At 36.5% G+C, this 144,179-nt stretch overlaps 1 protein-coding gene across 2 annotated transcripts; it reads left to right on the forward strand.

The window, feature by feature from the left end:
* The first annotated feature begins 11,208 nt into the window (after positions 1-11,208).
* Positions 11,209-96,127, forward strand: FAM83B (family with sequence similarity 83 member B). 2 transcript variants are annotated; one of them, XM_028509654.2, is made up of 5 exons: positions 11,209-11,399; positions 31,179-31,682; positions 83,196-83,360; positions 84,102-84,226; positions 91,246-96,127. In XM_028509654.2, exons 2-5 carry the CDS (start codon positions 31,239-31,241, stop codon positions 93,536-93,538), a joined length of 3,027 nt encoding a protein of 1,008 aa, XP_028365455.1. In that variant the 5' UTR covers positions 11,209-11,399; positions 31,179-31,238; the 3' UTR covers positions 93,539-96,127. The 2 variants fall into 2 exon arrangements, with proteins under 2 accessions (XP_028365455.1, XP_035880150.1); XM_036024257.1 differs by lacking the exon at positions 11,209-11,399 and adding an exon at positions 11,439-11,798.
* Positions 96,128-144,179: the final 48,052 nt, after the last annotated feature.

Consider the following 144,179-nt stretch of genomic DNA (forward strand, 5'->3'; position numbering starts at 1 on the left):
AACATTAATGCCCAATATAGCTGGTAAACAACGGTGGGGGGAAACAAGAGGGATCTTTGACAAAATAAGTCTTAGTCTTTTCCTTGGTCAATGTCGTTCAAGGCTACCCCAGAAGAGCATAAGGAAGGCTTCTCCATGTGTCGCGGGTGTGTATACGCAGTGATGCTTGAATGTGGGTCTGAGGGTGACCCAAGTGGATAACTCTCCCCACACTCTTTTTCATTATGTGCCTCAGAGTTTCCTGCTGCCCTGAAACCTCCCAGACTATCATCTTTAGACTTCATTTTGGGGGACTCAAGTTGTAAAAACTAACCAACCAATCAAACAAACAAACAAAACAAAACAAAAATACTGCCACAAGACACTGGCTGTTCGGTCACTCTCCAAACCTTATTTTACCATGAAAGCTCCCTGCAAGTGATTACAAGCAGTCACCAACCCTTAAACATCCCCACTTTTCTCTGCTGATTGACCTCAGCCACAGACCATCGATGGGTAACAATGGGATGCTAAAGGAGCCTTTCTTCCCATGACCACCTCCTGCTTCTTGCTCCTGACAAAGTAGTGACGGAATGACATTTACAATGAAATGTGGAGATCATGTTGTTGGGAACAAAGGTTTGAAGTCTGCTTTAAAGACATATGAGGTGACACTGAGGTGTCAGTGGTGGTCAGGTTTGATAGATATACACCCAATATTTGAATTCAGTGGTTTTTAAATCAGTATACCTGTCTCACCCACAGTACCTGGTGAATCTACCTAATGCATTTCCTATAATTTATGATAAATTTTTTGTCTAGACCTCAAATATTTTAAATCATTGACCCAGTTTTTCTCTATATGCTTGAAGCTGAATGCAGAACTGAAGAATATCCTGGGCTAAAACTGAAAATCCAAGGTGCAAACCACATCCTCCCATGTAGCTGATATTTACTACCATTCCCACTAGTGTTTCATTAGTGACATGTAATTCATCCTTAGTTAGCACTCAGCCTAAGTCTCAAGAGTCAACAGATAGCATCTGAATCAAATACATCATTGTGGCATGGTATGGACTATCAACTGCCTCCTCTGGGGTGGGAAAACACTCCCTGGGCCTCATCTTTTCCTGACTTGTCCTGTTTGACTTTCTCTGTTTTTTTTTTTTTTTTTTTTTTATTCTTAGCCCTTCACCTGACTTTAAACTAGGTCATTCGTTAGAATTGTTTAGAATGCTAGCATGTGGCAGAAGCCAGCATGTATTTACAAATGTGGGCATGGGAAGTAATTTATGATGATGGACACACATCTCCGAGAGACCAAGGACAGAGCTGGATTTAAGCCCACAACAGATCTGGATTTAGGAAGTGGAAAGCAATTAGGACTCAGTTCCATCTTTTCTCTCTACTTTACACTGTCCCTCCATGTCCTTGCTCTCTTTGCAGACCAGTTTGCCTTACTGCCTACATGACTACATATGGCTACTCCACAGACTCCACATACATGCTAAAGCTGTCACTAAGTTCCAAGGGAAAATCTGATTGGCTTAATGTAAGACAAATGCTTTCCCTGAGTCTGTAGGTTATGCCAGGTAAAAAACAAACAAACGAACTTAATTTGGATGGTTATTTTGAAACAGTAGGTAATCTATTTAGATCATGATCATTCAAAGTGAACCATCAGCATGGAATTCTGCCACTTAGAGAATAATACCATGTTTTCTCTTAATTCACCTCAGAGCTGGTCTTGGCTTTGATGTTGGGAATAGGTGTAGAATGTCTGCAGTAATGATAACCATAGTAACATCAGACTTTTGTACAATAATTGTAGGTTTTCTAAGCTACCCAACATCTCTTTGAGGTTTGTCAGTATTACTGTAATTATGCCAGATTTAAGGGTATGGATATGGAGACACAGGAATTGAAGGTGCTGTGCTAAGGGGGGGGAGGGGTCATGACAAATCCCGGAGGTGAAGGCAGATCAGCTGACTCAACAACTGTAGCTCAGCAAGTTTAGGCAATGGTATTGGATTCCAGTCTCTGTTCTCCTGGATTTCTATTTTCTTCTCTTCATTTCTTATTCCACATACTCTAGTGTCCCAACTGCTTTTTATAATAGACGTTTTAATTAAAAAATGTGTTACTTATATAATAACAAATAGCATTGTAATTTGTAGCAGTAGTATCATATATTTTTTAAAGTTTTTTCTTTTTTAAACATTCTTCTTTAATTACTTTCTTTCTTCTAATAATCATATTGATGATGGATTTTATTTTGCCTATGTTTGTAAGCAGAGTTGGAACCTTAGGAAACAGCTGCCTAAATGAAGTTCAGTGTTTTTAAATTAAATTCCTGTTTAATCCCCACTTGGGAAATACAGATTAGGTTGGAATATGGAAGGCTCCCAAGGCACAAAAGGACACTATTCAAAAGTGTCTGCTTGAGTTTCAATATGAATAATTCCACTCCATGATTAAAGCAGTGATTAAGAGATACATTTTAATATTGTTAAGTTTGATATTCAGGTATATAGAAGCCAGATCATTGGAGCTCGTAGTATCTTCCATTTATCCTTTTCAACACCATGTGAACTCTCAGTCCTCAGAAGGAAAAGAGGTAATGTCAGCTACAGAAGAAGTTAAGAGACAACAGAGAGACTATACAAGGATGATTTGGGAGAGTTAAATGGAGAATGCTCTAAGTTATAATACTGTATGAATTCACTCACTTTATTCATTCTCTCTTTCATTCTTCATGTGTTTATTGAGTTCCCCCTATGCACTAGAGATATAGAGATGGACAGAGAGGGACAAATGCTTGCTGAGAGCTAGTGTGAATTCTCTTGGAACTAGAAGAGTTGGGCTTTTGCATAAGTAACTCTAAAATTATAATTATGGGCATTTTTTAAGGAAGAAAGAGCACATGCAAGTTAGTAAACCCAGAACTTACCTGGTCTGAGAAGCCAGGAAGGCTTTCCTGTGGATGCAAGAGTAGTATTTAATTCTGAAGGAGGAGTTCATAGATTTTTTTTCTTAAATGCACAAACATGTTTATTGTAACATTGTGACTAGAGGAATAATATAATATGGATATAAAATTCTAATCAATGGAAGAATGCCGCATATATAATAGAGTATATCCTCGCAAAAGGATATTGTGTTCCCTTTAAAAGAATCAATTAGAGCTTGCCTTTTGAAACATAGTTATATTGAGTGAGACAATGAACAAATATAAAAAAAAACACAGGGATAATTCCAGAAAGTGATTTCTAAAGGGAAAAAAAAGAGGGGAAGCAGAGTGAGGAAGCAGCTTTCCAGGCAAAAGGACCAGCATTTGCGAATGCCCAGAGGAAGAAGAGAGCCTGTAAAACAGGTGAACTAAGGCGGCTAACATCTGGAGCTCAGAAAATGTGGACAGAGGTGCAGGACAAAGAGGGGAGAAAAGGCCAGGTGAAGTAGAGAATTAGACAGTCCAGGCTGTGCAAGAATAGGCCATGCTAAGGACTTTCTTTTTATCACTCAGGGAACGATCTATACATTTGAACTACTGGACTGGCCAAAAAATTCATTCGTTTTTTTTCCATACAATAACTCTAGTAGTGCTTAGTTGTCTTTAGTTTCATTTGAAACAATTTCATTAGATTGTACTATGACAGCTGCCATATCAGCATGCATTTTTAACAAATACTAAAATTGGCAAATTTTTGTGTAGCCATTTTAATATTGATGATGGAAGAAAATATACAACATTTTCAGCACATTATGCTTTATTTTTTCAAGAAAGGTAAAAATGCAACTAAAATGCAAAAAAAAAAGAGGTTTGTGCAGTGTGTGTAGAAGGTGCTATGAATGATCAAACATGTGAAAAGCAGCTTGCTAAGTTTCTCACTGGACCATGCTCCACAGTCGGGTAGTGTTTGGGTCTGCCCTGCCCGGTTTCAGAAAGCTGTAACCCCCTGTGGCTAAGGCTGAGAAGAAAACCTCCAAACCAGGAGACACCTAGGAGACAAAACTTATTTCCCTGGCATGAACACTGCCTGTTCTAATGCCTGGCTCATATTGCATGGTTGGCAGTCAATGACGGGTAACAATTCTCTAAAAAGAGGATGAATCTAAGCCAGACGTGATCACATGGGAAAGCCCTCAGGGAAGAGGCTCAGGGGGCTGTGGAAATGAAGGGGTGATCAACATTTACCCCTGCCCCCTCAGCTTTGTTAAAGCCTGAGTCTTTGTTCTAGCTGTGAGAAATCCAAGTTTCCCAGCTGCTTTTGTCTCCTCTGTTGACTCAGGCCTGTGGAAACAACAGGGGCTGTGGAGTCCAGACCAGAGTCCGGAGGCCTCCCGGGGAATTAGACCTGAGGCATAGGATATGTAAGATCCTGTGAGACCTGCTTGCTAGAGGATGCTCTTGAATTATAATATGAAGGCACGGGCAGGAAACAAAACTAGTTTTTAGGTCCTGTAGCCTTTTTAAGTGATAAAACCCCAAAATCTCAGCCCAGAATCCCAGCATGAGTTCTGTCAGCCCCTTTGAAAGTTACCTGTTCATTTGATCTTCCCTGCCAGACTGTAATCAACAAATTGTATCTGTATTCTTAATAAAAGCCTGCTCAGGCAGGAAAATGGGGCACTCTCCACTAAAGAGAGTGGCTATGCCAATCTTATTCCTCCACAGGACTCAGTTGTCCATATGTATGTTTTCTCATATCATGAGCAGCTGCAGCATTCACAGTTACTGCTGGCCAGTGGCTGTCTCAGGGTAGACCAGAGGAAGTTGAGAGAGATCAAATTGAGATATTAATTGGAAACAATCAATGTAATACCACACAGGAAATAGTTGACATACTCAAAATATCCAAATCAATAAATTTATTGGTGAAAATGCAAAATGTGTCTTTTATTTTACAGAAAAAAACTAAACAGACTTTTTGGCCAACCCAATATTTGTTCATTTATCACTGGGCCATTGCATATCATTATTGAGCTGGTCCCTCAGAGTACTGAGTGGATAATAGAAGCTAAGGCACTATGCCTGGTACAAAGGAATTACTCACTAAATCCTTAGCTTTCTACTTCTCTATCCTGCTTCTCCCACGAAAGGTATAATCTAGGTCAGTAGTTCTCAATTCTCAGCCTCCTGCCCCTTTATGCTTTTGAACAAATAAGGTTAAGAAGGTTAAAGTCCCAGTCCTGGATTGGTGACTTGGTTGGTTGGAGCATCATCCTGTCGGGATTGATCCCCTGTCAGACCACATACCTAGGTCACAGGTTTGATTTCCAGCCAGGGCACATATGGAACTGATCTATCTGTCTCTGTCTCTGTCTCTGTCTCTCTCCCCCATCCTCTAACATATCCTTGGGTGAGGATAAAAAAAGTTAATGTCCCCTTATTACAACAAAACAAATTAAAATTTATTGATAAAATAACAACACACACACATTTTTTAAACAGTAATGTCATACCTAATTGTAATATGTTTATTAAAATGGTATTTGTTTTAGTATGTAAAAAAATATTCACAGACAACCTAACCAGAAAACATTAAGTGGTCAGATGTTTAAGTTACAGGTGTCCATGGAAACTGATGAATTTTATTGTTAACTCTGATGCACTTCTGTTGTGCTGTGAGTTACAATAAAGAATGATTCTTAGCAAATGTCTAAATTAAGCAGGATATGTTGTAATTGGATTCCTGAAATTTGGTGTATGTTAAAACTGCACAAAAATTTGTTATTTGTGTATAAAACAGAAAGAAGTTCTAGTCTTAGGCAATTATAATGGATTTTTCACCCTCATTATATCTGGCAGGACCTGCTATTATTTGCATAAGACATGGGTAATTTTCCATTATGCAGGACACATTACAGGACATATGTCATTCCTCTAGGTCCCTGCCCACCAAATGCCAGTAGAGATTGAGAAATGCCTCAATCATTTACAGCATTTTCCAAATGTCTCCTATGGGCTGGGCTGGTGTCCCTTCCACTGAGAATCACTGATCTGATTGGAAGACAAGGCACTGGTGAGGTTAAATTATACCAGCAAACTTTAATAACAGCCTAGAAAAATAATAAAAGGGATGTTATAAGGTCACATATTTTTGGCAGAGAAGTAGTAAAGGGATCAAGGCTTATGCATTTTAAGGAGCTCACACTAGTCAAAGCTAGAAGTAGATGATGTAGGAATAGAGATATGTCTCAAGTGATGGCTATCCTGCAGTGAGGCAGAAAGGAGCAAGGAAGCAAGCACCACAGGCTGGAGATCCACTGAGCAGAGGTGGCCAAAGGCATGAAATACAAATAGACATCATGTGTCTGGGAGACAGCGAAACAGAGCTGCAGACATCTGTGAATTTGACCTTCCAGAAAAGGCAGTTAAGTCAAAAGTTTACTGCTACCTCCTTCTCTCTGTCTTTCTCTCATTCTCTCTCTTTTTCTTTTAATTAAAAAATTAAGTTATGTCCCAGACGTCAGCTAACTTCTGTGAAACCCAGTTCAGGTGATGACTGATTCTGAGGACACTTAGAATGATCACTATTAATATATTTCTAACTAAGTCATATAACATGCAATAGCAATGGATGTCTGTAATTGTGTTAATAATATTGGTGATAATATTTGCTACATAATGCCATGATAAAGTACCTCTGAAGGTGGGTATTCATATTCATTCATAAAATGATAAATACCTAATGATTTCTCAGACATTAGGTGAAGTATTTTTTAATATATTTTTTTAAGATTTTATTTATTTTTTTTTTAGAGAGGGAAGGGAGGGAGGGAGAGAGAGAGAGAGAGAGAGAGAGAAAGAGAGAGAGAGAGAGACATCAATGTGCGGTTGCTGGGGGTTATGGCCTGCAACCCAGGCATGTACCCTGGCTGGGAATCGAACCTGCGACACTTTGGTTCACAGCCCGTGCTCAATCCACTGAGCTACGCCAGCCAGGGCTGAAGTATTTTAAAAGATATTTAAACTGAACTATATATGTTTCAGTAAATACTGGTAACAAAAACTAATGGATATATTTGAAATTGAATAATTATAATAATCAGTACTTTATATCAAATATCTTTCTATTAGCATCACTTCACATTCTGTCTAGCCATCTAATTGTATGACTATACATTTTACCAATTAATACTGGCAATATTTTAGTTATTTGTTATTAAAATGTAAGCAACCTAATATTTTCATGTATTTAATATGCAAATGAGAAAGAGAAGAGGAAATGCATTCATGAGGGAGTAGGATACGATGAGTTTAGTTACTTAAAAATGAAGGAGCACTGCTACCCTTTTACCATTGTATTGCTTTCCCTCATTCCTTAAAATAGTTTATTACAATGATCTATTCTTTTATAGATACTTATAAATTAAAAAATAATTACATTATAATTTTGAAAAGGCGGAGGAAGCACAAAGTATGTTTCCTATTCTAAAGAAGTGTAGTGATAAAAAACAACAAAAAAACCACTATTAATCTACATATATATCTAATTTAATTTTACTACATTTAGTTCCACACCTTTTTCACAAATATTTATCTTTTTGAACTTTCAATTATATTTAAGTTTTCCCATTTTCACACACACAGGAACACACACAGACAAGTTAAGGATTCAGATGAATGAATCCTAGTTATATCCACTATGCTTTATTAATCTTTCCATCCTGTGCCCCAACAAGTGCATGACACAATGCCTTTCCTACAGAATATTCTCAATAAATGTATGTTGAATTAATGACATTTGCATAATATTTTATGTAATAATTTAAATATGGCAGATATATGAAATGATTACAAAGTTCATTTCAATAATTTTCACAGTAGTCTTACATAGAATGTCATAAGACTATTAAACTAATGTTATGATTCACCCCATAGGTTTTGCCAACACTAACAGGAATTTTGTTTCTTAACTTCCCCAAAGTACTTGGGGAAAATGTTAGACATGACATTCTTTCTATATCAATGGCTTTATCTGCCTGGGAGCCATTGCCTTGAAGGGCTTACAATATGAATATTTCAAAGCTCTTGAAGGGACTAGGTGCTTAGTCTACAAATAATGACTTTCATCTACAAATAATGACTGAGACCTTATAACCCAAAGACATGGCTTCTTCTCATATTTCTAAGAATTTCTGAAGGAACATATGTTTGTTAAAAGCAATATAAACAATTAGGGGAAAAAACTGTTACCAAGAAGATAATATCTTTTCCAAATAAACTGTAGTTGCTTCTTCTCTTCTACAATGTATGCACCTTTATTTTTATGCATACTTTTGTGCTTATCTATATTAATCTCTGCATTATTCTATTTCATATATATTTTGTCTTCCCAATTAAATTATAAGTACTCCGAGGGTATAAAAAATACCTGAGACTGCTTTTGAATAACCTTGTGTACTTGAACTCAATAAGGGAGCTAAATTGAGATCCATTAATTCAACATGTCCATTATTTTGTTCTTGAACTTCAGACAACTTTGTAGTGTAGGATAAAGATCTAACAAAGATTGACTTGCTATTTTATCAATAAATATTGCCTTGGGAACTTCTTAATAATGAATACAATCTTCTCACCTAGTTACATTTTAAGTATTAATTGTGAAATTCTTATTTCAGTTCCCGTTTTTAATATAACCCATCTGTTGTAAAAAAATTAGATTGAGAATTTATTAGGCTCAGATTTCATATGGAAAGACTGAAGTTTATGTCTCCCTGTCCACACCATCTGGACCTTGTTCCTTACCCACTATTCTTTCTATCCTCTACTATCTCTCCATAGTCTTTGTCTGGGTGCTTATATACAGAGATCCCGAATATCTTAAAAATAACCTTTCACATGACCCTGCTTCTGCCTCTTTCTACTTTTCACACATATGGCTATTGTACACTGTCCTTCCTTCCACTGATAACGTCTAGCAGCTTAAAAGTCCAGTTATTTCTTATTTCTTTCCCTTTAACTTCCACATCCAATCTGAACCCAAATGACACTGATTTTCAATCTCATTGGCTCTCAGTTTGGTCTCCTTCTTTCCATTTCCATTCCTCCCACTGTTGTCATCCTTTTTGTGTCACAGCTGGGCCAAACAGCTCTTCCTGACTTCCCAGAATTTGAACTAAAGATCACCAACTTTAAATGGGTCATCGAATCATACCATCAATAGACCCAAGCCTACATTCTTCGCTTTGTAGTCAGGGCTTTTCACAATATGACCCCCAGTATAATTATAGTGGCTACTTATTATGGTCTTATCATATAGTAAGTGCTATGATAAGGGTTTTACATAAAATATTTCTAATTCATAAAATTCTCATAACAATCCTAGATGGTAAATAATACTGACCTCATTCTGTAGGTGAGAAAATCACTCTAAACTATTCTTAAACTTACCTTCCAACACAGCCATGCCCATGGCCAAATCTGGCAATTGATTTGTATGGTCCTGGAACTTTCTTACAGTCCAGCCTTTATTTACTCTGCATGTTCAACATATAATCATATGTCGATTTCACATTCCTGTCAAGTCTGCTCAGTCAGGACCCAACTCAAATTCTAACAGTTCTGTGAAGTTCTGTCAGCATACTCTAGTGATCTAAGCAGTTAATCATTTCTTCCTCTTACCTCCTAAAGGACTGGAGTCCTTTCCACCTAAAGTTCCTCACACCAGCTTGTAGCTCACACCGGCTCGTACTAATCAGCTTACTTCTTTTGTGCACATGTCCGCTCTCCTCATCTAGCTTGTAGGCTCCTTAAGGAGTTATATTAAGTTTATATGTTCTCCTATCCCACTAAGGATGGAATGCCCTTTGCATAGTGTCTTTAATGAATTTTCCCTCTTCATTTACATTTTCTTCTCTCAGATTTTTATTTATTTTTTAGAGAGGGGACGGGAGGGAGAAAGAGAGGGAGAGAAACATCAATATGTGGTTGTCTGTCATGCATCCCCTACTGGGAACCTGGTCTGCAACCCAGGCATGTACCCTAGACTGGGAGGAGAACCGGTGACCCTTTGATTTGCAGGTGGGTACTCAATGCACTGAGCCACACCAACCAGAGCCATTTTCTTCTCTTTTATTTGCCTTCAGTAATTAACACTGTAGTAGATATCCTTCTTTGTGGTTTCACTTGATTTATGTATGAGTGCATATCAGTAAAATTAGATTTCCCATGAGCCCATTTTAATTTGTTGAGTCTAAATATTCTTGCTGTTTTTATGAGTACATGTATATTTATGAATGCAGTTTCAAAATAAATATTTTGAATATTATTCAAAATAAATACTGCTTCTTTAAAAAGCATTCAGAATTATTTTTGAATGCTTAAAAAGCATACCAGCAAATAAACTACCACACAGAGAACATGTATTGAGTGAGTGAGACAATAGCATGTCGAAAATGAAGCCCAGAATTGCAAAATTATTAAAAGGCGAGACATGGAAATTAGCAAGAGTGTAAGAAAAAAATTAAATATATAAAACAGAATGGTTCTCTGTATGCTGTTGAAGGAAAAAGAAGGAAAAAAGTATAGATCACAGATGCCCACAGTCTGGAATCTTAGTTTTGTTATTGCTCTGGAAGTTGCTTTTACTTTCTGCCTTTGGCCTTTGCTCTAAGAATATGCAAATCTCATTCCCCCGTCCAAATCTCCTCTTCAGTCAAAACCTATTTCAGATGGCAACAGTTTAGCATTTTCCCAAGTGTTTCATTCAGAGCACAATAGCCAGAAAAGTCATTTTTAAGGTCAATTTCATTTAATGGTAATTTACATATCATGCTAGAACCTTAAAATATGCCTAACCACCCTTACTTTCATTCCTCCAGCAAGAGGCTGCATTTTTATCGATTGCTGCTAATGGCTACATCTTGAAGACAATATGGTCATACAATTACTAGAAACAATTATGGCTGAGTAACTGAGATGTAGACAAAAAAATAAAAGTAAATTTTATTAATTGCTGTTTTTATATTAAAACCAAATTATAAAAACTCTAATTCCATAACGTTGCTCCATAGCCCCTCATTGAGAGTAACCTGCTTATCATTCAGGTGTTCCTATTTAAAGCAGTGTTTTTTTCATTCCAAGTCAGTAACCAAGGCAGTCTGAAGTCTGAACCAAATCTTTAATGATACTTCAAATTCTTCTTTCAGATAAAAAGGTAAACGCACAAGCACTTTTTCTTCCACTTTTCCTCTTCCAAGCCCGGAAACACTCAGGTGGCTGGGTAGGGGTCTGCATTGCTGGCTGCTGATTGGAATTACCATCCGTGGGTTGGATCCGCCCCACTCTCTCCTTTGTGGTGGAACCCTGGATCTAGCCCAGCAGCGCACTGGGCTACGGTTCGGAGCTTTCCGGAGCCAGGAAGGGCGGGAAATGGGAGTATAGCCCTACTCCTCGAGGTCTACCCCCTGCCCAGGTGAGCGCCACTGTCTCCGCTTGCAGTGGCCGAGGTGTGGGGACTTGTAATTGCTAGGTAGTTACGAGACCGGATAGCAAAGAAAAACTCTCTACTTTGTTGGTAGAGGATTGGGTTTTTGAGTTCAGACAGGTTCCAAGGCCCTTTCTTGGCTGCACGGAGTTTGGTGTGACACTTCGGACTTGTTGTAACTGGTCCCCACGCCCGCCCTCACTCAGCTCTGCACCAAGCCCCGGGGGCGCCGGGCGCGGTTCGGGCCGGAATAAGCCGCGCTCCTCCGACCTGACGCTCCCCAGGTACCTCCTCTCCCCTCCCCTCCCTCCCTCCCGCTCGCCGCTTCCTGGGCCGCACACCGTCGGCGGCGGGCGCGGCTGCGCGCGGAATCGAGCGCTGCTGGAGGTGAGTGGGGCTTTCGCTCCCCTCCCGGTGCCGTCGGGTGGCGCGGAAGGGGCTCAGGGCTGCGGCTCACGCCAGGGTCCCCACCTGGGCCCGGCCCCGCAGAGGGGAAGGAAAGCCCGCGCTCGGGAGCAAAGACCATTAGAGTGCAGCGAGTTCTGTCTCCTCTGCCTTGTCTACTTTTCTTTCCTCGTAGTGGACGGGAGAGGGAGTTGGGAAGTTTGAGAAGTTAAGTCTCAACAGAGGTGGGTTCTGTTTCCCCAGGGACGGGCGCCGCCCCCCGTAGACGCGGGATTTGTTTCCTCTTTCTTTCCAAGGGGGCTGCGGAGGACCTGGGAGAAGGGCTGGGGAGAGCCTTGAGGGAGGAAGCAAAGGGTGGGAGTGGAGAGGCTCGAGTGTAGGGGGTGGACGGCGGGAAGTGCAGGTAGGAGCCTAGGCTGCAGAGCTGCGTGGGGTGTTCTTTACATCTCGTGTGAGGGGCAGGATTGGAAAAGGAAAAGTTTTTCTTGAGAAAAAAAAATTTATTTGTATCCAATCCCACTTCCGCCTCCAGAATAGTGGAGACCCTGTTTTCCAAACTTGAAAGCGCTCAGAGCATAGCGGGCCTAAGCTTAGCCATAGCTCAAACTTGACTCAGAGCATAGCTGAGCCATAGTTGGCCTAAGCTTGGGTCCGTGTCCTTGATTCGTTTGCCACGAGATTCTGGTATATACTGTATCCGATTTTGAGAACCACTGTTCTAGGTGGTAGTGACCTTAAAAGGAACATGTGACTAGGTGCTCCTGGGAAAGTATTTGGAAACTTTAGTCTTATTCTTTGTGACATGTTGAGAGAATTATCACTGATATATAGTGGGTGAGGAGGCAGACCACGTGCGTGTGTTAGTTGAAAGCATGGATCTGGAAAGAGACCATAATGCTTTAGGGTGTCCAACCTGTTGGCATCTCTGGGCCACACTGGAAGAAGATGACTTGTCTTGGGCTACACATTAAATACACAAACACTAATGAAAACTGATGGACAAAGAAGGAAAAGCTTTAAGTAAATTTATGATTTTGTACTGGGCCACATTCATAGCCCTCCTGGGCCCCACGTGGCCGGCTGGTTGGACACCCCTGCGGTCAGGAGGTGATGGGAACACAGGATAGCCTGTTGACTATATGTGGGGCTGACTTTAAAGTAGATGTGAGAACCAACGAGGCTAGAACATTAAGAAAAAGCCAGGCTGGTGACAAGCAGTCTAGGCTAGGCTGTGATGTTCAATACCTCATTTCCAGATTCCTACTTGCTGGACATTTTGCCAGGTTTCTTACTGACAGGCACCTCCCTTCTTTTCTTTCTCATCCCCAACAAATGGTAGGGCCCCAGGGAAATCCATGACTGAGGCTGAATCAGTCCTGACAAGCAATGGGATAGTGATGAAAGAAACTTGTGAGGACAGAAAGCTGGTCTTTTTGTTTTTTTCAAAATAAAGAATGAGAATGGTGTGAAACAGGATGAAAGAGGGTCCTTTGTTTTGTTGGTTTTCTCCCAGTCTTCCTACAGTTCCCAGAATGATAGAAGCCCCCACAGATTTCAGTTCCAAATTCCACCCCCCTTGCTTTTGCGCTCAGGTCACACGTGGTGTACACACCTATTGCCAGTGCTGACTGCACCCTGCAGAGCCTGCCTGAGGGGCTGGGTGGATCCTGCCTTTATGGCTGGCACATTCTAGACCGCAGAAGGTATTGTGGGAAGCATCACCAGTAGAACAGTTGCTGGAAGAGATTGCACAGATGCAGACAAACCACACCTCTGGTTGCTGACTCAGTGATGTCTCTTGTGATTACTCTATGGAGATTATTACTTTACCTAAAACTGAAAAAACTCTTTTGGGATGGGTTAATATTATTATTGTTTTTATCATGTCCCCTCCTGATACCATAGCCCCTTACGGTTTATGGTAGAGGTTCATACACTGAGTATTTTCTTGACTGTCACCCTGCAACAACTCAATTATCTGTTTCCCATTCAATTACATTATTCAATAATGAGTAATATTGTACTTTAAGTCCACAGAATCTTGTGGTGAAAATGTGACCCCAGTCAACCAGGCCTCTTCCATAACATAAATCTGGTTGGTGGAGGCCTTTTGAAAAGGCTCCAGTTAGGTTAACTTAACATATTACTTGTAAAATTGCAAGTCGGGCTTGTTTAGCTAGTTAGGTAGGTTTGCATGTCTGTCCCTCTGTAACTTACTAACTATCAGTGCTCCAGGGATGTTTCACCATTCCCAGAGTGTGTTAAACATAATGCTACTGTTAACTATGAAATGTATTTTTGTTCACTTAATTATTTCTAATTTGGAAATGGAATGTATTTTAGAACTTTGTTGGTGACTTTATCATTTAAAGTCAGAATGCATTCCCTCCTTATCAGCCCCCGCATGGAAATATACCACATTTTACTGCATATAATGTGTATTTTTTCCAAAATTTTTGAGGGAAAGATAAGGATGCACATTATACATGGGTATAATGATTACATACTAGGGGTGTCATGGCAGATATAACAGTCCTGTGTGTAATGTGCACAAATCATGGGTGCACATTGTACATGGCAAAATACGGTAGTTCTAAATGTTGGTTTTGATTTTAAGGATACCGTTTTATACAAATAAGTTAAATTGTGTACAAATAATACCTAAGCTCCATCAAAAAATCATTCCATCAACATTCCTCTGAGAAAATGTGCTGGAGCCTTCAGGTGGTGCCTCCTTCCTACAGAGGTGCGCCAGTGGACTTGGACGCTATTTTGAGGTGTCTTGTCACACACAGCCTACAGGGGTGAGTAGGGTTCCCAGAGGGATAGGTACTGCCAGTCCTTGGAGACTGAGCACTGTGAGGCAGTGACACAGGAGCTAGGACATGGTGAACTCCAACAGAAAGGGCATGTGTGGGACAAAGGGGATAAGTGGAGTGGGAGCACTTTGGCGTGAGACTTGGGGAGGAGGGTTTACCAAGGAGACAGGAGGCTATGCACAGGAGGTAGGGGTGGAAGATCAGGGAGGCAAAAGATGTTTTCAGCAGCTATGATGCTGTAAGGAAGATAAGCCTGGGTTGGAGAGATGACTTAAATGTAAGGAATTTTCTCCCCCTTTGGGTACACTGATGTTGGAAAGTACTTGAATAACATTATCATGAATGACATGAGGATTATTTTCCTCTGGGGACATCTAATAACTACCCAGTTTGTATTTTGTTTTATTTTCACAAAGTCCTTAGGAGAGAGGCCAGATGTCCCCTCAAGGCACATACGTGACATTTATCTTTTGAGCTATGTATCAAGTAATTTGTAGACTGTGCCCTTCCCTGGGGAAAGTAAGGTGGGTGGTCAGCCTCTTGAGTATGGCAGAGGGTCAGGTGTAATCCCCATGTTACTGTCAGTGGCCCATTTTAAAGAAGTCATACGAAAGCTATACAGTCCTGATATCCGAAGGTTGTAAGTGAATTTGCATTCTATTCATCCATTCATTAAACATATATATTGACAGTTGTGCATCAAGCAATGTGTTCCACTCTCGGGGTATGAAGATAACAAGGTACTGTTTCTGAGCCTCAGGAAGTTCACCGTGGGGTTCTCAGGTATCATTAATAAGTACAAACAGAAATTAATGGATCAGGTTCATTTACTTAATACATTCTTCATAGTCTCTGAAGGTCTCATCAGATATTGTGTATGTTCATTAATCATTTGGAAAATTGAATATTAACGGATCTGAGTTAGTTGTGATTTTGGACAAGTACTTAAATTCCATTGGCCCCTCAGGATTTTAACTGCATGGTGAAGAGTTTGGACTACATGATAATGAGCATGTCACATTCTAATCTAAAATTCTCTGTGATCACTTCTCATTGAGGGTACCATAAAATAATGTTAACTAAGATCTTCACAGAGTATCCATGGGAAACTCATTATTTCTACTTCTATTGTCAAATTTTTATTTCAAAGGGCCTTAGTTCTTTTTTTTTTTTTGTCATCAGGTTGCTTCTTTGATTATATAAGCATTACTCACTTTGGTAAGAAAAGGCTGTTTTCAAAGCACTAAAAAGTGACATCTTCTACCTCATTGCCTAAAACTGCATATTGACATGCTGATAGCCTCACTATGCAGTTTATTAAAACATATGTTAATTGATTGATTAAAGACTAAATTTATCACAGAAAAGGTAAAGTATCAGTGTCTAATGCAGAAAAATCCAAATGTCCAAAGAACTAAGTAGGGACCACTCATAAATATAACTGGACTTTTCTTTAAAATTAATCTCAGTGTAAATATGATACCAAAAAATTTTAAATTGTGACAGAAGTCTATGTTTCCTATGTTTAATGCCAAGCAAAAAAGAAAACCTCATCAGTTTATCTATATTGAAAGTAATATAGAAAGTGCTTTATTGCAAAAGTGTTTATTTGTACAGTACTAGACCAATTCTAGTAAGTACACTCATATCTAAAAGTGTGATTTCACAAAGCAATCACACTGGAGCATACTCAAAGCCTTGACACAGAGCCTCGTTATTGAGATGGGGTCTTCAAGCTATTTTAAATTATGTTTTTATTTTTATTTATTTATTTTTTAATTTGAGGGAGAGAGAGAGAGAAACATCAATTTGTTGTTTCACCTATTTACACATTTATTGGTTGATTCTTGTATGTGCCCTGGAGAGGGATAAAACCTGCAGCCTTGGTGTAGCAGGATGATGCTATAACCTACTGAACTACCTGGTTAGGGCGAAATTCTGTATTTGTTTTTAGAGAAGATATACTCCCTTTTAGTGGGTTAAATCTTACATGTAGAAGAGTTAGTGTGAGAAATCTTAAAGAGCATAAAATCTTTTCAAGGGTATTGAATCCAAAATATGATTCGCCAGAGAGCTGGGGCATTAGCCCTTTAGCATCCTAAGTAGGTATGTTTATGTATCACATACAGAGTGAACAACTTAATAAAATCATTAGTATTTGAGTTTGGGAAACTAATTGTCTTTTATTTTAATATCACAACATAGTGATACCATCATTTGGGGAAGGTCACAAGTAGTTCAATTTATTTTGTATATATTTCATGTGAATAATTATCTTGACTTGTATAGAAGATAGTTGAACCTGAGGCAAAGAAAACATAGTTTTAGATAATATGACAATAACACCTTCAGAAGAGTGCCAAGGTCGTCCCAGTTAAAAATGTATTTTGTATGAATTGGTAAATATTAGCCACACTTTTGGGGTGGGATCTAAGTTGAGAGACTAAGAGATGATTCCTGCCTTTGAAATCACAACTCTGAACAGCAAAGGGGTGGGAAGAGCAAGATTCACACCCCTGCACACATGTACACACACAAGTAAATTATGCAGAATGAAAAATCACCACTGATAGTCATGATACCATGTGGCCATGCAATCCCCTTCCCCTTTACACGGGCCATAAAGACAAATGAAAGTGACACAAAGGAGCTGGCAGGCACATTTTCTGAGTCAGGTCTGGTTTAGGCAACTGTAACCAGAGTTTTGTAAACATCAGCTTTGTCTCAGTCTTTATAGTCTTCCATGTTCAAACCACTGTCAGAGGAATGAAGCACAATTGTGAAGAGTAACCTCTTCACAATTTCTAGGTTTACATGTAACCTATAAAACTGAGAAGTGCATCTATACAAATCCAGCAGCTTTTTACCCATTTAAAGATGTATTCACTTCCAGTGTATTGATTCATTTCTGTGTGTGCTAGTGTTCTATAAACAAGCGAGAGGAGCCAAAGGAGATTCTTTGAAGACGATAAAAGGTCTGAACTAGTGTGGGGTAGTTTTCCAATCAGATTTTTTGGGGAATTTCTGGGGGAAAACAAAAGTGGATCACTGTATTTCAACTGTGATATAGCTGTATAAGCAGATTTTATTAAAAGTGAATCCTAGGGGAAAAGACTAATAAAGGATTGCTACACAGTGAGATTGTTTTGGATATTTTGATTATATATGTGGCTCTTTATGTAAATTAAAATTAAATCTTTTCTGACTAGATATATTATTGACATTTAATATTTTTGACATTTTAATCAAATAAATTTCTGCCCACTTTTACAATTTTCACATTATTACTGTTTTTAAACCTCTATTTTTTAATAGTCCAAGATTGGGGGATTTTTTTTGCCATGAAATATTTATAACACTTGACTTTTTATAGCTGTTCCTAACATACCTAAGCAAAACACATCTGTTTAAGGCATTTAATTTGCAAACTTTCACTTTTTCATAGATGAAGCATGCTGTTTTGTTAAATATATTCAGAAAGCCACTTTAATAGTTCATATTGGAGCATATATTTATTAGGCTTTCCTACATAACCTGTCTCTCTGTAAATGCGAATATATACCAAGATTTACTTTATTATCTTCTTTTTAATGATAGGTATTTTACTTTTTTATTTTTAAATATATTTGATTGATTATACTATTACAGTTGTCTCAATTTTCCCCCTTTGCACCCCTCCAGCAATCCCCACCCATAGTTCATGTCCATGGATGGTGCATATAAGTTCTTTGGCTTCTCCAATCCTATACTATTCTTAATATCTCTCTGTCTATTTTGTACCTACCATTTATGCTTCTTAATCCTGAAGCTTTTCTCCATCCTTCCTCCTCCCCCTCCCAGCTGATAACCCTCCAAATGATCTCCATATCTATGCTTCTGTTCCTGTTCTGGTTGTTTGCTTAGTTGTTTTTTTTTTTTTTTAATTCAGTTGTTAATAGTTGTAAATTTGTTGCCCTCTTAATGTTCATAGTTTTGATCTTCTTCTTTTTATGAAATAAAAATGGCTTGGTGATGATGAACTGCTTTAGTTTTACCTTGTCTGGGAAGCACTTTATCTGCCCTTCCATTCTAAATGATAGCTTTGCTGAAGAGAGCAATCGAGGTTGTAGGTCCTTGCTTTTCATCACTTTGAGTACTTCTTGCCAGTCCCTTCTTGCCTGTAAAATTTTTTTTTTGAGAAATCAGCTGATAGTCATATGGGAAGCCCTTTGTAGGTAACTCTCTGCTTTTCTCTTGCTGCTTTTAAGATTCTCTCTTTATCTTTAACCTTTGGCATTTTAATTATAATGTACCTTGGTGTGGTCCTCTTTGTGTCATTTTCTTTGGGACTCTATGCTTCCTGGACTTGTATGTCTTTTTCCTTCACCGAATTAGGGAAGTTTTCTTCCATTATTTTTTCAAATAAGTTTTCAATTTCTTGCTCTTCCTGTTCTCCTTCTGGCATCCCTATGATTCAGATGTTGGCACATTTAAAGTTGTCCCAGGGGTTTCTAAGCCAATCCTGGTTTTGTTTTGTTTTTTCTTTAATTCTTTTCCTTCCTGCTGTTCTGATTGAATGCCTTTTCATTCCTTATGTTCCAAATCATTGATTTGATTCTTGGCTTCATACTCTCTACTGTTGGTTCCTTGTAGATTTCTCTTTATTTCACTTAATGTAACCTTCATTTCTTCCTCTATGTTTTTGCCATAGTCATTGAGTTCTTTGAGCATCCTGATCACCAGTGTTTTGAACTCTGCATGTGATAGGTTGGTTATCTCAGTTTTGTTTAATTCTTTTCCTCAAGTTTTCTCCCGTTCTTTCATTTGGGCCATGTTTCTTTGTCTCCTCAATTTGCAGTCTCCCTGTGTTTGCTTCTGTGTATTAGGTAGAGCTGCTTTGACTCCCTGTCTTAGAAAAGGTACCTGTCGCCCTGGCTGGCATAGCTCAGTGGATTGAGCGCGGGCTGTGAACCAAACTGTCGCAGGTTTGATTCCCAGTCAGGGCACATGCCTGGGTTGCAGGCCATGACCCCCAGCAACCACACATTGATGTTTCTCTCTCTCTCTCTCTCTCTCTCTCTCTCTCTCTCTCTCCCCCCCTTCCCTCTCTAAAAATAAATAAATAAAATCTTTAAAAAAAAAAGAAAGAAAAGGTACCTGTCTGGATAAATGTGGCCTTCTCAAATCCTTGGTTGTCAGACTTGCATACAGCTCAATTTTCTGACAGTTATGGTTGTTATCAGTTTTGAGATATAGTTGTAATTCTCTCTGTGGTTGCATGAGGAAGTGAAGCATGTCTACCCATGCCTTCATCTTGACCAGAAGTCCCTGACTTCATTGTCTTAGACAGATGAGTGCATATGACACATGTTCAACAGTTCATTTCATGGATCTCCATTGTCTGAGTTGCACTCATTTAAATTTATAGCCCTGGCTAGTGTGGCTCAGTGGATTGAGTGCCAGCCTGCGAGCCAAAGGACCATCGATTCAATTCCCAGTAAAGGCACATGCCTGAGTTGTGGGGCCAGCTCACCAGTAGGGAGTGCACAAGAGGCAACCACACATTGATGTTTCTCTCCTTCTCTTTCTCCTTCTGTTCCTCTCTCTCTAAAAATAAATAAATAAATCTTTAAAAAATATATAAATTCTTTTTACAAATTATACTAAGATTCACACACAGATTGAATGGTCCTGAACCATACAGGAACAGGCAATCAGGAACTGTGGATCAGTTTTGTGAAGTGTGGAGGAGGGGCAGGCAAACAAGTGAGGTGATGGATGGACAGATAGATAGATACACAGGTAGATGGGTAGGTGGGTAGATTAATTGATTGATAGATCCCTAGTTATTTCTCTTTTATGAAACCCAATGAGGAAAGAATGGAACATAGATCCCAATGTACTTGAAATGCAAGACAACAGACCTTATCTAAGACAGCCATGATACTCAAAATATGCAATAACTAAATGACAGGGGCACTGACAAATTAAGAATATAATAGCATGGTAGCCTTTGAGGAGCTTCCATTCTAGTGAGGGGACACAGGCAGTGACAAGTAAACAAATACCTTTATTATTTTACATAATGATAAGTGCTGTAAGTTAAATAAAGCCAGATGATAAAGCCTCTCTGCATGGCAGAGAGGGTAGGTTCTTTTTAAAATGGGTAGCCTAAAAGGCTTCTGTAAGGAGGTGCCATGGGACTAAGTTAGGAATGAAAATAAGGAGCATTCCAGGCAGATGGAACAACTAGTGCAAATATCCTTTTATAGGAATTAACTTGGGCATGTTAAATGTAAAGAAAGAAAACCTGTCAGATGTCCAGGGAGGTGTCCAGAAAACCACCTGAACATATGAGTCTGGAACCTAGGGGACCAGTCAAATCTGAAGATTTGCAATTCATCTGTGGATATATGTTGTTTCCTGAAGTAAGACTTGATGAGATATCCTGGGGAGAGAATTGACAGAGGATTATTATTATTTTTCTTTTTTTATGGGACCATGGTATAAATATGGTTCTGAATTTCTTTTTTTAAAAAAGATTTTATTTATTTATTTTTAGAGAGGGAAGGGAGGGAGAGAGAGAGAGAGAGAAACATCAATGTGCGGTTGCTGGGGGTCATGGCCTGCAACCCAGGCATGTGCCCTGACTGGGAATCGAACCTGCGATGCTTTGGTTCGCAGCTCGCACTCCATCCACTGAGCTACACCAGCCAGGGTGACAGAGGATTATTCTTAAACAAATAACCAAATAATTCTCCAGTAAAATGGGTTTATTGGGTTCAACAGAGAATTGCAATTCAGGACATGCAGTCTAATGGCAAACCAAGCGCAATTCTAGAAGGGAGAATCCTCTTTAATGGACTTGGGAAGAACTGTTGTAAAGAAAGAGTCCATTGGAGGAAACTGAAAGTTAAAAGTATAGTGATGTTTCATTGGCTGGGCTGTTTCTGGGCAAGCAGTAGTAGTAAAGTAGTATCACTTCCTATTGGAGATGCAAGGTAGGTACATGATTTCCTGCGGTGTCTTAAGAGACTCATGAGAGTTCTCTCTTCTAACCTCTGGAATCTTTTTTTTTCTGTTTTTTTTTTTTTTTAATCCTCACTATGAGAAATATCCTCACAGGACATTTCTTTTATTGCTTTTAGAGTGAGGGGAAGGGAAAGTGGAAGAGAGGGAGAGAAACACATCAGTGTGAGAGAGAAACATTGATTAGTTGCCTTCTTATATGCCTCCATACTGGGAACAGGTCGCGACTGTGAATTGTGAATCAAACCAACTACCTGGGTATGTGCCCTGACCAGGAACTGAACCTATGACCTTTGTATGGGAGGATGTTTTAACCAACTGAGCCACACTGGCCAGGGCTTGAATCCATTTTTAAATGAGATTTCTATTTATTAATCTTCACAGTAGAGATGAGTAAAGCTCCCAAGTTCAAGTCTGGACAACAGGAAAACAAGTAACTTTTAAGGCATTTGAAGAAGTTTCACTCATACATGAAATCTAATGAACAAACTGAGGTAACAAGGAAAGTGGGGACAGACTCATAGATGGAGAACAGGATGACAGCTGAGAAGTGGTGGGGGCTAGGGGGTGGAGGGATTGAGCAAAAAAGAAAAAGTACTCATGGACATGGACACCAGTGTGATGATTATGGGGAGAGGGGGTATAAGGAGCCTAAAAGGTAATGTAAAAAAATACAGTAAAGATTAAAAAAATAAAAGTCATTTCCCCTACCACTTTAGCATTCTCCAAAAAAAAAAAAAAAAAAGATCCTGATCCTGTTGCAAGTTTTACCTGCCTTAAGAGTAGATATACATAATTTTTTTTAAAAAGATTTTATTTATTTATTTTTAGAGATAGGGGAAGGGAGGGAGAAAGAGAGGGAGAGAAACATTGATGTGAAAGAGGAACATTGTTCGGTTGCCTCTTGCACAAGCTGGGACAGGGGACCTAACCCACAACTGAGGCACACGTCCTGACCAGGATACCTAACAGGCAGCTTTTCGCTTTGCAGGAGGTGGACACCCAATCAACTGAGCCACCAGTCAGGGCGATATATATATTTCTTGAAACCAAAATTTGGGTATGAATCTGGATGATTTATTTGAAAAATTTAAGTCTCACACAGCTCTGTTTTATCAAATTGTAAAATACTTCTAAACTTCTCAGGGCTGCTCTGGAATATTTAGTTTACTCCAATTTCACTTTAGTGATTAGCATCTTTACTCATAATTCATTTAAACACCCACTTAATTTTTTCTGCTGAAGTAAGTTCACATAATAACAGAACTGTAACCCCAAAACATAAGAGAAATGAGTCATGCTTTATAGCTTTTATCACTTTTGTTGAAAAGCACAAGACTTAGGACTTTATTAAAATTAATTTCAATGCACTGTGTTCAGAATAACTTTAACATGATTAAACATTTCAAGGACAAGTTTTTGGGAGAATCCCCAAATGACACCTAATAACATATCTATTCTTCTGACAAAGTGCTCATTTGAAATTAGTATTTTTATTTTTTGACCAAGATCTGCAGATTTATCTAATTATTTTTATGGTACTCAGTGGGTTTATACTTACAAATGGGTAATATTTTGTATTATCAAAATTCTAACTTCCATTTTTGTAAACAGAAATGTACCTCAATCTTGTAAAGTTCTGTATGGGTTGTTTCATATTCTGAAAGTTGATACTTCAGCATTTTGGGGGTCTGTCACACTTTGATCAACTCTCATGTTGTTACATTGTTGTTAAAGCAGTATATTCTTTTTTTCATTTTATTTTTATTTTTAATTTTTCCTTTTTATTGAACTTATTGGGGTGACACTGATTAACAAAACTATACAAATTTCAGGTGCACAATTCTATAATACATCATCTGTACACTGTATTAATTGTGTGTTCACCACCCCAAGTCAAGTCTCCTTCCATCACCATTTATACACCTACACCCTCTTCTACTGCCCCCTCATCCCCTTCCCTCTGGTAATCACCTTACTGTTGTCTGTGTCCACGAGTTTTTTCTTTTTTGCTCAATCACTCCACCCTTCCCACCCTGCCCCCTCAAGTCCCCTGACATAAATTGTTTATTTAACAATTATGTTAATAATTAATAATTGTGCTTAGAGTCAGTCTCTGCCATCACAGTGAAGAAGGGAGAGAATGCTGCATTTAATGCACGGGAAGTGGTAACCTGCAGGAATTGCTGCGGGAGCAGCTTGCAGTGGCTCTACTCCTGGTCCCTGACAGAGATGACACTGGATCAGTGAGCCACTTCCTGAGACCCCATTAAGGGCATGTAGTTATTTTTATGTTTTCCTTCATGGTCCCTCAACCATATAACTTTAGTTTCTGGATGTTCTGTACTTGCTCATGTGTTTCTCTGTAAGAATTATTAATATTAAACTATTTTATATGCAGAGTTTTGAATGATCTGTCACAATCAACATAGTGCATGAAGGAAAAGAAAGGGAGATATTCTAAAGTGAAAAAAAAAAGTATTAGGGTATTTCTTTCTTTTAAAACTTTTCTTTTTTGTCCAGTGCAAAACTCCACATGTTTATTGGTAAACCTTTGGTAAATATGTTTTTTACCAAATGTAAAAGAGCCATAGAATCACCACTAAAGACAATCAGTTATTTTTAGGTATATGCTTTTCTTTTTGTTTTTGCATGAACTTCTTTAATCATAATTTTGTTCTTACGTAGTTTGGTAGTCTGCTTGTTATTCACATAGCATCATAGCGAGCATTTTTCCATGCTATTACAAGCACTAGAGGTGGCTTTTGGGTTTCTTGAGTTTCTTGTTTGTTTGTTTTGTATTTGAAAATGGGAAAGTATAATGTTTATTTGACACAAAAAAATGAAGCTGAACTGTGAAGACTGACTCAGAAGAAACTGGGAAGGGGGTTGGTAGGCAGTTCCTTGTCCCACCAAAGTAAGAAGCACTTTCCTAACCACCTCTGTACTTCCAGGCAAAGTTACCAAGTTTGTGGGTATCATAAACCTTTTCAGCAGGCAAAATAAATATAATCTTAGAAGCAAGGGGTGCCCCAAAACCCCATTTATAACACAATATAGGATCCTGACGAAAGTATGTGTCCTGCTTGAATACATACAGAAAAAAGGTATTCAGTAAGAAAGCAAGAGAACAATGAGCCTTGTTAATGAATGAAACTCCTTCCTCTTTTATTAACTATGTGTTAGAAGTTTTTATGACTGATATAAAGTTGAGGGCCTTTATCTCAGTTAATTCCTATTATACACATTGATCAGAACCAGGATGAGATGGAGCTCTTTGGCACGACACAGATGCTTGGGTGTTTGGGTGTTAGGAAAAGAGTATTTTGCTTTAATTTTATTTGCATCTTAAGCCATGGATAGACTGCTCCTCTGCAATTTGACTATTGAGTATATGCTCCAAGTAAAGGGTTTATTGTTTTTTCTATGAATTTCTCTACAGAAATTTGTCAGTGCTTCCAAATGATAGTGAATGATAATGTCTTAATATCATTAGTATATATAGGAGGACTTTGTATTCTTATATCTGAACTATAGTTTAGACTGTAGTTGACAAATACATTGAATAAGAGCCAGTATAATGAAACTCTGGAATTATTTTGGTGGGGAAGTGATATATCATCACCTCATCCCCAATTAAAAGATATTAAGGAAATAAAGAAATGTTTAGGTATAAGGAAATGGAATTTTCATTTGATACTTATAAAATTAATTTGAGCATTAAATTATTAAATTATATTTTGGATGAATGTAATCTGTACCATGGGGCTATTGTTTTTTATGTCATTATGAAGCCAGCTTAGAATTTTTTAATAAGTTTAAATGCCAAATTAGATATCAAATTATATTTGGCAGCTAGAGTATTAGAGTGAATTTTTAATTTAATAGTAGCTCTTGAATGTTTTAATTGTTATCTTAAATTTCTGGCAATCACATTAAAAATGAACACAAACTTGGTAGTGAAAATTTTGAAGAATAAAGAGATATATGATTTTCAACTGTTGTGGACCAGAGGTTATGATTTTATGAGACAGAGGGATTCTGAAACAACCCTTTATGAAATGTTTTCTCATATACTAAAGGTAGACATTTTGATAAACATCATAAGATCAGTTACCCCCAAAAAGATTGATTTGAGATTTTTTGTTAATATTTGAAAGACAGTAAAATGTTCTTCAATAAAATTTACTCAAGATTAAAATTATGTCAGAGAACTAGTTTTATATCATCACATAAGCTAGAAAAAGTACTTGAAATAATTTCTTAATGACAAATTATTTTTTTATTAAATTCCTTTATTTTAAAATGTTACAGTTGCAAAATAAAGGCCATCTTTATGTGTATTTATATTAGCTTCATGGTGCTGCTGTAACAAATTAAAACAACAAAATTAACAGGAAAAATGAACAGCATTTGTTCTCTCATAATTCTAGAGGCTTGTAGTACATTGTCCTGAACCAAGGTGTCATCGGGCCATGTTTTCTTTGAAGACTCTAGGGAAGAATGTGTCCCATGCCTTTCTCTTAGCTCTGATGTTGTCAGCAACCCTTAAGAGTTCCAATCTCTACCTCTGTAATCACTTAGATTTAACCCTGTGTAGTTGTCTGTGTCAATTCTCTCCTTATAAAGACACCAGTCATATTGGATTGGGTCGCACTCTAATTGAATAGGTCCTTATCTTAATTTGATTACATGTACAAAAAAGACCCAATTTCCCAGTAAGATCTGAGGATTTGTGCTTGAACATACCTTCTTGGCTGACACAGTTCAACCTATAACACTGTTCAGTAGCTAAATAGAAACAGCCTAAGATAGAAGTCAGGAAAAGGGACCTCAGAGATATTAGCTCATAGGATCCTTTCCAAGTCTTGTCTTTGGGTCTTCTGCTTGCACATTAATTAAGTACAGTAATTATAACTTCAGATTATGTGTGATTTAAGAACCTTGTAATTTCTCTTTGAAACATTTTTATTGACGTATTATTTCAGAAGTCTTTTCAGTGAATCTCAATCAGAAACCATAAACAAATTGACAGTAGCTTTGACCATTTATTTATACTGCAGTTGCTGAAATAGTGAATGACAATCTTTTACTGCATCTTAATAAACTTTTGTGATCAATTTTTTTGTATCCTTACAGCAATTTTACATTAACAAGTTGTTTAAATGTAAAATAATAATAATAATGCTAAAAGCTAAGTACTTCAAGTGCTGCTTTATCTCATTTATTCCTTACAATGACTCAGCAAGGTGAAGACTACTGTTACTCTTCTTTCCACACAAGACCAAACTGAGCCTTTGGACACAGGTTACCTGTCCAAGAGCTTCACCATAATCAGGCAAACTGGCTTTGAACCTGGCAGTCTCACCCCACAAATAAGCCATCACTCTCTCTTCTATTTATTGCTTTTTTTTCTATTCAAGGTATATGAGATTGCTCATCAGTATGATTTTTTAATTATACTTTTCTATTTTGAGATTATTGTCAATACACAGGCAGTTGAGAGAAATAATTCAGAGGGATTCTTTGTATCCTTTTCTTAGTTTTCCCTGCTAGTAACATATTGCAAAACTATAATATTTTATCTCAACCAATAAACTGACATTAATACTGTCAAGATATACAACATTTCCATCACCACTAGACACTTGCCCTCTCTCCTTCCACACACCCTCCTTAGAATGACTCATTGAGGCGAACCCTGGCAACCACTAAGCTGATCTCCACTTCTTTGTCATTTCAAGAATATCGTATAACTGGAATCATGCAGCATGTAATCTTTGGGGATTGATTTTTTTCACTCAGCATAATTCTCTGGACATTCATTTACATTATAACGTGCATCAGTAGTTCATGCATGTTATTGCTGATTAGTATTCCATAGTATGAGTGTACAGCAGTTTAACATTCACCTGTGGAAGGACATTTGGGTTGTTTCCATTTGGGGCTATTATGAATAAAGCCACAATGAACATTAATAGACAGTTTTTATGCGAAGATAAGTTTTCATTTCTCTGGGATAAATCCCAAGGGTGCGATTGTGGTATCATAAGTCATTTGCATATTTAGTTTTATAAATGAAACTGCCAAACTGTTTTGAAATATAATTTTTTATACCTTGTTTTATATTCTTTGTATTTACATATTTAACATTTGGAAATTATACTTCCCCAAAATGACACTAAACATTCAGTATCAAATGCAATTTGTAATGGTTATGAGGCATGGATGTGAGTCTGTTATTACATGAGACTATTTTTCTGCAATGAGTCACTTAATTAGTAGATGAGCCTAGCAGTTGTTTCAGCATTCACCTCATAGGGAGATTTTATTTTTTTCTCTACTCATCAACTCTATCTATGTTAATACACATTCTGGGCAAGTTTAATCATTATTAATAAAATAGTGTGCTTTTATATTTATAAAGAGCTACCCATAACAGTATGTTATCCTCAGTTTAAGCCCTTCAAATGTTCAGTGATTGAATGCTTGAGAGTTCAGTATTAAGTCTGTGTCTAAATACAGGTGCTATTTTATTGCAGTGGCCATTCATGCAAGTGCCATTACCTTGCTGTTCTACCTTAAAATTTCTTTGTAGATTGTTTCTTCACAAAAACAGCCCTTTTGGTAAATGTGTATCTCTAGACAGTTGTTAGAGTACTGCTTCTTCAGGAGAACAATATCAAGTTTATTTATTTCTTATTTTAACCCTTGTATATACTGTCTCAACTTTCTTGTTCAAAGCTATTGCATTTTTTTCTGCCATGTTTTTCAGCATTGTATGGTTGTATCTGGCATTACTGTTTGGTAAGTTCTAGTGTTTCATTTTTTTTCTCATCTTCAATTGTTGTTTCTTTTGTGATTAACTTTTCAAGTGTGTCTTTGTGGGTGTATTTTGCTTTCATAGTTCTCTTGATCTCTATGATTTCTTGGGTCACCCATAGTTCAAGAAAGAATTTTTTTTACCATAGCTAAGTATATATTTGCATAGGTGAAGCTCAGAAAAGAATACAGTTTTTAAAAGTACTTTATGCATTTAACTTCCAAATAGGTAATAGGTTTATAATATCACATATTATGGGAATTCAAAAGTTAATTTTATTTTTTTTAAGATTTTATTTATTTACTTTTAGACAGAGGGGAAAGGAGGGCAAGAGAGGGAGAGAAATATCAATGTGTGGTTGCCTCTTGCATGCCCCCCCCCCCCACACTGGAGACCTGGCCTGTAACCCAGGTATGTGCCCCAGCTGGGAATCAAACCGGCTACCCCCGAGTTTACAGGCCAGTGCTCAATCTACTGAGCCACACCAGCCAGGGCCAAAAGTTAAATTTTAAAAACTAATAAATAAGTGCTAACAAAACAAGATTTCTTTTTGAACAACCAGCAGTTAACTACAATTTTTAACAGCTATGAATAGTAGATGTGATTTTCATGTGATTACCGGATGCTTATCCTGTCATATGCTGAAATTGCCAAATGAAAATTACACCTTAGTAAACCTTAGGGAAGGGTGCTTTAATCAAATGAATTATGTTAAGTAGATAAACCCCTTTTTCTTTGTTACAAATGAGTATAACATATAAAAGAGAACTTTAATGAACACTGAAAAGGTCATTCATTAGTAGTATGATACCATGCATATGAAGTGAGAAAGGCAAAGATTTCTCAGCCTTGGCACTCATGATATTTTGGGCCAGATAATTCCTTAACGTGGGTGCTGTCCAGTATGCTAAAGTATGTTTAGCTATGTCCCTGGCCTCTAAACACTACACGTCAGTAGTATATACATGTTCGATCTTCATTATATGAGATTTAATCTTAGGCTTTCTATACTTTTAGACTGTGTCAGTGAAAATTCTGAGCTTAGACATAGGGACAGGATTGTCTCCAATAAAACAGGAAAGTAGACCCCTTATTTTGCTCCTCAGCTCTGCTTAGTATATGCTGGATTTCTTTCGGTCCCTTCCTGCCCAGTAGAACTTGTGTCCCTATTGTCCATTCCTTTTCAACCTCCCTGTGAGATTAGTGGCTCTTATTACATTTTTAGAGTGAAGGAGTAAATAAATGGTAATAGTTCCTGGTTATCCTTCCAAATTGGATTTGAATTTTGGTAGGCCTTAGTCTGTAAAGGCTGTTAAGAGGAATATTTTAAATTAGAGCCAGGCAACTGACAAAGATTTTTTTTTTTGGTCAAATCTGTCCTTTAGTGCTTGTAGCACATTATAGAGTTGTACTTCATTTGAATCCACATAGTGGAGATCATGATTTCAAAAGACTGGAAAGTCCCTTATTTGATTGAGATAATGTCCAATCCAGTATCTCACACGGTGAGTGATTGAATGAATAACATTGTGGGGCATTGTGGAGGATGGGGTGTGAGCTTGAATAGGCAGATTTTGATTCCACAGAGAGATCCCTAATTATCTTAATGTCTTAAATTTCTTCACCTGTATGCTCTCAAGCCATCAAATCTCAGGAGTTCTTGCTTTGAACTGTCCCTGGAATACACTTGTCACTTCTTAACTGGGTATTTGAATGCTGAAAGACTGTCCTAGCTGCTTTTCTGTCCTCCATTCCCCTGATAGTGCCAGGCTAATTGTTTCAAACACAGGTTTTGCTGAATCACAAAATCTCCTGTGCCCCTCCACACCTGGCTCCATTGTGTCTATTCAGTGTTATCTCCTACTCCTACTAAAAGGAACCTGCTTTCTGGCAGACCAAGTTTTTTCACAAGACCTGAATGTACAAGCTCGTACCTGTTTTGTGCTTTTGTTTGTTTTTCCTTCTTATGTGGGATGAAAATATTCATTCTTGCTACCTGATTGTGCTCTCACTCGGCACCCCAGGTTCAGCTGAAGCCCACCTCCTGCACAGGGATCTCCGTAACTCCTATATTCTGAATTGATTTCTACTTGCTTTTATCTGAAAGCATAGGTAGCCGGTAGTGCTCATTTGGCCCTTGGCAATAAACAGCTTTGTTTAAAGTGGTAATAAACCACCTTGTGTGTGTGCACTTTGCCTCTTCAGCTAATTAATACATTCCTGTAAAGCAAGTATTTTGTGCTTTTTATATTTCATCAGTATGTGATCATATGCATAAAAGGTACTCAGTAAAGACTAACATCATTGTCTGGCCAGGTACTAATTGCATTCTAGTTCTATTTTTTAAGTATTTTAAAACCGAAATCAAATAGGCTTATAGAAACTGATACCACCATGTGTAGTATCAGATTAAAGTTAAGAAGGATAGACTTCCTGGATGTCAGAGAAGGAAAGTGTATTTCCTTAGGTGAGAAGCTGAACGTGGAGGCCTTGGAAATGGAAAATCAACTAATAGTCTATGAAAAGGAAATCTATTTGTGGTAGTTTTCGAATTATGGTGCAATTAATGCTACTTTTGATATGAAATGTATGCCATACTGATCTACAGGTAGTGGAAATGAGTAAATGTAAAAATAATGGTTAACATGAATTATAAAATACTTGATTACAGAATTCTAACTGATCTTAATTTTCCTTTTTTCAAACACCCAGATACTTCTCATTGCTGCACAGATGGATGTTTGAAAGTGGTACTGCCAAACACTCGCAAGCATGGAGACCTCGTCGATGCTGTCCTCACTGAATGATGAGTGTAAATCAGACAATTACATTGAGCCTCACTACAAGGAATGGTACCGGATAGCCATTGATACGCTGATTGAACATGGGTTAGAAGCGTACCGTGAATTTCTTGCCAAGGAACGAGTATCAGAATTTCTAGCTGAGAAAGAAATTAATTATATTTTGAAAAACGTCCAGAAAATGGCACAAAGTACAGTACATGGCACTGATAATTCCTGTGATGATACCTCATCCTCAGGGACTTACTGGCCCATTGAGTCTGATGTGGAAGCTCCAGATCTTGACTTAGGCTGGCCGTACGTGATGCCCGGACTCTTAGGGGGCACTCATATAGACCTCCTTTTTCATCCACCAAGAGCACAACTACTTACAATTAAGGAAACTATTCGGAAAATGATAAAAGAAGCCAGAAAGGTAATAATTTTTTTATTTCTAAACAAAAAATTGAAGCATGGAAAAGCACCGTAATAGTATCACACATATATATATATATTAACATAATCTTTATATGTATCAACCATGCCTAATATTGGTATATACACATGGATATATAGGAGGATTGTACTTTTCATATCTTGCAGATATTTGAGAGTTCTGAAGTCGCTGCTAGTGGTGGAGATTTCATTCTCTTGATAATGTATTGTACATTCTCACAAGAGACCTTATGTCCCTGAAGGCTAAGGAATCTGCACAGTGAATGAGCTGATTTGACATATTTATAAATTCAAAGCACTTAAATTTTGCTTAATCCCTGAAAGAAAATATGTTACTGGTAAATCTGCTGAAATTTTCTTTGTTCTTAATAGGATTGAGCCTTAATTTTTGCTCTGGATATAGTTTATACTATTGAATAAGTCATAGATTTACTCATTTATTTCCTGAGTTGTGTGAAAACAATATCAAATCAGGCATAATAATGTAAAATTCTGAAGGAAGGCCCTGAGTTACTCCCCATTTTGGGGACTCAGTATTCTTTATTAAATATTTATATTGGGTTATAAATCTCAGAAATTTTGTTTTAGAGCTCATATTAAACTGTAGACATTTTTAAAAAGACTTTATTTATTTATTTTTAGAGAGGGAAGGGAGGGAGAAAGAGAGAGAGAGAGAGAAACATCAATGTGCGGTTGCTGGGGGCCATGGCCTGCAAACCAGGCATGTTCCCTGACTAGGAATCGAATCTGCGATGCTTTGGTTCACAGCCCACACTCAATCCACTGAGCTATGCCAGCCAGGGCTTAAACTGCTTAAATTTTCTTCAATCAATTAAATAAAAGTTACTGAGACTTATAACATGTCTCAGCAACATGTATCAGTGCCATGATAGGCACTTAGGAGACTATAACAGAATTTCCTAGGTTGTTTATTGAACTCAACCTAGAGTTTTAAAATGTATAAATGAAAAGTTATGATTTTTAACTATAAAGTGTCTTTTTCTTAATTATGGATATTATATAGAAGTTTAAATCTAAAAAGGACCTTAGGGTGTACACATAGGTGGGGTTGCTTTCTTTCATGTCAACAAGACATACTTGAGAAGCTTGCATTTATGGAGTACAGAAATGCAAGATCCTTGAAATCTACAGTGACAAGACAGATTGTTAAGATGAGCAACTAAAAACCCCACAGTCATATTAGGGAGACACAATGTTCTGAGGCTAATATCAAATGTAAGCTTTGTAAAAGTAAGGTGTTTTTCCCCCCAAACCTCTTGAATTCAAATAAACTGACTTTTAAGCATTGTTAACTCCTTCAACAGGATTACATTATAGAAAGCACTAATCTATTTCAGTTTTTAAAAATTAGCTGTAGAATCAGGCACATGGTAGATGTCCAAACTTTTATTGAATGAATTGAGCTGTCAGTTCAATTTCCTGACTGGAACAATGAGTATTTTTAAAACTGGACTATCCTATGCTCTTTGAACAAATTATACAATTGTATTTTGTAAAACAACAGAACAAAAGTCAACAATATATATGAGCCCTTGTAAAGGTAAAATAATAAATACCAAGTACCAACATTTGCTAATTTTTATTTGGGGACAGGATACATTTTTGAACCACTCTGTCATTAACTGACAATTAAAAATACATTGGTGAAGATTAATATTAGTACAGTAAACTTATTAGTATGAAATCTTCAGCCTACACCATGGCTAGTTTCCTATGGGCATTGCATTTCTGTGATGCAAAATGAAATTCAGGAGGTATCATCAGTTCTTGTACTAGCACTGACTGGAAACTGAATAGTAGTCATGGCCATTTGTTATATTTTTCTTTTTAATGTGGCAGCTATTTATTCAGAGAGACTCTAGAAATAATACTCTCTGCCTGTTCTTTGTCTGCTGGGAACTCCCACGTGCATTGAGGAACTGAGGAAGTTGAAGTTCATACTATGAAAGAGTAGTGTAATGTTACGCTTCTCATACACAAAATCAAAGTGACATAAAATAAGAAAGAGGATTTTTTACCTCTGTTCAATTTGTATATATACATCCAAGATGAATTCAAAGAAAGAGAGCTATTTGAGCCTTGTAAATTGCATATGTTGCAATTGAATATAAATCATAACAGATAACAAGTGTTTTTTCCTCCCAAAGCATTGAAGAATGTGTTAGTTTCTCCCCAGTTGCAATAATCATTGAGGTCAAATGAGCTATATATATGCATTGAATATATATTTCTGAAGTATATTGGAAATTTCTTTATATGTAACTGTTTACTTAAAGATTTTTGAAGGATCCAGCACTCCAGAAATGAAAATCTTTTATAAGATTTTACACTATTTAGCCAATACTGAACAGAATCCTGTGAGAACTTTTAAGGTAATAGCAAATATTATTATGAAGTAAAAGCTTATCAGACACTTTTTAAATATTAAGCATGGTTTTCATGACTATCATTTACTCAGCAGATACATCAGTTTCTTATAATCCTCAAAATCAATGCAAGTCTATTAGTTATCATATAAACTTTCTGTTTTTGAACTGTGTTCAGAGGACAAGTTCTCTTTATTGGTAACTCTCAATGAATTGTCATGGCATTATAAATAGGACAATCTTTTCTTTTTTTCCCAGAAAGTGTTTGAATAATGTATATTTTAATGAGTACAAGAAAGTTTTATGCCTCCAAATTTCTCAGGGATTATTTTTGGTGATTATTATTATGAAACTCTATGGAAATATGAGGCCAAACAAACAGGGCTAGGAACTATCAAACAGTACCCAGAAAGCCATCTCAGAAATTTTCTTTTTGTTTTACTTCTTATTTTATTTTTTAAAGTATATTTTATTGATTATGTTATTACAGTTTTCCCAATTTTCCCCCCTTATCCCTTCTCCACCCTGCACCCCCCAACCCTCCAGCATTCCCCGCCACCGTAGTCATGGCCATGGGTTGTACATATAAGTTCTTTGAGTCCTCTGTTTTCTATACCATTTTGACCTCTCCCCGTCATCTCGGAAAAATTTAAATCCATTTCCACTGTTCTTTTTGCAACTGAGATAAGGTACTTGTGAATATAAATGTCATATTATTGAAAAATCTTAAAATGAAAAGAATCTAGAAGCAATTTTCCTAGCAGTCCAAACATCTGAAGTCTAATTATAATCACCAAGTTAGCCTTCCAGTCCCTAGAGAAAATAAATAAATACTATATCTTGTTTATCTTTACTGGAAATATTTTGGTTTTGAATTTCACTAACATATGCATTTTGATTTGTTGACCTTAAACAAATAGCTAAATATTTCTCTCTGCAAAAATAAGTTTATTCAGGAACAAAAATGAATAGCAATTTGGGACATGTAGTCTAATGGCAACCCATGCACAAGTCCAGAGAACAAAGGAGACAAATATTTTTTTTATAGGGGAAGTTGGGGGACTCAGAGGGGATGTTATAACAAGAGTCCATTGGAGGAAAAAGAGAATTTTGAAGTGTAGTGGCTTTTCACTGGCTGAGTTATAACAGTTTTTCATTGGGTGAGTGGTTGCTGGGTGAGGAGAAGATCCTCCTTCCTGCTGAAGTAGTTGTAAACAAACATCTTCCTGTTGGAGATGGGGTTTGAATACTAGAGGTAGTGAGAGCTCCCCTGCGGGCCCTCCCCACTCCAGTTAAGATGAGGTTCTGTTTCTCAGTCTTCACAGTTTCTATCTTAAACAATACAATCTTTAAATCATTCTGCTTTTATAAGCAGAAAATAATCTTTACATGAGAAATGAATAGATGTATTTGTTTTAGAAATCCATAGATTTATTTTTATTGAATCATTTTTTTGTTATCATTTAGAAATTGTTTAAAGGGTATTTTTTTTCATTTTACTTTCTTTTGCTTGCTTTTTTTCTTTTTCTCTTTTGTGTGTTTGTTTATATTGTTATCTGAAAATTTTCCTTTGGGAAAATCCAAGTGCTGGTAACATCTTACTTGTGCCCTACTAGGGCCATATTTTTATTTATGGGTGCTTTTTCTGTCCTCTTTCTATTTTTCACTGTAGGGTTGACATAAATACATTTGGGTTAACTTTTTAAAGTCTGATAGCATCTAGCAAGACTTTCCCAGGTAATTATTTGTCTCTCAAGAGGCGTTCCCAATGATATATGCATGTATTTCTAATTACCATGAATGCCTCTTATAAAAGTATCCTCTCTAATTACTTTAAAAAAGTCATCTTTTATTAAAGTAATTTTTCTTCCAGCCACTCAGCGGTAGATATCCATAAAGTATAACTTTTGATAGTTTTGAATATGTAAATGTTTAACCAGAATACTATTTGCCTGTTTCCTAATTCTAGGCTAACTGCTTCTGTAAGATGTGAATCTTACTCTTGTGAAATATTGAGTCAGGAAGATATATAAGCAAAAGTCTAGTGAAAATTAGGGCAGAGTAATTCCTGAGGTGCCATGTACTGCATCTCCTGAGTTCAGGTCTTGGTTCCTCCCTGAGTCACTGTTGTTGGGTGTGTCTGTTATGGCCTAGGGAGTTATTAGTAATACAGAGAAACATTAACTACCAGCCTGTCCTGTGGCTGCACCTGGGAAGGTGAGCAGATGATGGGGAGTTTCCTGGGTTTGACTGGTATTATAAAAATAGTACTGGACTAGAGGTCTGATCACTAGGGCCCTACACTAAGTATGGATTCAACAAGTTGTTGTACCTTCCCAGGTATTTTCATTCGTTTAGTGAGAAAAAGGAAACAAAGCCTTTTAGTGTTTTTTTAAATCTAATGTTCCTATCTAAATCTCTGATAGTTCTTACAAACTCAAGATTATTTCAATATGTTATACTCCTTGCTGAATTAATCAATTTACAAATAATTTTTACTGTGTCATAGTGTGTCACTTCCTTCTGTATTACTTTGCAACTATATCCTGCCAGCTAAATGATACTTATGTATTCATCAGTGCCTTTTTTAGACTGAGATCATCTCTCTCTTAATGTTCCCAATTTTTGTTATGTTTTCCTTTCTTCCCCCTCCCTATTCCATCTCTCACTGTAAGTACTTTTATTATCTGAATTTGAGTCAACATTAGTTTCTGCCTGGAAATACCTACTGTTTAGTCAGATTTAATGACATTACCATTCTTTGATATTAATTTGAACATTTCTCTGAATATAATGCATTATTTGTTAATATATATGTATTTATGTATATGAGAGACAAAGGAAAAAGAGAGAGGGAGATATATTGTTAAAATTACACTTACTTGGCTATGTAACTCCTGCTGTCTATGGGAATACTCTTGCTATGCCAGACTTCTGGTGCTCTACAGAGAGATAACACATTCCATATTCTGCTCAGTTCATTCACACACTCCCTCCCCTACTACCAATAACCAGGATAATGTCAAATACATAATTTTTAATAGTTACTTAAGGGAGAGGAGAGAGGAAAGAAGATAGCATATAGGGATTCTTTAACCTTATTAATACAGAGTTTGAGGCTTCCTGGATTGATTTGGTAACAAAGCTGTAGTCTCTTCCTCTTTTTTTTTTTTATTGCCAAATTCAAATGATGCTCTTTTAAAGGAATATTCATGAGATGGTATGAAGGCTCTGAATCTTAGAGTCAGGGGCCAGACTGAATCCAAGTCAAACAGCTGTTCATATTAGATATCACATTCAATCTTTCTGAACTTTATTTTTGCCATCTGTAAGATGGAGATTCTAATATTTATTGGATACTTATGGGACTGGAAAGAAATAGATGGCATATCTAACATGATGCATACCACGAATTAAATACCCTACATGCAGTGTTGTGATGACAGCTCCTTTTCCTCCTCCTCCTTCTCCTGCACCTCTTGCTCTTACCACATTACTGCAGGGCTTTATTTTGTTAAAAAAAATCCATCAGTTTGTGTTTTTGTATCACTGTGATAGAGCGTTTTTTTCTGTAAATGTGCAGTATCTAACAAGATAGTGTCTTACTAGGTATGCCATCTAGGTTAGCTGATTGTGAAATGACTATTTGTGAAAATACTTGAACACATTTCTGAAGTATCATAATGATTATATACACTGCATTAGTTGGAGAGCAATGCAGCGCTTTCCCAATGTTACTCCTTAGAAAGCTCAAAATGGGAAAATATTGATTCAGCATAGGTATATATGAAAATGAGTCCTGTGAAGACAACTTAAATATATGCAGGATCCAACAGAAGTAACACCTGCTTGAATATGGTTGGTAGGGTAATAATATTGGTGTAGTAATTTATAGTTTTAATTTGAACATTTTATCTAATATGCTACAAGGTGTGCTTGGGTGTGATGTTATGTTACAGAATTATATGCTTATGATTTTGAAATAAAAGATTTGTAATGAACAAAAGGGGGGTTATTTGTGCCAGACCCTGTATTTTATTAATATATTTCAAATGTGTTAAAAAGATATTCTTTTTTTATGGAAAGCAGGTAATTATGAAAGAAAAAATTATAAACTATACTTTCTTACCTAAAGTTCTGAAGATCTAAAAACTACAAAGCTTTGATGAAATGCTAAGGGAGGAAGGGTGTGGTCTATATAGAGAGAGTCATATAATTTATGGTTCTATATATTTTAAAATACATTTATATATAAATAAAAATATATATAACTTTGCACTTTTATCTAAAATTTTAAAAGTGCTAATTTTATTAACTTTTAAAATAAAGATATTATATAAGGGTTTTATGTTTATGAAAAAACAGGATTTTGCAAAATTTTAAAGTTCATATTTATTATAGACCTACCCTTTATTGCCAAAATTTGGTTTAAATAACTCTGAGCTTATGAAATATTAATTACTACATATTTCTGACATAATTCAAAAAGTGATAATATTATTTAAGGCCTACAGTAAGGAGTCTTAAACTCCTTAAATTTCTTGATAGAGGTGCTACTTCATGCTTTGTTGATGCAAAAAATCTCAAGGGTGTGCAAAATAAAGTTGTTAAATGAGATCTTCAACTTGGTTGCACACTAAAGTCATCTGTAATTTAGGAGTTTCAGATATTTCATCTGTGACTTATCGGGTAAAAGCTAACGATCATCACAATTTTTATTTTTAACAGAATTTCATTTGAAAATTCACACCTCATAAAAGACTTTAGCCTTAAAAATAAAAATTAGAATTGCTATTAGAGACAATATTTACCAAAAATACTGCCTTGATAATATCAAACTATACCTTTATTAGTTGTTGGGAAAAATTTAAAACTGAGCTATTTTAGAGTGCACATGGCTTAATCCGATTAAGGGAAATGTTTTAATGCCATTTCCTCTACTCTTTGATTCTCTTTAATTATTTTTTTCTAAATTAAGCTGTGAGAAACCATCCCTGTAAGAACTGCATGCGGTGTGTACAGTGTTGCTGTTAAACTCCAAGGGGTTGTTACTGACTATGGGAAAAAAATGAGTTCTGTAGATTCTCAGATCTGTGAAGTAGAATGCTTATTTTTATGATGATTTCTGTTTATTCATTTTCCCTCCTGTTACAAGATTAAAATAAAAACTACCATTTATTTAGTTACTTATTGAATTATGTAATATTTTTCAAACAAGACACCTTTAGCAGTTTGTTAAAATAGCAAAGCTAATTGTCATCATGAAACATTCTGTTCATAAAATACTGAGTTTTCCTAATGTCTAAATAACACCTAAATTTCACAGGGATAGAATTTAGCACCTACAAACTCCAATGCCTCTAGGGCAAAGCCAGGAAAATAATCCTGCCAAGGAAAAGGAGGCAAGTGGCATTCCAGTAGGAAGTGAAAGAGCATGGGGGAAGAGAAGGCAACTTGACTCTGTGGAACAGAGTGTCACACTCAGCTGAGTGTGATAACAAGCTTAGGACCTCAGGTATACAGTGAGGTATCTTATCAAAAGTTAACTTTCACCCTGGCTGGCGTAGTTCAGTGGATTGAGCGTGGGCTGCGAACCAAAGTGTCGCAGGTTCGATTCCCAGTCAGAGCACATGCCTGGGTTGCAGGCCACGGCCCCCAGCAACCACACATTGATGTTTCTCTCTCTCTCTCTTTCTCCCTCCCTTCCCTCTCTAAAAATAAATAAATAAATAAAACCTTTTAAAAAAAGTTAACTTTCATAAGCATAAGGGCATATAGCTTTCCTTATCTGTTCTTCTTACGAGATATAAAATACAATGAAGGCTAGCTAAGGGAGCCTTTTTGCAATCATGAGGGCTATAATGTCAGAATGACATTTTGTAGTTTTAAGCATTCTGCTTGCTCTTCCACAGATTCATTGTGTAGTATACGTGTTTACATCAATTATTCAGGTCTTTTAACTAGTCACTTACCAAATTGTGAAAAAATCGGTTTGCTTTTATTATCAGGAGTGAGACTGGCTTCTGATTTTGTGTGATGAATTTATATTGTATGATCTAGTAAGGAATAACAGGTAATAATTGTTGAGCACTTGTGTGTCACTGTGGTAAGCACTCTACATATGTTACCTTAAATTGACCTTCATAACCACCCTGTGAAATACATACTTTTATTATTCATATTTTACAGAAGAATAATTTGCTTTCTTGTGATAGGCATGGCCCTAGTCAGTGGTAATGATCCAAAATGATAATAGTTAGAAAGTAATAATGACTGCATATTCCTAAGTAGAGGCATTAGAAGACCTAGTTGAGAGGGTCTAGGATTGAGAGCAGTTGGTGATGTGGAAGTATTAGTTTCTGAATGAGCCAGGTACAAGGACATTATGGGGTTGCTACTAGAAGTCAGAAGTAGCATACTTGGTACTGAGAGGAGGTTATGATGAGTAGATGAGGTATAATGCCTAGAATGCAGACTAGATCAGGAGACATGGGAAATAAATGCGTTTTCTGAGTTCAAATGTAGGGAAAATTCAAAAAAGTAAGATAAGGAGAGTCAGACAGTGAAGTTATCTTTTGGCCTTTGCTGGGTTCAACTGTGAGGGGGACCAGTCAGGCTTTGACTAGCCTTATAGGTGAAAAGTATGCCAGGTTATTCATTCACTCAGCAAAATTTATTTAATGCCTGCTATATATTAGGTACTGTTCTAAATTCTAGGAATATATAAGAGAATAAAATACCAAAGAAACCATAGCTTTGAATGGAGCTTACATACAAATGGGGAGAGAGAAAATAAGCTTAATAATGAGAATTTCTATGGAGAAAACAAAACAAATCGTAAATATGGTTGGGTAGGATTGAGATTGGTAGTGGAGGTTAATTTTAGATATGGTTCTCTGAGTAGACCTCATTAAGAAAGTGACATTGGAGTCAAGATTTGAGGAAAGAGGAAATGAACCATATATCTATTTGTGGGCAGCACGGACTAGACAGACTATCTGTCTATCTAATGTTTGGCATGTGTGCATGCACGTGCGCGCACGCGTGTGTGTGTGTGTGTGTGTGTGTGTGTGTGGTAAGGTTTAGAGCAGAAACATGGCTCCTTGTTTGTTAGAGGAACAGTGAGGACCAAGAAGGCAAAGGGGAGCTGAGTAGGTGAGTCTAGAGAGGTAACGTGGAGGTCCTTATGGGCCATTATAAGAACCTTGGCTTATGCTCTGTGTGAAATGGAGAGCTGTTAGAGAATTTTGAGCAGAAGAGAGACATGCTCAATTTTTCAAATGTGCTGTGTTTTTAAAGGATACATCTGGCTGCAGTTTTGAAAATTGACTATAGAAGCTTAAGAATATCAGAGGCCATTAAAATAATTCAGGTGTGAGTTGATGGTATCTTAGATGGTTAGGATGTTAACAGTAATGGTTAGGTTTTGGATATATTTTAAAGGTGGAAAAATGTGGGATATGAAATAAGTTGAAAAAGATAGGATTACTCCAGAAATTTTGGTTTGGGCAAATGGAACGATGGCATTGTCATTGAGGTTGGTGTCAGAGTCATCAGAGGACTGCATTAGGAAGTAATTGCAGAGGCTAAGTTATAGAGGCTTTATCATATTCACCATAGCTGTGGCATGGTTGGTCAGTATAAGCCCAGCCACCAAGACCTACAGAAATGTCTAAGTAGAGATTAGGGTTCACATTGGAATCTAAACACCGGGTGACTGGACTTGGAGGCTAGTCCTGATTATGAGGGTGTAGGTGAGGGATGGCATTAAAAGTAACTTAGATAAGATTCAGATACAAAGAGGTGGGTAAATACAGAGTGTGAGATAAGAAGACGACAGACTGGATGTTAACTCAGGACCTGATAAAACAGATTGTATAACCCCCTGAGAAGTAGAGCCTCCCACGGGCAATCATTAAGTAACTCCCATATGTTGGGTCTGGTGTACAAAAGACATAAGGAGCTGGAAAGTTATTACTTGGGTGATAACTTTCTTGAATTAAACTTTCTTTATTGCTTGAATAAATTTCTTTATTGCTTGAATAAATTTTGAGAAGTAGGAGATGTATGGTGGAAAGCTTGACATTTTTATAGAGGGGATGTGGGAAGAAAAGGAAGGTGGGGGTTGGTGGGAGAGGTAGGTTGATTCAAACTGTGAAGGTTCTTCAGTCTAGCTTTGTGGATATGGATGGTGGGAAGTCGTGAGATGTTTTTGAGTAAGCCAGTGGTGTCATCAACCTGATATTGGACATATTTACATTTTGTTGGCTAGCTAAAATGTAGAGGAAAATATAAAACAGGTTATAAAGGATAATGCCCCCTAAAAGGCTAACAATAGCCTAGAGTTGACTAAACTTCAACATAAAACACAATCTCTTCTTGAAGAGAATATACCATCAATTTCCTGCTAGAATTGAAAAACTTTAACTACATACTTAATTCTGTATCTTAAGGAGGGTGATTTTGTGGGTCTTAATGTTATTTTTAATGTTTAAATGTTTAAACTATCTGATTTTAGGACAATAACATTTCTGTACAAAATCTTTCAACTATGTATACATAATTTAATTCTACATATACTTATTGAATCCCTGCTATGTACAGAGCACTCTGTTAGGTCATACAAATGGAAAAAAACCCACTTTGAGTGGTTTATAGTCTAATATTTGGAAGGTATGCTAAAAGATTTATGGGAGAGACATAGATAAAATATGGTGGGTGTGACATTTATGTGAGTGACCTTTGTATTGAATAGGATCTGGATTTCCCCCCACCTTTTTACTCTCTAGGTTTTAGAGTATTATAGAGACATTTCTTGAAGTTTCAAAGTATAAAAAAATTGATTTAGAGAAAATATCTTCAAAATATTTATTGGCTAACAGAATTGTGTTTGCTTACTAGTTCAACTTATTAGTTCAACAAATGTATATAGTAAAGGTTTACTTATTTTTTATTGTGAGAGTACATATATTCCTTATAGAAGATATAAATAAATACAGGGAAGGCTTAAGAAAATAGAATTTAGAAATTTTCTTCCTTGGTAGATAAATAGATGGATAGAGATGTATATGTGCATATGTTTGTGTGTGTAGGCATATATAATACCTTATCCAGACCTTTGAAATAAAATATACATGTGTAATATACTGAGATCACACCTGAGATTATGTGTAAGAATGTATCTCCTACTTTTTTTTTCATTTAGGACTTTTCCCATAGTAAATTAATTAATTTTGTCTACTGATAAGCAATGGTGTAATAAAAGAGGCAGCAGTGGGAACTATGTGTTTTGGGTGCAGGTAGTAAAGAAGCTCATAGTCTCTAAGAAAATTAAAAACAATACTCAGATGGACCAAAATTCAGTCTGCTTTTTATAAAACCATATGCTGAAAATTGTATATAATATCAGTGATAATGTGCTCTTCCTCACCAGGGCAGACCCTCATGAAGGCAGGACAGATTCCTGCAGCTTCCACCAACCCCTCCCCCTCCTCCCAACCCTTGGTACACCAGTGCTAATATAATGTGGGCATGGTGTAGTCTTCCTATGGAAATGAAGATAGGCTCATAACTGTTTTTGTGTAATCATTAACCCTCAATAGTTAGTTGACTCTTGAAGATTTAAAAGTGGAACAATCAGTAAATGCACATTTTCTTGAACAAACCAAAATTTCCCTTGGGACTGGATTAATTTCTATTAATTACATTTTAATCACCCCCCCCCAAGAATGCAAGGAATATTTTAAATGAGTTGAAAAGCAAAATCATTGCCATTTGGCTAAATATCAACCCAACAGGTGCTCCTGGAAAATCCACAGTCATGGAAATAAAAATATTTGAGTCATAGAAGTCATATTCAAGCCTCTGAAATTCTGGAGCAGTTATGGAAGAAGAGTAAATAACTAAAAAGCTGGTTCTGTGACCGTGTAGTTTTTTTACAGATGGGCAGTTGGAAATTGAGAAAGTCCAAAAGTCCAAAATCACCCAACTGATTAGTACCTAGCAAGTCAAATAGTATTCAGGCATCTCAGTTTCCATTCAAAGACTCTTTTACATCATGTCACTTTTTTATTTGGGAAGGAGAACTAAATTTGTTAATGACATTAAAAATGTCTAACACTTATTGAGTGGTATGTACTAGGCAGTATATGAAGCACTTATGTGTTAACTTGTATGTTCACAACCCCTCTCTAAGATAGGTACTTCTATTGTTTCCTTTAAGTGCTGTAGACCAAAGAGGTTAAATAATTGATACTCTGGTTTAGAAGTCAGAGACAGCAATGCTGGTGTTTGAGCCCAGGCGGTGTGCCCAGACAGGACAGAGCACTTCACCATCAGCATTACCTCTGATAGACCATTCCGTGTTGGTACCATGCAAGCCAACTGAATTCTCACAACACTTTTGTGTAGATTACTGTTACATTTGATTCCTGGTTATCTACCAGATACACTCCAGCTCAATAAGCATGATATATATGCTGCTCTTCATGTTGAAAGAAGCTCCACATGCATCCTCACCTTTGTGTTTTTTCTTCCTCCACTTGCTTCCAGTCACGTTATATGCTGGTGTTACTGAATTCTCCAGGCATTCCATGGCAACTTATTCCTTCCTAATTTTGTACATAGCCATTCCCCTACCATGGAGCATCCCTTCTCATATTCTATGCCTTCCACTCATTCTTTAAAATCTGTGTTAAATGTTACGTGTTTGGTTGTGTTCTAATCAATTCCTTTACTGGACTTTGATTAGCCACCCCCTGTGCTATTGTCACCTCATGTACTGTCCTTTGAGTTTAGGTGAGACATGTTCTTCATTCTGTCATAAGGCCTGGGGTTTTTGCTGTGCATTTTTTTAGTATCATTTCAATTATAAAGTCAACTGGCTTTTTTAATTGATAATTTAAAGATAATATATGTCCTTTTATGTTTGCTTTAACACTTCCTTTTCATGAAGCATTAATATGATGTAACTGTCTGAGTAATTACTTTTCAATGTTTTTCTTTTTGCTTCTAAACATAGCAGAGCTTCTTGAATCTGTATCTTAGAGTCTATTTGCTCTTTTGGAAATATCTCAGTTAGCATTTTATTTGATTTTTAAATATTGCTTCTGCCTTATTCTAGATCTTCTTTTCTCCAGGAATTCTAATTACATATATGATATAAATCTTTTGGTTTTTTTATTAAATTTATCGGGGTGACATTGTTAATAAGATCACATGGGTTTCAAGCGGACATTTTTGTGACACATGATCTGCACATTGCACTGTGTGCCTACCACCCACAGTCAAATCATCTTCTGCCACCCTGTATTGGGCCTTTATTTGTTTGTTTATTTAAATGCAATTCATGTAGTTCATATTCATTTTTGTGCCTTTCATAATTTTCTCATCATACTTAATTTTGGATATTTTCTATAAAGCTATCTTTCAGTCATTAATGTGTTATTTTTTAAGATTTTAATTTGCTTTTAAGAGAGAGGGAAAAGGAGGGAGAGAGAGGTAGAGAAACATCTATGTGTGAGAGAAACATCAATCGATTGCCTCTCACACGCCCCAGTCAGGGACCTGGCCTGCAACCCAGGCACATCCCCTGACCAGGAATCAAACCCACAACCTATCAGTTCACAGGTTGGCGCTCAACCTACTGAGTGACACAGCCAGGCCGAGTCATTAATTCTTTCTTAATTTGAGTATTATTTGTTATTAAACTTGGTATTTTTAAGTTATATAAACCTTAAATGCCTCAATAACAGTTATTTTAAACATATATTGATGGCACCGATATCTAGATCACCTACAGGTCTATTCTGTTGTCTGTTGTTTTTCTCCTGGTGTTTGGTCATTTGGTGTGGCAGCTCACAATGTTGGAATTTTTGATTGAATGATGAATATTTAGTATGAAAGTTGCAGAGGCAATCTCTTTTATAGAGGATTTAGCTTTCACCTCCCTTTGGGTTGGCAGTTAAAGAAAGGGTAGATTACCTAATTCCATACAGGTGTTCAGATATTATGATGCTGAGATGTAGTCTTTCCGACTAGTGGGCTATCTTCAGTTTTCACTTACTTTTAGGTAGCTCTACTGGGGTTTCTTTTAAACATTGAAAGTTTTTACAGGAGCCTTTTTTGGAATAATGTGAACTGCAAACTTTATCTTCCCAATATTATTAAAAAGTTTTCTTAAGCTTTTTACTCTTATGTTAACTTCCTCTTATTTGGTTTCTCTTCTCCTTTTGCTCAGTGACAGTTTAGGATTTGGCAAATGTGTTAAGGTTAGTAACTGAACAGAATCTTGAGTTCACTTTATTGTGATCCTTTTTTTTTGTGATTAGAGGTCTTCAAATCCTTTTTGTCTTGGTGGACTGGACTCCAATTTTTGTTTTCTTTATCTCTCTGAGATTACTGAAAACATTTCACCACAATTCACTGTTTAGCCTTCTTGCTCTGTGAATTGGCAAGTCTGAAAAAATGTTAGATGAAAAAGTGGCCAGAAAAGCTTGGCTTACCTCATTGCTTCTCCTTTATGAACTTGGCCCCACAAATCCTGGCTGCCTTAATTTTTCTTCTCCTGCCTTTACTGTTTCTAGTAGGACAGTTGGTCTAATACAAACTATCAAAGACTTATATTAGAGGAGACCCTTTTATTTTATTTTGAATGAATTACTATGATTAAATATCACAAAATCTACATGTGGATTTAAGAAAATGCCTTTTATATATTAAAGGCGTTTTAAGTAAAAGAAAATGGTAAGTTGTCACTATTTTAATGTTTAGAGAAAATTGTTTAAAATTATGTCTAGTACTAAAATATAAATATAGCTCATTCAGTGAATCGGTTAAAGGCTATTTTTATTTTACTCTTATTTTGAACATTTCTAACATTTTTATGGAGGAAGTCATCTTGGATTTTATTTTTCTTTCTCATGCTTTATATAACACATCATGAAACTCACTATTTCAATAACTATTCCAATCCAGTTTTGCCTTTCTAAACTATAACGATAAATACAACTTAAAGTAGTATACATAAGAGTATGTTTATTGTTCTATCTGTGTTATATTTGTGTATTATATTCTGTCTATAAGGATAGATGTTCATGTATACATATGAGGATATATGTACAGACTTGCAGTTTTTCATGTTTAAAATCTTACAAGGAGACCTCCAAGTCCTTGAAACACACACATTTTAACTCTATGGGAAATGTAATAGGGTTTGAGTGCTCCTAGGTCTCCTAGGTTTAAAGCCTTAAAAAGTTAAGAGAGCATTAGAATTATCTAAATATTATATACAAATATAATTTAGCTGTAAAGTTTATATGTAAGCTTTGTATATATGTGTATGTGCATATATAACTTTTATATTTTAACTTTCTGTTAAACTTATTTTTTTAAACAGAACTATTTGTAATGCTGTAAATCTATTCAAAACATGCAGATAAAAATGAACAGCTCCAAATGAAACCAAATAGAAGAGTATTATAGCATTATATTCTTCACATTTATATTATAGAAAAACAGAGGTTTGGGAAAGTGTGATGTTAATTTTTAAGTGTATATTCATTTCCTCTCTTTTCAAAATTATTTGTCACATTTAAAAAAATAAATGTATTCATTAAGCCAAGTACACGAACATTTTTCCCCTAAGTTACATTTCAAACCGTTCATTTCAGTTAACAATCCAATTTGAAAATGATTCAGCTCATTCCAAACAAACAAACAAACAAAAATTTGTCATACCAGCTGCCTTTTTATTTTTTGTAAAATTATATGGATTCTTATTCAATCAACAGAGCTTTTAAGATTTACTTACATAGTTTCACAGCAGCAAAATCCCTGGACCTCAAAGTCACAGATTTCCCAAAGCTTAGTTTCACATTAATGTGTGTCCACATGGCCTTATTTGTAAGGGTAAGACCAAAGAATTTGACAGAGTCCAAACAATTATTTAAGAATAGCACTTCAGAAAGTGAGCCAAAGAATGCACTCATCCATTTACATGTGAAATCCTCTCCTTATCCCCAGAAGTAGAAAATGTCCAAAATTTTTTTCTGATCACTTCTGAAGAAACTGCTATATACATCACCATCACCTGTGTAACAGTATTCAACTTATGTAATCATATTATTGCAAAAAAACAGTAATAAGAACAATGTTTAAAGTTACACATGTTTATCATAGGGCTTAACATTTCAGACAAGGTCAAATATCTTTATTTTCCAATGCCCAGGGCCTCTTCCCTGGACAACCCCTGACCCTTCCTGACTGACAACTTTCCAGCTGGTATCCTTTTAACTTCCAGCCTTTCTTCCTTAAGAGCCTAATTTCAGCTACCCTATCTTCCAATAGTTTTTCAGAGGGGAAAAAAATCTCTGATCTTGACAGTCCTGTACCCCCTGCAATCCTATTACTTTGATTTTTTTAAAGAGTTATTTATTTATTTTTAGAGAAGGGAAGGAGAAAAAGAGAGAGAGAGAGAGAGAGACAGAGAGAGAGAGACAGAGAGACAGAGAGAGAGAGGCATTATTGTGCGGTTGCTGGGGTCCATGCCTGCAACCCAGGCATATGCCCTGGCTGGGAGTCAAACCTGAAATGCTTTGGTTCGCAGCCCGCGCTCAATCCACTGAGCTATGCCAGCCATGGCATTACTTTGATTTTTATACTTTAAATTTGTATTCCTAATTGTTTCCCTTCTGCTTTCCAGTAGACCCCCCTCTCCAGTGTTGCTTACCTCCATCCCACTATCATTTCTTGCGACCATGCTTTATCTCTTACTTTTTAACCATTATGCTTCCTTAAGAAAATTTCTCCCAAGTGTCCCTACTTTATCTCTCTTTCCTCCCAACCCTGTGGTCTGCATTTTTTCTCCATTCTTCTCCTGTCCTCGTGCCCCAGAGTCCACTGTTGTCCATGTGGCTAAGACATGCCAGTGACCTGTGTAGTGTTCTGTGATTCTCTTACCATTGATTTCTGTGTATTTCTCTCCATTCTTTCCCTGGACTTACATTATTTCTTAATATCCTTTGGTAACTCTATTGCCATTTCTAGCAAGTGAATGCTTAAAAGATTTTTTATTCTTGGATTTGTTCTATCTCCACATTTTATTCCTTAGTGCTGCTTTCCACTTTCATGACTTCAGCTACTACTGCTGTTACAACTCTGGTCTTTTGAACATTGGCTTTTAACTCTGACAGTCCATCATCTTTACCTGTACAGCCCAGTGGACCTTGAAATGCAGTATATCCAAAATAATAGCAAGAAGTTTATGAAGCTCACTAAACCATTTTCTCCTGTCTACTCACTTTGTTAAAGACATCATCCTTTCTTAGACACCAAGGCCACAGTATCTTAGAATCACGTAGGATTCATCCCTCTCTCTTCTTATACCTCCAGCTTTGTCATCAAGCAGAGTTTTAGACTTCTGCCACATCTCCCTCCACCTAATTCTCTCCATTGCTGCTGCCACTGCTCTGTTCCCTACTTTTCAGGTTGATTGCATCAGTCCTTTTAACTCATCTTGCTACATAATTCTGCTTTCTCCAATATTCCAGTCATAGTCACTTGCCAGATGACCAATGATCTTGTCATTCTTTTGTAATTATATACATTTATATCATTGCATTCCACAAGTGTGACAGAAGCACTGACCAAATCCAGCATCTGGCTTTCTAGATTTAACATGCTGTTCTTTTCTACCTTTAAATCTTTGCATTTGCCCTTCCATCTTCCAGAAACATTTTTCTCTGTCTCTATCACCTAATATTGCATATATTTGGGGGCACCAGATTTTAATGTTACATATGCTGACTTTAAAGTGTATCCACAACTCTTCAAAGGTCCTCCTTCCAAAAGGTGAATCTGAATTCCCTTCATGTTGTGTGCAGACTGGATGAAGTGACTCCTTCCAATGAATGGGAGATGGCAGGAGTGACAGTGTGAGCAGGTTGTAACAGATATCTGGCACTCTTTTCATGACTTATTCTGGGGGAAGCTAGCTGCTTTGTCATGAGTTCACACGGTAGTTTAAACAGAGGCCTACGGGTTGGCCAAAAAGTCTGTGTGTTTTCTTCTGTAAAATAAAAGACACATTTTTCATTTACACCAATAACTTTATTGATCTGAATATTTTGAGTATGTCAGCTATCTCCCACTATTGGCTTCTAGTGGGGAGAGGCCAGAGGTGCTGCATTTTCCAGTGCATAAGACAGCTCTTTTTGATGCTTTTTTTTAAGTGCACACTGACATGGCAGCTGCTACAATACAATGTAACAAAATTGTTTTGAATGAATTAAAGGCAACTAAATGCTCCCAGAGCCTACATATAGGAAAAACAAACTTTTTGGCCAACCCAATAAAATCTTCTAACAATAGTTATGTAGGTGAACCATCTTGGAAGCAACTACTCCTTCCCAGCCAGCTGAGGTCACTGCAGCCTTCAGTCAGAACTACCCAGTAAGCTACTCTCAGATTCTTCAACTGAATAAACTATGAGATAATAAATATTTGCTGTTTTAAATCACTAAACTCTGGGGATAATTTGCTATACAGCAACAGATAACTAATAATAGGAAGCCTGATCTCTACTAGTGAGATGAGGCTACTTGTGAGAATTGTCTTGATTTATGCCACGAACATATTCTTTGACACAGTCTGTTTGTATTGCAGTTACTAATACACTTTATAATTTGGTGTATTATGGCAAAGTTTTACAAGTCTAAACTGTTTAATAAACTATGTTAATACATCAGAGCTTAAAATATAAACCAAACTTCTAATATCAGTTCAGTAACTTAACACTGTATATCAGAAAGAGTTCTGGCCCTGGCTGGTGTCGCTCAGCTGGTTGGAGTGTTGTCCTATACACCAAAAGGGCTGCAGGTTTGGTTCTTGGTCAGAGAACATACCTGGGCTGCAAGTTGTATCCACAGCTGGGGCACATGCGGGAGGCAACCTACCGGTTTTTCTCTCTCAAATAGATGTTTCTCTCTATCCCTCTCTCCCTTCTTTCCTCTCTCTCTAAAATCAATAAATATATCCTCTGGTGAGGATTTAACAAAAATAAGTTTTACATATGAATATTTACTATCACCTGGTGGGTCTTAAAAGACATTCTCAGCATCTTGTCTCGCATTTCCAGTTATATATATATCCAACAGCCATAAACCAGTTAAGGTATTCTAATTCTACTGAATCGTGTTACATATCAATCCAATTTCCATATTAAATCTAAGGCCTAACACCTGAACAAAGTGATATAGATAGTTATTCTTTTTATTAAAACCTTCAAAAGTTTAGAACCAATGATTCTCCATTGGTAATATTTGTGTGCAGAGAAATATGAAAGGAATCTTCAAAGAGTACTTTATAGTACATATGTGTATACGTGTGAGATCTCAGTGTTTAATTTCTATAGTCCTCCTACTTTTCCATTTTGGAAGTGATTTGGCATTCTAATTACTTTAAGTGTTATAAGTGCTGAACTATAATTGGTTTCTTGTCACCTCACTTTAACCTGAATTGGTATGTTTCGTGGTGGTCAGAGAACACTACTCTTTAATTATTCTAAGAATGAAGCTGTTCTTTTTCATTTAGACGTTTACATTCTTCTGTAAAGGGTTAATTTAATGGTGAGGGAGAAGAGTTGCACTTAGGCTGGTATTTAACAGTGTATATTTGCACTTTAATCATATAAATGCTGTAGGACATGTAGCCAATGACCTTCAGTGCCTGTGGTGTGGTAGCCATTGATTTAAGTGGCTCTCCCAAGTGTTCTATGTCTAAAATCAACAAGCAGTGGATTGACCATAGATTTGCAAACTCCAAGTCCTAGAAGCATTTTCTTTCTTTCTTTTTTCTCCCCCCTTCCCCCCTTCCTTCCTTCCTTCCTTCCTTCCTTCCTTCCTTCCTTCCTTCCTTCCTTCCTTCCTTCTTTCTCTTTCTTTTTTCTTTCTTTTCTTTCTCTCTTTCTCTGATAGTGATCAGATGATACATGCAGTCAGTCTATTTGGATTCTGATGAATATCTTGATACTTTTATTTTTATTTAATCTTTATTATATTTTGTCTATTACTGTTTAGTTCCATTATACCCCCGCCCCCAGCAATCACCATACCATTGTCCATGTGTATGAGTTCTTTTTCCTTTTTGCTCCATCCCCACCTCCCCACCCCCTCAGCTGTCATGTTTCTTTCCATCTATGAGTCTATACCCATTTTCCTTGTTAGTTCAGTTTGCTAATTAGATTCCACATATAAGTGAGATCATATGGTATTTGTCTTCCTCTGACTGGCTTATTTCACTTAGCATAATGTTCTCCAGGTCCATCGATGCTGTCAGGGTAAAATTTTCTTCTTCCTTTTTTTTTTACATCTGAGTAGTAGTCCATTGTGTAAATGTCCCATAGTTGTTTAAAGATGACAGTCTCATAGATAAATTGGGCAAATATAATTTACTTTCTGTAACTTAACATATGTAGTGTGGAATCTGTCATTAAAAAAAAACACATATGTGTCCCAAAATGTACAAATACAATCTAGTTTGCACAGTTATGTTATATTTGAGAGAACATATTTACAGAAATTTTAATTAAGATGTGTGTCGTCTTAGAGATCCTAAGAAATGGAACTCCATATGAGTTTGTCCTCAACCATCTGATGTTTGACTTAATTTTTTGTTTTTGACTGAAAAAAAAAACCACACAGCCTGTCCCTTGACTTTTCAGTAGATGACATATTAGAAAGTGTAACAGGCCCTGGGAATGTGGGGTTCTAATGGAGAATGGCTTTGTTTGGCCATTAGAAATAAGCAGGGACAAATGTGATAGCATACCTTGCAGAAAGAAACTTCAAGATATACAGATGTATGTGGCTGCTTAGGTCAGTCATTACGAGCATCAGTTCTGGATCCAGACTGCCTAACTTTGAATTTCAGCTAGCTCTGCTGCTGAGCTTTCACTGTGTACTCAGTATGATGCTACAGGTCTAAACAGGTATTTTATTTGGGCCTTGAAAACACTCTAAGGTATATTTTATTTTGCCGTTTTTTTGGATAAAGAAACTGAAATTCCAAGAAATTAAATAATTTGGCTATAATTTGACTGAGTTTAGCAGTTCATACGTGGTAGACTTAAGACCAGAACCTAAATCTCTGGGTTTTTGTCAGAGTTCACAAATACTTTATTTTTGTGAACTCAGCCATTCAGAAAGGATGTGGGAAAACAGCATAACTTTTAACATCTAAAATCTGAATCAGTGACAATAAGCATTACCAAGTGGTCCTGGAGAAATGATCACAGTTAAGCTAGAGAGATCTCATTTTGTTAGACTAGAGCAGATATGTTCTTGGGAAGATGAAGGGATAGATTCGATACCACGCCAGGTCCCTTCAGCCTATCATTTTAGTCTTGTGTAAAATTCTGTTATACTTTGCTGTACTTTATTGAGACCTGTACATTTCTTTTTAAAGTATATTTCATTTTATACCCATAGGTAGGTATGCCAATTTGTGCATCTGTTTGTACTTTCACAAACAGTATGTATTCAAATACAGTTGCATCAGCTGCATCAGATTCAACAGTTTTAACATGCTGTCATATCAAAGCATCATAATTCTGAAAATAAACATATGAGGTTCGTGTTTATAGTTTTTGCTTTGTGTTGTTTCTGTTGAAAGTGGTTTCAACTAAATTAGGAAAAAAATGAGTCCTGAAACCAATACCCAATAGCATGTTATAGGTCTAAGAATACTGTTGGTTAAAATACTTTGTCAATTGCTTAACCTAAAAGTAAACACCCAGTATGCTGCCAACCCAGATCTGGCTGCCTGTTTATAGCATCCATCTAGAATGATGCAGAGAACCAAGAAATAAGCCACTACCAGGACAGCCAAAATTGATGTGGCAAAAAAATTATGGCCTTTTGGTGAAACAAGCCTCCTGGTTTCACCCCAGAGTCCATTTATTGTTATTTTTCACACAATTCAAATAAGCTCCCTGACCTTTCTCAAAGCAGATCAGATTCCAAGTATTAGGTTAGAATACAAGGAGCAATACCAAGGAGAAATGAAAGTGTTAGCTTGACATCCTGATAGCACAAGAAAAACAGAAGGATACAAAAATGTGCCATCAGCATACAAAGTAGCAATTGCCACTTTCAACAAGCTTTAAAATTTTTGGTGTCTAGAGTTCACTTAATTAATGTTAAATTTAATTTATATTCAGTAATGCTTGAGAAGTCGGGAAAGATATTCTACATTTAAGAATGTTTTCCATTTAAAATTGGTAGAATAAAAACAATAAGAAATACTTTTCATACTTAAAGTCACATTTCTACAACTATCAGAAAAAACTTAAGATATTTGAGTTTACACATTAAGTAGAATCCTTAGAAAGAACTTCTTTAACAAAAATCAATTTGTTAAAAATAAAACATAGTTGAATATCATAGTCAAATCTAGGTTCTGAGAGGTCATCTGAAAACAATAGGAATGCAGAATAGCATGAAAATACATTTGACACCATCCTGACAGTTTTTAGCTTGAAGTTGTCTGTGTATTTCCTTCTCTTGAGTCTTCTTTGTTGTTGTTATTATTATTGCTTTTGTTATTATTTTCCGGTTCAGCATTACTACATTCCTTCCTGTGTCCTCTCTTTGAGATCTTTCAGACTATGTACTACTTTCCAACAGACTTGGGACAGATTTACCAGCCAATACCTCTGCTCTACTGGCATGGCAATAACCCACTATGTGACCTCATGGAAACAGCAGCATCTGGATAGTATGGAAACTGCTGATGGGAAATAGCTATGGGTACCAAGATTAATCTGAAATAAAATTTATAAACTTCCTGCTGATAATGAAAAGCTTGTCTGCCTAGTTATATATTCTGAATAGTTTAAGTGCTATCAATAGGAAACCCTTACATGAGGTTAAAATTTGACATTTACTTACCTATCAGTGTATTTTCTACTAATATAGGTACAGAGGTCTAAGAAAATGTTCTCAGAAAATGTCCTCAGAACTTTTGATAGGGATCCTAATAACAGTTTTCATCAGAAAAACTGCCTCTGGAAAAGGACAAAAGAACACACAAAACCCAACTGTTAGGTTAGCTGTCAAATTCAGGTCAAAGTGTTTAAGATTTTTTTCAGTAGATTTATGTTCTGGGACTTCTTAGCCATTCTTTTTTCCCCTGGACTTGTAGGACAATGTGGCAGTAACACAGACACACAATAACACTAAGCGATCTACCAGAAGAAGAATTAAGTAGCTCACATGCCAGTTCACAGCCAGCGATGCTTTTGGCGAGCAGGTAGGGATTAGACATGTATAAAATAGAAGTGGTGTCTATAGTATTTTAGCCATCTTAAGGTTTAAGGAATTTCAGTGTTATAATTATTGCATAAGCAAATATGACAATCAATTATTTGGGCCAAAGAGAAAACTTGAATAAGGAAAATATCTAAATGATACATTTAGTACTCTGCATTGCCAGTGTTGGGGAGATGGAATCCCCCTTTTACCTTCCATGAGTTCTTGTGTCCAGGCTACTAATAAAATTGGCACAAGGAAGAATAACAGGAGAAAATCCCATTTTATTATGCTTACACAGGAGAATTAAAAGAATAATTCTCTGTAAGAGAAGTAGAATAGGCTGTCCTTCACATAAAGAAACAATAAGTGTCTGGTGATTTGAAAGGCAAAGGAGAATAGGTTTTAGTGTACTTAGGAATTTAAGTGGAATGTAGGTTTGCGGCAGTAAATTAGTAAAAGTAACGGGTTTGTTTAACGAGGCTTCTGAGCTCTGGATTCTCTCTATTTTAGACAAGGCTGTCTCTTCCTTATCTGATTACTCCTTAGCCCTTTTAGAGCAAGGAGGACACCTTGAAATCACACTTCCTGCATTTAGAGAGACAGGGGAGTCAGGCAGCTCCTCTGGCTGCTTCTTAAGTGATTTTAATTTGAAATAATCATTACTTTATTGTGGGTTATTTAGGGATAGCCTGCCCTGGGCCCCAACATCAGATGTCCCAAAAATCATGAGTATTATATATATACCTTAGTTCTATATAACACATTTCTTCTTCCCTTCTTCTACTCAGATTGACCTTTCTTAGAGTGGATAATATTATTTTCTTCTTTTCTCTTTGGGTGTTTAAAATTTTTTGCTTATGTAGGGTTCCCAAGTACACAACATAATATATACCCCCTGTTAATTAATGCCTGAGATAAACAAGCTTCTGGCATATTTGAAACTGCCTATCACTGGTCTGTGTTATCGTGGCTCAGAAAAAGAATTCTCTGTATGCCCGAAGCAGTGCAGGAATGAGTGGATTCCTTGGGGGACTTAACTTTAGCTCTGTTTGGTATGGAGCCAACTCTGGTGTTCTCTACACTTTGCAGAGACTCAGCCACGGCAGTGTTGGTCTTTGGAGGGCATTTGTTAGTGAGAATTGGGACAAAGGCCTGGAAGAATGAAGGTTTCCTATCACCAGTTCATAGTCACTGTCTTCTGGATATTTCTACCTGAGTGTTTCGTATACACGGAATTTAGTATTTTCCCAACCGAACTCCTTATCTTGACCCCTTCTTCCCAATCAGAGATTGCACTTACTATGTTTTCTGATTAAGATAATGGTATCACCATCTTACTGTGGGTTCAAAGTCATAATTTTGAAGTCATTTTTTTAACTTCTTCCTCTCCCACATACCTTTCCATACCCCCATTCAGATTTGTATCAAGATGTTTTGAATCTATCACAACATACAGCAAATTAACTCTCCCTGTTGCCATCTGCTCTACTGCAGGCTTGCGTGGTCTCTTCCCTGGGCTCTTTTGGGAACCTCTTATCTCTCTGTTCTCCTGCAGTGTTCCTCCCTGCTGATTTCTTTTCAACCTTCAAGTTTTAATTAACGTGTCTTCACTGCTAAACATTTCCCGCACCCCCTGAGTTGTTCGGCATCGCCTTGCATGCTTCCGTGCACATCCCTGTGACAGTCGTGCTGCGACTCGCATCTTGTTTCTGCCCCTGTTCCTCCAGCCAGACCTTGAAGTCCTTGAGAGAGGAACTTTCGTACACATTTTAAGATTCTACTACATGGTAAATGCCTAGCATTTTTTAAATAAAAATGAAAATATGAGTCGCAATTGGTCATGAAATCCAAATTACTGTTATAAATTGATACACCAGAAATTAGGAAGGCCTTATTATTATAGTTTAAACAGACATTGCATACAGCATTTTCATCCATTAGAGAATAGGTTTAACGTTTTCCCAAACATTTTTCTTTTAATCATTTTAAAAATCACCATCAAGGATAATTTTGTACTGAGATTTTAGGATGTAGGGGGAAATGCAGCAACTCTGCCTGGTTCAAGATACACATTTTATCTTTTGTCAAACCTAATCATCTCAGTGCTCTCTTTACTTGGTTCTTCAGTCATCAGTGTTCTGTTTGAAAGCTAGTGGAAATTGCCAGTTTGAAGGCTGTTTCTCACATTTTGGTGACTGAAGATAAGTTGAACTAGGGGAGCCCAATGGCTAGAATATACACTTTGTCAGCATAATAAGATTAAATGATTCAGGTTGAAACAAACAAACTAAAACAATGCGGGTGCAGATACAATAGTTATTCCATGATATATGATTACAGAATGCAGTATTGTATCTATAATTGACTAAGATTTTGTGGAAATGTATATGAAGTTATTAATGGAGTAATTATTATAGCATACCTTAGCTTAATAGTGGGGCTTTCATCTTTTAGTATCTCCATGTAAATACAAGGCACAGCTGGGAAGCAAGAACAAAGAACTTAATCTATCTTTAGATCATTGCTGTTAAGCAATGGCAAGAGAGCAAGGTGCCTGCAACCTCATCCCTCTGGGTGGTGGTATTACCAGGATCTCTGGGAGGACCCTGGCAGTCAGCTTCTTCTCCCTGGCCCCAGCAAGAATCACCTGTGTAAAGAAAGCATCTGTTTGACTGTGACGTGGTGTTCTTAATGCATATTGAGGCGGAAAAAATGAGAGCAGTATTGAAAAAGGAAGTCATCAGTAGATATGATTTCTGTTCATATTTCAGAAATGCCAAAAATACAATATCTCTTATATTCTTATATTCAAAACATTTATAAAATAATAATTTTGATGCCACAGATTCTGTCTTTGCTGTTAATTAAGTAAATGTTAATGACTGAGGGAAGAAAAAAGGACACTTCAATGACAATATATACATATACATGTAACAAATATACATAGCAAATAAAATGCTTCACTCATGAAGGCTAAAATAACTGTTCACAAAGTTCCTTTAATAATAAAGTGAAAGATGCAGGGAAATTGGGGGAAAAATTAGAGATGCCAAAACCGATGAGCATGCTAGACCACCCCATGCAATTCAGTAAGAACAGCTGGGAAATGCGGGTGCAGGACCACAGGAACTGCATTCACACACATACCTACCTACTAAGATCAGTGTAAGATCAATTGTGAAGCAGCCCTGTGTTTCAGACATTAAAGAGTAATTATAGGTCAAGGTTTAAATGTATTCAGTAGAACATGCCTGACTGTTCTTTGACATTAGTCAGCTTTGCTGAGTCGCTGGCAGCAGAAGCTATTGTGGACACCTGCAGAAAGAACTGGGAATCTATCTCTATATCTAGCCAAACCAGGATTTTTGAAGAGTCTAAAAACAAAAAGCCTGAATTATTAAATAGAACAAAGAATACAATCCATACTGATCCTGTTTTTTAGGCTATTATTCTTAAATTCTCTTGTTCTCCTCTTAATACATTTAGCATTTTTTCCTAGACCAGAAATACCAGTGGGACTGGGGAATCTGATAGATACCTAGATCAATACAGTACCTGAGTAAGTGAAATTCTGTCTGATTCAGAATGCTGCTCACCACTGTAAAATATGTGTATTGTTAACTTGAAACAAATGTGGGCAGAGTCTGCTATAGACTGTCTTATCCCCAGAAACCATTATTGTAAAGAATTTCCTGTCATGTGAAAGAATGTATAACATCACATACTCACAATATGAAAAATTAATAAAATAACTTATGTAGGTTCTTATAAAAATAGCATTGTTTCCTTTACTCATTCCTTTAATATTGAAACATAAAAGAAACAGCAGCTGCTGGTTGAAACTATGTTGTTGAGGCACTGAGTTCTACCTTGGAATGACTTTGAAGAGAAGTCAGTATTTTCCATTTAGGTAATTTGAATTAACCAGAGTTTTAAAGAAGCAATGTAAGGTAATTGAGCACTTTCACAGGCTGATGTTGTTTAGTGATAGGTGTGTCATTTGTCTGGAAAGTGGTAATTTGATAGACTGCATTTCCTTCCGTGATCCCCTCCCCATCCCCTTTTTCCAGCCTTCAGAGGTCAGCTGCTCTTCTCATCCAGGGGGCTTTCTCATTAGGGGAGGGTAAGACTGACCTTCTTTTCATCATAATATGGGAATTTGACATCTTTTGTCCGAATCACTTGGAGCACAGTTGTTTCTTTGCTCGTCTAACTCTGGCAAAGAGGTTGCATTATTGGGTCAAGCATGGCTTACTGTATTTCTGCTTGTCTCTGACATCGACATCAAACTGCATGCCGTGAGACAACAGGGTGATTTTGTTCTGTGATGGTGACTCCAGAAATGGGAGACTATGTTCCCAAATGCCCCTGTGTTCTATTTTCAGAGGCATTTGTGACTTTATAGATCATGAATTCAAGTTTAGTCATTCTAGGATTATGTATTTATTATTTTGATTCTACAGACTTTCAGAGGTAGAAATTTCACAAGTCTAATATGGACTGTAGAATTTCTCCATGTTTGAGACTATGTGAGTAGGAATTGGCTACGTCTCTCATGATTTCAGTCTTCAACTCTACTGTGATTATAGTCTTTTTGAGAATTCTAATCAGTGTGTCTTGGTTATTGGGGAGGCTGCACATGTCCTTCTTAGTCATTATAGTTAGCTTGTGATTGACAATTTCCAATACATTTGTGTTTGTCCTGTGAACTGAAAGTCTTTGGCACCAATTTAACACCAGTAAGAATGCTCAATTTGGGGTGCAGTAAAGAGAGAAGCTTTATTCAGTGCAGTGATACAGCATGCCTGTAAAATTCTGGGGCCATGCAGCCCTGGGGCCAGGCAGCCCTGGGGCCCAGCTCCTCTCTGGCTTGACAGCTCTGCTCCACAGTGATCTGCTTTGCTCAGCTCTACTCCATGCTGGTCTGCCCTGCTCTATTCCTGCCAGACATCTTTGTTGTTTCAGCTCTAGCCAGGGAAGTGCAGCCTTCAGTGGAAAGTATGCTCTCTTAACTAGAGGGGAGCAGGCTTATAAGGACAGCTCCTGATTGCTCTGTTCTCCTACAAATAAGGATGTCAAATCCTTGATTAATTGGCCAAAAAGGCACTGTCTTGATGGGTCAGAATATAGCTGCTCTGATTGGTCAGTGTGCACAGCTCTGATTGGAAGGGGAAAGCCTCAATTCTATGGGTTGAATTAGGATTCCAAACCTTTTATACAGGCTGGTTCAGATGGTGCAGGCCAGGCAGGCAGGTTAGTGGAAAGGCAGACATTTTAGTACAGAGGCTTCTTTAGTAATGTGCAGTTTGCATGAGAGGCCCCTGTACAGAAAGATGCTAGGCTCTACCTTTTTAATTTGAGCATGGTTAGCCACTAGGAGCTCTTCTTAGTAGATGTCTTCCTACCTCCCCGCCCCCCACCAGGGTTCACAGTCCTAAGATGAAGAAGACTAGAATTTCAGACAACCCTCCCTTATTTTGTATGTCAGATTGGTCTTTTTATTTTATTTCTAGTATTCTAATAGTGATGTCTAAAATCTTATATACATATACCCTGTATTTCCCTCAGAAATAAGTCTCATTAAGACATATTTTTTCAAGAAGTGCTGGTCACTGTATTTGCTCTCTCTGTTGACAGGAATCTTGAAGGCTCTTTAACTTCAGCTTTTAGTATAAAACAAAGTGATTTGTTCAGAATGACTGAACTCCCAATATGTAAGGTGAAATTTACATAGTTTAATTTCATAAATGTTTAAGCAAATACAGTTTAGTTATAAAACAGAGCAAAGCATAATAATATTAATACAACACAGGGTAGCTAGGAGACAATAAAAATAACCTGAACTGATTCTGGTATAGATTTTTTCTATGTATATATTCCTTATATTTTAACAAATGGGTTTATATCCTGCATACTACTTTGAACCTGGTTTGTTTTCACCACTTTTTCCCCATTATATGGATGCATTATAATTGTAATGTGCTATTATTTATTGAATATTTAGGTTGCTTATATATGTATGTAACTATAAAGCGTGTAGAGTTGAATATCCAAGTACATATATCTCCACATTTGAGTGATGTTTCCCGTAGGATAAGTCCAGATAATTATTAGCATGGTGTGGTAAAGGGTGTGGTTTGGTCACCTATTAACTGTAAAGAACATTACCAGTTGTCATCTAGGAAAGCTGTCTCCATTTTCACTACTGCTGAGCTTTCATGTTAGTACCTGTTTTCTCTCACCACTTGCCAACATTGAGTGTTCTGGGTCGCTTCAATTTATGATGCAATAATAGATAAAACATGATAGTTGAATTTGTAATTGTCTGGTATTGAAGTCTTGTACTTCTCATATGTTTACTGGTCATGTGTTTTGGCTTTAATTATTTTTCTATAGGGGTATTTGTCTTTATTTTCTTATTTTCTAACTCCATAAATGTAATACATTGTTATTAACTGTTCTGAAATCATCTTTATCAAAAAGCATCTTGAATGTTTTCTGCTCATTCTTTTTTCCTTTTTCCCCTCCATTCCTTTCCACTGGTATGCTTTTTTTTCCCTTAAGATATGCTAGGGGCATACTATTTTATCCTATTTCATAATAATGCACTTTTTACTCTTTTCTTTGATGTTTTTGTACATTCACATTTCATTTTCCTGGCAAATAATAGAATCATTGCTCTGCATGCTTACTGGTTGTGCATATATAGAGTGGGTTCTAATATCACTTTCCAGCCCCTCTCCACTGAGGAATTCGTGTCAGCCCTTGCTCAGTGTGACTAGGGGGAGGGGTCTGCATTTTGTCCTGTACATCCATTGTTATTGTGCCACCCATTTGGCTAAGTTACTTGCTTCTCATTTTAACTTTCCTAAGATAATTAATCACAAATGGTTTAAAGTCTTTGTTTACGTATTATTTAATGTTCAATTGTTGTTGTTGTTGTTTTAATTATAAGTGAAGACTATTTCACTCCCACTGTCTCTCAGCCATTCCCACCTCCCACCCTTGATCCTACCCCACTTTGGCTTTTTCCATGTGTCCTTTAAACATGTTCCTTGTTGCTCTACACAGTAGTTGGTCTTCTCAGATACTTAATGGTGTTAGGGAATGTTGATGCCTGAGCAACAAAACTTGTTCAAAAGCAGTGGGCAGAATTATCTTCTTAAAAAGATAAGAAAAGTCTTAAAGTGCCCTGTTCAGTGAATTTACAGATATTACCATTTCTACCTAAAAGTGTAATTGTCCAAAGATTAAGTATTGTTCTAACCTAGATTCCACTCCTTTCTAAGATAATTTAGGATAAACACACCTCCCCCAACCTCAATTTAATACCTCTCACAGGTTCTGACAGAGAATGAGAACTCAGAACATTATTTTTTAAATAAAAAATAAATAGATAGATATGATCCCAACTCTGCCCATTCCAGTCATTAGTGTCTGTTACAAGGATGGACTGAAAAGATTCTGAGTGTTAAGACATTACACTAAGAGATTCAGAGACTGAGTCAGCAGATGAAATTACCACTAGAACTGAGGCCAAGAAATAATAAGAACCAGTCTATTTCTGGTTACATGGAACTCATAGAACCAAAGTTGGCAGAATGGCAGCTGGAGGCAAAAACTAACTTTGTGGAGAAGCCAAACATTAACAGAAGTAAAGAAAAAAAAGATCCAGTAAGAGAAGTAAAGAGAAGGAGGGAAAAAAGAAGGACTGAGAGAGGGGGAAGATAAAAGAAGAGAGAGCAAGAGAGAGAGAGGAGGGGATTAATTACACATAAAGGAAAGGAAGGATGTTCTGGCAAGGCATGGAGATGATTCCCAGAGGCAGCAGCCCTGGTGGAAGGCAGGACCAGAAAAAGCAGGTATGAGGAGAGGCTGCAGGCAATCTGCTAACACCTGGCTGCACTGTAAAGTCTTCTCTGCCTGCACTCATGGTAAGAGGGAGAGGTGGAGAAAAGGACTTAGTGTAAGCACGGAGCAGTTATGTGCTGCAGAGAAATTCAGGACTGTGGAGCAGGTTCAAATCAGTGTTGGCTCCATCTGTACCTCTTATAGCTGCTTTTGTGCAGACCAGGTGCCAGGAATCCACTCTTCAAGAAACAGGTTCCCTCTCACACTCCAATATGAAGCTATCAGGGAATGTGTGATGGTGCTGAAAGGTCTAAATCGAGAGTCTGAAACTTTTATTTCAACTGCACATCATGTTCTATCTTGATGGAGAACCTATATTCCATTTAAAAAAATTTTGTTGATTTTACCTTTTTATTGAATTTGTTGGGGTGATATTGGTTAATAAAATAGCAGTTTTATGTGTACATCATCTGTACACTGTATTGTGTGTTCACCCTGCCAAGCCAAGCCTCCTTCCATCACCATTTGCACCCCCTTTACCCTCATCTACCCTTCCCTGCCTCCTTTCCCTTGGGTAATCACCATACTGTTGTCTGTGTCTACGAGGCCATGAGGTTTATGTATGTATGTATGTATGTATGTATGTATGTATTTCGCTGAATTCTTTTACCTTTTAATCCAGCTCCACAATCCCCTTCCCTTCAGACAGCTGTCAGCCTGTTCTCTGTATCTATAAGTCTTTTCCTATTTTGTTGTTGTTTTTAGTTTGTTTTGTTCATTAGAGTCCATATATAAGTGAAATCATATGGTATTTGTCTTTCTCTGATTGGCTTATTTCACATAGCATAATGTTGTCTAGGTCCATCTATACTGTTGAAAATGGTAAGATTTCCCTTTTTTTGTCAAGTAATATTCCATTGAGTAAATATTCCATAGTTGTTTTATCCAGTCATCCACTGATGGACACTTGGGCTGCTTCCAAATCTTGGCAATTGTAAATAATACTGCAATGAACATAGGGGTGCTTATGTTCTTTTGAATTAGTGTTTTGGATTTCTTTGGATGTATTCCAAGAAGTGGAATCACTAGGTCGTAAGGCAGTTCTATTTTTAATTTTTGAGGTAACTTCCTACTGCTTTCCACAGTGGCTGTACCAATCTGGATTCCCACCAACAGTTAATGAGGGTTCCCTTTTCTTTCATGGATGTCCAACCTTTTGGCATCTCTGGGCCACACTGGAAGAAGAGTTGTCTTTGGCCACATATTAAGTACATTGTGACAGATAATCACAAAAAAATCTCATAACGTTTTAAGTAAATTGGTGATTTTGGGTTGGACTGCATTCATAGCCACACTGGGCTGGGTGTAGCTGGTGGGCTGCAGGTTGGACACCCCTGCTACATCCTTGCCAGAACTTGTTTGTGAATTTATTGTTGATAGCCATTCTGACAGGTGTGAGGTAACATTTCATTGTGGTTTTAATTTACATTTCTCGGATGATTAAACATGGCATTGAGCATCTTGTCATAAGTCTGTTGGCCACCTATATGTTCTCTTTGGAGAATTGTCCAGGTCCTTTGCCCATGTTTAATTGGATTTTTTGTTTTTTATCCATTTTTATAAGTTATTTATAAATTTTGGATATTAAACCCTTATCAAATGTATCATTGACAAATATGTTCTCCCATTCAGTGGGTTTTCTTTTCATTTTGTTGATGGTTTTCTTTGCTGTGCAAGAATTTTTAGTTTGATGAAGTTCTATTTGTTTGCTTTTTATTTTGTTTCCCTTTACCTGAGGCAGTTGTCAGAAAAGAAAATATTGCTATAAGAAATGTCCAAGGTTTTACTGCTTATGTTTTCTTCTAGGATATTTATGGTTTTGAGCCTAACATGCAAGTCTTTAATCCATTTTATTTTATTCTTCTGTGTAGTGTAAGAAGGTGGTCTAGTTTCATTTCTGCACCTTATCTGTCCAGTTTTCCCAATATCATTTATTGAATAGATATTCTTTAACCCATCATACATTTTTGCCTCCTTTATCAAATATTAATTGAACATAAAGGTGTGGGTTATTTATGGGCTGTCTATTTTGTTCCTTAATTTATATGTCTGTTTTTATGCCAGAGAGAGAAATCATTGATGTGAGAGAGAAACATTAATTGGTTGCCTCCCATATGCACCCGAACTAGGGATCAAACCTGTAGTCTAGGTATGTGCCCTGATGGGGAATGGAGCCCACAACCTTTTGGTGAACAGGAAGATGCTCCAACCAACTAAACCACCAGGCCAGGGCAGTCTTATCAGATTTTTAATTAAACTAAAAAGATTACCCTATATCATTTTTCCTATCATTGTTTTATTTAATCAAATGTTATTAGAGAATGTCTTATTTTTTTCTTAGGTCATATGATTTTATTTACTAATCTCAATTATTTGAAAATGTCACCATGGAAAACAACCAAAACAAGTCCAAAGCTTTGCTAAATGTAGCTGAAATATGAAATAACAAATTTCAGTATGAGTGACATTTTTGAGTAATGTTAGCACCCATTCTCATAAACTCAGTGCTGTATCTCTTCAGTTCCTTCTTCTCTTGCTCATTTGATCTTTCCTTTCAACTTTTGTGTCTAACATCTCATTAGCTTGCAACATAAGGAGCCTCCTGATGTCGTGAGACACAGGAGGTAGAGAAAGAGGTACAAGAGAAAGTCTTGATACTATTTTCATAAGGAATGAAGTTTTATGAAGTTTTCTTTCATAGAATGTAGAATTTCAAGGTTTAAAACACCTCAGAGGTCAGAATTGATCAAATTCATTTCTTTGCTCAATGAATGAATTTCATCCATTCTGTGCAGGATTACAGTTAAACACTATAGTGCTGACCAATTTTCAGAAAATATATTAGGATTGAAAGGAACCTCAATTTCTAATGCTAACACATTTTTTATAATGGCTTCAAAAGTGACCTAATGCCATAAATGTTATACATTAAGCTTGAGTAAGTTGCCATATGTTTTTTGTCAAACGAACTGCATTGAATAGATGTGATAAAGAACCGACTATGAAAGAAAATCCACTCAGGGGTTTAAAAAATACCATTATTTATTTAAGCTTTCCTTTACCAAAATTTAGAGGGGGAAAAAATAAGTGGACTTGATGCTTGTAAAATACAAGGAAGCTGTTGCTACCTCATTTGTACCAGGTGTCTGCCTCCTTGGGATTTCATGAGAAGAAAGAAAGGCCTAGCAGATGACGGCAGACATGCTGTGTAAAAGATATTCTACTAATAGAAGCTATATCCAGCAATTTCATTCATCTTCAAACTCCTTATTCCCTCATACTGCCTTCTTTTTTTCTCCATATCATTTTTAGAAACTATTTTTCTTTAATGATCCATTCTATTTCCACTGTTGGAGTTCTGACTCGCATATAAGGTTCTTCCATTTTGAGAAATATTCCTAATGTATAGTTCTACCCTAAGGAGAGAAACTTTTTAAAACACCCTTAAATCTGCCTTATTTAAATATTCTGTGAATTTTATCATGGATAAACATATGATATATTCTCATTGCTTAATTTTTTGTTTTTAAATTAATGAGAAGCATTTTTCAAACAACCACTCTTCAGTTGCATTTTTTAGAAAAAATTTACTCATAATTTCCATGTCTCTTATCATTTATGCATATATTGGAAATCCTTAATGAGTTTAGATGCACTTGGAATGAGTCTCTCAGACTAAGATTCTCCCAGGATGGCTTCAAAATGGCCATACAGAGACTATAGAGACAAAGTAGAATTAACTACTCTTAACCCAATGGCAATATCATAAAGATTGTCAGAACTTTGAGATATAAGACTCAGATCATAGGGAGTTATATTTCAAGAATGGATCTGCACAAAACTTTTTTTTTGCCTCTCATTGCCAGTTAAATATTAGCCACATACCTGGAATCAAGTTACCATATTTTTAGGACTGAGATGCACCAGACCATATGATGCACTGAGGTTTTAGAGGAGGAAAATAGGGAAAAAAATTTGAAGCAAAATATGTGGTAAAATATTTAATAACATAAATAACATAGGCTGCCACCTCCCTCCATGCCCACAGTGAGCCAAGTAAGCTACATTCGGACTATAAAACACACCCCCATTTCCTCCCAAATTTGGGGGGTACATCTTATAGTCCAAAAAATATGGTAGATTCTGCGAAAATAAATGACCAATGTGTCCATTACCAAGTCTTCTAGGTATACATGCACATTCTGAGGCAGGAGAATGAAGTCATATGGTTTAAAAATAGAATACTAAACTAGAAGAAAATTAGCTGTAGTCAGTTTCATCACTCACTGTATAAACTTATATAAATATCTCAGTTTCCATAATCTTTAGCTTTCGGTTGCTGATATTGGTGGTGTATGATACTGCATATCGGTACACATGCATAAAATATTTCCAAGAACCAGAAGGCCAGTAACAAAATTATAACAATAATCCATGTGCTTCAACACACCTCCTTTCCAGAACTCTTAAGGTTTCAATAAAAAGTACCATAAAATATTTCTCAGAAAGTACTTTATTTAGTAAATCGCCAGAATTTTGAGCCAATGAAAAGAAGAAATGTAAATATTTGCTTGTTTACTACTTGGAAATAACCCCACAGCGCTTTGGAGAAACAACAATACATAATTTGATGAATTTTATTGAATTATATTAGTAAGTTGAATGGGAATGACTGAGTCACAAAATGACTGAAGTACTTCCCACCCTTATGTATGTTATCACCCTTGAAAGTAATAAGTAAGCCACAAGACCAAATGAAATAACTGCTGTGGCTTAAGTATAAATAAACTGTAGATGCAGCATAAATTAGGATGCAGTTCATTTAGACTCAGAGAATTAGCAAAGACTTTGTGAAATGAGCCTTTGCATAGGCTCAGCCTAGAAAGAGGAATTGGATTTTCAGAGACAGAAGATGAGGATTTTAGTTAAGAGAAACTGTGAGGATGTTATGAAAGATGGTGAAATGACATGGCCTTCAGAGCTGGACTCATGGAATATGTAGAATATAAGAAACTTGAAGAAAAGTTACTTAGACCCCGATAGACATTAAATGTCATTATAAAGAATTTACACTTGATTCTATGAATTATTTTTAAATAGCCTGAAAGATAGAACAGAAATCTGTGAAATTGGAGGCCGGAAACTTTCCCCTGAGTCCCAGACCCTGAAAACCTGCAGCAGGTATGGGTTCCCACAGAGCTGTGCCATAAAAGGGCTAAAACACACCAAAGCCAGACTCAAACTCCCATCCGCCTATGCCTGTCATTGATAACACCAGCCATCCAATCACCCCATCCAGGAATATGGGAGTTATCCAAAGTACATTTCCCTCATATACCCATCATCAAATTGACTGTCACATTTTATTTTTGCCACCTAGTTCCTAAATATCTTTGAAATCTGGCCTCTTCTATATTCCTGAGCACATTATTTTCTATCCTCATTCCTACCAGATCTATTTCCCACCCTCCTTTACCCTTGTTTCAGTTTTCAGAGGCTGTTGCAATACACTGAATCACCTGGCCTTTCTTGCTGCCCCTCTTCCTGGCCAAGGAGGTCCCCAATGGGAGGCACCAGCAAGAGAGTGAATACTGGAAGAAGTTCACTTTCTGTGTATTTGTTTTGTCTCTCACTTAAGTGCCAGCGTTCTGTTTCCCTTACTGGTTCTGTTAACCATGCTCAATTTCTGTAAACAGTCTTTTCACAAATTTCTCAGCATTGAAAACTCTTAAGGAAATTCTTTTTCCTGCCAGGACACTGAGGGATATAATCCCCCTTGCCAATTAGGCTTCTGGACTTTTGTAGCAAATTTCCAGCTAGTCTTTCCGTGTCCAGATGGTCTTCTTCACACTGCTTTGGAGTGTGAAGTAGCTTTTCCAAGCATGATGGTATGAAAGTTTTTATAATAGGAGTAGATATATTCTATAATGACAAATATACAACATATAATATCATGTAAATATGACATCTCAGTTAAAGATATACTTATGCATATACCTGCACTGGCCAGATAGCTCAGTTGTTTAGAGCATTGTCTTAGTACACCAAGACTGCAGGTTCAGTTTTTAGTCAGGGCATGTACAAGAACTCAACCAATGAATGCATAAATATGTGGAACAACAAATCTCTCTCTTCTCTCTCTCTCAGATGAAAGGAAAATGCCATTGTCTTTGATTATTGCCATTTTTCTTTTCTTTGTTGCTTTTTTTTTGGTAAGTTTTCCTCTAGGTGTGGAGGTAACAAGACAGACAGATAAACACTGTGTGTGTTTATAATAGACAAGTACTTTATAAGTATTTTTATGTCATAAGAATGTTGCTGACCACCTGTTTGTTTATTCTTTATTCAGATGCTAGAATTGAAAGAAATGCTTCTAAATTTCACTTATGGAGTTTGAGTGTAATGTAAAAACAGGGCAAACATTAAGTCTGAAAAAACAAAACAGTGAGATGACCTTTTAACTGGATAATTAGCATATCTGAAGAAGTGGGTTTGGAAATCTTTTCTAGATGCCTATAATTATTATTTAATTTAAAACAAAGTATATTATTGAAAATGTTAATTTAACAAAAAGAAAGTGAAAAGGTTAAAAAAAGAAATGTTACATCTTATCAGATACTTAAATTACAAAGGTATTACATAACCCTTTTCTGTGCTCCTCTCTGAGGACAAATTACTTTGGATCCTTATTATTTAGCAGACTTATGGTTGCGTTTGATCAGCTCAATAGTAAAAGCTTGGATTAACTTTCCTATTGAACTTCTCTACATTTTTATGATTGGAATAATTTTTTCTTCTGCTGTGATTATCTGCATGTTTTTAGGCCTGTCTGGTGTAACTTCGCCATTTGATCTATTCATTCTAACTAGGAAGACTCAAGAAACCTAAATTATGGACATATTTAAATTGTTTTTAAAAAATACTTACCTTGCCCAAATTGAATTTTGTTAGAATGAAAGTACCTTTTTCATATTATTTTTACCCTTACACATAAAAGATCACATTATTTGGCCTTTGTAAATACTTTAAATTTAAATAAGTTTTATAATGCTATTTTATAAATTTGGTATAGTTACCAAGTTTTTATAGAGTTTTTTCTAATTTTTATCCTCATTCTTTTCTTCTTTAACCATTAACTTCCCCTTTCCCTACATTTTCAGCTTAACTTGCTGCATGAGGATATATTTATATGGAACATATTTCATTTTTCAAATAACATTTATGAAGAATATCAATCAGCTGATATATAAAGACATAGAATGTCTTTAGTTTTACAGATAAAAAATTTGGTTTAACTTAATAAAAACAGGTTGTCTAAATGTGGTTATTTCAGCTTTAATAAAAGCAATCTCAAAACCTCTATTTTCAGATGTAAAATATGTAATCATCAGAAACAGACTTTCTACTCAGAATACTGAGCAGTTAGTTCTTTCTTACCAACCTGCTCTAGGAAAGTACCGTATTTTGCCATGAATAATGTGCAGCCACGTTTTTGTGTGCATTATACACGGGATTATTATACCCACAGTATGTAATCTTTATACTTACGTATAATGCACATTTTTAGTTTTCACTCATAAATTTGGGCAAAAACATATACATTATACATGGCAAAATATGGTAAATAAATTATATGTTATAATTTTTCCAGCAGAGGAAATGAAGAATTTAATGAGACTTTAGTCATAGATTGAAGACCTGAAAATAAAATAACTGCTACTAAAATATGAAATCTGTGTCTTAATACTATAGCATAACTGGAAAACATTTGTTGTTTTGTGCCTGTAATATTGTTTATCTGTATAGAATGACTATCATTAGGTGTTTAAAAACTTAAGGAACTGGAAGTGTGTGAGGGGAGGGATTTTTCAGGAAATAGTCTAAGTAATGTAGCTAAAATGTATCCATTTAGCTTGATGTTTCACCAAAATTATTTCCTGTATCTCTTAGCTTTTAGAATAATGGCCAGCAACCACCGGAGGTATGCTGTCTTTCAACTTTCAGGCATCAAAGTGAAAAATAATGTACAATTTACAGAAACTATTAGTGTGAAAATTTTCCAAAAGAGGAAAAAAGGAGTGGTTCAGTTAAGTCAATAGAAGATTAAATATGTATGATTTGACTATAGGGTAAAGACATGGGAACAAATCATAATAAATGCAGAATGGTATTGCAATACTTCATGCTTTAATGTAATTCCTTTACATTTAAGTTTCTTAATTAAATAGAAATTACTATTGAATAAACAGGATTTGTGGTATTTTTGCAATGAAATATGTTTGATTTTTTATGTCAGGTTAATTAACTGTTTATAGTTGACATTAAAATGAAAGAATTATTGTCCAAGTAAAGAATGCAGACTCTTAAACCAGAAATAGAAAGTTTTCTTCAGTTTCATTGTATTTGTTGCTTTAATTGTTGGGAAATATTTGGTTACATCCAACATTATAAATTAAAATAACAGCTTGAGAAATGTAAAACACCTCACTCATCTTTTCTTTAAATTTGGAACTATAAAGTTTTGTTCAAATATAATGAAATGTTTATTCTTCAAGCTATGTTATCACCAACATTTTAATTAATAATAGCAATTATTTAATAACTTCTTGCCATGTGTTTATAATGCTTATCAATTCTTTACCATGTGCCACTCACTGAGAGTTTGATATATATCATCTCAATTTTCCCAACAATTTTATGGGTTAGGAGTTACATACTTGATTTTACAGATGAGAAATGTGGCTCAAGGAGGTCAACTTCCCTGTCTTATTTTACCCAGCTAGAAAATGGCAGATCCCAGATTCAAATAGGTATGTAGGGACACATATTTGTAGAAGGCCAAGAAACACTAAAAAAATGATTTAGAAAGAATGAGTACAAAAATAAAAGGGAAAATTAGCAAAAATGATACATGACTTACAAAGATAAAAATAGAAAAAAGTGAGAAGAAAAGGTAGTAAGAAATGGAATGAAAGTATAGAAAGTTTCTTGAATATTTATTTTGTTATAGAAGTTTTCAAACACATAAAAGAAGAGAGAATAATACAATGAATCCTCATGCACCCACCCTGTTTCAATTACTATCAACTTGTGGTCAATTTTATTTCCTCCAAGTCACAAGTTAAGTTAAAGAAAAGCATATGCATCAGATCATTTCTTCTGTAATGGTTTCAATATGATTGTCTGAAAATTAAGGTTTTTTTTAAAAAAGAACAAATGATCAAACCTAGGAAAATAACTAAATATCCAGTCAGTATTGAAATTTTATTAGTCGTTACATAAGTCTCTTTTTACAGTTATTGAACATTGCTGAAAATACCTCAAAAACTTGCTAAAGTATCAACTTCAAAGTTACATTTTTTAAGCTCAATGGACTCTTACTGTAATACTGCAAAACTCTTTTAATTCCCCATTAAATTCATATTGTATTGATCAGAGCAGCTAATCTGAATTCTTTTCATGTCCATCCAAGCCTATAGTCTGAGCCCTCACTGCCCATATACCCATAGAAAAACTTGACCTCCAATGATGAAAAGTATGTTAAGGGCATCCATTGACAGCCTACTAATTTGTTTCCCTTTCCTCCTCTCACCATACCTACCCACCACCAAAGCATTTCTTTCAGTTATCTTCCATTATTTTCTTCCCTATCGCCTTAGCACATCTGTGTAACAGAAGTAATTATAAGACAAACTCTTCCTGGTGTGCTCATTCAGTTCCCTGCTGACCACTGAGATATGCCATCAACTAAATAACCTTTTCCCCATTGTATTCTCTTGGTGTCCACCAAACTTCTCCTGTGTGCTTAAAAATGCTCGAGTCCTACAATCATGCAAAAAAAAAAAAAAAAAAAAAAAAAAGACCCTAGATGGATGGATGGGTAAATGGATGTTCTTTTTTTAACAAAGAACACTTTTTAGCACATTGTTTTGGGTTTCCTTATATATAAAAATGAAATACTACCTTTGAATTTTAAGTTTATTTTTATAATGGTACAATAATTCTCCATGTAATTTATGTCTCTCATGCCTAGCAGTTCCTGACTTGCCCCTCTCATCCACCACAAGTATTCAGCCATTGAGTCTTGTCCATTTATTTACAACTTTACCCCTAGACCTTCCTTTTACCCCTGCTGCCACCATCCACTTTAGGACAGTATATATTTATGTTGCATTAGGACTGAAACCCACTAACTCTACCTCCTGGTAGATATTTCCATTTTTTATCTTATCCCATATATACTAATATGCATTAATTCCTGGTCAAAATATTATAACAGCAAGTGTCACATTGATGTTTAGATCTAGAAACAAATCACATAAAGCTGTGTGCTGCTTGAGAATAGGCACCATGGAGTCACTACATTCCAACAAGAATTTATTGAACACCTTGTATATTCCAGTTATATGTACAATGGAAGCTAGATATTAAAGAGGAAATATACTCAAGTTATGTGGAATTACAGAGAGATCTAGTTAACCCAATAATTATAAGACACATATTCAGAAAGATCAAATATGTTGTAGCCTAACATAGAGGTTTTACTTAGAAATAAAATTTTCACAAAAACATTTTCATGAGGTTATTTAAATTTTTTTATTCCTACTTATTTCCTTTCCAGTTGCTTCTCCCAAATTTAAAACAATTTTTTAAAAATTATTTAATGCTGTTCTAATACTCATGATTAGTGAAAATTAAAAAGCCAAGAAAAATTTTGAAGTGTAATAGCATTCTAACCTTTGTTATATTTTTACCAACTTTTCACAATTTTGAGAAGTTTTGCTCAAAATTGTGAGCAAAAAATTATAGTTAATTAAATTAATGATTTAAAATCTCACTTACTGTGATGTTCTCCATGATAGCTTCTTTTTAAATATTACCAGTGAAAATAACCAATTGCACTCAGAATTCTAGTGCAATATTGAATGGTCAATATCAAGCTATTAAGAAATTAAATATGAAATATTTATTACTTTTAATGAATGGCTTTTGGTCTGAAGTAAGTCTTCTGTGTGAGCAGGTTGCCTTATATACTCACCGCAGCCTTCTCCCTAACACGGGTGAAAATTACAGCCATAGATAAACTTATTTCAGTTTGTAGTCTGACTTTTGATCCCAAGTCTCTGAATACATTTATGTAACTTTAAATCAAATATAACAAAATTTTAAAATATTAGTAGTGAGTATAAATATTCATTGTATTTTTTTAGCTTTTCTTTATGTTTTACAATTTTAATGGTAAACATTAAGAATGAAGTAAAAATTCATACATAAATATTACATTTTGGTACATACTTAAGTTCTTTCCTTGTGATGTAATGCTACTACATACCTGTACTACTATATACTTGTATTCCTTGATGTATTAGTATACTATGTATAGCATGTACTTTGTTTTTTGAAAATTATGAATGCTTTTTAGTTTCTTAGTAGTTTATTATTTTAAATAATATTTAAATTTAACTTTCTCTTTACAAATGTTGCTAGAATTTGACTAAAATATGACTCTGATCCTTCTGTAGCAGCAGAATAGACTAGTATTTCTAGTGCTGTGATAACAGTGCATGAATCTTTATTTTAAGGAGCATCCCTTTGAAAGATACTGAGAGTTGGGTTTAGCACAAAGTTAGGGGTATTGTAACAGTTTGCTCATTGAACAGAATCGGCTTTAGTGTTCCCTCCTTGTCACCCTCCCAGGCCTCTCACGGTAACTCCCCACAGAGCTCCTTCTTAGGCTCTGGAGGTGGGCTATTTCTGTGGTCCTTCAGGCTGGGAAGTCCTCAGCTTGCTTTTCTAGGCAACTCCTCTGTCTATATGCTGATGCCTTGACTTGAGGGGCCATGCTGGAAACCTTTGCCAGGCCAAGTTTCAGGAAAAGTCTCTTCTTTTTGAAAAGTGCTTGGGAAATGAGAACATGTAAGAGGACTGAATTGTGAAATCAGTAAACAGACTTTGGCTTATCTTTGCAGTTTCTTTTAGGCCTGCCTTCTTTCTTTCCTCCTTAAAGTATCAGAGTAAAAACTATTTAAGAAAGCAGAGACGCCTACTAGTGCAAGCCAAAGGCAAGGCTTTCCTTAAATGTGACAGAGATAAAACATAGTTTATTTTTATGGTTGTCTTACTCTGCTTACTATAACAAAAATACCATAGACTCACCCTAGCTGGTGTTGCTCAGTTGGTTGGAACATCATCCCATAGACTGAAAGGTCACAGGTTCAATCCCTGGTTAGGGCACATACCTAAGCTGAGGGCTTGGTCTCTAGTTGGGGCATGTTCAGGAGGCTACCAATTGATTTTTCTTTCACATCGCTTTCTTGCTCACTCTCTCTTTCTCATAAGAAAAAAAAAAAATACCATAGACCAGGTGGCCTAAACAGAAAACATTTGTTTCTCACAGTTTTGGAGCCCAAGATCAAGACACTAGATTTAGTGTGTGGTGGGGACCCCCTTCCTGGCTCATAGACAGCTGTTTTCTCACTCTGGTGAAGCGGTGGGAGGGGTGAGAGCTCTCTGTGGCCTCTGTTACAAGGGCACTGATCCTCTTCATGGGGGCTCCACCCTTATGACTGAATGACTCCCAAGGTCCCACCTCCAAATATCATCAACACTGAGTGTTAGGATTTCAACATTTGAATTTTGAGAGGACACAAACATTTAGTCTGTGAAGTGCTGTATAATTACTTTCAATCATATAATACAATGTAGAAAATCTGGGAAATAATTTTATGCAGTTTCCCTTCTGAGTTGTCAAACATAGTAATTCTGCAGATCTATATTGTAGCCATAGCAGAGCTGAAACATTTCCCTTTACATTTCCTATTGACTTTTATTACAACACCCAATTTTTTTTTCACTTTCACCAAGTCATGTTTGGTGTGATTTTTACAAGCTAAGTACAATGAACATTTTAATCCAATTATTGGATAATTGGGATTAAAACATAGAATTTTAGAACTTGTTACATGCAAGATCTCCTCTAATTTATTTAACATGTAATAGAGGCCACTGAGACTCAGATTAATTTTAGTGACTTCCTCAAGATTAATTAATGTATGACAGACCAAACCAGCTGATAGATCAGTATAGCTGTTAGTCTGTGCTAATAGATACTTAACTATCTGCAGAAATTAAGGCATTTATAATGTAAATCTGTAACCTACTAAATAATACTATAGTGGAGATATACATATATATAATATTTATATTTATGAATACTTACATATTTATAAATACTGTATATGTAGTATAAAATTTCACACAAAAAGGGTACTTTTGCATAGGCTGCAGAAGGATAAGGGCCAAAAGCACGTTTTTGTAATACCACTCTCTGATTTTTTTTTCTGGAATCTATTTAGCACATTGCTGTTGAAAGTCTTTACAGACCCAGAAATATGTATTTCCTAAGTGATCATTTCCCTGATTTACTCAGTTCTTAAAGTTTTCTAGTTTTGTTGAATTTTATTATAAATACAGTTATTATAGAGCTCCATTTTTTTTTTTTTTATTTGAAGTCCTTATTGGCTTTTCTTCTGTTAGAAAAAGTAAATCCTCCTGTATCTGTGTAGGCAATTACCAAGGGAGTCTGAAGCCTTTCAAATAGTGCTTAATATTTTGAAGCAGAAAAGGTATGGCATTCAATTTTTCAATTTTGAGGGCAATAATGACCATTCTGTGACTACAGAACATTAACATAAGGAATACTTACATTTTACTCAGTGTGTAGGTCATGTAGAAACATATTACTAATAGCTTTCAATCCTAATAAGTTACAATGGAATAAACAATGCAAGTTCCAAATTAAAATATCCTAGGTAGTGAAGCATATTTCTAAGGAAATACGTGTATTCAATGTCAATGTTGCGATGAACATTTTCTATCAAAACTACCATTGATTTCTCAGTTCTTTTCATCTTTTCTATCACTAGTTTCTACCTTGTTTTGTTTTTGGTGTTTCAGTACATTCATACATATGAACATACAATAAAAATAATAAACGGGGGCTTTATAATCTTTATCAGTCAATATACCTCAACAGAGTTTAGGTATTTTAATATGAAATATTGCTATGACACACATTTTTCCAAGATACTGTTTTTGACCAGACATTTTCTTTTTTAAGGTTTATATTGCTCTTTCAACCAAATTTCAGAATATATCACAGTTTCAAGATCCTTCATAATCTGTATAAATCCTAAATTTGTTCCATATTCATAAGCATAAGTTTATGTTTAGTTTAGTTCAATACATGTGTTAAAATATCGCTATCATTTTCAATGCTAGTCTTCCAGCTTGAATGGCTAAAAATAAACTCTATTCATTATTTAAGGCTTTTCCATGAAACCCTGTCAGTGTGTTTCATTCTGCCACGTCCCCTCCCATAGCACCCATGTCTGTATAGAACAGTGTTTCCTGAATTCTTATATTATTTAACAAGCAATTATGTATTCTTCTGAATGTTCTTAAATTGTGTCATGAATACAGTTTACTTATCATAATTTTATTGTTGGCATTTATATTATTTTAATTCTGTGTGACCGCCACTGTCTTGGTCACTTCAGAAGAACTCACTGCAGTGAGAGAGAGAAGTGAAAACCAACATGCTGAGCCAGAGTGTCTGAAACTGCTAAGAGAGGGGAAGTTTCACTCAAATCTGAAAAACAATTTATAACATCTTTCTAAGAATTTCTAATTCTCATGTTGCTGATGAATGTGTTTATTTACTTTTTCAATTTATAAGTAAGAGTAAAACAGGAATTAGTATACAATGTCATGGTAGTTTGTTAGATACCATTTAACATAACCGGTTTCTGTATTGACTTATAAAATCAATTATGTATTTTTTGAAAAGCCTTACCCTAATCAGGTATATATTTCTTTGATTACATATAGCCACTATGGTAATTTCTAAAGCACAGTATAATTTAGATAACTGAGAATATAATACCTTTAGATCAGGTTTGGCATACCTCATCTATAATTATTTACTCCTTTCCAGAAATGTAACCCACCATTAATTTTAAAAAGCATTACATTTTATTTTACCTCTCTTGGCAAAACTGAATTTTATGTAGACTTTATACAACTTCTCAACATATCAAGTGATGGTGCAGGTCACCAGATGTCCTGATAAGCTACTGGACTCAGTTGACATCAGATAAGCTTATCAAAGATGTGTCATCTAGCCTTATGGATTCTGACCCAGTGTTTTGCTCTTCATGCGAGAGAAGAGACTGACATTTGTTCTGCCTTTGGTGTGCCAGCATCATCCATGGGCTGAGTGACTTCAGTTACTTTCTGCACACAAAAACCTTTATTTTTTTCTAGTAATGTGTTTTCTTCTTTCTGAAGTTTCCAATAATTTGTTACATGAAGCATTCTGACACATTAAAAACAAATTCTTTAGATATGCTGATAATGTCTTAAAGAATACTATGTTGCATAATAATGTTTTCTTATTTTAGAAATTCCTTTCAAGTTAAAAAAAGTAATTGGGACCAGACTGCTCCAGATATATTTTTTTCTGAGATATTGTGTACGATAAGTTTATAATATGGACGTTTTCTTCATCTCAGTGCCCATACATCAGCACAGCACTTGTTAATGCTGAGTAAACTTAATTAGCCGTTGTGAATGTGATTGTTTTTTCCCATATTTGATGTTATAAAGGATATTCACAAGGCATGAGTGAGATTGTTATCACTAGCTTCTCCCATCTTCTGGCCCCTCATACCATTTATAAATAGGAAAAGGACCATTAGAGGCAACTAGATCTGATTGAAATTGTTCTTCCTAGAGAGTCTAATTCAAGTATGTTTCATAGGCAGTTTGAAGAATGTCATCAACTTGTATAATTTATGCATAGTTCAGTGTTTTGTTTTACATCTTATTAGAATAAATAAAATGATTTAATACATTATCCATGATTTTGCTCATCTTCTAACATACAGCAGACTCCAGCACATATAATACCCCTTTTTATTACAAAATCATAAGCATGTAATTCTGTAACATAACAATACCACACTCAAGCACACCATATGATGTTTAAGGTGAAATGTTCACATTAAACTATAAATGATTACACCCATATTGTCACCCTACCAACCACACTCAAGCAGCCTTACTTCTGCAGAACCCTCCTTTATGACGGTGTAGGCACTACATTACCCTGGCAGTGGTTGCCGTGTGTCTACTTCTAGGTCATTCCATTTCCTCTCATTTCTTGATGATTTTTGTTCTCTATTACTCTTTTTAATACCATTCCTATCTCAGTTCCTGGCAATTTTGATACACATGAAAGAGCGCTTGCTAAAGACCAGCTCATTGGCCTTCTCTCCTCGCAGGGTTTTGTCCTTCATTTCTCGCCCGTTGACTCCTAATCCAATTCTTTTTATAGTGTCATGGCCTATAACTGCACATCTTGTGTAACCTGTTTCATATATCCCCATCTGACTACCACTTGTACTTATATTTCTGACTTTCTCTCTCTGCTATCTGCTAATATCAAATATTACTTCAATTATTTTTAAGTTTGTGCTATGGAAGTTTTCAAAAGTAGGAATAATAATGAAGAGAATTCTCATATACCATCAGCCAGCTTCAACAATTATCAGTTCATTGCCAATTTTGTTTCATCTATTATAATGTGAGGTAAATATAAGGCAACATCTTTTTGCATATTATATATATATTATATATAATGATATCTTACATTATTTTCTTTATTATATATTACAGTGAGCATAAAAAATCAACAATTCCTTAATATCTAACCATCCCTTAACCCCAGCAAGACCTCAGGTTCATTAATTCCACCCTCATTTCACACCCTTCTTATTCATGACATCCTCTTTTCCTGTCTTTATCTCCATTTCACATGTGCCTTTAATTCCACTTCCTTTGCCCACTTTGTTACACTCTCACAGCCAGAACTGCATCCACGGTTAAATGAAACTCTTTGCCTGTTCTGTGCTTGTACCCTTGCAACTAAACAAAGTTGAGAATAACTCACAACTACACAGACTGGTCTCATTTTAAATTTATATCCTGGTAAGTGCTGGTGCTGCCCTGAAATCATACTATATTTCTATAATTTATTCCCTTTCCAACCATCCTAGATGACTTCTAATGACCTTTTTCTTCATACCTTTGAAGTAGGTATGAACTCACCTACTTCTGTAGGTGAGTTCTGTAACTCACCATCTTTTCAGTTGAAGATCTTGCCAGTTCACTGAGAAAATTGAAGCATTCAGAAAGGAACTTCACCCTAGTACCACATCCCTATTGGCTCTTCTACCAGCATCCGCATGCTTATACTTGGCCTTCTGGCTTGATAGTACAGATGCTCTTTTATTGGTCTGTATTTTCTGTGCTCTAATGGCTTTACTTTTTTTACTAGATATTATCTTTTATTGCCTACTCAAAACATTGCTCCAAAAATTCTCTTCTTCCCCATCCTATCTCCCACCATTGCTTGCATCATTAATTTTCATTCTCTATTAGAGCCTTTCATTGGCATGTAGACATGCTGTTAATTCTCTCACCTAAAAAAAAGAGAAGATACAACTTCTCTGGACTCAGCTTTACCTACCTCTCCATTTTTCTGATTTTTATTGTAGCCAAATTACTCAAAAAGAGTTACCTATTCCTGCTTCTCTCATTCCCTCCTACACCTCTTCTAATAAACTATTTGCTTTTACCACTCCACTAAAACTATACTTGTAGAACTCATCAATAACCTGTATAGTGCTAAACCCAATGAATAGATATGATAACCCTCATGTTTGTTGGCCTAGTAGTAGGGTTTGACACTCTTGAGCACACCCTCCTTCTTGACACACTGTCTTACCTTGACTTCCCAGATTGCTACCTTCTCTTTGTTTTCTCAGTCTCCTGTGCTGGTACCTCTTCTTGTCCCAGGGCTCAGTCCTTTGTCTTTTCTGTTTATCCAGTCTCTTTGGTGACTTGTATTTAGTTGTCATCTCTATACCATGGATACCCAATTGACGTCTCTGGCCTATACGTCTCTATTCAGTGTTCCACTTGGATATCTAGGCATCTCAAACTTCACTTGCCTTTTTAAACTTCTACCTAAAATTTATATAGCTGCACTCTTCCCTATTTCAGTTGAGGAAAACTTCGTTCTTTAGGTTGAGTCATCCTTTTTTTGAGTCATCCTTTTTTTATCCCTTTTTCTCTCACATCCCATGTTTAATTCATCCAGAGGTCCTTTTGGCTCAGAGATGTCTAGTATCTGATTCTTTCTCTTTATCACTGATAGGAGCTAGGACCAGCACCAACACCTCTGACTGAGTTGCTCCAATAGTTCCAAAGGTCCTTCCTGCTTCCACCCTGGCTCTGACCCTTAAAACCTGTTAGTCTGTTGTTAACACAGTAGCTCGGGCAATCCTTTCAAACCTAAATCAAATCATTTTATTATATCAACATAAAAGCCTAACAGCTTACAATTTAATTCAGAAATGAAACATAAGTGCTAAAGGTTCAATAATGCCTTCAAGGCATTGTGATTACTCTCATTTTCTCATTTCATTTTTATTGCCCCTTACTATTTCTTGAATATACCTGGCATGCTCCTGGCAAAGGGCCTTTGCACTGCTGGTTCTTCTGCCTAGAACATAATTCCTCAAGATACCCACATTCATGACTTCCTCAATTCCTTCCATGTCATTGCTCAAAGGATACTTTCTCAAAAAGACCTGAAACCCTTCAAACCCATCCTCAGTCCTAGCTGGTGTGGCTCAGTGGATTGAGTGCCAGCCTGCAAACCCAAGGCTCACCTGTTTGATACCCAGTCAGGGCACATGCCTGGGTTGTGGGCCAGATCCCCAGTAGCGGGGGTGTGAGACGCAACCACACTTTGATGTTTCTCTCCCTCTCTTTCTCTATTACTTCCCCTCTCTAAAAATAAATAAATAAAATCTTTTTAAGAAACTGTCCTCAGTTACTAGGGGCCCATTATCCCCTTTATCCTGCTATATTTTTCCTAATAAAATTATCATCTTATAGCTTATCATATAATTTATCTATTTATTACATATGTCAGTTGCTCATGGTGTCTTCCCCCATTGGAACGTAAATTTCACAAAGCACTGGGATTTGGTCATTCTGGTCTGACACACAGTAGGCAGTCAATAAAATGATTTTTCCCTTTTAAGATTATTTTACTCCCATTGCTCCACAGAGTCAGTAATGGTTCTTTTCCCAACAATTAACTTAGACTCTCTCAATTTTATGTGCCTGTTTTTGGATATTCCTCTCTGCCTTTACCTTTTTAATTATGTTCCAATTTTGTCTTTTTTTTCCTTTCTTTTGCTTACCCTATTTCCTAAGCTTATTTTAGGCACATGTATTTAATTTTCTGGTCTTCAAGTCTTTTTATACCCTTCCTCATCTTAGGCCCTTTCTTAGTTATATTTCTATTTCTAGAAGAATTGTTTTCTCTGTCCCAGATTTCCAAGACTTTTATTCTTAACAACTAGTTCCAGAAATCTTCCTTTTCTTTGGAAATGTTTCCCAGGTAAATTTGGAATACTGATTTCCACCCTTCATCTACCTGTGCCCTCCATCTACCCTGTAGGCAACCTTGTAATCCATGATTCCCATTGGCGCATCACTCAACATTGTACTGAAATGCAGACTCCTTTGGACTCAAAGCTAGTATGAAATTAGTGTTTCATATCTGTGTTTTTATATAGGCATTTGTTTATTTTCAACTTACTTTTTTATCTTCTATATTTGTATATACATTTATGTGTATTATATTATGTATTTCATTTTCTATTTTACCCAATTTTTATTGAAAACATCAATTTCTAGATCTTTCCCTATTGGATATCTAAAATTGTTTGATATTCTTATCTTTAATAGGTCATTGCTTTAGTGATGGACATGTTTACAGATGTGGACATTTTCAAAGAAATAGTGGAGGCATCAACTCGTGGGATATCTGTATACATTCTGCTCGATGAATCCAACTTGAATCATTTCCTAAATATGACTGAAAAACAGGGTTGTCAAGTTCAGCGTCTCAGGGTAAGAGTTCTGTTGTTTTTCCTCCGTTGTTATTTTTACAGTTTGTGTACTATTTTTGTCTCAGTCAAATTCAAAACATATTAAGCTATATTACTCCAAAAGTAAAATAAAAAAAATGTGTGTGTGTGTGTGTGTGTGTATAAAATTTAAGATGGAATAATGATTGATCACAAAGGGTCCGTTTGTACTCTTTTGAATGTAACTGAAAACGCACATCTGCATAACAAATTTGTATGGTGCTTTTCATGATAGTGAGACCCTTGAGCTTCTGAGCTTATTTTGGCAGCCAGTCATAATTAATGCATCTGTTTTGTATGTGAAACCTTGAAACCACCAACTCCAGTGATTTTTTCATTCAGCAGATATTATTTATCACAATCATTTGGTATAGTGATTTCAGTTACATTTGACTTTTTAAAAGGCAGATGCATTTTAATTTTAGTTATTTTGACATGATGAATCTATAATCTGAAAGGATCTTGCAGTAGGACCCTAAGTGATTTATAAACCATCCTGTATAAATGTAAAATAATAGCTTCATATTTTAAGTTACTGTTTTCCTAGAGAACTTCTTCTTTGCATGATGTTTTAAAATTTGTTTTTCACTATTTTTTGTTTATGTATTTAAAAATTATTTCAAGGATCCTTTCTTGTACTAAGGTTTTATGTTAACATTTTTTAGTTTTCAAGACATTTTCCTTCTAGCCTTAATTTTTATGTTTTATTTACATATAATTCTAGAATATTCGAGTGCGGGCAGTAAAAGGCCAAGAATATCTTTCAAAAACAGGAGCCAAATTTCATGGGAAATTGGAACAGAAATTTCTGTTAATTGACTGCCAGAAAGTTATGTATGGTTCTTACAGGTAAGATTATTGTGTTTGCCTCTCACATTAATAATCTTTTATAGAACTTTATTAGTATCACATTTTAATGTAACCTGTTCAGTTCTGTTTTTAACTGAGTTACAATTGATATATACCATTATGTTATTTTCAGGCATAGTGGTTTAATATTTGTATATAACGCTAAATGATCACCATAATACCTCTAGTTAATATTCATCGCCATACATAGTTACAAAAATATCTTTTTGTTTCCTTTTGATGTGGGCTTTCAAGATTACTTTCTTAGCAGCTTTCAGATATGCAATATGGTATTATAAACTGCGGCTGACATACTGTACATTACATACATGACATCCCCAGCACTTATTTGTAACTGGAAGTTTGTACTTTTGGACACTCTTCACTCATTTCATTATTTCAATGAGTTAAAGTCCATTCATGTTGTTGGCAAATGGCAAGATTCCATTCTTTTTTTATGGCTGAAGAGTATATCACATCTTCTTTATCCATTCACCTGTTGAGGGACACTTAGGTTGCTTCCATATCTTGACTATTATAAATAATAGGCAATGTGGTGAACATAGAGATACTCATGTCTTTTTGAGTTAGTGTTTGTTTTCTTCAGATAAATATCCAGAAGTGGCATCCATAGGTCATATGGTGGTTTTATTTTAATTTTTTGAGGAACCTCGATACTATTTTCTATAGTGGCTGCACCAATCTGCACTTCCATCAACAATGCATGAGGGTTCCCTATTCATCACATCTTCCCAATGATTGCTATTACTTAACTTTTTTGATAATAGCTTAGTGTGTGTTTACCTACAGCATTATCAATCATTTATAGAAGTCATTAGTTTCAAATTTAATGTAACCTATTTAGTTATTTCTTAAAAATAAAAAACAGAACCCTTGCATGGAAACTTAGAGATGGGTTTCAGTTCTGGCTATACCTCTAAAGAACATTAAGACATTGGGCAAATCACAAAACTTCTTGAGCTTCAAGTTCTTCACCCAACAAATGAGGGGGTTGACTAATATCTCAGTTTCCATATAGCTCTACAATACAAAATGTATTTTTTCTCATGAAAGCAGCACATAGTATGGACTTGATGACAATTGTTCATAAAAATAGAAGCTGTTTATCATTTTTGAAGAAACTGTCAAACAGATTTTTCTTATTTCAGTACTATTAAAAATCTGATAATTATCATGTAGTCACCATAGTACTACCAAAAATGCATTTAGGAGTCTGACTGTTAAAAATCTCATGGCAGACACTAGACAGGTGACTCAGACCTAGATTCTACTCCTGGAATGCTTCAAGGCTTCCACTGGTGATATATCTACTCTCTCCTAGCTTAGCTCTTTTGCACATTTCAACTCTGTCCTTACAACTTATCTGCAAGGCTATTGTTTTCATCTGTATTTTATAAATGATGAAATTGAAGTTCCAGTAGTTTAAGACACTTGTCTAAAACCTCACAGCTAAAGACCACAGACAACCCAGGCCTGGCAATACAGTCCAGATCCTGCTGGCTCCAGAGTGTCAGTGCTGCCCTAATATTCTCTTATCAACTTCAGGCATCAGTCCTGAATGGGATACACAGTGAGGCTACATCAACAGGCAGATGAAAGCACCAACAAGCATATACGCACTGCCAGGTCACCAGGGCAGAGTTGACACATCACTAAAGACTGTAGGAGGAAGCCAGGAGAGCTGTGGATGTAAACAGGACAATGCAAGGGGAAACCTTAGGAACTTAAAACATCTAACAAGAAGGAGACACCATGTTAAAATGGAAGGCTCTGGGCAAGTTACTAGACTTGGTTGCACCTCAGCTCGCTCTTCTGTAAAAGGAGGATAATGGTAGAACTACCTTGTTGTTGTTATAAGAATTAGAGTCATGCTTCCAAAGCCTCTAATGTTAACTCTTATTTTAAGTCTTTAAAAAAAATTAATCTGCCAACTTTCCTTTTTCTAAGTGATCCTTTTTGAAAATGTACTTTGGAGTTCTAAAGGAAAACATATTAAGAGCAGAAATTACAACTAGTGCTTAAAATTAACGAGTCATTTTAAAGACTCATTATTTGTGTATATGTTAGTTCAGATCACTTTTAGATAGCTTTTAATTGCAATTTTAATTAAAACTGGGAGTTCACTTGACTCATAGAATGGTGTTCGTTAGTTAATGTCATCATAATGAATGCTTAGAACCACAGATTCATCAAAACTCTTCTCTAACAATTGTCTTTATGATTTCATGTATAGTTTAAATATATTTCTTTAAAAAATAATGGTTGTCAGCTCTTGTCATTTTTGTTTTTCCTCACTAACTATCATGAACCTTTCCTATTAACAGTATTTAACTGGTGCAATAATTATGAAACAGTCTTCACAGAAACTGGCTAAAATTGTATTTCCTTTTGATTAAAACCATCCTCTGTCTCTCATGTTCTGTAATCATCATTGTTTTCCTCATAGGCAAATTCAAAATGCCCTCTTGTTTGTTTCAAAATTCTTTGCTATAAAATGTCTTCATGTTTTGAACTCTCAGCATTTCTAGACAGGCTTGGTGTCTATACTTACCACAGACACAGTTGTGTGACAGCCCACTCGTCATGATGATGGTTTTATCAACAAAATACGTTTTGCCTCATGTGTTTTTTGGATATAAAATACTAACACTGATGAGATAAAATACTTATATACTTTTTATCAGTGTGTGTCAATTAGATTTTGAATTGGATACCCTCATTTAAAATTGTCATATGAAAGTCTAAAAGATATTTAATATTGTCCACAAAATTGACTGACAGAATTTTATAAACTTTTTTCTTTAAGTATTATGATACTTATAAAAGTTACTTTCAAAACATAAGTCTCACTGCAGTTATTGGCTCTACCATGCCATTCTGCTCAGACTTGAACATCATCACGTTCAGAAGTCTATGCCACAACTAGTCACTATCTCACGCCATGGACTTAATGTTATTACCCCCAGCCAGAAAACTCAGAGTTCTGTCAGAGGGGAAGTGCGTTGGGGGACTGAGCGAAAACGGAGAAGGTATTAAGCAGTACAAATTAGTAATTGCAGAATAGCCACAGAGATGCAGTTTGCAGCATGTGGAAGAAAGTCAATAATGTCAGTATAATTGGGTATGGGGCCCAGTGGATGCTCGGAGCAGCTGAGGGGACCACTCTGTAGACTATGTGGTTTACTAGCCACTTTGCTGTATATTTGAAACTGGCACAGAATGGTATTGAATGTAAACTGTGGTTGAAAAATAATATAAAATAGCTCTGGCTGGTGTTGATCAGTGGATTGAGTGCTGGCCTATAGAATGATAGTATTGCTGGTTCAATTCCCAGTCAGGGCACATGCCTAGGTTGCAGGCTAGGTCTCCAGTAGGGGGCATGTGAGAGTCAACCACACATTAATGTTTCTCTCCCTCTCTTTCTCCCTCCTTTCACCTCTCTCTAAAAATAAATAAATAAAATCTTTAAAAATATACTGTAAAATAATTCTTTTTATTTTTATCCAAGTAAATATATGCACATATTTTAAAAATTCAAGTACTACTAAAAGATATGCAATACAAAACATGTCTTATATGCCATCTCAATGAACTCCTAATTCCTGACTGCCAGATACTATTTGATTTTTTAGCTAGTTCTTCTGATATGTATTTTATTGTCTTACATAATGTGATTACACTGCTGATTCTTGATTTACCACTTTTAGATATATGATCTTTTGACTTTATATTATGGCGGTTGAGGAGTAATGTATTGTAACCACTCATATCCTCTTGCCCACCTGGCCTGCAGTCACCCAATACGGTTTTATCACAATTTTTTGGTTAAGTGAGAAGTATGAGTTGACATTACTGAAGTTGTCTCAGAATTGATCATTAATGAGCAATGCAGTCAGTGCTTTATGATTGTTTCCTTCTTCATAACAAAGTTAATAATGACTATTTTATTTTGGTTTTAGTCATTGTCTTTGTTTTCTGTTTAACTATTGCTATTTTTTTTCCAGTTGACTACTCATTTCTTAGTACATAAAAACTTTTCCAAATGCTCAGTTACTACCAGTGATCTGTGGTGTCCAATCTGGACCAGCAGGTCTTTAACCTGGGGCACAGCTGGGATCCAGGCATTTTCTATATTCCTGGGTAGTTTGACCTACAGTGTTTCAAATCCCATTTTCAATCCCATCTTCAGCTCCTTTTTGTTTCCCAGTCATGGTTTTTCTCGAAAGTTTGATCCAGAACATTTTCTATCAGCATGGGATTTTCAAAGTCCAAAAATTTATAATTTTAGAGGATTTATGGTTTAACAGAAGATGAAACTCTTAAATTGAGCCATTTTACTCCAAATTTGGAAGCCATTGCCCTGCATTCAAATTGCTATTTAAGAAGTCTCAAACAGTTGTTATTCCAGTTTTCTTCATGTAACTTTTTTTTTCTTTCTGGAAGTGTCTAGGCTTTCCTTTTTACATGCTATTCTCAAATTTATTATGATGCTTCTAGATATAGACCTTTTGTTTTCTCTTGTTGTTCAGGGTAATCGAAATACTTGCACCTTTCAGTTCTGACAAGTTTTCTTATTTATTCTTTGATCATTTCTTCTCAATTATTTCTGTTGTCTCTCCCTGAAATTTTTATTAACTGAATTTCTGCTCCCATTGTATTATTTTTCCTACACTTTTCCATCCAGGGTTGGAGATGTTTCACTAACTGGGGGATTTTCTCAATTACATCTTTCAATGTTTCCATTATATCTTTTTTTAAAATTTTGCTATCGAATATTTTGAATATCTGCTACTTGAAATATTTTATAGCATTCTGTTCATGTTTCATAGATTTATTAGTTTTTCTCTTTATTTCTTTGAAGATATTAAGCATGTGTGTGTTTATACATATTCTTATTTGTGTATTTTCTCTGTTTTCTTCTCTAGGTACATTTTTTGTGTTTGCTTGGTTTGCTTTCAATTTTGCATTGAAGCTTTTAAGCTTTATAAGCAGTCTTCTAAACTTTATTGTAATGTCTGCCAATCCTTTGCAATGCCTTTATATTTAAGAATGAATGAGTATAGAACTTACTAGAAACTGTGTGTGAAATGCTTATCAACAGCTGAGTTCACGGAACAGTGATTGGCTGGGATCCTGGAAATTGTGCAGGAAGATGCTTTAATGTTGGTATAAGTTGTCCTTGCATCTCTGGGAGTGGTCACTGTTTTCAGAGAATAATCTCTAAATTAAATATTTCCAATCAAATATCTTTCTATTACTTGAAATTCTATTACAATATTATTTTCTGGTTTACCAAAGCCCAGAACCTTTTCCAGTTGCCACACATTCACCAGTACCATTGTCTTCTCAGATTCCTAAGTTCCATACCTGGAGGTAATCTTATTTCGTAACCTATGCATATTCTTTATGACGTACAGATATTCTTATTCTTCTTGTTACTGGCTCGATAATTTTACTCATTATTCCAATTTCTGCTCAGATTTTGTGTCTTATCATATTATTCCAACTACTTTGTTCATCATAATAAATGAAATCCTTCATCTTTCAAGTCTATACTACAAGTAGTTGTGAAGAAAAAGTCATTCTCCAGACATCTCCTTTTATTATAATTTATTCAAACTTGGGATCAGATTTTACACAAACTGCTTTGCTTTCAAGGTTCATCCATCTCTTATATTATTTTTTTAATGCAGTTAAATATAAGTTGATTTCAGTTTTCTGTAATACATGGTCATTATTGCTTCCTTTTTCTATGTTTCTTCTTCCACACAAATGGCCCTCCCATACCTTTCTTTCATGTCTGAACTTCAAAGTTATCTAGTTTCTATCAAAATATTGCTAAAATCTCACTTTCTTGAAGGATTTTTCATATTTGATAGCTGACTTTTCATTTCTTAAGGTTTCTAACATACTTTATATTCACATCTTCAGCTTGATTGAAAATTTCTTCAATAATTCACTTTTGTACCATATGTTTTAAGTCAGGCTGGTGACCAACACATCTGTAAATACAAAATACCTAGTAAATATCCTGTTCATACCATTGATTCAATAAGTATTCTAGATAAAATTAAGCATATCAAAATAAGTTGCAGACTGCTGTTGATAATATTTTATATATTTTAAATTATTACTCTGCACATTTTAAAAAATATATTCATTTGCCTTTATTATAGTCTCCTTTGTGTAAATAATAAACTCCTTCATTGTGGAGAATGTGTTTATCTCCCTTTTTATTGTATTAAAATCTATTGTATCATGTACATTATTTGATACATGACATATTAGTGATTTTCTTCTTTATCAGCTCAGTGACTCTGTATGTTTATTCAGATTTTCAAACATCAGATTTAAAATCTTATATGAAATGTCAAAATAACTGTTAGCTCTAAACTCTGGAAGACAGGAAGTTCCATAAAGTGCTATCCCAGTACCCTAAATTATACTTACTCAGTAAGTCACAGAGAGAAAACATATGTATTAGTACAGAGTTGTCTTGCACTGTGACATGTTGGAACTATAAGGAATTGTAACAGTTATGTTATTCATGCCCTCATATTAGACATGAGGAAACAGAGGCCCCAGCTCATGAGACAGGAGAGCTTAGCAGTAGCCAGTTCTCTCAGCTTTTCCTGTGATGCTAGCTTTCCTGAACCCTCCCAGGAGGCATTTTTTTCACTCTACAAATTCTTACTAGGTAAAGGTACAAAGTGCAACATGGCTTTTCTTTGGACTTCTTATAAGTAGTGTAAGGAATTATAGTGGATTCAAACCCAAGACTTGAGTTGATTTGTTATTTAAAGTATGAATATGGGAGTGGGGCAACATATCCATATTATAAGCATGTAATGATTGGAGCTATTTTCAGTTATGGCAATCCAGAAAAAAAAACTCTTTTGTCAGCAATAAATGACACATATTTTTAGTGGACCCGTATATATTGTCACTAATCTTTTAACTCAGCAAACATAAAATTTTCCAATTTTGATTTTTTTCAGCTATATGTGGTCATTTGAAAAAGCTCACCTCAGCATGGTTCAGATAATCACAGGACAGCTCGTTGAGTCTTTTGATGAAGAATTCAGAACTCTCTATGCCAGATCATGTGTCCCCAGCTCATTCGCTCAGGAAGAGTCAGCCCGGGGGAAGCGTGGCAAAGCTCTGTGGGAGAACGGCACTTACCAGCGTTCAGTCTCTTCATTAGCTTCCGTTTCCAGCCAAAGAAACTTTCTTGGTAGACAAGACAATACTCATAAACTAGATCCTGGTTACTTCAAAAACAGAGGGATATACACCCGGAATGAACATGACAAGTATGGCATAAGAAATCATGGATACAAACCTCCTTTTGTTCCAAACTTGAATGGGCCAAATACAATCCGTCAGTATCAGCCCAGTCAGAATGAAAATTGGAAGAGGCACAGTTATGCTGGGGAACAGCCAGAAACAGCACCATACCTGTTGCTGAACAGGGCTGTAAATCGAAACATCAATCCTCCTGGTAATTGGAAAAAGTCTTCAGATAGTTTGGCATCCTCATCACGGGGAGGCTATGCTAGCCACCATAACACACCTCCCCAGAGTTTTGGGAATTGGCTTGCCCAGAGGAAGACAACACATTTTGCAGAAAGGAATTCAAATGTGCGGAGGTCTTTTAATGGGACAGATAATCATGTTCGCTTCCTGCAACAACGAATGCCAACCCTGGAAAATACGACAAAGTCATTCTTGCGAAACTGGAGAATTGAATCCTACTTAAATGATCATTCAGAAGCTGCACCTGATTCTAATGGATCAGCTCTAGGTGACCGGCTTGAGAGCTATGATAGTTCTGAGAATTTGAAAGCTAATGCCCTTTATACACATTCTCGGCTTCGCCCCTCTCTTGTGTTTAAACCAACTTTACCTGAGCAGCAGGAAGTTAATAGTTCTGCAACTGGCTCCTCAAATTCAACTATCATTGGTTCCCAGGGAAGTGACATACCTAAAGAAGTCCCAGATACCCCTACAAGTGTAGAGCATTCGACAGACAAACCTTTGCCAGAATCAACCCCCGAGCTACCATCACAGTCAGAGATGCCAAAAATGCACCCCTCAAGGGTTCCTGAAAACCACTCAGAAGTCTTAAATCAAACTACGAGTGGCCATACTGAGTCAAACAACTACTTATATACAAATCTGTGTGTAAATAAGCAGACAGAAAATCTAAAGAATCAACAAAATGATAATATGCTTAAAAGACGAAGTTTCCCATTCTTTGACTACTCAAAAGCCAATTTAGATCATGGAAATAGTAAGCATTATGTATATAGCACACTTACCAGGAATCGAGTCAGACAGCCAGAAAAACCCAAAGAGGACTTGCTGAAAAGTTCTAAAAGCATGCACAATGTGACCAATAGCATAGAAGAGCAGGAGGAGGTGGTCCAGAGGGAGCCTTCAGGTGGCACAACTACCAAGTCGGTTTCCATTGCTGCTTTGCTTGACGTGAATAAAGAGGAATCTAACAAAGAACTCACTTCAAAGAAAGAAGTTAAGAGTTCCCCAAGCTTTTTGAAAAAGGGGTCTCAGAAGTTGAGGTCCTTACTTAGCCTTACCCCAGAAAAGAAAGAAACGCTATCCAAAAGTAAAACATCTCCCTTTTATAGGATGTGTAGTAGTTCTGACACTTTAGCTTCTGAGGCTGAAGAGAATCAAAACCCAAGGAAGTCAGAACCAAAAGTTGATTCATCTCCTAGAAGAAAGCATACTTCCTCAACAAACTCCCAAAGCAGCATCCACAAGAGTAAGGAAGATGTAACAGTCAGCTCATCTCAGGGGATAAGTTCTGCATCCAATGAAAGTAATGAAATAATACCTTCTCCAGGTCCATCTGAAAACAAGTTCTTAGACAGGGCAGGGGATGCGTCTGCCCCAAGATTTAATACAGAACAAATCCAATACCGAGATTCAAAGGAGATTCGTACTGTTGCTGCTCCTGGAAGAAAACCAGCTTCTTCTTCAAGGCCAAAGCCCAATGAGCTTGTGAGGACTCATTCAACTGACCGGCGCATTTATAGTCGTTTTGAGCCGTTTTGTAAGATTGAAAATTCTATTCAGCCAACTAGCAACATGCCAAATGCCAATATACACCGCCCAGAAATAAAATCCTCAACTATGGGTAATAGTTATGGCAGGTCCAGCCCACTGCTGAATTACAACACTAATGTTTACCACGCATATCAGCCAAATGAGAACAAGTTTCGAGGATTTATGCAGAAGTTTGGAAACTTCATACACAAAAATAAATGAGATACTATAATTGCAAATAGATATTAAAATACAAAATGCATGTGGCCATAAATATTTGTCTAAAGAACATTGTGGATAGTTTTTATAACATGCCAATAGATTTCTGTAGGGGCAAAATTTGGGGTATGATGTGTATTTTTCACCAACTTACTATGTAAAGTTATTGTTCTATGTGATAAAGTTGATTGTGCTTAATTATACTAATGGAATGGCTCTATAAACATCATTTTTAAATGGTAAAGGTAAAAAATGTAATTAAATTGTTTTCTTCAAATTGAACACGTTAAATCTTAAAAAAAAAAAAAAAAAACCTTAATGGCAAAATGGTATATGGATTTTAACCATTTATTCCAAAGTTTTTCCTTTCATTTAAAGTCTTTTCTTTTATAAAAGTATCCTAATACTATCAGTGGCCCTTTATAACACATCTTTATAGGGCTCTCGTAACTTCAGGTTATGAGAAAAGAAGAAAAAGCCTTCTGGTTTTAAATGGTCTTTAAATTTTATAGGATAACTTGTTATGTTTTATTAATGTTTTATTAATTTTCCTGTGGAGCATACATAACAGGCTGGGTGGCACAGTAAAATTTAAACTATGTAGCTCAACATACATTTTTTTGTTTTATTTTGTCTGAGGGTGCTGGCAAAGTATGGACCTCAGGTAGTACAAGGACATCACAGGAATTTGCTCTCCTTCTTTCCTGAGAACCATCCAGGATGTGCTTCTTTCCACTTTCCCAGGGAGGCTGTATATCACTCACCAGTCGGCTGCCAGCCTTGGTCGTTTCTTCCTTCAAACTTACAGCAAGCCCACAGGAATTGGAAAACCTGAACTATTCCTACCCTTTTCCTAATATAAAGTATTTTAGAGAACGTAAATTTCTACCTAAATTTTTATCTTAAGATTGGTATGACAATGCTTAGGTGTTTTGATTGCAAAAGTCTTTGCTCTTTTCCACATGCTGTGCCAAATACAGTGTGACCGGGGTGGAGTCATGGGTGTGAGAATTGGTGCTCTCGTCTATTCTGCCATGAGCAGGGGCCCTAGTTGAAGAATTTAAGACTTCTTAGATTTTGATTTAATGAAGGTACTCAGATCATGAGCTACCCTGTGCCTTTCTGAGAGTAATAAAAGTTCCATATCCATTACAGAAACTTTAACTTGGCTTTACTTCATCCACAAAGAACAGAATTCAAGAAACAGGGCACCATTTGAGAAGTGGAAAGTGTTTCTACAACACTTTATTTTTCACACCTACTAAGTTCCTGTATGGGGTAGTATTTTAAAAATGCAAGATTTATTCAGATATTATCTATGTTACTAAATAATTAAAATAGTGGCATTAAAACCATGGTTTTATGGTTTCCATAAAACCATGATAAGAAATATGATGGGGAAAAACAAGACAGTTGGGAAAAGAAAACATATATTGAATACTTACCCTAGACCAAGTCTTGAGCCTGAACCTAAAGCGGCCTCAGCAACATTTTGTGGGTACCACTGCCCTCCTTATTTATAGTTAATGATTAAGGTGATAATTGAGACACTGAAATTCAGACACATAATGCTCCAAGTCACATAACTAATAAGGTACTAAGGTGTCTATAACATCCTGGCACATCACATTACCTCCGAAATGTGTTCAACTTCTGCCTTGCCCAAACTATTAGGAATTAAATGAGAAAAATGTTTATATTTCCTGACCCAAACAGCATTCAACCAAAAAGAGTTTAGCTGAATTCTACCAGACAACAAAGACACATGGGTCTTAAAATAACCATAGTAGGTGGGATTAAGGAATTAAATTGAGGTCGGTTTCTGAATGTAACCTAGCAGGACAGTTTCCATTGCTAGGCAGTCGTTTTGATCCTCTTCTAGTTGACCCATGACAATGAGAGGAAAGGAAGAGGAACCACTAGTGAGCTCTGACCTGCTTCTGGACTAGAGAAAAAAAGCCCATTAGGGTAGGAAGCTAGGCAGTGAATGGAACTTAAATATATAATCTAGATGAATATTCACAGTAAGTCTGTGAAGTAAGTTCCCCTTTTTTAAAAAAATAAGGAAACTAACCCACAAAGAAATTAGATAAGTTTCCAAGAGTTACACAACTCTGAATTGGCAGAACTGGGGTTTAAACACAAAAGCCTGTATTTTTAATGCTATACCACACCATACCTTACTGGCCTCTTATTCCTCTAGGTTTGAGGAAACTCCTTTGAAAGTCATCACTCTCTTTTGCTCTCCCTTTACAAATTGCAAAAATATAACAGGAACTGGAGAGCAACAGCACTTAATAAACAGATTGAGAATATACTATTCAGTTTTACCTCATTCACTAAAGTAGGTTTTAAACCTCTCATTAAAACCTAGGGAATTCCCAAGTACTGCAACATAGCATTTTATTGCTTTGGTAAATTGAGTGTAATAGATTGAAAATTCTGCACAGTTTGTAATAAATTAATAGCCTAAAAATAAAACTTGTAGAGGGGAAGAGTCATTTTTCATAGTAAAGGTAACCAGGGATATTTATAAAAACAAAAAACTTTGAAATGTGCATTCCTTGTAATAAGAAATGGAATTCAGTTGCATTAAAAAAAAAAGCTACTTCTGATTGTTAGTGGGTTGATTTTAGAGTCATCTAGAAATTGTAATATCTTCACAGACAGTACCAGGTTATTTTAAAACATTAGAAGTGAGTGAGAGATTTTTAATGTTGCTCTTAGGAAAACTGACTTCTGTCATTCTGGACAACAGTCCTTGTCATGCATTTAAGAAAGGCAGAACCCACAGTTAACCAAACCAGATGAACTTTAATGTAACACCCATTCTTTGTTACTTTTAGTTGGGGCATCTTTCAGAGATAAAGGGATAATGAGCTAATTGTCATTAGGAAGCTCTGAAAACACAAATCCTGAAAATTTAGAGCACTATAACTTTAAAGCTGAAATTACAAAAAGACTAGAGTGTAAATCATGTTTAATAAGAAATAAGAACTCGTTACTTTTTTGTACAGCAACTACCATCCATTCTGGAAACAGCTTTAATAGTTTGTTGAGTTCCTCCTCTCCCTAGTGAAACTGGGAAGTATTGGATGCTTTGTTTTATGCACTTGTGATGGACAGCTTAGGCTTTTGCACAGCACATTTATTCTTTGCCATTTTTCTTTATTTTCCTCCTATTTTTTCTTCAGAAATATATAGATATCAGAATCTGTTCATAGAGTAAGTTTTCAAAGTTTTACCGTGACTCAGCAACTCCTCAAGGTTAAGGCTGAATGAGTGCACAGTGCTTCAAATAATTACTCACAGTTTGAGTTATAAACAGACACTCCAAACTTCATGGATGTATTTATTTCAAGCAATATAATTTTTTTCCCCAAATTAATATTGGTGGAAAGATAGTGTCATGTAAGTGTACTTTCACATTAAAGTTTGATAAGGTAATTTTTACTCTCTACATAGTACATTAATTTGTAAGCAGAAACTCAAAAAAACAGGTATGATTTCAGGGTTCTTCATACATAACTTCGGAATAGTTTAAGTACCTGTATCCTGAACACATTAATGTCCCTCTGTTATACGATAGGGTTTAGCCACAATTCTGATGTGGTGTGTTATGGTATGAGTATGGGGTACATGTTGGTAGTCTCACTTGGGCAAGCAAATATGCTATTCAATGAAGATGACATCTGGTGTGATCTAGATAAGCAGGAAAAAGGTTGAACTCTGACTACATCCAACTAGAACTTTTCTCAAGATTATCTGGTTAGTTAACTATTCACAGATATTTGACTTTTATGGATATCTGTTGATTCTTAATGTGCCTATGGCTAAGGGATATAAAGGAGGATCATTATTTCATGTTAACTGTATGTGCTGCTGTTTTTTAAAGTTTATCATAATATTCAATTTGGTTCTAGAATATCCAAAGTAAAAAGGATGAAATTATAAACCAAATAGTCAATTTTTAATATACAAACTGTTAGCAAAGAAATATTCTTCCAAATTAACTTTTGTTTTTAAATCTAATAAATGAATATTAAATAATTTTGTACAAATGTCAATATATTGTAAGTTGTTTATTTTTTATCTTCATATCATGGATCTCACATAAGCTTATATTTTCAATTAGTTATTATACTATGAATTTAGATTTTATACATTTTTAAATGTCTCCATAATTTTAAATTGTTTTATTATACTTCTTTTTACAGAGAGGGGTAGAAAGGATAAAAAAGAGGGAAAGAAACATTGATGAAAGAGGAAAACATCAATCAATTGCTTTTCACATATGCCCCAACCTGGGGCCAAACGCACAACCCAGGCATGAGCCCTGACCAGGAATTGAATTGGAGACATTTTGTTTTGCAGAATGATGCCCAGCCAACAGAGGCACACCACTTAGGACATATTTCTCCATAAATTTTGAAACCATGTCTTAAACACTTTTAGGTTTATTTTGATCAGCAATTATATTTTATATAATTTATCCACATTTGATATTGTGACAATATTCTTTCCTTAACAATACTATACACACTCATTCTCTTTATTTCTATTTCAACTTCAATATAGTAGTTATTTTAAATAATGTGACTTTGAAAAATAGGTAATTTATTTCATTCAAAAATTAGTAACTGATTTGTATGACTTTGTAGCATTTAGTCTGAGTAAAATATTCTAAAGGAACATTTATGTTAGATCAGTTAGTGACATTAAATAAGCTAAAGTCAGAAAGTAATTAAAAACTTAAAATGTATTTTCCTTAGAAAAAAAATAATTTATATCACAGATCAAGATACAGTTGAAATACTGTGTTTTAGAAATTTAATACCATCTTTGTAAAGGGAAATGTGATTTTTAAGTAGGTAAGTATAATTTTAAGTAAAAACAATTTTTAATTTATTTACCATAAATGCTGATGTTTAAGAAAAACCTTGTTCAATGGAATAGTAAGGAAAATAGATAAGGTTTTACTTTTTGCAGCCACCATAAAGGAAACCTGTGAATAGGCTCAGTTGATTTAAGTAGTCAAAGACTATCTGGAGGTAATTGGACTAGATAAACACAAGTGCATTGAAAGGAGTAAATGTGTACCCTGTCTGGAGAAAAGAATCAGGTGCAGTGGCATTACCTGTGCTGAAAGCAGTAAGAAACAGAAGCAAGGAATATATATAGAAGAAAACTCTTAACAAAGAAAAGTATAATATCAAACTGGATATTTTTGTCATAATAATCTATTCCAACAGATTATTTATGTATTTAACACTCATACTAGGAATATTTGTTGCATTTATGTAGGTTATGGTAGACTTTTGAGTAAGTAAAAAGAGATTTAAAAAATGTCTTGAATAATCAGAGGCTGTACAAGTTTCATGTGTTTTAAGACTAGCCCAAACTAACAGCAAAAATATGTATGCTGAGACGCAAGATGTCAGAGAAGTAAGTGGAAGCTACACTAACCTCCCAGGACAAATCTGAAATTAAAACTAAATTGTAGAGAAATCATCCTGAATAACCAACGGAACACTAGCTGCAGAGAAGCCTTATAACCAAGGACAGACAGAAATAACCACTTCACCACAATGTGACAAGTACAGAGTGTGGAGGAGGCGCAAGAGGGCTGGCTGAGCTCCCAGGAACAGCATCTGAAGTTTCAAAGGAATATTTCAAGAGCCATGGGGTTCCTTCTGAGAGTGTGGGGTGTAGCCCAAGCTGGGATCTCCAGCTTATTGCACCAAAGACAGGAAAGGAATCCAGATAACATCCAGCTGTGAAAAACAGCAGAATTTCTGTCTGCCAGGGAGAGATGGTAAGAGATACAGAGAGACTATTAAAGGTCCAACACAAAAAAACTTCATTTGCAGCCACTTACCCTGGGCTCCAGCAAAGGGAGGAAAGAGTGACCAGAGATGCATGAGTGGTCTGGGGTGGTGGCTCTGGGAAGAAAACTGAAGCCAAGATACCTGTGCTGAGTCATTCCCCATACTGCACAAGCCATCTTTCCTAGGCAGAGCACTCCCCTCCAAGTGGCATCGGCTTGGGGGGAAGCAATATCCCCATCTGCAGGAATTACTCTGCCACACCCTGTGGAACTTAAGCCAGGCTGCTGAGTACAGCTTAAGGCTATATCATTGATTAGGTTTAACAACTAAGGCTGATTTCTGGGAGCTCTGAGACTTTAGCTGACCTTCCTGCAGGCCTGGTGCTCAGCCTGGTTCATTTGGCACACAAACAAGCCCAGCACAGAGAACCATGTGCTATGGATGACTGATAGCCCCAAACAGGTTGTACAGGAACCAGTCACAAGCAGTGTCTGACAAAGGTCTGCTCTGGAATCTTTGCAAATCTACCTAATACATAGAAATAAATATAAAAAAGCAGCCAAAATGAGAAGACAAAAAACAGACCCCAAAAGAAAGGACAAGAGAATTCTCCAGAAGAAGAATTACATAAAATAGAGGCAAGCAATTTATCAGAGAGTTTAGAGTAATAATCATAAGGATACTACTCAGCACCATGAAAAAAATAAATATAAACTATAAAAAAGAACCACTCAGAAATAAAGAGTGAAATATCTGAAATAAATAATACACAGGAAGGAATAAACACTACATTAGATGAAGCAGAGGATTATATCAGTGATTTGGAAGACAAGATAGGAAATATATGCAAGCATAGCAGCAGAAAGAAATAAAAGAATTTTTTAAAAAATGAGAGCTTAAGAAACATTATACACAACATGAAGCGTAACAACATGAAGCATAACAACATTCACATCATGGAAATACCAGAAGGAGAAGAGAATGAGCAAGGGGCTGAGAACCTATTTGAAAAAATAATGACAGAAAACTTCTCTAATCTGGTGAAGGTAAACCCAAGAAGCGCAGAGAGTCCCAAACTAGCTGGACCCAAAGATGCCTGCACTGAGACATATCATCATTAAAATGACAAGGTTTAAAGACAAGAAGAGATCTTAAAAGCCACAAGAGAAAAGGTGGTAATTAAATACAAAGGAACACCAATTAGACTGTCATCTGATTTTTCAACAGAAACATTTCAGTCTAGAAGGGAATGGTGTGAAATATTCAGGGTGATGAAAAGCAAGGACCTACAACCAAGGCTATTTTACTCAGCAATGCTATTATTAAAATAGAAAGAGAGATAAGGAACTTCCCAGACAACACAAGCTAAAGGAGTTTGTAAACACCAAACCAAAACTGCAACAAATGTTAAAGCGCTTGCTTTAAGAAGGAGAAGGAAAAGAGAAAGAAAAAAAACAGAGGAAAATAGTCTAACAATAAAATGGCATAATATGTACCTATCAATAATCACCTTAAATGTAAATGGCTTGAATGCTCCGAACGAAATACACAGGGTAGCTGAATGGATAAGGAAACGAGACCCATATATAGGCTGCCTCTAAGAGACCCACCTCAGTAAAGAGATACACACAGACTAAAAGTAAAGGGGTGAAAAAACTATTTCATGCAAATGGAAAAGAAAAAAAGCTGGGTCGCAGCACTTGTATCCAACAAAATATACTTCAAAACCAAGGCTAGAGTAAGAGACAAAGAAGGACACTATAATAATAAAGGGAAAAACCCAACAAGATGATATGCTAGTAAACATTTACACACAAAACTTAGGAGCGCCTAATTATGCAAAGCAAATCTTGATAGGTATAAAGGGAGAGACTGACAAAAGTACAGTCATAGTCTGGGATTTTAACACCCCATTGACTGCAATGGGTCAGTCTTCCAGGTGAAAATCAACAAGGAGACAGTGGCCTTAAATGACACTCTAGATTAAATGGAGCTGACTGATATTTTCAGAGCAATTCACCCCAAGAATATACATACTTTTTAAGTGCACATGGAATATTTTCCAGGATAGACCACAGGTTAGGACACTAAACAAGTCTCAATAAATTTAAGAACATTGAAATCATATCAAGCATCATCCATGAAACTAGAAATCAATCACAAAAAGACCACTGAAAAACACACAAAGACATGGAAGCTAAATAACATGGTATTAGTCAATGAATGGGTCAACAATGAGAAGAGGAAAGAAAATGAAAGATATCTTGAAATAAATGAAAATGAGGACACAACAATCCAAAATCTGTGGGACACGGGGAAAGCAATCCTAAGAGGGTAATTCACAACATTACAGGCCTATCTCAAAAAAAGCAAGAAAGTGCTCAAATAAATAATGTAACTTTATACTTACAGGAACTTGAAAAACAACAACAAACAAGGCCCAAAATGACTAGAGGGAAGGAAATAATAAAGATCTGTACAGAAATAAATGAAATAAAGTCTAAGAAAATGATACAGAAGATCAATGAATCCAACAGCTGCTTCTTTGAAAAGATAATCAAGCTTGACAAACCTTTAACCAGAATCATCTAGGAGAAAAGACACAGGACCCAAATAAATAAAATCAGAAATGAAAGAGAAGAAACTGACACCAAAAAATACAAAGGACTATAAGAAAATATTATGAACAATTCTATGCCAACAAAGTGGACAACCTAGATGAAATGAATACATTCCTTGAAATATACATATTCCAAAAATAAATCAGGAAGAATACAGAAGAATCTGTATAGACAGATTACACCTAGTAAAATTGTGCAGTAATCAAAAAATCTCTCAACAAAAAAAAAGTTCTGGGCTGGATGGGTTCACAGGTGAATTTTACCAAACATTTTGAGAAGAACATGTAATCTCCTTCTCAAACTATTTCACAAAAATTGAGAGGAGGGAAGGCTTCCATATTCATTTTACAAGGCCAGCATTATCCTAATTCCAAAAACACATTAAAGACACCACAAAAAAGAAAATTTTAGCCCAATGTCCCTGATGAACATAGACTCTAAAATTCTCAACAAAATATTACCAAACCGAATACAGCAATATATCAAAAAGATCATATACCAGGATAAAGTAGGATTTATTTTGGGAATGTAAGGTTGGTACAGCATTTGCAAATCAATAAATGGAATTTACCACATAAACAAAATTGAAAGATAAAAACAACATGATCATATCGATAGATGCAGAAAAAGCATTTGATATAATCTAACGCCCATTTATGATAAAAACTCTCAGCAAAGTGGGAATAGAGGAAGCATACCTAAACATCATAAAGGGGATATATGACAAAACCACTGCAAGTATCATACTCAACGTGCAAAAACTACAAATGTTCCCCTTAGATTGGGAACAAGACAGGAATGTCTGCTATCACCTCTCTTATTCTGCATAGTACTGGAAGTCCTAGCCCCAGCAATCAGAAAAGAAGAAATAAAGACATCCAAATCAGAAAGGAAGAAGTAAAACCATCTTTATTTGCAGATGACGTGATACTCTACATAGAGGACCCCAAAGTTTCCACCAATAAACTTCTATAACTGATAAATGAATTCAGCAAAGTATCAGGATACAAAATTAATATGCAGACATTAGTTGCATTTTATATGCCAATAACGAACTAACAGAAAAGTTAAGAAAACAATCCCATTTACAGTTGCTGTAAAAACAATAAAATACCTCAGATAAACCAAACCAAGGATGTAAAAGAACTGTACATGGAAAATTATAAGAAACTGAAGAAAGAAACTGAAGAAGATACAAATAAGTGGAAGCACATACTGTGTTAATGGATAGGAAGAATTAATATAATAAAAATGTCCATTTTGACCCAAAGCAAATTATAGATTCAATACAATTCCTATCAAGATTCCTATGTTGTATTTTCCACATCTAGAACAAATATTTCAAAAATTTATATGGAACCACAAATGCCCCATAGTAACAGAGATCCTGAGAAAGAACAAAGTTGGAGGAATCACGCTATCTAATATCAAACTATACCACAAGGCAATAGTAATCAAAACAGCATGGTACTGGCATAAAAACAGACATATAGATCAATGGAGTAGAATAGAGAGGCCAGAAATAAACCCATACCTTTACAGTCCATTAATTTTTGACAGAGGAAGCAAGCACATACAATGGGCTCAAGATACTTTATTCAGTAAATGGTTTTGGGAAAACTGGATAGATATGTGCAGAAAAATGAAACTATACCACCTTCTTACACCACACACAAGAATAAATTCAAAGTGGAAAAAAGAGTGAAATGTTAGACCCAAAACCATAAAAATTGTAAAAGAAAACACATGCGGCAAAATCTCTGGCATTGCTCGTAGCAATATTTTATCGGGTATATCTCCCAAGGCAAGGGAAACAAAAGAAAAAATAAACAAATGGGACTACGTCAAAGCAAAAAGGTTTGCACGGCAAAAGAAATCATCAACAAAATAAAAAGACAACCCACAGAATGGGAGATCATATTCACTAATACAACCAATAAAGGGTTAATATCCAAAGTTTATACAGTACTTAACAAAACTCAGTACCAAAAACAAACAAACAACCCAATTTAAAAAAATGGGCCAAGGACCTGAATAGACACTTCTCCAAAGGGAACATACAGTTGGCCAATAGACATGAAAAATGCTCAACATGACTAATCATCAGAGAAATGCAAATAAAAACCACAATGAGATATCATCTCACACCTGTCAGAATGGCCATCATCAACAAATCAGCAAACAACAAGTGCTAGTGAGGATGTGGAGAAAGGGTATCAATCCCTTTTGCACTGTTGGTGGGAATGCATATTGGTGCAATCTCTGTGGAAAGCATTATGGAAATACCTCAAAAAATTAAAAACTGATCTGCCTGTTGACCCAGCAATCCCACTTCTGAAAATATATCAAGGGAACTCCAAACACTAATTTTTGAACATAAGCACCCCTATGTTCATTGCAGTGTTATTTACAATTGCCAAGATATGGGAACAGCTCAAGTGCCCAAAAACAGATGAGTGGATAAAACAACTATGGGGTATTTACACAATGGAATTCTACTCAAATGTAAAAAAAAATACTATTTGAAAAGCATTGATGGAGCTGGAGAACATTATGCTAACTAAGTGAAATAAGCCAGTCAGAGAAAGAAATATACCATATGATTTCACTCACATGTGGAATCTAATGAACAAACTGAACTAACAAACAAGCAAAACAGAGACTGACTCATAGATGGAGAGCTGATGACAGCTAGTGGGGGTGTGGGTAGTTTAAGGGGTGGAGGCATTGAGCAAAAAGGAAAAAGGACTCATAGGTATGGACAACAGTGTGGTGATTGTGGGGGTGGGTGGGAAGAGGGTATTAAGGGACTAAATGCTAATGGAAAAAAATTAACTTTCAGAAAAAAACATGTGTATGTTATTTGTCCAAACTGTGCTTTGATGTACTCCTAGTGCCCAGCAAAATAATGTGTGCATAGAGATGCCCGGTAAACATTCTGTGTGTGAATCCAGTCATTTTCCTGACTGGAATTAGAAAATATATATTCTTTTAATATCAATGCATTAAAATATGCACTTTATAACTATTTGAGTAGCTATTTTTACAAAAGGTATGATGAATGGGTTAATGAAGCAGGGGTTTCTAGTTTAAATATCAGCAACACTTACCCTAGAATTTAGACATCATTATAGGTCCAGCAGAGCTGATCTTCTGAGAATATTTTCTTTTTTTGAAGAAAAGAAAACCCCTATGAAGAATTCATCCTAAAGGAAATGGAGTAGAGCTGTTCAAATTGAGTTCGAAGACAATTGGCACATAGGGAAGGAAATGGTGATTTGTGTTAGTCATTTAGAATGTCAACCAACGTAGGCCAAATATATGTGATTGTAAGGGGAAAATGCTCTGAAATACCCCTGGATGATGTTTAGAAAGAACAAGGCAGACGTCCAGGGCTGTGTCATGGCCGCCCTCACCTTGGCATTCGGTATACAGCTTCCAGTTTTCTATAGCAACCTCTGTGCTAATATTGAAGGGTTGTAGCAATAACTGCAGCATCTTTTCTGGGCAACAATTAGCACATAGACCACTTTTGGTGTGGAAGGCACCTGGGAATATTACCACAATGGGCCAGGGCAGTAAAGAAGAGATGCCATGAAGTAGCCAAGAGGGTAAATATATCTAGGGACTCATAGAACATAAATAGCAAAAATTAGGGGGTGCTAAAATCTCACCACAACAGATTTAGATGGGAATTTACTATTCCTGTATTCTTATTGAGTTAGAATGGCCTAAGAAATACAAGTCATATTTGTAATATCCACAGCAAAACAAAATATTTGTAACAAAATTTAGAAAATAAATTTGACAGGATGATCTCCACCATTTCACTTTCCTTAGGAAGAGATAAATGAGGGTGGGAGGGGGGACCAACAAGCCCCCAAATAAAACAAAAATGAGAAATTTCAATCAGGGATTTATTTTTGAAAACAAATTTCAGAGCATATCCTGATACTAGCACATAATGTCTCTAAATTTCTTTTTGGTAACTATAAAAATATTGTTAACCATCTTTATGTGTCTCAATCATCATGCAGATTCAATTAGACTTAACAGACTACATTTTAGAAGGAATGTTCTTTTTTTATTTTTGTACTTTATGAACTACCAAAATTTTAGTTTAGTTAACTGTTAAGGCTAAATAAGTTATAAATTAATTAAATTACAATAAGCATTAATGAGGGTCTACCACAAAGCTCAGAATTAGATGTGTTTCTGTAAATGAGGAGTCTAAAATACTTTGAACCTCCCCAAGCAGAATATAATATTTCCCTTTTACAATTCTATTATATATTTTACTAAATCAGGCATAAAAATTTATTGAGCTTAGCAAAAAAATTTTTAAATGTGTTTTATGTGATTCAAAATTTAAAAATATCTCATATCAAGTGCATTCACAATACTTGGCATAGGAATGAGACTGTAAGTGCTAAATTCACTTGATTTCCAGAGGAAAAGCATGAGAGATATATTTTGCATTCTAATACTGATAAGGTGGAAGACCTTGTTTTAAAATAAAATTAAATAAATGGAGGTGAGAGAGGCTAGTGCAAGTAAAAAGCTCAACATTACTTCTCTCTTCTGACAAGCCACTTTTTCAAACTGAACTTCTTTGTGCTTGTTTTCTTTCATATTTAATGAAAATTACATTTTGTACTCGTAAGAGTTAGTAAATATTAAAGACATCTACCTTGTCATTTGAGCCCCCTTGAAAGAAGGGCAAAAGACAAATATTAGCACAGTAGCTTTACCATTTTTTTAAGCATTGCACTGAATTTTTTTTAACCTAGCTAAAGGTAGTAATAATTTTTAAATTCTGAGTTCTCTCCAGTGAACTCAAAGTCTGACAAAGAGGTTGCTTTCCAGATGCTGGGAATTTTAACTGTAAGTACATGAGGGTAAATATATATTTTTAAATGTCAGCTAGCTTAAAATGTGCTTGTGTGAGTCCCAAGAAGTATAAACCCAGAGGTCAGAGACTGAACAGAATAGGGGGTGCTGGGGGCTGGAGAGTGTGCAGACACAGGTTACAGCACAACCTCCTGATGACGTGCGGGGAGTGACAGCTGTTCATCAGCCAGAAATGAGAGAATCTCATGGGCTCTTCCTGGAATACTAAAAACAATGGTTTAAAGAGACTGTAGGATTTCTTAATGTTTAATGAACTTGGGAAGTGAGTTTCAAGTTGTCTACCCTCATGTTTGGGATTCTGAGAGACCATCTATCCCACAAGCAGCACACCTCAGCTTGGTTAATGACAAAAGGTGTATTTAATGTGTGGTGACCAGGCCTGAATTTTTTACACACTAACTTATAGATTTCAGATGAGATACAAACTTTTCTAAATCAGGCTCTGTGTTGACTCATCTAAATTTATGCAAGGTTTTTCTCTTATATTAATATATAATCAGCAAAAACTATTTATAGGTCCATTTTTTTTTCAAACACTTAGCAAATTATTTTCTTTTCTGCACCTGGATATTATTTGTCCTATATCTCCCTATAAGACCAATAAACAGGTAGGATGAGTTGGGATTTTAATTCAGTATGCATACTATTAAATTACCTTGCTACATCAAACACTGTCTCCCACGTTATCAAAATATGTAAACACATAAGTATGAGTACAGAATAGAGACTTTAACAGAATGTATAAGTCTATATTGTCATCTTTATCAAGACTTTTGGTTCTTTTTTTTCCTGATTCTCCTCCTACATAGCCAGAATTAATAATTATTACAATAATATATATAAAGCTTTTTAGATTCAAATACAAAATATCCTTTAATCTCTGTAACAATTCTGAGCCACATGAGTTTATTCCCCTTTAACAGATAAAGGAAATAAAGTTCGTAGGGGTGATGTGATATAATCAAGATCACATGAAGACATTGACCTAATGCTTTTTTTATGTTGTTTTTTAAAGATTGTATTTATTTGTTTTTAGAGAGAGAGAGGAAAAAAGAGGGAGAGAAACATTAATGTGCCAGAGAAACATGGATCAGCTGCCTCTCATACACCCACAACCAGGGAACCAGGGGCCTGGCCTACAACCCAGGCTTGTGTCCGAACATGGAATCAAACAGGACATCTTCCAGTTTGCAGGATGACACCCAACCCATTGAGCCACACCCATCAGGGCAAGCCTTTTGGTTCTTAAATGTAGAACTACACACGAATATCTATTAAGTCCCCTAAAAACTGTTGTTTGTCACTTTTTAGATGTCTAGATGACCTGTTAATATCAAGAACTTAGTGGTACTCAGTTGTTCATTACTTAATACATTTATTTGATCATTTTAAATAGATTTGAGACTTAAAGTGTCACTGTGTGGGAGGTGACGATAAGAAGCTAGTTCAGTGGGACCGGAGAGTATTAAACGTGGTCACTAAGCTGAATGCTATAATACAAAAAGGATTTTGTCTGTCTGCGTGGTACCATCTCAGGAGGCCCTGGTGTGTGCCATGAAAATAAGTTTGAAAATGACCTTGGTAAATTTTTTTAAAAAGGTATTTTAAAACACAGAATGGCATTCAATTTTTAAAAAGTCAGAAAGACAGGCCGCACAAGTATAAACTAAGGAGTGGCTTTGGTTGCCTGGAGAGTCTGTGAAACTGGACATTTTTTTGCAGTCACAAAGCTAAAGAATAGTCAATGTGATTGCTACCAGAAAGACCAGTGCATGAGAGTGTGGATGTTCACACTCAGATGGAACATAGGGAAGGGTGTATTTCAGGAGGACTCTTTTTATACTAGGTCAAGTAGGGACTTAACTACTAGAATTCTATAAAATAATCATTGATTTATATTCTATTTAGATTAAATTTAAATAACTAATGAGTTACAAGATATACTTTAATATGGGGGTCCCCCACCCCCAGACCGCTAGCAAAGCTCTCCTGAGTTCTGCTTCCTGTGCCCCCACCCCCCTAGCATCTGCCACGAAATCAGTTCCTGGTGCCAAAGGGATTGAGAACCACTGCTTTAATACTTCTTATTATATAGAGCTAGGTAAAAGAAAAGAAAAGGAAGGAAGGGAGGGAGGGAGGGAGGGAGGAAAATGATAATGTCATCAAGATTGGTGCTTCTGTGCTTTGTTAAGTATGGAAAGAGAAAACTAAGGAATCACAGACTTGGGGGAGTTATTTTTATATAAAGCATCCTGAAAGGACAAATATTATCTTATTGAAGTCCAGTTAATAAATTCAAACTTTATCAGCATTAATTATCCATTTAAAAATATCTGCTCCAGGGGTCAAGAAAGCTACAGTAGGAACAGCTGCACAATAGATCAGCACTAATTATGATAGTATTTACTGAGAGCTCATGCATTGTTTCAAGTGATCCTCACAGAAATTTTATGGGTTAAATTTTACTGTTATTCCCATTTATACAAAGAGGAAACCGAAGTTTACAGATTTTTATTAATAGCCTCAAAGGATATGAGAGAATAAATGGTAGATTGAGAATTCAAATTAAGACAACTAGATTTTAAAACCCATTAAAGAAAAACAAATATTTATAACTGATTCATTGTTCATTGAATTAATTGATTATGGTTCAAAACACACTGTATGTCCATTAGGGTCTTAACCACAAAGTTCGGACCAGATTTATTATCACAGATTAGAATAAAGAATCATATTTGTCTATTCACCTCAGCGAAATTAATTTGAGGCACTTAGAATACAAAATATGATGGTTCCTAGAACAGCACTCGGCATGTACTGAATGTTCCATAAGTGTTAGTGATGGGAAAAGAGAGGACATTCTTGGCTGCTGTGATTGTACCTGGAAGGAAAGTAATGCTGAAAAATATGTGCATTTTGGAGACCCTCCAGCGCTTTTAACATTCTATCTTGTACCATCCTTGCCTTGGGAGTTGCAAATTCTTTTCAGGTCTAATTTTACTACTCTCTGAAGTTCCCCTTCTCCTTATCTGCTTTCTGCTAACAGAAGTAAATTTTCCTCCCCACTTCCTGTTTACCTAATCTTTGTCTTTGCAAAAAAAAAAAAAATCAAAGATAATCAGACATTCACAGTGAATGGATTTTCATTAGTTTAACATAGGAAATGTTATGGCACCTATAGCTTCTCTGTGTATGTCCAACAAAAGCATACATCTATCCTTATAATGTTCATTTTTACAATTAAATGTTTCATTCAGTTTAAGTCCATGATTTTTCATTAATCTTTTATATTAGAAAATGAAAATATTTTTAAGATTCAGCAGCTGCCTTCAAAGGGTGTATAATATGATGAGTCCAGCAAGAGCGACTCAACTAAATAAACAGCAATAATAAAATACCAAAAGTTCAACCAGAGGTGGCAGACAAAATACTAAAATGAATCAGAAGATGAAAGAAATATAACCAGATGAAGATTCACAAACTCTTCTTACTATATATGTGAAAATAATTCAATTTTGAAACAATGTTTGTCCAGAAAATTTGTTAAAGAACTAAATTAGTTGAAGAGCTTTTTAGTTCTTTCGTAAAAAGACAGTTTTGGAATATCCTATTGCTTTAACCTTCTTATTTAAAGACTAATTTTTAGAGCAGTTTTAAGTTTGTTAAAAAGTAAGAGGAGAGTGCAGAGAATTTTCTTATATTCCTTCTCCCTGTACATGTATATTCTCATTATCGACATCACTCACCAGAATGGTAGCATTTCTTTTGGTTCCTTCTTAGGATTTCCATCTCCCTGTTTACATTGCCCTTGGTTCTTGCCTACTACTGTGTACTTTATCCATTAGATCCCTTAGCATATTAATCAGAGTTGTTTTGTATGCTCAGTTTGATAATTCCAATATTCCTGCCATGTCTAGTAATGATGCTTACTCAATCTTTTGTGGGTTTTTTGTTTGTTTTTTGTTTTGTTTTGTTTTTTGCTTTCTGGTATGCATTCTTTTGTTTTGTTTTGATTTGATTTGATTTGATTTGTTTTTAAAATAGGAAACACGATTAACTGGGTAAAAGAAATTGTTATAAATTACCCTTTAGTGATGTGGTGTTGAAGTGTAGGGTGGCAGAGGGAGAGAAAGGATTCTATGGTCCTATGATTAGGTATCAGATTTTTAGAGAGCTTTAGAGAAAATGTTTAGAGAACAAATGTTCCTCAATTTTTTTCTCCCCACCCCCACCATGGTAGAACAAGATGGCTAAGTAGGCTGTACTGAGGTATTTTCCTTACTCAGTTGTTTTTAGGCTCTGATAATACCTCAGCCAGTCAGGCTCTGGTTAACTCAACTCTTCTGAGGGCAGGCCTTATTAAGATAGAGTGCTTTGGCGTATTTCAAAATGATTTCTTTTCTACTGTTCTTGTGGGAACCTGGCTGACTTCCTCAGTTAATTCCCAATAGGTGGGGTCCCCGCCTCTGACTGTGGCCCCCTGGAATTCTTACTCTCGGAGTTGTTCACATTGAGACTCCAGCAATTCTTCAGTTTCAGTCAGTGTCCTACTCCTGGCACTTGTCCCCAAGGCAGTTTCTACTTGTGGCCACTCCTCAGTGAGCCTTTTCATGTGTGTCTCTGATTCTCAGGGCACTGGTTTTCCCAGTGTTTCCTTCCATCTCTTACAGATTCCAGAATTGCTAATTTTTCATTCTGTATAGCTTTTTACCTGTTGTTACTACTGAGTGACAACTCAACTTCTAAGCTCCTTACAAATGGAAATGGAGATAGGAAGTCCAGACTTAATTTTTAGCAAGTATTTCACCCTTTATAATCTTCTAATACTTATGTCAATTTTTTTACATAGAATTAAAAAAAATAACACCTTACCTCTTTTACTTTTCCACTAAAGTGAGCAATAGTTCTACAAAAGCTGTGCTCTTCCAAGATGTGTCATTTACCTTTAAAGCCAAGGCACAAAAACAGATATTCTAAAATCCAACCTACTGGTAATTGGATGATGAGGCCTTTTAGAGTGGACAGCATTTCACAAATGCAGATTAAGTGTTTCTGTTAGAAGATCCTAATACCATCCATGATGAGGATAGCACGTGATAACATCATTATGACTTTGTTAATTCATAAGTCAATGTTGCATCACAATACTATTACATCATCACTTGGCAGTCTATGCAGCTCTGAAAATATTAAAAAACAGTGTTCCGTAATCCTTCATGTCCCCAATTTTGTGCTCTAATATGTTAAATAATGACATCCTTGAAAATTAGCATAATGTGCCACTGGAATGAAAAAAAAAACAAAGGCAGACTATAAAATTATTTTAAATCGTTAGATCTAAAATTTAATAGTTAAGATACAAATAAAATATTATATATATTTTTAATATTTATATTAAAACCTGATCTTAAAATGAATGTTGGAAACAGCATGGTGATAGCTGGGGGGAGGAGGGTGTAGGGAGGATAAATGGTAATGGAAACAATACAATAGAAACAATTTTAAAAATGATTGTTGATATAAAAATGTTGCTCTTAGATAATGATTTATATAATGGAGTTCTTTTTCATTTATTTAATGGACTGAGTCCCTTGCCACTATATCTGGCTTTTGAAACCAGGAAGGGATTATTTTTTTCTCTTTACTGGCAATTAAGTGAATGTATAATTTGAATAATCATTTGTAATTATCTCTTGGGCATGGTCCCATACCTTTCATCCAATTCCAAAAGCCTAGCATATGTGCTGTGCTTTTGAAGTTAGGTCAGAAGTAGAAGTGTTTATAATATGGGGCTTGACAATCATTCCACTTGAAATAGGACCAGAACTTTACTGCACCACACAGATGTCAGCAAAACTAAATGCTCTCCTTATAAATTCAGCAGCACGCCATTTTACAGAAGTGGCAGGAGTCACCTTCTGCCAAACCTATCTGCAATGGTCAGGGCAAAAAAGATGACTACAGAATCATTAAAACGTGAGTACTTCCTGTGTGTAAGAGTCACTAAACTTCGCCAACCACCAAAACTGTAGCCTCAGTATATAGTTGTTAAGTATGATCTCTCTAATCAATCAGACCCAGATTTTTTCTCGGTTTCACCACCTATTTTTCAGGGGAGCCAGGGTAAGTTACTGAACTTTCTGATTTTTAGGTTCATTATTTGTAAATGGTCAACAAAGTCTTTCAGTTTAGGGTCAGATGATAAATACCTTTGGCATTGCCAGCCACAGAGTCTCTGTTGCTACTACTCCGCTCTGCCTTGTAAGGCAAACTCACCCATAGACAGGACATAAGTAAATGTGGCTGTGTTCTAGTAAAACTTCATTTAACAATATGCAATTTAAATTTTATATAATTCCTCTATGCCAAAAAGTATTATTCTTTCTTTGGTTATGTTTCAACCACTTAATAATTGAAAAACTCTCCATAGTTGATAGGCCACACAAAAAGAGGTGGCAGCCCAGACCCATTGGCCACAGTGTGACAAACCCTGATGTATAAAATGGGCATAATTATAGTAGGTCCCTTATGGAGTTCTGATGAATAAGAGAGATAATGAAGGTGAAGTTTTTAGCATTATTTTGATCATTACAATTTTTGTTCAAATATATGTGGTTTATAGACTTGTCATCCTAGGAGTTAATATATATTTTTCAAGCATGGTGTTATTCAGAATGATTTTGTGTACCTCTTTGGGAAGTGTCTTAAGAAACTAGACTAGACGCTCCTACTTGCTGAGAACTGAGCAGCTTGAGCCAGCAGGAAAGAGAAGCATGAAAGCACTAGATGAAATCAAATGATTCAGCTTTGTAGGCAGCCCCTCGGTGCCACAGGGCTTGAGTAATTCTAGGTTGCAGACAGACCAGTAGCTATGCTGAAGAAAATCCAATTTAGTGGGTTGAACAAGATAGCAGGGGGTCACTCTAGTCAAGAAGTGTACATGTCAGTAAGTATCAATACAAAGTCTCCTCGTTGTGAATACATTCAGAATTAGTCAGCTGAGCAGAGATTTAGAGCAAGGATTCAATCTAGTGTGGTCAACATGCTAAACTCAAAAAGGCAACATTAGCCAAGGAGGACAGAGACTGACTTTGGCTGTGACTCCACGTGTCTTTAGTTACCAGTGCTCAGCCTGGCCCCCTGCCTGCCCAGTTTATAGCAATAAAACTTGCTCCGCTGGTCATGAATATTGGTTTTGATTGGTTCAGGAGAGATGGTAGGATTTTAACATTAAACATATATAAGTCAAGCAACTGCCTCTCATTTGCACATATAATATCTCAATCGCTACTCAATGGTCAACAGTATGTATTACTCCCATTTTATAGAAATAGTTGAGTGGTGGTGTCCAACACAGTCTAGCTGGACCTAAAGTTCCCTCTCTTTATTAGCATTGAGGGGAGTTTAAATTTTTCTCCCAAATGCCCCTGTTGGCTCCCTCCCTGCAGAAGTTTTAATAACTTAGCAGAAAGTTGGGTAGCTGACTGATCTGCTACAAAGGAAGGACCCAAGGTCTCCAGATAGTTACAGTGCTGGTATTCAGCATCACCTGGATTTTCTCATTTTATAACATGACATTTTTTTGGTTAGGAAACTTTCACAGTTGTATAATCCATGGGATATCACTTGCCATTGCCCACTTCTCTATAAATATGTAAAGTATTATAGTCAGAGGCAGCTTTATCAGGAAGATAATGAAGCATGGCTTGGTGCCCTCTCCACAGAAGATGTGGAAAGGTGCTGGGGGCATGGTGTGCTTCCTACCATGGGTAACACCCTGCATCCCATGATGGTGGCCCTGATGCTGAGGACAGGCTATAAGAGGCTACCCACAGTTAGACCTGTGCTGGGTAGATCTCATCAAGTATTGGACCCCATCTTTGGCTTAAAGGAACAGGAATTAATTCAGAGTCTGCTCCATTGCTCACTGCTCAGAGATTACCACGGCCAGGCTTCATGGCTAAGCCATGCTCTGCACACCCATGGCCTGGTGACAGCTTGAGTGGGAAAGGAAGCATAGCCAAGCTGGACCAGCAACTGTCATTGCAGTTCCCTGGTGACTTCCACCAGACAAGAAGCACTTTGTAAACAGATGTGGCATTATTAGTTAAAAAAATAATGTAAAGACTTTTGAATCAATGATTTTTAAAACACACCTAACTTTCCATCAGCCATGCTAGAAAAGAAGTTGAATATTACTTTTCTATTCTCTTTTTAAGAAACTTATATTATAAAATCATTGCCATTGGAAGAAACAAAGAACATGCACCAAAAATTGTAAAATATAATGTGTTGACAGGCATAAAATATTGCTAATATTAATGTGGTATTTGATGGTTTAGTTCTTGTAATTCTTTGAGATTTTTCATTCTTAATAAATATGAACTTTCATGCTTTGTTCTTACTTTTATATTTACCTTAAACAGGACTCCCCAAATTAAATGTTTCAGGAACCACAAAACCTGAATCAGTCCGAGTCCAAGGTGAGGTCCTTTTGCATGCAATGCTCCCCGGTACAAGCCCACCTGCCTGACAAATGGAGAGCATGACTACTCTATTGAAAATTCTTTAATATTTAGACTATAAATCTTTCTTTGTCACTACAGGCATTGCTAATGGCGTGTTTGTGTCAGTTACCCATGTATTTCTTGCCTTGGTCATGAATGACTTGGAAATGGGCAATTTGAACTTGCATATAGCGATCATCTCAGTAGCTATGGCCAAAGGCAAACTATACAATCTTCCAGTACCTCCTTGAAAAAGTTTTTCTACAGGTTGTGTTGAGCATTCATTGGAATTATGCAAATAAAAGACCTAGGATAGTTTCTGGCTTTCAGGAAATTTTTAGAAAGTGTTAGCTAAATGTTTATCAACATTATTTTTATTGAACTGATCTATGAAAAGCAGGGACTAGTTTTGGTGTCTTGTTCTTTGGACATATACATTGGTGACAAAATCTTCATCATGGGGTAAGTTAATGGTTGGAAACGATAAGAGGAACAATGAAGGTGAGTTGCAGATGGGTTTAATGAAAGTGGAATGTGCTTATAGAGGGCTGTGTGGCACTAACGGGGCCCAGAAACAGGCTCTGAAAGCAACACCACCTTTTTTCCAAATATATCTGATGTGGTAGCAACTTCAAGGAATGTTTATCCTTATAAGGTGACTACTTTGACAAGATTCCTACAAATACAATCCTATACATATATGGATGTATTTTCTTGTGTCAAGTAAATCAGACTCTTGGTTCTGCTCAGCTGCTTGGTTAAAAGGCAGGAGTTGGTGTTCATTCTGCCAGGCACATTTTAACACAGACGAGAACACAATGAAGACTGGCAGGCTGACATGCATCATGTAAGAATAAATGCAAGCTATTTTAATTTCCTAGGAAGAAAACTACTTTATAAATTCAAGGCAGACTTATATCTAACTTCCTTCCCGATGCTTTGTTAAAATTGACTTTGAAATACTATAAAGAAACAAAGAAGCCCAGGCTTGCACTGTATTCAAAGGAAGGGATATTCAATTACATTTTGTTCCAAATTGTATGTCTGAATTCATAGTAATGATTTAAAAAAGATTCTTTTCAAATGATTAAATAAATTCCCACACTTGCATTAACACAAAATAAAGGACTGTCTTAGTATTGGTGATGATGTGCATATCATTTGTTTGAATACATTTTTTTGTAATGCTTAACTAATTGTTAGAAATATATTTCAGTAGGTTGAATTAACATAGCCCTGTCTTTTAGATGTAATATATCTTTCAGCAGCTACATATTTTGCCACACAATTTTTCCAGTAAATTAAAAAAATATAGAGAGACATAGTTGTCATATTTTGAATGGCACAGATGAATGTACACATACAAAAAAAAAAGCCAAAAAAAACCCCCCACAGTATTTTATTACTAAACATACTGAGAACATTTACTCACTGGGAAATTTTATATTTATTTTTAAAGAAAACAACTTAATTTCCTAAAACAGAGACAATTGTTTCTTTGAAATATAGAATAATTTAAATTATAATATGCCATTTAAAGTAACATTTATAATTTTTTCAAAATATAGTTTGTATTCAGTATTCATAATTAAGTCACTAAGAATCAATCAGGAAAACTATCTCACCTACAGTAATTTTCTAAATTTAACACATCTGCCATTCTCAAACTGTTACATGGCTCAACAGAGATTTTTAGGTGGTGCTCATACAGATAAATTTTTAGGGGCATTTATACTAACTATACAGTAACTGACAATTTTGAGCAGTCACCCTGCCATAATTTCCTCTTTTCTCCCATATTTTATGTTTTCAGCTTTATTGAGGTATAATTGACAAATAACATAGTAAGATATTTAAGGCATACAATGAGATAATTTGATATATTAATCCATTTTGAAGATTCCCCCATCCAGTTAATTAACATACCCATCACCTCACATATTTACATTTTGTGTGTGTGAGAACACTTAAGATCTACTGTCTTTTACCTCCTTGGTTAAACTTATTCCTAAGTATTTTATTCTTTTTGTTGCTATTGGCAATGGGATTGTTTTCTTAGTTTCTCTCTCTGATGGTTGGTGTATAGAACACAACTCAGGCTTGTATAGTAAATAGTGTTGATTGTAGGTTGATTAGCAGCTGGACCCTCAGGCAGCAACTGGGAGAGTATGTAGTTAATCTCCTATCAGGTAGAAACTAGGAAATGGGTGTTTTTTGTCTGTTTTCTTAGTGCTGGGTCCAAGTGGGGCGTGGGGGAGAGGTGGGAAGGTGGGCAGGTCATCTGGGGACCCACCTCTCAGGTGGCAGCCACAAGAGCTGGGCTGCCGTGGTGAGCACATGCCCCTTCCAGGTGACTCAGTTTTGTCACTGGAGTGGTCTGAAGGGAGGGGCAAGGAGGGTTGTCCACTGGCTTCCAGTTACTGGGGAGGATGCCAGCCAGCCCCTAGCTGCCTGCTAAATCAGAGCTCTGGCCCTCAGGCAGCAGCTTCTAAAGTATGTAGATAAACGCCTTTCAGGAGAAGACTGGGAATTTTTTACCTGCTCCCTCTGTGCTGAGCCCTGGGATGACACCCGTGGGAGGTGTTTGGCGCACCCTGTAAGTAACTACTGCTTCTTTGTTCACTATAGTCCTGTGTGATTTGGGGAATACATTCCCATTGGTTATCAGCACCAGGAGTCGGGGGGTCCATCCCTTAGGTGACAGCCCTTAAAGCTGGGATGCCGTTGTTTGTAAAATTCCTTCCAGGGCATTACTGGCAACTTGGGAGAGGAGGGGGAGAGGTGGCTCTTAGCTTTCTTGATCTCTTGGGAGGATCACAGCCAGCCCCAAATTCCTGAAGCATTACCTGGCCTCTTGAAGCAGCTTTAAAGTATGCAGGTAAACCTTTTTTTCCAGGAAGGATCTGGGGGTGAGCTGTTTTTGTTTTTCACGTTCCTGAGTCCTGAGCCCTGAGGACAGGGGCCTGTGCTTGTGCTGTGGGGCCTGTGCTTGTGCACCTATTAAGAACTGCTTCATTTGCTGTAGTCTTGTGGGTCTCAAGGACACTTGCCTCATTGGCCTTCACAGCTAGGTGTTCTGGGAGCCCGTTCTTCCAGCGGGAGTCTTAAAAGTTGGGACACTAGATAATGGAATTCAAAGCTTTTGCTCCTTGTGGAGAATCTGGGAGTTGGGGGTCCTCCACCAATTGTATGGTGCTGAGACCTGGTGGGGTTTATGGCCAGAGTGTATCTCAGCCTTTCACACCCTTTGAATGTGCTTATTTTCTCAATCGTTTGACGCGTAGGAACTGCTCAGCTGGTGTCTGATGTTTCCCAGAGGAAATGGCTGTGTGTACACTCAGTGTGTATGTGGTGGTCGGGGGGCGGCGGGTGGGGGGGAGCTCAGGAGCCTCCTAGATTGCATCTTAGGCCAGTCTCTTTCTCTCATATCTTATTTGACAACAAAGTATATCTACTTTCCCTGTAGAGATTAACATCCACATTACATCACTTATTTCACTGGCATTGTTCCAATAGTGTTGGAAAAGAATTACAAAATAGGCACAATCTTCTAAGAAATAGATCCATGAAAACGATTTCAACAAATATGTTAAAAGCCCTCTTTCCCATGAAATGTGTTCACAACATTTGGCTGGTTCTTGTATTGGATCTGTTGTCTACAAACTGCTCTCTTTAAAAGCATAGTCAAGAAAAACTAAAAAGTCAGCATGGTTTTGGTGAGGATAATTATATATTGGCATGGGTAGGGGAGGTTGTACTGAGTGGCATTAAATATGGAGGCAAAAGGTTTGTTTTGAACTGCTTCCACCGCAGTTAAAAGTGAAGGGCCTGCCAAAACAGCTACTGCAGCTTCAGGTCCATGACAGTCACATCCTACGGTCAACTAAGAAAAGCCTATATTCTCTCACTGCTGACAACATGCAGCTCTCAAATGGCTCAGACAGACCTGCTGGAGCCCAAGTTAGGAGCCCCACTTCTGCAGTCCAGCTTGAGGCAGGAGACAGAGCTGGTGGGAGACAGGCGGGGACTGTGAGGAACGGCCATGGGGCAGGTGTCCACCCTCAGCACAATTCAGAGCACTCAGTGCACTCAACTGCAAACATCCCTCCTCTGCCTGGCCAGATTTCCCCAGTGTCTGTTTTTCCATTTTAATCTTAGTTCTTACTTCACAACCCATTTTCCTGCTAGGCTTAGCTCTGGCCAACTGATCTTTCATGCTGCCCAAGTACCATGTCCTGTCCCCTATATAAGTCACCTGTAGTGGAGATAAAAACAAGGTCAGCCAACCAGATGTCCATCAAGGTTCTGGTTGCCCAGACTTCAGTAATTTTCTCAGTTGGAATTTGACTTGCTGGGCTGTAGTTGCCAAATCAGGCCTGGTAGTATGGACCTGGCCTAGCATTGGTCCCCTTTTTGCCCTTTGCATGCTGCAGTGGTATTCTTGAGCACCTGCTAAGTAAGGGTAAGCTGTCAGCCTTATATTAGAGCTGGTCAAGCCCTTAACCTTCGCTTCTTACTGAGAATCCAACAAGCCTGAGTGATATCCACCTGAGTTAAACATGTGGCCTACTTTGATGATAGATACTCAGAGTGACAGAGGCAAATACCTGGCCCTCCCATCTTCGCTTTTCTGTGAAGCCTATGGAAAAGACCACAAGTTAATCTCAAAGTTCTTTCTGAGCCCCATATAGACTCACAGCCCTTCTTCACTAACCACTGTAGCTAACTACTACCAATATTTTAGAAGAGTAAAATAGCACCCTATTTTCTTTTTTCCTGTTAAACTTCTTTTATTGTATTTTTCTATGATCATTTACTCCCCTTATACCTCCCTCTCCATCACAATCACCACACTGCTGTCCATGTCCATGAGTCCTATTTCCTTTTTGCTCAATCCCTCCACCCCTAACTTTCCCCCTCCCCCATAGCTGTCATCTGCTCTCCATCTATGAGTCTGTGTCTGTTTTGCTTGTTAGTTCAGTTTGTTCATTAGATTCCACATATGAGTGAAATATGGTATTTGTCTGTCTCTGGCTGGTTTATTTCACTTAGTGTAATGTTCCCCAAGTCCTACCATGCCATCACAAATGGTAAATTTTTCTTCTTTTTTATAACCAAGTAGTATTTTATTGTGTAAGTGGCCCATAGTTTTCCACATGAAATATGTTATATCTGAAGAACTCCTTACAGAATTTATAGACCCTTCTCACCACGTCTTGAAAAATGACATGGGAATTAGAGAAGATGGATGAAGATAGGAGAATAGACTTTTAATAAAAGTTAGGCCATTTTAGGCAATTTGATGATTAAAAGTCCCTCAGTATGAATCAGAACATTAATCCTCTTTTAAGACATGTCAAGATTAAAGGTGATTCCCTTCTCTGAGCTTGATATTTATATGATTCTTTTAGGAACATGAAGAGAGGGGTGTGTTGCCCTGGCCATGTGACTCAGTTGGTTGGAGTATCCTCCCATATGAGAGGGGTGTGTTGCCCTGGCCATGTGACTCAGTTGGTTGGAGTATCCTCCCATACACCAAAAGGTTGCAGGTTCAATTCCCAGTCAGGGCACATATGGGAGGCAGCTTGATTGATGTTTCTTTTTCTCCCTCCCTCCCTCCATCTCTCCCTCCCTCTCTCTCTCTCCTCACCTTCCTCCCTCTCTCTCTCTCTCCTCACCTTCCTCCCTCTCTCCCTCTCCTCCTCTCCCTCTCCCCTCTCTCTTTTCCTCTGTCATCCCCCCTCTCTCCCTATCTCTCTCTAAAATCAAGAAACATATCCTCAGGTGAAGAGGGAGAGAAAGAGACATCAGAAAATTAGAGATACATAATAGTCAAAAGAGCTATCCTGTCCTTTCATTCCTTATTAAATATGATGCTAAGGAACATGAATCTGTTATAGTAGTGCTTCCAACTTTAACCTAAATTGAGATTTGTTACTTGTCCAGTAAATTCTGAACCCGCGTTACTGGTGTTCTTGCAGCAATTGAGGATAGGAACATAGAAAAGTGCTTGGACTTTGTAGGTATTGCAAGGTGAGACCTGCAGCGCCAGTGGGGGTGTCTTTCTAAAGTGTGAATTTATCCTAACTTCTTCCATTCCCTTCACTGGGAAGGTTTTGTGAACCCTGGGTGATTTTCAGTTGTAACTTCTTTGATTTATATCACTAAAAAGCAAGTTACTTTCAAATTCCTAATAAAAATATAATAAACCAGGTAAATACAACCTATTTTTAAAAAACAGAGGTTTATAAGAGTAGAAATGTAGACTTACATAATTATTTCTATTTTATATATTTTATATACTACCTATGTTTTGAGAAGAGATATTAAGAGACTTTTCATTTGTGTAAAAACAAAACTCACAGTTTGCAATTCCTTTGTATTCTATAAGACAAAAGGAGATCACTACAAGACAGAGGTCTCGCTACTCAGAGATTCTGAGGACCTCCCATGACGATGTCTTTCTCGACAGTTACTTGTGCTTTAGGTTCCCTGTCTTCTTACTTGGCTTCATTCTAACCTTGAATGAGGTCTCTTTTAAGCAAAGTCCCAAAGCATGTACTGAAGACTTCTGTGATGCATGGTTTGTGGTGAAGTTTAGGATATCAAGTCCTTAGGGGTCAGGGAAGTAGTAAGTGTCTGAAGGGCACCAGGTGTTGCTCAGCCTCAAGTGGTGGACAATGTGGTCAACTGGAGGAGGAGTGTTTCATCTGTTGGTGAATCAAAGTGTGCAAAAAAAATCTGTGCCTGAAATCTGGCTCGAGGGCTGTCAGATTGCCACCAATGGTAATCACTGCAATAGTAATATGTGTTGATTTTTGTGAGCTTTGAATTGTGGTTCTCCTAATTGTTAGCTGTGAGGCTTTACTCATAAACGAATCTCTTATTTCCCCAAGTTTCACATAGACAATTTTTTTGACACATCTGACTCTCTGCCAGGCTGTTAAATAATTTGTGTGTGTGTGTATAAGAGAGAGAGAGAAAGCACATCACGAACCATCAAGTTATAGAAAGATGAAATATCATTTAGTCAAAAAACATCAGATTTACATATTAGATTACTGCAATTACTGATGCTATCATAGAATGCAAGAACATTTGGAAAGTATGGTTCTTATTCTCAGGGAGGTAATAACCTGCTTGAAAAAATAAAACTACTATACAGGAGTCATCTACAAAAATGCGAGGAAATACTATTATTTTAAATATAACTGGTGTGCTGCATTTTGCACTGTGGTAGAAAACAAATTATATTTATTTCCCTATTCAAATAACCAGAGCTCTAAGAAGAAATACTTCTGGCTCCAGGGTTTGGCTCAGTCCTTCAAGCAGCCCTTTTATTCATGTGCACAGCCCCTTATTCTGGATCTGCCACGCATGCTAAGTAAATGGCTTGGCAGGAGAGGCCCCAGCCTCTGTTGCAGTGCACGGGTGTCAGCCAACATCACACCTAAGCCACAAGTCTTTGCCAAGACAAAACATACATAGTAATTTACTTGTTTTATTTTGAGGTGATAACTGGAGAGTGAATTCTGGTGAAACTTACAAAATTTAGGATTTGATATTTCTATCCCAAGAAAGAAACTGATGACAACTTTTAAATAGCTTTTCTCTTTGATAAAAATAAAATGAAATTCTGCATTCTGAAATTTCCCAATAGTAATCAAGCACTGAGAAATCCAAGGTGTGGGGAGTAATGTATACCAGAAAAATAATTTTGGAGGAAGTTGGGCCTATAGATCAGCAGATGCTCAGCTGATTTGCTAAGAAACCCGTTAGGTGGTATGATAAATGTAGGCCTGCATGTCATGTGTTTGGAATTTTGTAGCATTTCTCTGGATTTAGTATTATAGAGTGAAGCATATATGGATCAGGGAAGAAAAACAAAAACAAAACAATGTCTTTGAAAAAATGGAGAACTGATATTTGCCCTATACCCTTAATAATTGCCTGTATATAAATTTCAGAGGCCATCTATTTGAAATACCAGTTTTGTTTGAATTGTACTTAGATCTGAATATTTTTTGTTATAAATCTTCATTTCACTCAGACTAACAACCAAAAAAAAATGTTCTGATACAACGGGCTTGAATCATGGAATAGCCCTTAACTTTGACTAGAGGGAATTTCCAACAGAGGCCCTCTGTGCAACCCAGCTTCCCAGAGGCAGGGCACATGTCTGTAATTGGGGTGCGGCTTTGGGTAACCTTCACTTTGTCAAAGCCACTCGTTCTGCTGTAGTGAGCCTGAATGGATAGGACCAAAGAAATTTCTGTTGCTAAAAATGCTAAAAAAAAAAAAATGACATTTTTTCCCAGTGTGGTGCCACAGAATCACACTGAGATAATGACTTAAGCTGCTTCTGCAGGAGGGCTGCCTCTGGAATCAGTGCTGTAAGTCTGCCTATGGATGTCATATCATGCAGCCCATACGTCTTCAATGTAGGAATGAAGTAGAATAAATCATTATGTAATTTAATATATAGATCTAAATAATATATGCTGACACTGGATTCAAAGTCACTTTAAAATAAGAAATCTTCCCTGAATGCAATTCATCATGCATACCAGAACACTGCTAGCCTTTACATGGGCTGCCCAAAGAATAGGGACTAGGGGAGCCAAAAATATTAATAGTTAACTGTTTCCAGATTTTCCCCCATCTTCAAAATTAAATAAAGAAGAATTACTTTGAGGACTGAATCTATAACCCATTCGGTGAATAAGTAACACTTAGCATCAGTTGACTACTTAATTGGTACCTTATTTAATGCATTTTGCTAAGAATTACAAGGATCACCTAAATTTATATTTTGAATGAGGACTTCGCAAAAAAAAAAAAAAAAGCAAGGAAACTGGCTCTAGTTTCGTGTATAATTTTCTCCTGTGAAATGGTTACCAATGCTTTCAAGAGAAGTTTCTCTAAGGAAAATAGCACAGTATTAAATTAAGGAAGCAATTTAAAGGGGCACTAAGCACATCATGTAGCGTGGCATTTCTGCCTGTCTTCAGTAATCCTGAATCTTTTCCGCCTTAGTTGTCCCCAGTGAGCCGGGGGAGTGACACCTTCTCAGTTCTGTGCACCCTGCTTTAGGTGAGGTAGTTTATCACTTTTCCTGTATAGTATGATTTCTGAGGTGCTGGAAATGTCTTCCTGTCTGTCACTAGTGTCTGGTCCCACAAGCCATTACTGGGCCTTAACCCCTCCCCAAACCCAGCCTTTTCTTATAAAGAAATTTCCAAGTAATGGAGAAGAAGCCTCTAATCAACGGCATCTGTATTTAGCATGTATTGATAGTTGAGAGGCTTAAGAGAGATTTTCAGAGTTAGAGATCATCTCTTTGAAGACAAGAATAGGCAAGGCACTATAGCTTAACAGAGCAGAAATAGTATGAGTTGAATTTTTGTCCCTACTGGAAAAGACATTTGTTGAAGTCCTAACATATGTTTTAGGATGTGCTCTTGTTTGAGAATAGAGTCCTTACAGAGATAAGTTAAAATGAATTCAGCAGGGTGAGCACTAATCCAATGTGACCAGTGTCAAGAGAAGGAGAAATTTCACACAGAGACTAGCATGCACAGAAGCAAGAGGAAGTGAGGAGGACACAGGGAGAAAGCCATGTGAAGGTGGTTGCCGAGACTGGAGTTCTGTCATAGGCTAAGGGGCACCAAGGGTTGCCAGACCCCACCAGGTGTCAGGACAGGGGAGAGGATTCTCCCCTGCAGTCTTCAAGAGCATCACAGATCTGCTAATGCCTTGATTTGGACTTCTAGCCCCTGGGACTGTGATACAAAACATTTCTGTTCTTGTAAGCCTCCAGGTTATTGGTGCTTAGTTCAGGCAGTCCTAGATAGCTCGCAGAATGAGGGAAAGTTGTCAGACATGAAATAAAAGGGAAGGATTCTGAGAAATAAAGTGTTTGTCAGGTGATTAATTGTTGAAATAGCTTTTGTCATTGTCCATCAAAGGATTACTTCCTTACTACATATGCTTTAGGAAATACCCAAAAAAGTTAAAATTGAAACTGAATCCACTAATTACATACAATTTTTGATATTTTTACAAATTTCCTTTTAGTTTCTGATTTATTCACATGTATATTTTTAGGTTGAGAACAAACCTATACATAGTTATGCTGCACTTTGTTTTTCCCTTTATTTTTATTATTGACACTAACACAGATGTCTCCATTCTCTCCTCTTTGCCCACCTCCACCCATCCCTCACCCCCTCTTCCCTTGTCCATCACCACACTGTAGTGTGTGGCTTATGCATATGCATCCTTTGACAGATCCCTTCACCTACTTTCATCAGTCCCCCACTAGCATGTCCCCATAAAAATGTCTTCATAAATGTCCATTTAATGTTTACCTAATAGTGTATAATGTGCTTGAACAACAATACAATTTAACTGTTATTCTATCATTACACACTTTTTATTCCTTTATAAGTCTGGTATAAAACAACATCCTTATTTAAATGTATTTTAAAGAGATAGTCACATATCTAGATCAAGTGGTTAAAACTTAAAGGTATTTCAAAAGCACTGGCAAATAGATCATTCCAGTAATCATTAGCACTATACAAGGAAGGACCCCCCCCCCCACAAAAACATGGAATTATCTTCTGGAGGATGGGCCCTTTATAGTACAAGCTTCTCCTACTAGGTGAGTATTCTAGGAACCCATCTGTATCAGTGTAGTAGCAGGCACTGTTGTGAGAGGCTCCATTCAGATTCAGTGAATTTTTTTCTGAAGGCTCTTTCAGTGCATTTGCCCATTTCATGATGAGTGATTTCCCAGCAAACCTGTCCACGCTGTGCTGTTTAGCAGTTTTTGACCAAAAAATGGCATGACTCCCATGCCCCACTGTTCCTATTCACCTAATCTTGCCCCAAATGGCTTTCTTTTGTTTTCCCAGATAAAGTCCACAAAGGGAAATGTTTGGCCCATGTGGAAGAGGTAAAACAAAAAATTGCACAAGTACTTAAAGGCATCAAAATCGACAAGCTCAAAAACTGTTTTGAGCAGTGAAAAAAAGTCTCCATAGCTGCACTCTATTAAATAGAGAGCACTCTGAAGGTGATTGAAGTTTACACATGTAAGAATAAGTAGAAAAGTTTTTTATAAATAAATTGTGGTTTATTTGGGTCCCCCCTTATATGATAATGTTTATTGTACAACACCCTTGCTAGCATTAAGTATTCTCATTAAAATTCATTTTTTTTATGAATCTGGCAAATGTAAAACAGTGTGTCAGTTTTAAATTTATATTTTATTTACTACTGAAATTCTATTTTTATTTTTATTCATGATTATTTTTATAATTTATATTCTCAGTTCATACATATTTCTAATTACCTATTGGGACCTTAACATTTTTCTTATAGATTTGTATAATTTTTTGTTATATTTATTATCAGTGCCTCCCTTGGATTGCTTTCTTTATATTCATGTTTTTATGCAGAGCAGTTTTATATTTTCTTTAAAAGTCAAATCTAAGGCTGATTTTATTGGTAATTTCTTCCCATGGTTTTAAACTTAGAAAGTTGTTTCAGGAGTACCTTAAGTACATACTCTAGACAACATCACCTGACTGAATGCTCAGCAGCCTATATTTTTTACTTAGGTGTTATTAGCATGTAACATTATATTAGTTTCAGGTGTAAAACATAATAATTTGATATTTGTATATATTGTAAAACGGTCACTACAGTAAGTGTAGTAGATATCCATTACTATAGATAGTTACAATTTTTCCCCCTTCGAATGGAAACTTTTAAAGTTTATTCTCTTAGCAACTTTCAAATACAAAATAACATATTGTTAGCTATAGTTTTCATGTTGTACATTACACCTCTATCACATTTATTTTATAACAGGGAATTTTTATATTTTACCCCCTTTCATTCCCTCTTCTTCCCCCCACATCTGGTAACAACCAGTCATATTCTCTATATCCATAAGCTCAATTTTTTTTATTTTGGTTTGTGTTTAGATTACACATATAAGCGATGTCATACAATTGACTACCTTTCTCTGTCTGACTTTTTTCACTTAGAATAATGCCTTCAAGTTCCATTCATGTTGTCGCAAATGGCATGATTTTCTTCTTTTTTAATGGATAAATAGTATTCAATTGTGTGTGTGTGTGCATGCATGTGTGTGTGAGAGCCACAAGTCTTCTTTATCCACTCATTCATCAGTAGACACTTAGTTGCTTCCATGTCTTGTCTATTGTAAATAATACTGAAATGAGCATGGGTTTGAACATATCTTTTCAAGTTAGTGTTTTCATCTTCTTTGAATAAATACCAAAAAGAAGAATTACTAAATCATGTGGTAGTTCAATTTTTAATTTCTTGAGGAAACTCCACACATTTTCCACAGTGGCTGTACCAAGTTACATTCCCAACAACAGTGCACAAGGGTTCCTTTCTCCACATCTTTATCAACACTGGTTATTTTTTACATTTTTTTTCTTTTTAATATTAACCATTCTTTAATAATAGCCATTTAACAGTTGTGAGGTAACATCTTGTGTTCTTTGGAAAAATTTTTCTTCTGATCTCTGCCCATTTTTTAAAATCAGGGTTTTTTTTGCCATCGAGTTGTATGAGTTCTTTATACATTTTGAATATTAAACCTTTATTAGATATATAATTTGTGGATATTTTCTCCCACTTGGTAGTTTGCCTTTTCATTTTGTTGGTGGTTTCCTGTGCTGTGTAGAAGCTTTCTCATTTGCTGTACTCCCACTTTTAACAGCATATTTTTAAAATGCATAACATAATTAAAAATAGAAAAGCCATTTTATAAGTGGTCCGGAAATCAATCACTGGAAGATGGCAGACAATCAAATCAGATTAAATCAAAAGCAATATACAAAGAACTCATGATGCAGACCACGGGGTGGGAGAGGAGTGGGCAGAGAGAGGGAGGGAGGCATTTCAAGCTTGGATGAGATGCCTGTGTTAAAGGTGAAGGACTATGAGTCAACATATAAGAGTCAAGAGTCCTGGGGGTGGGCCAGACCCAGAAAGCATGGAACTCTCCACTCCACCACCCCCCTCCCCCAGCTAACAGCCAGGTAGAGGTCTTCATGGTCAGGTAGAAGCAGTGAGATTTGGGATACAGTGCAGAGAAGCATGGCAATTCGTTCAGTAGCTGGAGAAATCCAGGAGGAAAGTGGAAACTCTGCAACCAGAAGATTAGTTCCTTGTTAAGTTCTTCCTACATCACCCTGCCCCTCACCAGTATGCACAGTAGACTAAGAACACAAGGAAAAATTTCCAGTTGTGTAAGAAAGACAATCCCATGGAAAGGGGGTATGGGTCTCAAGGAATAGAACACCTAATGAAATGGTATGACTTGAGGACAAAGAACAAGACTCTAGGATAGATTACTATTCTCAAAATGATGAAGAGAAAATTTAGTCCACAGGAAAAGAGCCAATAAGAAACCTTGGATGTATAAAATTTATTAAAATAAATAAAATTCCTCAGATAGAATGGATATTAGAATAGACTCAAATGAGTGATTAATGAAGAATGTATTCTTTCCGCTTCTAACCTCTGAAAGACATAGAAAATTGGCATACTTTTTCCCTTTGAGTTCCCTTCCAGGACTCAAAGAAAGATAAAGATCTCACAAAAAATCTGTTCAATTCATCTGAGATGTCAAATTGGTAAGCACAGACTTATTTATAGTATTTCTTTATTGTCCTTTTACTGTACATGGGATTTGTAGAAACATTCCTTGTTTTATATCTAAGTAATTTGTTTCCCCCTTCTTTTATTTTTATTTATTTATTTTTTTACCTAGCCTGGCTATTGACCTACCAATTCTATTGATCCTTTCAAAGAATGAGCCTTGGTTTTCATTGATTTCCTCTATTGATTTCCTGTTTTCAATTTCATCAACATCTGCTATAATTATTATCCCCTCTTTATGTAAGTTGGATTGATTTTCTCTAAATTTTCTAGCTTTCTAAAATGAAAACTTAGATGATTCATTTTAGATATTTCTTCTTTCCTAATATATGCATTTATTATTATAAATTTCCCTGTAAGCACTACTTTTGCTGCATCCCACAAATTTTGATATCTTGTGTCTTAGTTTTCATTTAGTTTAAAATATTTTTAAATTTCTTTTGAGATTCTTCTGTGATCCATGTCTTATTCAGAACTGTGTTGTTTAATCTCAGAGTATTTGGGGATTTTCCAGTAATTTTTCTGTTATTGATTCCTAGTTTAATTCCATAGTGGTCTAAAGCATATATTTCATAATGTATATTCTTTTATAAATTTATATTAAATAATTTTAAGGTGTGTTTTATGGCCCCAAACATGGTCTATCTTGGTGAATGTTCCATGTGAGCTTAAGAATGATATGTATTCTGCTGTTGTTTAATAAAGTATCTAGAGATATCAACTACACTCAGTTGGTCAGTGATATCATTGAGTTCAACTATGAGCTTATTGATTTTCTGCCAACTGAATCTCCCTTTATGAGGGGTGTTGAAGTCTCCAACTAGTCTAGTGAAACTGGAAGTCAGTGTTCAGGCTGCCGGTCACTACCAACACCAATAAGCAGAGATAATGATTAAATCTTTATGGATACTTTATTCAGATGCTGATGATTTAGATGATGGATTATGTACCCTAAGAACCATCTGAACATTTCATCCCAAGTCAACTTTTTTATAAGGAGAAGAAAAGGGTAGGTAAGGGGTTTGGAATTTAGGGGAAAAAGTACATTAGGGGTTTGGAATGCAGGGAAAAATTTTAATCAGTAAAAGTTACAGTCTGGCAATTATCCTAGCATCCCTTCATCTGCTGACTACTGATATATTTTTTAAAGATTTTATTTATTTATTTATAGAGAGGCGGGTAGGGAGGGAGAAAGAGAAGGAGAGAAACATCAATGTGTGGTTTCCTCTCATCTACCCCCAACTGGAGACCTGGCCTGCAACCCAGGCATGTGCCCTGATTGAGAATCAAATCAGCAACCCCTCACTTTGCAGGCTGGCACTCAGTCCACTCAGTCCACCAGCCAGGGCCTGACCAGCGATTCTTTATCTGTGCCTGGTTGTTTTCTCCCTGGAGTAGAATGGCTTAGATACCATCTTGATCACTTGCAATTCTCCTGGAGTCAGGGTAAATGCAGTCATACATTCCAGTTCCTGGAACGACAGCTTCCTACATGCATTAATCATGAAGCCTATTAACTATAAACTAAAGCTAAAAATGTTTAACTCTTGAGTTCCTCCAGCAATAATAGATTCATTTGTTTATCTGAGTAGTTCTATCATATTTTGCCATGTGTAGTTTCATGCTATGTTGTGAGTGCATGTATATTAAGATTTGTTAGGTCTTCCTGTAGAATTAATGCCTTTATCACTGTGTAATGCTCTTCTTTATCCCTTATGATTTTCCTTACTTTGAAGTCTGCTCTTTCTGAAATCAATATAGCTACTCCTTATTTCTTTAGATTAGTGTTAGTATGGTATATTTTTCCCTAAGCATTTACTTCTAATCTATATGTGTCTTTTTATTTAAGGGGTGTTTCTAGTAGACAACATATAGTTTGGTTATGTATTTAATCAGTTCTGACAATATATGTCTTTTAATTGATGCATTTATCATTGATAATGAAAGTTGTTATTGATATTTTTAAAATATCTATCATATTTGTTAGTTTTCTATTTGTTGTCTTTGTCTTTTCCCCTAATTTTATCTTTAACTTTTTTTCCTCATACGATTTTAATTTAGGGACTTATGTGTATCAGTTTTTCTCTTCTCTGTTTAAATATCAATTATATGTCTTCTAAAACTTTTTGTAGTACTTGCCTTAGGGTTTAAAGCATTCTTTCACCACTAATCCAAGTTCACTATCAAATAACACTACTCTGCTCCATGGAGAGTGTGAGTACTTTATAATAGCAAAATAATCCTAATGGTTTTCTATCATAATTTGTAGCATTGTTGTTATTAATTTTACTTATATCTAAGTATATGTGTATCTATAGTATATACATAAACATACAGAATTAAATACATTTTGCTATTCTTATTTTGAAGAACTTTTATCCTTTAGATCAATGAGGAATAATAAAAATAACTTTTTTTCATTTTTATCAATTGCATTTATTGATATTCTTTCCTTATAAAGCTCCTGGTTCACCATCTTTATAATTTTTCTTTTAAGAACAATTATTCTATGGCAGGCCTATTGGCAACACATTTCCTCACATTTTATTTGAGAAGCTCTTCATTTTTCCTTTAGTTTTGAAGGATAATTTGGCAAAGTGCAGGATCCTAGGAGTTTTTATCTTCTCAGAATTCCTTAAATAGGTCACTTCACTCTCTTCATGCATACATGATTTCTGAGGAGAAATCAATGTAAGTCTTACCTTTGTTTCTCTGTAGATAAGTTTTTCTTTCCCCCTTCTGGCTTTTGCAGGATTTTTATTTACCTTTGATTTTCTCTAATTTGAAAATGACATGCTGAGTCAGAGTTTTGTTGAAACTTATCCTGCCTGGTGTTCTCAGTGCTTCCCAGGTCTATGGTGTGATTTCTGACGTTAATTTGGGCAAATTCCCAGCAGTTATTGCCTATTGGTTCAAATATTTCCTATCTCTCTCCCTTCTTTGGTATTCCCATTATATTTTACACTTTGTAGTTGCCCCACAGTCCTTGGATATTCCATTCTGTTTTTTCAGTCTTTCTTTTTTTTTTTTCAGTTTTCTAGGATTCCATTGATATATCCTATAGCTCAGAGACCTATTCCTTAACCACATCCAGTCTGCTAATAAGCAGCATTCAGAAGCATTCTTTACTTCTGTTACAGTGTTTTGTATCTCTAGCATTTTTTTGGTCCTTCTTAGCATTTCCGTCTCCTTATTTAACTTTGCTCATTTATTCTGTATGCTGTGTACTTTATTCATTAGAACCGGTAGCATATGAATCATAATTATTTTAAATTCTTGGTCTAATCATCTTATCATGTCTTGTTCTGATGTTTGCTCTATCTCTATTTTTTTTTTTTTGCTTTTGATATGCCTTGGTTATTTTTTTGATAGAGTACATGATATACTAGGAAAAGAAACTGCTTTTTAATAATGTGGCATTGAGGTGTAGGGGGAGGGTTCTATAGAACTAGCCCTGTGATCAGGTCCCAGGCTTTTAGTGAGCTTATATCTCTGGAATGTGAAGTTCATGTTTCTCAGTTTTTAACTCTCATCAGGTGACACAGGATGGCTGGAGTGTGCCAGAGTTGGTTATTTCTCTACTCCCACTTGTAAGTATTGAGCTGGCCAGGGATGGGGGTATTTTCCTTACCCAGATCAGGTATGCTTTGATGCCCCAGAAGTTTAGATTTTGTTATCTAGTCTTCCATGATAAGATAAGAACTAAGTGCTCTGTGTATTTCAAAGTGACACCCCTCAGATTGACTGCTGGAAGCCTGAGAGGATTGTTCTTGATATTTACTGTGGGAATCTGTTTGAGTTCCTGGAGGTAAATCCAGAGGTAAATTCTGAGTTCCTTAGAATATTGTGGTATCCCTCTCATGATTGGTTCCCCTGGATGTTTTAGTGCTTAGAGTTGTTCATGCTGAGCCTCCAACTACTAATGCATTACAGGTCAGGTTTTCCTACCCCAGCCCTGGTCAGCTGTGACTCCATGTGTTTGTCTGTCCATCTCTCCAAACTTGGGGGCAGCAGTTTGTCCTGTGTCCTCCCCTGTTTTATGAATCCAAGAAAAGTTACTGATTTTTCAGTCTGTTCAGCATCTACTTATTTTAGGATATATTGGTGACTTCCAATTTCCTTACATGAGAAGTTGAACACAAGTTATTGTTATGTTTAATACTTTTTAATTTTTGTACTAGAGATGAAACATCTACCTCTATTACAGTGTTAGGGGATTCTGACTTTGACTGTGTATTTAACTTTACTGGTAAGTTTTATACATTCCTATGTTTTTGCTTTGTTTATAGTATCCTTGCAGGTAGAAGAGCTCTCTTAGCATTGCTTGTAAGGCAGATATGTTGGTGATATACTCCCTTAGCTTTTATTTGTTTGGGAAAACATCTCTCCTTCATTTCTAAAGGAGTGTTTTTGAAAAACTATATTAAGAATATAAAGTTTAGCCTTTGGTCCAGTGTATCCACAGGATTCTGTAGTTACCAGCCACACAAAGACTGGTGTGTGTGTGTGTGTGTGTAAAAAATTGGGGGTATATCTATATAAATGTATGTATATACATGCATATATGTATATATATGATACATATTATAAAATATATATGTAGATACAGAGTTGATTCTGTTTCCTTATGGTAGTGATGTTAAATTGTTTGTCAACTGAAATGCCATTTTCATAATACAGGTGAGTCTACTAATGTCCTTAGGAAAGAAGCTAGTCTCCTGACTGTTGAAAATGTGCTATTCCACATGACCCTTTTCATGCACAGCTATTACCAAGTAATTTTTAATTGTCTTGCCTGCCCAGTGTAGTATTTCTCATGAAGTTATCACCTTTTGAAATGTGTGAGCTAGCCAACACTAGCTGAGAAGGGTTTAACATTTTCCTGACTCTGAGTAATGTGATCATAAATTTCTCAGGCTTTCAGCCTCACACAGTGCTGACCACTATGCTTTCTCTTAATCCTTAATTATTTCATGGATCCACAACTTTAGTCAATTTCCATCTTTTCTGTAGTTTTATCACACACAATAGATGTTACTGGAACACTTTGTGGAGCAGCCTTATATACAGAACAGCAAATTTTCTTCTTCTTTTTTTCTGGACACACTATGTAGTTGATTCATTAACACTGAACTCATGGCCAGTAACACTATAGCTCATGCCTGAACAAAGCTTATCTGACACAGGTGTTTTCTCCATAAGGCACATCACAGCCTTCTCATGCTTAGGAATACTAGATACCACTTCAGCCAAAAGGTGGAAGTCATTTTAAGCAGATAATCATCACCAAAAAGCACAAAAATGCAAAAACATGACACTTACTCAGGTTGTGAAAACAACGCTTGTTTACAGTATGACAGTTGAAACAAGAAGAAAGAGGGTTGCTTGTTCAATCTCATCTGGAAGTAGGAGTGTTGAACTATTCAGAGCATTCAACATTCAGCACTTGTGTGTGAATAATGACAGAAGTTTGGGGACTGTTGATTTTAAATATAAATTTTAGAAAATAGACAAATTCACAAAAGTGAAATCCACAAGTAATGAGGAATGCTTATGTGTTTGGAATGATGACAGATAGTAGATGATAGAGAGATAGGTGGATGGATGTGTAGATAGATGATGATGATGATAGATAGATAGATAGATAGATAGATAGATAGATAGATAGATGATAGATAGATAGATAGGATATACATTTAACTCCTGGAATCAAAGAAGAGTTGAGGCCTAAGAAAAGACCCTAAACAGCAGTAGTTAGGGAGGGAACTGTACAATGTCTCATCAGGATGTCACCATAAATATGAATCAGATCCACTGATTTTTCAGTGCCATTGTTTTTTTTTAACTTTTGACACCATTACAGATAGCCCCCATTTTCCTCCTCCTTTGCCCTCTCCACCCAGCTCTCTCCACTGCACTCCTGGCCTTCAGTACACTGTAGTTGATGTCTATGGGCTATGCATATATGTATGCATTGTTCGGCTAATCTCTTCTGTCCCCTGCTGATTCGGACACCAGCCTGCAGTGTCCGTGGTGTTATGGATGAGACGAGATGAATTCACATGGACTACAGAAATCCTGTGGAGACAAAGGGATGACATGATGACTCCCTCAGTGAAAGAGAAGTCCAGCCCTGTCTCTTGCCTGAACAGGCTTTTATTGCTCTTCTGGGCACATTATATTGAGGATGATCCTCATTTACTATGCATAGGTTCACTTTAGGTGGTTACCTTTTACAGAAAACAAAGGAGAGGATGTTGCTAATTACATCAAAAAAGAAGGGTTTTTGCAAATGTAAAGGGAAAAGTGATTGAACTGGTTACACTCATCCTTGGGAGGTTTAGCACAGATTTTAGGAAGTTACTTTAAAGTAAACATTTGCTGCCTCAATTCAGGGTGAGGAAATTTTAGCAAAAAGCAAGTCTAAAAGCGGCCCAGGTACAATGCAGGCCTGATTCCCCATGGAAGAACCTATCCATGGGCATGGGTCCTATGTGCTGGACCTCACTCCCCACTGGTTTTTTGAGTGGGAGCTGGGCTACATTTCCCATGCCACACAGAATGATCTCCTATGCCATGCTCCCCATCCCCTGCTCTGAGATCTGTCATTCAGTTTCATGTATCCATAACACTGGTCCTATTTTCTTGTCAATTTATTTTGTTCATTAGATTCTACATATAAGTGAGATCATATGGTATTTGTCTTTCTCTGACTGGCTTATTTCACTTAGTATAATAGTCTCCAGGTCCATCCATGCTGTTGAAAAAGGTAAAAGTTCCTTCTTTTTTACTGTTGCATAGTACCCCATTGTGTAAATGTCCTACAGTTCTTCTGTCCACTCATCTCCCAATGGGCACTTGGGCTGCTTCCAGGTCTTGGCTATTGTAAATAACACTGCTATGAACATAAAGGTGCATGTATTCTTTCTGATTAGACTTTTGGGATTCTTAGGATATATTTTCGAAAGTGGAATTGCTAGGTCATATGGCAGTTCCACACATAATTTTTGAGGGAAAACTCCATAATCTTTCCCACAGTGGCTGCATCAGTCTGCATTCCTACCAACAGTGCAAAAGTGTTCCCCTTTCTCCACATCCTCACCAGCATTTGTTGTTTGTTGATTTATTGATGGTGGCCATTCTGACCAGTGTGAAGTGATATCTCCTTATGGTTTTAATGTACATTTCTCTGATGATTAGTGATGCTGTACATTTTGTCATGTCAATAGGCCATTCATATGTTCTCTTTAGAGAAGTGTCTATTTAGGTCCTGTGCCCATTTTTTACTTGGATTGTTTGTATTCTTGGTGTTGAGTTGTATAGGTTGTTTATATATTTTGGAAATTACTCCTTATCAGATGTGTCATTGGGGAATATGTTCTCCCATATAGTAGGTTCCTTTTTCATTTTGCTAATGGTTTCTTTTGCTGTGAAGAAACTTTTCAGTTTGTTATAGTCCCATTTGGTTATTTTTCCTTTGTTTTCCTGTCAATCTGTCTAAGATTCAAATTCAGAAAGAGTCCGGTTGGTCTTGTTAACTCATATTCCACCCCTCTGGTCAGGCAAGGACTGGAGACATAGACTGACAGTCACATGAAGACTGAAAGCAATGACCAATTGAGTTATGATTATTAAAATAAGGTGTCATGAATGTAAAAAAGCAAAAAAATCACAGATGTGCATTGCACTTCATGTGTCAACTTTGTTAAACTATTACCAAAGAGAGGCTTACATATTTAGACTGAGATTTATATAGAAAAACTTAAATAATGTAAGAGCAATCTATCTGTTACAATTTCATGCTGCAATCTAAAAACACATATTTAAGTGTACTACTTTTCTGTTGCTACCTGACAAATTACCACAGATCCACAGACTTTATACTTAAAACATCATTTATTTATGATCTCATACTTTCCGTTGGTCAGGAGTCCAGGCATGGCTGGACTGGACCCTTCTCTCAGAGTGTCACCAGGCTGCAGAGCAGGTGTTGTCTTTGCTGTGTTTCGTTCTCAGGATCTGTTCTCAAGCTCATGTAGTTGTCAGCAGAATTTAGGGGTTTTGTGTGTGTGTCTGATTATAAAGCTGATAGTCATGTTTTCTTGTTGACTGTCAGCTATTGTTTGTGCATTGCTCCTAAAGGCCAGTTGCAGTCCCTCACCATTGGCCTCTTACAGGCCCTCTAACAACATGGAGCTTACTTCCTCATGACCTTCAAAAGACTGTCTTTCTTCAGGGAAGGCCAAGGTCTTTGTCAAAAAGGCTCACCTGATTATTTTATGCCTTCCCAGGATAACATCTCTTTTGTTGAACTCAAGAGACCTTAATTACACCCCCAAAATATCTGTACTTTGTTATATAAAGTTGCATAACTATGAGAGTGACATCCCAACACTTTGCTATATTCTGTTCATTCAAATCAAGCCACAGGTTTGCCCACCCTCAAGGGGAGAGGACAATGTAGGGAATGATAGCAAGGGCCAGGTGGAGTATATGGGGGGGAATCATTAATTGTTGTGAGTAAAGGGGTCAGGGTCATGGTCTCTACTGATTGGTTGGCACTAGGGTGGAGGTAGGTGATCACTGCCTCTGGTCCTGATGTCAGCCATGATGTCACTTTGTCTGATTTTGCAAGGTGAGTTTGTTCCGGAGCCAAAACACAACTGATGCCTAAATGTCGTCTCCATGTCAATATAAGAAATGTCCATTCCTATAAGAAATTTTACAAGTTTATTGAGCCAAACTGATGACAACTGCCAGGAGGCAAAAACTCAATAAATTGAGAAAATGCTCCAGAAAATGGAAGTTTTGCACTTTATTTTACACATTACAGTCAAAAGAAGAGGTGTAAGTGGGTTACATAAACTCCATTGGTGATAGATTAAGAATTTGGGAGAAAGCAAAGCAAGGGAACCTCTAGGTTTGCCTAAAAAGTTAAATGATAGACAAATACTTCTTTTACATAGATCACTACAGGATAGTTAACAATCAACAATTAATTAGCAAGATAACAATAACAAGGAGAGGATGTGGTCTCCACTCTGGTGGGTGCCTGTGCTTTGAGGAGTCCAGAAAAAGGAAATCTGACACTCCAAAGGTGTGTTGTTGTAGATGCAAGAAGCAACAGACAGGCTCTATTTAAGTAGAGATTTACTTGTCAGGGAAGATTTTAGCCTAGGACTACCCACCATGACCTGCTTTGTGTTAGAAAGTTTTAACTTCAGACCATACTATGTGGTTATTTAGGTCTCAGGATTTGTAAAGCCATCAGGCAAGCCTCCTCTGAGCTTGTAAGGTTTAGTATGTGGCTCCTTTCCATACACATCTATTTTGATTGAAACTCTGCCCCTTTGGTCAGCAGATGTGAGGCTTTGTTCCTAAGATGATGCAGGCAAGACCTCACTGTCCTGAGGACTTGCTTGACACATGCTCACCGGCCTGCAGTGAGTGCAGAATGCTGTGGATGACTCATTGAAACACGAGAAAAACATACACAGAGACAACCAGGTCCTGTGGGGAAGCAGGGATGGAACAGCCACTCTCTCTAGTGGGGAGCACCCCATTTCCATTTCCAAGCAGATTTTTATGGAGAATACAGACTTAGTCTGTGGATTCACAGTCTGGCAGAAAAGATCAAAAGAAGTAAGTGACTTTCAAAGGTGCAGACAGAACCCCTGCTGTGATTCTGGGCAGAGATTGGAGTTTTAACATTTGAAAGGTCTAACAGGGCTCAAAGGGCTAGTTTTGGTGTCCTGTCTGTGCCTTTAAATTCTAATCTCATCATCCTCCAGCAAACAGATCTTACAGGATCTTGCATATTCTATGTCCCAGGCCTGATTACCCCAGGGGTCCGCCGTCTCTGGTCTGGGCTTCATTGCCCCTGTTATTTCTGCAGGCCTGAGTCAACAGAGGAGACAAAGGCAACCAGGAGACTTGGATTTCTCACAACTTAGAAGAAGGACTCAGACTTTGACAAAGCCGAGGGGGCAGGGGTTAATGTCCATTACCCCTTCATTTCCACAGCCCTGAGTCTCTTCCCAGAGGCCTCCTCATGATCATGCCTGTCTTAGACAATTTCCTCCATGGGAAATCTTACCCATCATTGGCTAACTGATCAAGCATAGAAGACTAGACACAGACTAGGCAGCGTTCATGCCAGGAAAATAAGTTTTGTCTCCTTAGTGGCTCCTGGTCCAGAGGTCTTTCACTCAGCCTAAGTCACAGGGGGGTTACAGCTTCCTGAGACCAGGCAGGGTGGTCCCCAACACTAACTGATTAATGGAATGGGTATGCAAGGAAGTAGGAGGCATGTGAATTGGGGTGCTAGATGAGGCCAGTTTGAATCAAAGGGGAAAAGGTGATATTAAGGAAATGAAGTTTTTATGAGGCTACAGAAACTGAGTTCAGAGCTGTGATATGATTCATCCAAACAGCTAATCAAATAAACAAGGTCTGTCAAAGCCAAAAGTCACGTAGAGACGAAATTAACTCTGGCTACTACCCACCATGCTATATGTACAACAAATTTCTCTTGAGTTTCTACTCTGCACCTGGCAAGAGGTAAGTCACACACACTGTACCCACAACTGGTAAGTGGCAAAGCACTTTCAGATTTTGATGTTATTATTTTCAGAGACCTTGAACGTAACTCCTCCATGACACACCTCATTGCCACATAGACACAGCCTCAGATCTCCATGTGTAACTGCACAGAAACTTCATTTCTGTAATGTGTCCTTTTCTCCTTTCTTTCCTTTTAATTCAGACTGGCCTCATCCAGCATCTGACTCACCAGCCTCCTTCTCCTCAGGTCAATGAGGTGCTGGTCAGCATTAATTCATCTTAGGAACAAGGCCTGGTGTTTGTTGACCACAGGGATAAAGTTTCAGTCAAACTAGAGATAACATCTAGGCCTCAGTTGTGTTTTAGCTCCAAAATGACCCCACTGACCACATCCTAGTGAGACCAGACAGAGTGACACTATGGCTAACCTCAGTGATTACCTACCCCCACCCTGGTGCCAACTAATTAGTAGAGGTTACACCCTGACCATGACCCTGACTCCCTTAGTCACCATGATGAATACTTTTCCCCTTTGTAACCCATCCCCTAGAAGCCATCGGGGATCCAGGTCTTTGAGTGTTAGCTGACCTGTGACTCTGGGTGTGGTGCCAATTCCTCAATTAGTAAACCCTTCCTTTCTTTGCTACAGGCTCCTGTTTATATTTTATTGAGCATTGATGGACATGGGCAAATGAACCTCTTTAGTCTGGTAACATTCCCTCATGTGTAAAATGAGAGTAAGGAGACCTACTTTTTAGATTTGAAATAAGATGATATTAAAATATAAGCTCCAAAAAGGCCAAAATATTTGTTTCTGTTTAGTTTCTGAGCGACAGTTCAACTGTCACTCCAGTTGAATGAATTAAGTTAGCTAATATTTACTGGAAGATTATAAGACCTTTCCAGTAGTTTAATTTTTAGAACAATTCCAGACGGTAGGTGTTATTACTATTGTCATTTTGTGATGAGGAAGTGAGACAAAGGTAGATAAGTTAAATAACCTTCTAAAAAGTGGTATAAAAATTCTTACTCAGGCATCTAGTTTTGGTGGTTAATGTTCCTAATCTCTCTACCATACTGCATCAGTAAAATATGTAAAGTCCCGAAACATAGTAAGTACTTAGTTAAAGATCATACTTACTAGTGTATGTGAATTACTGAAACTGGAATTTCTGATTCAATTAAGCTGCATGTCCATTTAACATCAGGGACACAAACAATTCTATTTTAAACTATTTTTTTTGCTCTTTCTTGTTCATTTTTGTAATCATGGGCTAAGAAATGTCTTTATTCATGTAAAAACAACTTTTATGCTTAGAGAGAAGGTGATCAATTCCAACATATTTAATAGAATTATATGGACCAAGTCCATGTTTTTAAATTGTGGGTCATAAAGTCAAATGCTGTGTTTTGCAGGTAATATAAATGGATGCATATGTTGGATCACACTGTAAGCCTTTTCTTTACTGTGAACATGGTCAGCAAGGGTTTTGTTGTCACAGGCTCGGCCTACCCAAGGTTTTTGTTGTTGCAGTTATAAGCATTCTCACCTCCACTTCCCAACTCTGGCTTTGAAAATTTATGAGCTAAAGTTTATCAGTTGTCCTTGGAGAATAAAGTGAAAGAAAATGAGTATGTAAAGGTATTTTAATGTTTCAGAAGTGCCACCATATGCAACTTCATTTTCTAGGGGTAGGTTGAAAACCCTAATCTATGGAAAGAAACAGAAAATACAGACGGCTGTTGGCAGCTCATACCCAGTCAGTTGCTATGATCCTCCAGTTTCCCAGTTGGAGAGTTTGTTCCTCAACCCCTGGCTAGGTAAAGGTAGTTGAATTATAGATTACAATTCCCAGCTTTCTAGCAGCTAAATGTGGACATGCAACTAGGTGATTAGGCAAGTGCATCTGGATAGAAGTTATATGTGCAATTTCTGCTTTAAATGCTTAAAAAATGTAGGTGCCCAAAATGGAATACACTCCTCAGCCATAAAAATGAAGGGTACCATACCCTTTGTGACAGCATGGATGGACTTGGAGAGCATTATGCTAAGTGAAATAAGCCCATCAGAGAAAGACCAGGGCCATGTGATTTCACACATATGTGGAATCTAGTGAACAAAATGAACTAACAAGCAAAATAGCAATAGACTCATAGATAGAGAGCAGGTTGACAGCTGTCAGAGGGTGATGGATTGGGGAAAAAAAGAGGGAAAGAACTCATAGGCACAGAAAATAGTGTGCTGATTGCCAGAGGGACTGGGGGTGGAGGGAGGTAGAGGAGGGTACAGCAGGGATAAATGGTGATGGATAGAGACTTGACTATGGGTAATGGACACAAAACAGTGTACAGATGATGAGTTACAGAATTGTGCACCTGAAACCTGCCTTTTAAAATAATTTTTACATAATTTTATTAACCAGTGTCACCCCAATAAATTCAATAAAAAGAAAAACTTACAGGTGCCTGCCCTTTACCCCATGTTCTTCTCTAAGACTAGGATTCAGATGAGAAAGTGAGGCAGATTAGACTTTGAAGAAAAAGTTCAACACGCTTGGTCATGACACAGTAACAGGTTGCAAGGTGTGTGGGTCACTAAATAACTTCATGGAACACATACCTACTCCTGGACTTGCATGCTTGAGAGCAAAGCAAGTTTCTATCGTGATTGAATCATGAAGTATTGAGGTCTGTTTGTTCCAGCAGACTAGATTTTTCATGAAATGAGATATTTCTTGAACTAAAATGTAGATAACACCATCCCAACTACCACCAACAATGAGAATAGCAACCACTTCTTGAGCCTTCCTCAGGGTTTGGCTTTGTGCTCTATGTTTTGAATGCATACTTTCATTTGTGGCTCGAACAATCCAATGATGTGTATATTATCCTGAGATTTTAATGAAAATTTTCTTAAGCAATCTTCTCTCAGTTCTTAGTCAAGAATTGAGAAAGCTAAGATTGAAACCCAGGTCAATATGATTACAAACCTTGTGAGTTTTAATGCAAATCAAACCCTCTTTCAGCATTCCCAACCATTCATTTAGTGTCTTGTTATAAAGTGAGAACTTTTTTTAAAAAAGATTTTTTTTTAGAGGAGAGAGGAAGAGAGGGCGAGAAACATCAATGTGTGGTTGCCTCTTGTGCACCCTCTACTGGGGACTTGGCCTGCAGCCCAGGTGTGTGCCCTGACTGGGAATCAAATCTGTGATCCTTTGCTTCGCAGGCTGGCACTCAATCCACTGAGCCACAGCAGCCAGGGCTAAAGTGAGATCTTTATACTAACTCTCATGACATCATTAATGAATTTCAACTGAAAACAAAATGTGTTTTTGTGATATTAAATTACTCGGTACAGTTTTTATTATTTTCCATTTTGTTTCATCCACAAAATTTCTATTGACTATTTTGTGAAGGATGTTGCTAGAGCAAGAAAAACAAATCTGAGAGCATAGACCATCTGGTCATTAGGAAAGAGGGAATGTACAAGTGAGTAATTTCTAACACTAATAAATAATATGCAATTAAATGTTCATGGAGGGTGGAATCTAGAGATGGCATGAGGTTGAGGGTGGGTGGACGAAACTTTGTGTAGTGTGGAAACTTTAATTGACCTTAAAGAATAGTAAGGCTTGATAAGACAGTGGAGAGGGTGATTTTCTTGTGGGAAGTAAACAATATAAGCAAAAAATTGGAGCTAAAAATGAATCGTGCATTGCAGAAAGACTGGGGACCTGACTTAATGGAATCTGATATTACCATTGAGAATAGCGCAATGAAGCACTCTCAATCCAAATTGTGACTAGAAGATAAGAAAACTGATGTATTCATCTATAGTACTAGATTTAAAAAAAATAAAAATCTCAAATAAAAAGGTCATTGAGATAACAAGGTTAAACTAATATATTTGAAATATTAATTGATCTAATATATGGATTGTATTCAAAAGATGAAGAACTGAACAGAAAAAAATGTTTTTTGAAGTAATCCAGTAGTGAGGTATACAATCACTGATTCACAGGTAGGTTAAGAAAGAAATTTTTTAAAAAGTAACAATACTATAAAAGAAAAAGATATAAAACTTAGAGACTGACTATTTGAAGAGATATTGAAAACATTATTTCTGAATCAATATTTACTATTTATGTTTCAAAAATCAGAAAGCTATGGGCAGCAATTATGAGGTACCAGTAATTGCTAATGTTTTCTTTCACTTTGACCAATATTTACAGTGTTGGGAGGGTTGAGAGTGGAAGCAGTACCATGACATTGGAGAGTATTAAAGAGTAGTGCAGAATAGCTTTGAGGGTCAGGAGCTGTGAAGGAATATCCAGGTTGACTTCCTCCCTCCCTCCTTCCCTCCCTCCCTCCCTCCCTCCCTCCCTCCCTTCCCCTCCTTCCTTTCTTCCTTCCTCCCTCCCTTCCTTCCTTCCTTCCTTCCTTCCTTCCTTCCTTCCTTCCTTCCTTCCTTCCTTCTTTTTCCTTCTTCACTTTTGTTTGTTTT

This window comes from Phyllostomus discolor, chromosome 4, assembly GCF_004126475.2.
Source record: "Phyllostomus discolor isolate MPI-MPIP mPhyDis1 chromosome 4, mPhyDis1.pri.v3, whole genome shotgun sequence".
Taxonomy (NCBI): Eukaryota; Metazoa; Chordata; class Mammalia; order Chiroptera; family Phyllostomidae; genus Phyllostomus; species Phyllostomus discolor.

Coding starts and splice junctions, on each gene's coding strand:
- FAM83B (XM_028509654.2), top strand. CDS start 31,239: ATGGAGACCTCGTCGATGCTGTCCTCACTGAATGATGAGTGTAAATCA. Junction 31,683..83,195: donor TGATAAAAGAAGCCAGAAAG/GTAATAATTTTT, acceptor TATCTTTAATAG/GTCATTGCTTTAGTGATGGA. Junction 84,227..91,245: donor GTTATGTATGGTTCTTACAG/GTAAGATTATTG, acceptor GATTTTTTTCAG/CTATATGTGGTCATTTGAAA.